The sequence below is a fragment of the Oreochromis aureus genome, linkage group 17, assembly GCF_013358895.1.
Source record: "Oreochromis aureus strain Israel breed Guangdong linkage group 17, ZZ_aureus, whole genome shotgun sequence".
Lineage (NCBI taxonomy): Eukaryota > Metazoa > Chordata > Actinopteri > Cichliformes > Cichlidae > Oreochromis > Oreochromis aureus.
The window spans coordinates 7,861,530-8,005,708 of NC_052958.1; the positions used below are offsets into that span (position 1 = coordinate 7,861,530).

At 41.7% G+C, this 144,179-nt stretch overlaps 3 protein-coding genes across 12 annotated transcripts in view; 2 read left to right on the forward strand and 1 right to left on the reverse strand.

Moving 5' to 3' along the window:
• Positions 1–3,839: 3,839 nt before the first annotated feature.
• ppp1r3aa (protein phosphatase 1, regulatory subunit 3Aa) lies at positions 3,840–15,789 on the reverse strand. Of its 2 annotated transcripts, none has more exons than XM_039601072.1 (4): positions 15,679–15,789; positions 9,212–9,270; positions 9,020–9,117; positions 3,840–8,351 (listed from the first exon to the last, which is right to left on the reverse strand). In XM_039601072.1, exons 1-4 carry the CDS (start codon positions 15,687–15,689, stop codon positions 5,205–5,207), a joined length of 3,315 nt encoding a protein of 1,104 aa, XP_039457006.1. In that variant the 5' UTR covers positions 15,690–15,789; the 3' UTR covers positions 3,840–5,204. The 2 variants fall into 2 exon arrangements, with proteins under 2 accessions (XP_039457006.1, XP_031606486.1); XM_031750626.2 differs by lacking the exon at positions 15,679–15,789 and adding an exon at positions 10,018–10,892.
• Positions 14,384–116,934, forward strand: foxp2 (forkhead box P2). 9 transcript variants are annotated; one of them, XM_039601073.1, is made up of 21 exons: positions 14,384–14,768; positions 15,929–16,064; positions 18,016–18,158; positions 24,175–24,241; positions 25,251–25,317; positions 56,727–56,913; positions 75,204–75,293; positions 84,184–84,321; positions 85,607–85,696; positions 87,642–87,822; positions 89,156–89,441; positions 91,148–91,252; positions 97,139–97,226; positions 98,815–98,898; positions 103,095–103,305; positions 104,171–104,274; positions 104,431–104,532; positions 106,930–107,051; positions 107,213–107,282; positions 108,127–108,434; positions 113,116–113,260. In XM_039601073.1, exons 6-21 carry the CDS (start codon positions 56,737–56,739, stop codon positions 113,258–113,260), a joined length of 2,301 nt encoding a protein of 766 aa, XP_039457007.1. In that variant the 5' UTR covers positions 14,384–14,768; positions 15,929–16,064; positions 18,016–18,158; positions 24,175–24,241; positions 25,251–25,317; positions 56,727–56,736. The 9 variants fall into 9 exon arrangements, with proteins under 9 accessions (XP_039457007.1, XP_039457010.1, XP_039457013.1 ...); XM_039601076.1 differs by lacking the exon at positions 15,929–16,064 and having other exon boundaries at positions 113,116–116,934; XM_039601079.1 differs by lacking the exon at positions 15,929–16,064 and having other exon boundaries at positions 104,198–104,274; positions 113,116–116,934.
• A 26,028-nt stretch (positions 116,935–142,962) lies between these two features.
• The window catches only part of mdfic (MyoD family inhibitor domain containing), a 29,906-nt gene continuing 28,689 nt past the window's right edge, over positions 142,963–144,179 (forward strand). The window contains exon 1 of the mRNA XM_039601330.1: positions 142,963–142,978. Coding sequence (XP_039457264.1) covers positions 142,963–142,978 — 16 coding nt within the window. The remainder of the gene's footprint in view (positions 142,979–144,179) is intronic.

The window sequence follows — 144,179 nt, forward strand, 5'->3', positions numbered from 1 at the left end:
AGCCAGTGGACATCTGGGAATGTCAAGTCACTAAGCATGGCGGAGGAGGCATGGCTAGATGCAGGGGGGGGTGAGAAAGAGAAAGAGCTGAGACGGAGTTGGTTGGTGTAGGGTCGCGGACCCATGATGCTGGTTGAGGGAGCAAAGCCCAGGGTGCCAACTGGGAGGCTGCAGAGGAAGGCGGAGCAGAGAGGGATGAATAGAAAGCTGTTCCATGACTGGGGAGAGTGTGGACGATGCAGTCTGTCAGGTCTCCAATCTGTCAGCAGAGTGCCTCTGGTCCCCTTAGGCCGCGCAACACAGCCCTGCCGCGTTTTGCGCTCTCTTCCACTCACATATCCTGTCCTCATGCACCCTCTTGTCCCAGCCAGTGCACTTCACTGTGCACTGATTTTTTTGCCACAGGACTGTTGCATTTGTCACTGAATCGACCGTCTCTATTCATCGTGCTCAGTTGAAGATTTTTATAGATTTTGTCACACATTTCAATTAAAGTGACTGCACAAATCTAAAATATATATGCGTGTGTGTGTGTGTGTGTGTGTGTGTGTGTGTGTGTGTGTGTGTGTGTGTGTGTGTGTGTGTGTTTGTGTACTACTAAAACCTTTAACCATAATTTTGGTTTCCAATCCTCAACAGCTATTGGATTCTTTAAAAAATGGAGCCACACTTACATCTGCTGGAAGAAATGTGTCACTGCACGACATTTTTTCTTGCATAAATTTGCATTTATTTATTTTTTTATTGAAAGCTGCTGGTGGACATTTATGTGTAAGACTATACGAGATGAACTGATTAATCAGCCTTAGAAGAAGTACTGACATCCTGTACAACAAAACAGGACACTGACACATTTTAAAGGCTTATATACCCTTTCCTTCATCAGTTTCTCTTTGTCAATACACAGACAACATGGTCTCACTAAGGTAACACAATTCAACAGTACAAGTAAACAGTCAATGCCTTTTTTAAATACTTGGTGGCTTATATAGGATAGAGGGTATCTCTCACATGATAGCCACCATATCCCCATATAACCACATACCCATAGTTACAAATGCTAACGCACAATCCACACTGCAATGTGAGAGGAGGAGTGACGAGAGCATTAACATCTGATGACAGGCTCTCATTTTAGTCTTGTATCACAAGGTGCTGGGTGTGTTCCAGAGAGTCAGTTATCAGTGCTACATCTATGACACCCAGCAGCCTGATGTGAACCTAGTTCAAATCATTCAAAGTTCTTTTTAAACATTCCTTCATTTCAAACAAGAAAAAGAAATATGTTTAATGTATGTGGTGTGAGAAGGTTAAGCTATCTCAATGCTAAAAGTGCCATAAGTGCTAAAACTCTGTTGTCATTTATTGCAGATTTTTGTGTAAATCTTGAAGGGGAGGGGGCTGAAAAGGAAATACAATTTGTTGTGGTTTCTAACAGCTTCTGCACCTCTCACTGCTATCTAGATCTGTAAATGTGCAGCCTTATCCCTCTGCCTGGTGCAGCACTGATTAATTTATAATCCTTACACGTTGGCATGCGAGCTAGTCAGGAAAATAACAAGCAGCCTTACACCTCTGGGTAACCCCAGATAATCAAGATTCTGTCCTTGTTTCTCAGATTCTTCCCGTCACTGCTACTTTTTGTCAGTGCACGCCACAGTCTTTGTGCCAAATTTGCACTGCGTCTCATCAGTACAGGGCCTTACAGAAAAAGTAGACCTCTGCTGTGCCAACACTGGCTTTTGGCCAGTTTTCTAAAGGTGCCAGCATAGGATTGGAGCCAGCTTACAAAAGGTCAGCATACCCCAGACAGGATCAAGTGACTTCTATCGCAGTGCACTGTCACTCAAGCTGCCACTTTATTGCACACATTGTCACACAGTGAGAAACTCTCTGCTTGTGGTACACTAACAAATAATATATTGAGTCACACAAGAGCCTTACAGGCACCCAAGCACCATAGTCAATATGGTGCCAAAATAAATGTTAGCTAGGAAATAGAATGTGTTGCAAGATACATGCCTGGGTAATTGAAATATGCATGAATTAATTTGTCTCTGGGATCATGTAATCATCAAAACAATCTTCCTAACCCTTCTGTAGGGTTGGAACATGTATGCAGGGATATTTCTTTTGTCCTCAGCACAAGTCATAGACACAAATGGAATATGGGATTACAGGTGTGCAGAGACATTACTAATATATATATATATACACACACATGTGTATATGTATATATAGATATATATATATATCTATATATACATATATATATAAGGACATATGCACGCATAGAGTTGTTTCCTTTTGCTCTCCTTCTTCTCTTCCCTTCCCCGTCTTTCCGAAGTAATTTTTTTCTGGTTTCTTCCTGTTAAAACTGAGTTTTTTCTTCCTGCTGTTGCCTAGTACTTGGTGATAGTGGATCATCTGATTGTTAGGCTTTTCACTCTATTGCTGCCTCACCATAGACTGTATATAAAAGATGGAGGAGGCCATAATGAAATCAAATATTGGACTTAACTGTAGCGTTTTGGCTGCCACCATATTGGTTATTTGGAGCCAGAAGTGAACAAGAAAAGTGACAAGAAATGTTAAAGAGAAGATGTTTTTTATATGCCATAGTTTGATAAATGTTATATTTTTCTTAGGTAAGATTATTTTATTTTCACTGAAATACTTTTATTCGAAAAGTGGTAACTGACTGACCCATAATCAAGACTCATTTATTTTTATATGTAGTCTCAAGTAAATAATAATGCACTTCGTTCATGAAGTGGATTCTTCACATTTATAACCCTTGCCCATTATACCCACATCTGCAAAGGTCCTGGATTTCTTGCGCATTTGCTTCTCGTCTCTGTTTTCGTGTGTGTCTTGTTTTAATTTTACTTCCTTTTGTTGTTTGCCTCCCGTGCTTCCTTCCTACGTGTGCTGATTCACCAATCAGCCATGTTTGTAGATATAGTCATCTTTATACTCTTTGTGTTCCAGTGTTTCTTATTCCTTCTTGGTTCACTTTTGGGCTTTGTGTTGTGTTTGTATCAGCCAATGAAGGCTCTTTTTATTCCTTCATTCAGTCTGCCTCCATTTCCTGCCTTTGGGTCCTCTCTCCATCACCACCTACCTTGACAGTCTGTTCATTTGTGTATTAGCAGATGGAGTTATTGTATTCATTGCATTTTGTCCAAACAGCATAATTAAAAAATCCATGTCAGCATGTACAAAGGTTTAGAGTGAACTAATCTGATCATTAAAATGTGATTCTTCTGAAGAAACAAAGGTATAAAACAACAGGACTTATTTGAATGTTAGATATTTAATATCTTTAATGACTTTCAGATACTGTCATTATTCCAAATGAATATCTTTAAACCTACAATCTCTAAAAGACGCAGTAATCTTTATAGCAACCTGTAAATCAAATAACAAAAAAACTGCTAACTTTAGAGTACTTTAGGTTATAAAAACAAACGTTTCTTTGCACTTAGCTTTTGCATGTTGGTTATACTGTCCAGTATCTGTGTAGCCTGCTGTCAGTTCACCTCTGACTATATCATTGTTACTGTGTTTTATAGTAAATTAATGACAGGATCATCTCTTCCACAACATTACCAGCAACAAGCTTGTGAATTCTCCTCTAGGTAACAGCTTAGCTAAAAGCTAGTTTCTGTGGAGCTAGCTTTTACGTCAACTAAGGTTGACAGCTAAGGTTTGCTTAGCTACTTGCTACTTTAAAATATGGAGCTGAGCTCATTAGCTTCTTTCCTCAATTACCTTAAGATGGACACTGACACAAGCAAGACAGAAACACTGCAGATGCTTCAGATATTTTCCTTTTTTCATCTTGTGTCACAACCAATGCAAATGAAAAATGTGCTCATATTTTAAAAATAACAGACTGCTTAGGCATCAGTCTCACAGGCCTAGAGGCAGGTCAGAAACCCCCTGGGAACATGTGGTTACTAGGAAAAAAAATATATTCCCCAGTTGGTTGGAAAGATGATCGTGGAAGTTGATCACTGTTGCTAAGTTAAATAAGGGAAACAAAAACCTCTTTGTCCATAGCAGTAACTTTTTTAAAAACTGATTTCACCTGACCACAGCAACCAACTTCCAGCACCCACTTGCCCATCTTTCACAGAGTACACACGTTTCCATAGTGACCGGAGTTTTCCAGAGGGTCACTGACTGGTCCCTAGGGCTGTGCAACTAACAAATTACTTGAATTGCAAAACATAGTACAATAAAAATGTAATCTGAGTCCTCTCAAGACTTACTTTAGTTCATTCTGTCAGTGAATAATTACAGTAAGTATAATGACCTTGTACAATCAAAGTCTAGGATATACTGAACAAACCACAAAGCTGTAGTGTCATAAAACATGCATCATGCAAAGTTCATCAATTGTGAAATATGAAAATGTCCAGGGCAAAATAAATCTTGCTGTGTCAATGTAAAAAACAATGGGGGTTTCTTTGTTGTATTTTTTTTTAGTCACATGAATTTCTTTTATTGAAGAAAATCAAGGAAATTTGTTCCATTTGTTACATAATAAAGTGGTATTGGGCCCATAAAACACAGCAAACATACACACGTCATACACGTAAACATTTCTGTGGACTAAAACATTCAACAAAAGGTGAAAATTCATATGATTTTAAAAATGTTCAGTTCAGTTTGAGGTTTATTGTAAATTTTATTGATGAGTGAACCAAAACACCCACCGATTCCTTTATTCTGTCTTTTTCACCCACAGAATGACGGCCTAATGGGAACTCAAATTAGATCGACTGCTTGGAGTTGCAGACAGATTTATAGGGTTACAAAACATGCAACAACAAAAACATATTTCTGCGCCAAATTCTGTTTGTTTAGTGAGTCTTATTGTAACTTCATCCATATTTTTTACCACTAGACTGTATTTAAATTAACCAAAAAAAATGCAGGCAAGTCCAAAAACAGGTACGTAGTAGATTTTGTTCAGTTTTAATGGTTCGTCAACCCCAAAAAGTTTGGGAATCGGTCTATTAAGTAACTTAAGAGATGGGAAAATCAGCCAAATGTACAAACACGCACACACACTCACACACACTCTAACAGCACTGTGCATGGTAGTGAACGTTACAGTTTACAGTAGTGTGCTGATGTTTAAAAATGCCACAGGTAGCACTCTTCACCATACTTGCTTTTTCTTAAATCTTAGGCTATTCCACCATCTCCTTGTCTGTCATCACGTGCTGTCTCCTCCACTTATAAAACCACCATGACAATGAAAATATGTAGAGAGCAAAGACCGCTGGGAAATCATAGAGGAAAACAATGACAAAGAATCCACTAATTAAGAGGGCATAGATTAGAAGTCTAGTGACGTGACTGAGGATATATAATATACTGCACCATACAAGACCATCGGTCTCTTTTAATTTCTCTGAGGAAGAAGATGGATGTTTGTGAAATGGGTGGGCTGATTTATTAAAAATCTCTCCGTGGGCAACTACACAGCCTTCTATTTGTCTGCCTGTCTCACAATGAGCAGCCGATCTTTCTTTTATGTGAGTGTGGCTTTTCTGATCCATCGGAGCTTCTCCCAGAGCTGGAGTTGTTTCAGGCAATGATTGCCGACTACGCGCATCTAAGGTGGTGGTGAGATTGTGACTGAGATTAGAACTCAAAATCAAATCTGTATGTGATTCAGAGACAAAGTGAGTTTGTTCTGCTGTGTCAAGTAACTTACTTCCTTCTAGCACAGAGCGTTCATGGCCTTTAGTGGGTACGGCTTGCTCTAGGCCTTGACAGAAACTTGAGTTTGGATCTGTTGGTAATTCCGTCAAGGAAAATACACCTGAATCAAAAGTGTCATTGAAGTCTTTTTCAAAAAGAAGATGGCAGCCTTGTGTAGTATCTCTCAGCATGCACCCCATTCCATCAACAATATCAGTGTGTCTATTTGATGTCTGCACTTCTCTCCCATAGACCTCTTCCCAAATCCCCCTGACCAAATCTTCTACAAATCTTTCTATGAAGATCTCCTCCAATCCCACCTCTATCACCTCAAGTGATGCAGTATTTTCTCCCATAATAGGTTCTTTTGTTCCATCTGACAGCTTTTTATATTCAACACGCAGAGAGCTCTCAACTTCTGCTGACAACTCTTCTTCTTCTTTCAATTCTGCCGGTGCATTCTTCCTCTCCCCCTGAGGGCCCTCCACATTACCCATCAACTCCCTCCCTGCTTCCATTTTCAGCTCCCGAATACTCATCATCTCATCTCTGTCTTCCTGAGTCGTATCTCCTTCTAGTCTTTGTAACGTCTCAGATTGGTGTTCCGCTGAAGTGTCTTTCTTCGCAGCATTCTCCTTTACTTCGATTTCCTCTTGGCTCGTTTCGCCACATATGTTCTCATTTTGACCCTCCGTGTCTTCCTGTGAGTCAGTCGATCCCACTTCAACCACTTCCAGTCCCTTTGGGTTGCATTTATTTGCTGGAGGTCTGAATGTATTGCGGCCACTTTGGAAAGCCTGGTTGACATCATTTGATTTCTCAGTAGGTCTCGTCTTTTCTGATTGATTTTCTATTATTCCGTTGCAACTAAAGCTTTTTCCCACCTCTGTCTTGTTGAAGTTTAATCCGTGCTCACCTTCTTTCAATTTCAGTCCGTTTTGTTCCATTTGTGATTCCTGCTTCATCTCGACTTTTGGCTCCTTGCCTCTTTGGACTGACTGTGACTGTTTGTCGTACACATCCAAAATTATTGATGCACTCACATCTAAAGCTGTATCATTATGTTGCCATGCTTGATCATCTAACGCCTGGAACCTTTCCTCTGCTGTACTTATTAGTCCCTTTGTTTCATTACCTGTTGTTGAAAAGGACGTTTCCTGCTCTGTCTTTTCGAGTGCTGTCACGCCTTTGGTGTTCAATGGAACGCCTTCATTCAATTCGGCTGCCACGATTTTGTTTTCCTGCTTTGAATCAAATCTACCAGCGTGTAAATGTTGAGGTCCTGTTTCACTCTCCTGCTGATTTCCGCCATTTCTGTTTGGCCCAAATTGCTCACACTGCATTTCATCTGCATACCTTGGGGAGGTTTCACTCTCTTCTGTTCTGTGTGGCCTAAATATCTCCTCCTCTGTAGATGCTTTATTTTCCGTATAGTTCATCATGATGTCTTCCTCCTCCACTCCTTTTCTGGATGTGGAAGAAACATACCTCGCCCCATCCTTTGTCCCTTGTCTGATTGTCTCCCTAAATGCCAGTGTGTCATCTACGGCATTGTGTGCAGTACCTGTAACCTCTCCTTCCCCGGTGGAAGAAAGACCCTCATCCAGCCTTGCTTCCTGTGAGATACTATCAACAGCACTGGCATTCTGAAACCCTGGCATTGCTGTCATGTCTGTTGTCTGCGACTCCCCTGAGCTTGTTATTAAGTCAGCCATGTGTGATGTGATGGGCTCCTCTTCTACTTCTTTCGCTCCTCCTATTATTCCTTCCCTTTCTCGCTCCCGGACCACATGCTTGTGACACTCGGTTGAACTGTCAATAGAGTCCTCGGACCGCGGTGCCCCCTCGAGGCAAAATTTCTGTGGAGTGTCTGTTACAGAGCTTGTCTCTGACCTTTGGGATGCGTCTTGTGTTGCTGCGTTGTCATCTCTTGGGCTGGTGACACATGCCTCTGCTGGCTGGTGGTCTTCGGTGTTCAAGGCAACATTAGCCAACAGTTCTCCCCATGTGTCTGACAGAGGCTGACGTGCATCTAAGCAGTGTGCCTGTGCGGCGGCAGGAATACCTGCACCCAGTTGAAATTCTCGAAATGCTGAATATTGGGGTTGGGGCCCTTTGTCGTTTGAAGGAGACACTGATGCTGCTGTCTGCAGCCATTCTGACTCTGGAACGTTGGAATGGTCGGGCCCATTAAGAAAGGCCTGCCATGCATCGCACACAGAGGCTTTTTTATTGTCGGTATCATCTGTACCGGGAAGAAAGGTCTCCCACATGTCATCAGCAGAAGGTGCGTTTTCTTCTTTTGACAAGATCGTTTTAGCTTTTCCGCTCCAGATGTCATCCGCGTCAGCCGTCTCCCACTGCTGGGGTTTGTCATTGCTCCAGTCCAGTGTAAGGAGAGGAATCTGATGGTAGGTGAGGACTTGTGGGCACTCGTTCGGTTGCGCCTTTTGGTATTTATAGAGCAAGCTGGCAGAGTCACCCCAGGGAGCCGGCATAGACTGAGAGTCTTTCTGGCCACTGGCTGAGTCACATGCAAGATCCTTGGATTCTTGATGCGTTCTTTGGGAGAGGTAGTCCTGCACACGTACCAAACGTGCTGCTTTGCGTCTGCTTTTTACGCTCTCCACCTGTCAAAAAAGGCCAAAAGTCAAAGCAGTTAGTTTTGTTAAGTCACCGTGCTGGCGAAACCCTGATATTTGCTTGGTGATTAAAAACGTGCCTTTCCTTTGAGTATTTTTTTATATAGCCAACATGCAATGCATTTCAATAATCTAGCAACTTCAGACCTATTCTTGTTTGACTCATTAATTTTCCCACATGTTTACAAGCATGCTCCATGTATTATTAATGGACTGCATGTGAAGGATTTCAGATGTGTTCCCAAGTATCAGGTTAGCTAACTTCATGTACCCTTCTGGGACTCACTGTGCAGTATAACATGCACCGCTTCCTCAGCTATCATTTGTACCTTGGAGACAAACAAGAACTGCGTTTTTATGATGACCCAACATACATTTTATGGCTGGGGGAGTTTACTTTTTGGTGATGCTGGTGTTTTATAATTTCCTAAAACACTGAAGACACGCCAAACATTACCCCTTCCGGCTGTATCTCTGTAAATCCCTATGACCCACACTCCCACTCCTTTTTCTTTGTTTTTCATCCTCTCTTAAAAGCATAGTGGGAACTGCTGAACCTCAAACTGCAGCCTCTGGCCTAGCGCATTACTTCATTATCAATAAATGTTTTTCATTATCATTTGGGGTTGGGTAAAATAATATAAAAAGAGCCTCACCAAAGTTCTGTGCTCATCACTGTGAAGTAATAACTGGACATCTTTGCTGTCCAGTGTCTGCCTGTGGGCCTTTTCTGCTCTCTGTGTTGCTTCTAGTTCTGCAGAAGACCAAAAAAGGCAAGGGTGAAAGTTTTGTTGCACATTAAAACATATATGCACACATGTATGCATATATAAACACTAAGTACACACCTGTAGCCACTGTTGCTGCGTTAGCATTATCCCGGGTCTTCTCCACTGTGCTTCCATTCCTGTTGTTCAAAATAAGATATGGCTAGCGTGACATAAGATGTTTTCCAGACAGCACCAGATAATTAATTTAACAATCCAGTATGTATAGTATTCATCAGATCTTTTTATAGTAAAAGGGGTATTGTTCCTCTTTATCCTCCAGATGTTGTGTTTCATAATTTCGCGAAGCTTAAAGTCCCCATAAACACCTCGAGCACTGGGGTTCAAGTCAAATGGTATAATAGAAAACAGGTTTCAATCTTTTATTAAAGACACGCCTTAAACAACAACTGGCCGTGTTGTATAATTATGATACACAGTATACATAATACCTATTATGCACGTCCAGACAGTGTGTATCTGCGCCAGAGGCCTTTGAAATATGTTTGTCTGCTGCGTTATCTGGCCCTTGTGCTGCAGCAGCTCAAAGCCAGAGCATGCACATAAAGGGGAGCTATAATTCTTGAGGCATAAAAAAAGAATTTTGCAGATGGGGTCAAAGAGGATAAAATGAGCATATCTTGCTACAGTGGAGACGTCATGGAAACCGGCGCATACATCTGGCCATAAATGGGCAATGTGTGTTCTACAGGCCGCTGGATGGTTACATAACACCTCACTGTAAACACACAATGGCCCAGTTAGTGGAGCATATTGGTTTCAATGACTTCTCTTAATGAGAAGAGCAGCACAGTGTAAGTGCACTGTGCCAACTTTCAAACTTCCTTGTTTAAAAAAATGTTTAAAAAAACTCCCGACTTTCACACCTGTTAGCTTTGAGACAGCTCCTCTTGCTCTTGTAGCTCTCCTCTTGCATTTGAGGCCCATGCTCCTTTATCTGTCCCTTTTGGTGGCAAAACATCACGTAATTAAGTCCTTTGTTGTTAGCCCAGAATGTGCCCGCTGATGATTCATAACAGAGACAGAACTCCAATCTAGTCCCTTCTCTCTCTAACGGAGGCACCAAAGTATACTTGAAGGCAAACCTGTCTGTTTTTCTATCACTGGACCCGGGCACGTACTCTGCCGGGAGGTCAAAGCAGCTGTTCCAGCGGTCGAGAGTGATCCGGGCAAAAACAGACTTACTGTAGCAGAGGTTGACCACCCTGACGATGCCTCGAAGGGTGGTGGTCCCCGGGAGGAGTTCAATGCTTTCCAGTTCGACCATCTGTGCCTGCAGCCTCTGTTCCAGCTCCTCCGGGGATGACGGGACTGTAAACAGACAGCACATATAGAGCTCCTCTAATGAATGAAGTGCCTCCTGCTCAGCAGCCCGACTGACTTCTAGTTCTGCCGCTTCAGCACTGTCAAACTCCTTGACAGAGACCAGGTTGAGGCCAAATGCATCTGCGAAAGACACCTTCCTGCGAATAACTGGTGGGGGTTCTGGTTCCGAGTCGTCATCTGTCTCCTCATCTGTGGTGGAGCCCGTGGGAGAAGAGGCCTTCATTCCCCCCTCATTCTGTTTTCCACTTTTCCCTTGTTCCTCCTCCATCATCAGCCCGTCCTGTTGCGAGGGTTGAACGCACAGAGTCTCCATAATATGCGATGGTCTTGAGCTGTCTGCCTGTCCTGCCGTCTGTCCGCTAGGAGGGTGGCACAGAGCAGAGTGACCCTCGCCCGGCTACAGTGATAGTGTAGAGGGGAGAGCAGGGAGAGGACGTGACTTGACAGATGGAGTTCGGTTACAGCGAAGCTCGTGAGCCTGAGCCAGGCCTATTAATAGGACACATATAACTAGACCAAGGCTGGCTTGTTATCCTCGCAGTTACGCTCTCATAATATGTTTGTTAGTAACATCATAACTACATGAAAGCAAAGCATTTACAGAGCTCTACAATGGAAAACTAGTGCAAAAAAAGGACATACTTGAAGCTACTTTGAAGTTTTTTATTTTATTTTACATTTACTTGCTTTGCAGCAACAAAGTCTTAAAAGTTTCACATAGCAAAATTTCTACCTGCTTATCAACAATCCACACCTGATACAGTATCTCTGCATTCTTGGCTACACTGTAAAAGCAGTTGTCTAGTTTTACTTAATGGTGATCAGTTCTCTGGGTATAAATCTAAAGCTCAACAGACTCAAGTTTGATGAAAAGTCATCCTTTGAAACAGCACAAATGGAGAGTGATCGATCAACCTAAGGACTGATGGTTAGCATAAGGCGCACATATGAGAACAGCTCTGAGATGCTTTAGTTTTTGTTTAGGAACCTCACCAGTGTTAAAAGCCATAAAATGTAAAATGCATTTTCCAGACTAGTGCTGCTGCTTCAAAGTATTTACTGACACTGATCAACTGAAGTACCATAGGATGCTACAGTAAGTTGTCTGAAACTGAAATTGAATTGCCACACCTAAATTCCTTGTGTTACCAAGTGTGTCCCCTGCTGAAGTGTCCCCTAGAAAGAAAAGTATCATCCTACCCACTGCGGGGGAGCTGCTGCTGACTACTCACCTCCACGTGGACAAGGAAATGAAAGCATGTCCACACTGTCATCAATAATGTATCAAATTAGTATTAGTTCTGTTGCTGTTCTTGGAAGGCCAGGGACCTTCTTGTATCATCGACATTAAAGGCAGACTTCATTTTCTAGGTTCACAGCATTTTGGACAACAAAACAGAACATTATTATGAGATTGGACTCTTTCTTTAGCTTTGTGACTGCGCGTACTGGCATGATTTTGCACAAAGTGATCTCAGATATGAAGTTTAATTCAACTAATCCTTGATATGCTGGATAAGTATACCCCAAAATATAAAAGTGTGTGAGTGGGGGGGGGGTTTCCCCCAAAGGACCCTTTGTTCTTCATACTGAAGCCAAAAATACTCTCCTTGAACTTTTCAACTGCAGTTTTAGTAATTAAGTTGCATCATTTGCAGCGTATAAAAAGGCAGACGCGTGAAAAAGTGTCAATTTGCCTCAGCTAAGTGCAATCATATAAAATACATAACAATAAATGCATACAGTCAGTAGCAGCAATGTTAAAAAATGTCTAAATGCAAGACGAATTGTGTGACTAAGTTTTATCAGTAGATGGCACTATGTGATCATAGAAAAATTCATGTCAGCACAAGTTAAAATTCATTTGCATTTCCACTTTAGTCTCCCTTAGTGTGATAATGAGTTCCAGGCGTACAGTTAGCCTTGTCCACAAACAAGATCATTACAGAAGGAAAAGGTAATATTAATATTTCTTCTGTGTACCTAAGACTTCCTGTGCCAGTTACCTTGATCAGAAAGTTGTTTTCTGTTTTAAAGAATGACCAGTAGGTGGCAGCATACCACCGTCACAATTCCATGAGGCTGCTTTTCCCTTCATGTCCTCATCATTTTCCAGATGCTGCTTCCTCTAATTCACATTTGACGGAATATTTAGTTGCAATAAAGATTTTTAACACAAACAAAATCACAAAACGGTAGAAAAGACTGTGTGCGTATACCACACAATTACAGGAACAATTCCAGTTTATATTACATCAGACAGATAAGTGTCTAATATTGTATTTTTTTCAGGAGATTTCAGAATATAATAGGGGTATTCCGTGCATACACGCCAATAGGAAACAGCTTTCTGGATGATGCTGATAACAATAATAATAACTAAAAGATAATGTATTTTTTTTAAAATATTTACGTATTTAGTCAGCAATAACAATAATAATGGTAATAACAATACATCTTTTTTTGTATTTTGAATTCACATGGCCACACTACACAGCAGCTTGTACACATCCATGTATACAACCGTGTTTTTCTCAATTATTTGTAACATAAATAACACCAGATATATAATCTTTAAATGCACTCATCGCCCTTCTTACGCAAAACACTTAGCTCCTACTCCTTTTCCTTTCCCACTTGATATTATTCTGAATATTCATTTCTTAGCTATGAACATCGTAGCGTTTGAAGAAAAAAAGGGGGGAGGGGGGGATAGAAAGAAAGAAAGAAAGAAAGAAAGGAGAGGAAAGACGAGATAGAAGAAAGCAAATCATTTTAACTACTGCTCAGCGTTGTGCTCACTGTTTGACTGGCTTCGGATCTACTATTAGATGAATAAACACACTAAATTATGTTGTAAAGGTATGACAGAATAAGTAATAAAAAAAATCCTCCAGTCAAGAATCTGTACATGTTGTCATATCTTTTTCTTTTTTTTGTAATAAAGTATTTATTCAACAGTGGTTTTCTTTATACAGAGTTTAACCTTAAACGTGTTTACACTAAAGCACAATTTTAATAACACTGATAATGATGATGATGATGATGATGATGATGGCGTTTAGGATATTATGTTTTTCACGCACTGGTTTCCAATCATCCTCTCAGTGTAAACACTTGTAGACGACCGCGAATATTTCTGTCTGCAAACCTACAATTTAATGACGTGCACGTAAAAACGCTAGCTTTAAAAATGCCACTGCTGACGAGAGAGGTGCAGTTTAAACTCTGGCTCGAAAGCTGCTGAAGATTTTAAGGTATATTTGTTTCCATCGATGCTTTCTTTGCATTATTATTTGTTAAAAAAAAAAATTCGTGTCATGCAGGTTTATGAAAGTCGGTTAATTACGCAAAATTTGAGAGGAGAAAACACACAAAATGACCATTTCCTTAAAAAGATTCAAAAGGGAAACAGTCACGTTTGATGTATGCCGGAGGAAGCTGCTACATAAAAGCAGATGCTCTTGATGAAATATTGCAGGAACATTAAAGGCATATATTGATTCTTTTCTTCATTTTAATAGCGGTTGGTTTCGCACTACTTCTTTGCCAGTTTTAGCATATAAAGTCAAGTTTATCAAAAACAAGAAATGTTGCTTTTTGGTTGGCGGGATCGTCCCATTAGTGGAAGGTTACCGGTTCAATCCCCAACAATAATGTCTAACTATGGTGAACGCTTCCTCACACGGGCAGCAGCTCTCCCCGCTAAAATACTTAATAGTTAAACGTTAGCGAAGAGTGAAAAAAGGGGGGGAGCAAACTTTTAAAAATACTTTTTTTGTTTACAGAGCAGGTGGCCCTGACGTCACACGGGGTCGCAGTACGCCCAAAAATAACAAACACACCTCCGCGAACAAGCAAGTGCCTCCCCTGGGGGGGTTCTAGTCCCAAATATACTACTTGCTTGCCGGGTTGCTGCCTGATGTGTGTTTGAATCGTAACGAAAGAAAGAAAGAAAGAAAAAAACAAGCCGCTTCTTCTTCCTCGCATTGCGCGTCATTCAAACAGGACTCAGTATATTGCTTTTCTCTCTGTTGCATTAGTAATAACAGCGGCGTTGACGGGAGACCGCAGGAGAGAGTGTGTGTGTGTGTGCGTCTCCGACAGCGGTGCCCAGCGGAGGAATATTTGAGCTTTTTTTTATTTACTCTGCAGCTTGTTGTTCATTTTCTCTGCGTTATGGTGAACTTGGACAGTCACGTGCGAAGACGGCTGCAAGTGTAGAGGACGACGGCTTCTCACCTGGCGTGTCCCCTTTGACTTTAGGGAAATATACCTGCCGTTTCTCGTGGTAAGTTTTCCTGCGCAGGAGCGTATTAGTCTCCGAAAACCTTTGACTATTTTTTCTAAACCTCTCTGTCCACTCCATTTGAATTAGGAAGTGAACCGCTGGTTGTCAAGTTTTTGCTTTTTGTTGGGTTATTATTTACACGTTGCGCTCGGAGTTAGCGAGCTGCTTTGACAGATTTCCCCAAGCTCGGTATTCGCTTTAAAAAAACTGTTAGGACCTTTTGAGAGCACTGTCCAGTCTGTGCCTGCTCTGAAAGCTGAACGCTGAATTTTTTTAAAAAAAAGTGCGAGGATATAAAACAAGTTGTTAATTTTCTAACACATTTATTACACGTCTAACAGAATTAGGCTATTTAAAGATTTTTATTCACCGTTATGTGATAAATTAAATATTTGAAAATTAATTTAAAAAGTTTGCTCCGAAACCAGCTCAATTCTTTTTTCTTTTTTTCTTTTTTTTTATATATACAGTCTTCACTAGAAAAAAAAACATAACAAAACACAAAAATACATAAAGACAAGTATCTACATGAATGTAATTGGAAGCTATTTTACTCTCCAGCTGATTTTATTTTTATGCAACTGCCTACTACGTTGTAGTAATTAGTAAAAAAAACAAAAAAAACAAAGAAGGAAACGGTGATTTGATTTGCATCTTGTTACAGCTTCTGTGTGTAAGATATGAAGTCAGTTTAATTCTTTTTCAGTGCAATCCTTTAGTGTTCTAGCCATATAATGTTATCACATATGACTGGTAGTTTTAAAACCATGTTCCACTAGTGCTCAGATATATTTTTCCTTAAATACCACTGTCACAGCTTCTTAAGCTCAAAAAGTGCATTTAGACTTAATGATCCTTTACCTGCATGACTGCTGCCTGCGTTATCAATATCTACGATTAATCAGCTTACCGTAGTTGCATGCTCCATTTTTATATCCCATCTTTTTTCGTTGTCCAGAAACAGACAGGGGTGTTGGTAGTATATTGCTTTTCATCATGATAAACCTCCAATTCAGACTAATTTCTCTAAACATTACAAGCTCCTAAAAAAATCTTCTGCTGGCCTCCTCTATTTCACACTCCCTGTCCCTTCTGTCTTGCAATCAAGTGTGGCCCAAAAATCAATAGATGTAACTTTTTTTCCCTCTCTTTTGGTAAAGAAAGGCTAACAAGGCACTGGGAGCTGCAGAACTCTTCAGGCCTGTCCTCTGATCAGCTTTCACCCCTGGATTAGCTGGATCGACCTTGCTTGTTCAAGCCGCAGGGTGCACAGGTGTTCCCTCCTCAGTTATGCAGGTGTGGGCCAGTTCCCCCCCTCACTCAGCAGCTCTCACTCTTCAAAGGCCAGGCGGCAATAAATGCCCCTTGTGAAATATGTCAGCGACAGCGCACAATCAGCCCCTTTGTTGAAATGCCCCTGTAATCATTTCTCAAAGTGTGTTTAAAATAGACTCTTGTTTACTTGTTGTTTAGGTGTACTTGCATTTGATAAGTGAGGCCACTGGATTTTGTAAAACAGGATGCATTCTTCTCCCTCCCTTACCCACTTAAGGCAGTGGGAGAGATGCAGAGAGACCTGCCATTAGTCTCCCTTCAAGACTGACCGTTGTTGGGAGCAGCGCACTTATTACCCCGGCTCTCCCCACTCTGTGTCCATTTTTTGATTGCGGCATTCATCATTGGGTGGTCGTGCTCTACATTATGGTAATAGGAAAATGAATGTCCTCCACAGGATTAATGTGTATACCCTGTCATATGTTTCAATCATTTATCAAAATTAAGATTCGGCTTTCAGCTCAATGAACGCTGGTTGATGCATGATTTTGTCTCAGATATGAGAATTGTTGCTTCTAGCTGAACTCAAGTAGAAAAAGCCTTTGTGTTTATTATTTTTTTTATTCTAATACTGTGGAAACTTTGCACTGTGCAAAATAAAAAAAAGGGGATGGGGGGTTTGATTAGAAGAAAGTGGCTTTTATACACAGATCGCATCAGTGTTGTTTTTGGCTCTTTAGATAATGAAACACTCATTTTTGGATTAGTGTTTGAATCGCACCATCACCCATCCCCCAGTACCACTGTAATGAAGCAGACTGTTCCCTCAACCCTTGAGGTGTTGGTGCTTTTCTTTTCTTTTTTCTTTTTTTTTCGGGGGGGCATGCATGGTTAAGAAATTTGAGGGAGTGGCGCACCAGCAGCATCACTTCTCTAACCTCGTCAGTGAGCCCATCCAGTGTGTTTTCACTGAGCCCCTGTTACTTAAACTTAAAGGTAATTAAATGGCATGTGTTCAGGTTATATCCCTTCATAGAAATGTTTCTATGACAACCTCCGTACCTCCGTGCAAGTTAAAGCAACCAGAAGTGATCACGTCCGTCCCCCCCTCCCCGCTGCACTTTGGTTCCCTCCCCCTCCAAGTTAAGAATGGAATTTGTGTTGACAGTTTTGGCCTTTAATGGCACTTTTGTGCCGCGCAAAAGTATTTGTTTACCAGGATCATATGCTGCAAGCTGTCAGCTTTGGAGAGATTGACTTCTTAAGATAAAAGAGTGCATTACATGCTTAGGAGGCCACTCTTTTGCACTGTAATTATCCACATCTCAGTAATGATGTTTTGTGTGTCCCAGTTACTAAGAGTCTTGAGACAGCTTAGACTTTTTTAGTTACGCTCTGGGTCACTTCTTAAGCCCAGCTAGACACTGTTGTCGACAAGGAACGCTGTGACTCTTTGGCTGGAGAAAGCTGTGTAGGGTGGGGTCAGGGGATGTGGATTATAAAGAGATTGCAGGCTCCTCACATAATGGTGAGTTAATAGGGAAAAGTTGGTAACATACTTACTGACCATTTGATTTTTATGCCTGCTTTCCCAAGTTAAAAAGACTATGTGGCTATGCTGTAAATTGACTTTAATCAAAACAGTCACGTATCAAAATGTCCTGTAAAGATTGTTTTTGCAAATATTACTACATCTTACGTCATCATGTATCCCTCCAAGGGTTGTAAAACTTACAAACAGATGACCACACTCCACAAGCTGAGATGTGTAGTTTTTTGCTGGCGTGTATCACAGTGTGTCTGACTCTAAATGCAAAGGAGCATTCATGCAAAGTTATAAAACATTAGCTTTGTGTACACAATCTTTCTTACAGTTATGAAAAATAAGTCATGCTTTTCATAAAGTTTAAATTTCTCCTCTTGGCTGTTCTACTCTTGACCGTGACCTCATATATTGTAGTCTTCCTTTCAGCTGACACCAAGCAGCAACCTTCAGGGGTGAAAGATGGAAGCCAGCACGGATTGCCAGAAACTGCAGTTCCTGTAATAGCCACTTGAGGCTGTCTCCAAAATCTCCACAGACTCCAGCATTAAATCGCTGAACTCTACAGCCTGGTACAAAAGCATTTTATTCATTCTCTTTAGCTCATTTCCAGCTTTTTGGGAAGATTAGGGTTTTTTTTAGAATTTATCCATTTAAATGTTATTTAATCTGCTTTGAGCGACAGGTAATTGGAACGGTATTTCACTTTTCTTGTCCTACCACTCAAAGTTGGGTGCTGACACAGGTGGATAAATGCTAGCTGTTTGCTGATTCAAGTCACTAACAGTACCTTCCAACCATGCAGCCTTTTGGAGCCTTTTTAATGCAGTTAGCTGACAAATGATATGGATTGCGGTGCTGTTAATTGTACTTTCAGACTTTCCAGGAAGTCTCTTATAAGTTTGCTGTGTGATCTTCTAACGTTTTATTTGTATATTGTTTTTCCACTAAATAGTAGACATCTGTGTCTGTATGATGCATCCACGCAGTCTATGGATGCACCTTAACAACCAAGCTTCCACCCACTCATCCAGATGTGTTCACTTCTGGTTCTAAAAAAAGATGGAAATGCAGGATTCAAAATGTGGAGCCCACAATGGGCGATGTTGGTTGTGGCCACATACAACCATGGGTCCATTTGATAGCAGCCGCAGACCTTACATGTTTTTATATCCTCAGTTTTTCTTTCTTTCTTTTTGAGTTAGCAGTTGCATGTTTACTGTGTGGCCAGTGTGGTGTGAGGGCATGACAGCTTTTATTCAAGTCACGGTCAGATGGACGATGTCCTCATGTGAAAAAAAAAAGTGTTGGTTTTGGGGGTCTTGCCCTGAATTAAAGACAGAAGGTCACTCATGGTAAAAGGCAAGGTCACCGTTACTCAGACTGCATTCAGCCATCAGCTTGTCACTTGTAAACAGTGAGGACTGAGGCTAACAGTGGACGCTAACTCAACCATTATTTTAGAAGGTTTTTATATATGATATGTTAATAGAATAATGATTATTTTGATTAATTTGACAATAGAAATGTAAGAAAAAAGAAAAAGAGGTTAGATTTCATAATGCCTAAGTTGGTTTTTACCTTAAATAAATAAATATAGTATTTTTATTTAATGAGTGTACAGTTGTAAAGACTGGGCTTTATAGAATGGTTTGTATTGATGAGTTTTTTCCTGTTTAGAAACAAAAACACACCGTGCCTCACAGAGGAAGGACCTTTCCTCTTTACCCTAAGAGACACAGAGAAAAAGGGAAAAAATGTTTATTTCAAACATGTTGTGTGTGTAGGGGGGAAAAACATGAAAGAGAGGGGGGGTCATGACAGTAACAATTTTTGACAGGCACATTAGGCTGGAGAAAGAGCATCCAGCTTGGGGCTGAGGGCATATGGTGCTGCCTTCTGCTGGCATAGCTCTAGAACAAGTTACAGCACTCGTGCAGGGTCACGACTGTCTCAGGTTTGTTCCTTCTGTCTCACCCGTCTAAATAAAAACAGGGGGGGGGGAATGGTAGTGGGGGGTTGGGTTGCAGTGGTGTTGAGCATGCTGCGCATAGCTTTGGTGTTGTACACTAGCCGTGTCTTTCAGCAAAAGGACAAAGAGAATGTTCCCAGTCAGGCCCCTTTGAGTCAGGACATAATTTGGTCAAAACGTGGAAGGGAGACGTTTGACATTTCCAGAAATGCATCGCTTTAACTTTGGATTGTTTCGCCACCGTGCACTCTCCACCACAGTTTTTATTTCTGGCAATGCAAATGTAAATGTGCATAAAACATAATAGCAGTTATCAAGTTCAGAGCAAGTACAGCGTAGTGATTTTCTCTTCTTTAACCATCTGAACACCCGGCTCGTGCTCCTGGATGGCAATCCCTAATCCTACTCTAAACAATGGCCGTGTTTTCACCACACGGGCTCTTCTAGGTTTTCTCCTCTGTAATGTGGAGAGGATGGACTTGGATATTGTGGAGGATGACGCAGGGCTTTGGTTTGAAGGCAACAGATCGGTGGGAGGGTAATTACAGGCTACTGTGTGGCTCTTTGGATTTTCCCTGGATCACAGCTATAGGCCATGAAGCTCAGCCTCAAATGCAACTCTCTGAGAATGAAGTAAAATAGCCACAACATATGGACCCAACAAAACAATGGTTTATTTTTACGATTTTTGATGAGTGGTTTTTAATTTAGATTGTCACTCCTGGCAAGGAGCAGGGCAGATGGTGCAGACTTGAGTGCCCATCAGAGCCTAAATACCTCCAGGCAGCTGTTGGCCATAAACTTTTTTTCTCTAGCATTTTCTCTCTTTAACACGGCTCGGGTCAAGAGGAGTCAAACCTGTTACAACACCTGTTTCTGCATATGCAAATCTGTTGTTTTGTCATTTCATTAGGCACGGCGAAAAGACGGGGGTCCCTTGTGGTTGCAAATGCGACTGGCACTGGGCCCAGTTGGCACGCTGCACTGTAGAAAGACGCTTGAGGCAGGGTGAGGGGAGGGTAGACGAGTTTGGTTTCTGTAGCACAAGCGACTCAACCATTGGGTTCCTTTACATCACAGCTCAATTTAGGGGTGGGCTCCTAAAATTTGGGGACAAAGTTGGACAGGATGTAAGGAGGGGGGAAAGTCCCACTCTCTATTTGATATGTATGTCTTCTCTGTAAAGAGGATCTGTGAGTGAATGATGAAGGAAGGCAAAAATTGGCACACGTGTGGCTGGCACGCGCCACTCGCCTCCTTCACCCGGGATGGGGTGGGGGTACACCCTCCCCCCCTCAATATCCTCTCCTCTACTCCCCCTTCCCAACCTCATCCCTTCATCATCTGGCGCTCTCCCGCAGAGCTCGTCTCTTAACCACATGTGCCAGTGCAGGGCCTGCTCTTGCTCCGGGGCTAATTGTTCACTGGTAAAACTGCATGCTTGTTGGTGGGGGTCTCCCCTTCAACCAGACATAGGGATACAAAGCAGGGTGGCGGTGTGTTTGGGAGGGTGGGGTGGGGTGGGGTGGGGGGGCTCAAGATCATGATCTCTTCATGCAGTTTATTTTTCCCGTATAAGTCTGAAGATTGTCAGTTGTAATCCTGCCTGTGTGCTGAATGCAACAAATACACCATGAAATTAAAGGTTATTGCAGGAGCGTAATGCAAAAGCTCTGTTCGAGATTACTAAAGCTGTTTGCAGACTTGCGGAGGATGAGAAGGGGGAAAAACACAGTATGTTTTCCTTTCCTGTGTTTGACAGTTTATATCTTCCTTTGATCACTGGATTGATGGGTCATTTTAAACAGATGCTTAGCATATTCAGACTTCCTTTCATTACAGTTGTTTAAAAAGCCTTTAAGGCATTACATTTACACTCACACTGAATGTATCTATCAACATTTGAGATTCCAGATTATTTTAAAATACATATTTGTATTTTAAGTAGTTAACCTTGGTGTGTTGTCGCTGAATTCAGTGTAGCCTGCTCTCTTGAACTTTTTCACAAGTGCCTTCATCAGCGTACACTTAAGAGTTAGATGGATGGAAAGACCCAGGACTAGTGCTTTTGCTGAGTTAATCTCATCTGATAACTGCTGTCTTCCTCTTCCTTCTTCTCCTTTCTTTTCTCCCACTCTCTGTCCTCCTCCTTTCTCTGCCATGGCTTGGTGGGTCTGATTTGTAGTTCTGCTCCTCTCTCACAGAAGGCATTAAAGCCAGGCCCCACAAGCCCCCTCTGATATGGGAGAGTTCATTAGAGATGTGCCTTTGATGGGCAGCCTTTTCATGTGACTACCGGTTTTTCAAATACCTTGATGTAGAAGCTTAAGAAGCCATTGTGCAGTAAGCCCTCCTTTTGATGCGACTTATTTAGATCTGCATAGTAAATCAGGGGGGAGTAAATAACCAGCCAGCAGATGGAAGCAAGGAGATAAGGCAGCAGCGAACAATCGCATTTGTATTTTGTTATGATGTTGACAGCAGCTAAAATTCACTAATCTAGAGCCACTGATCTGCATTTCAAAGAAATCTCATTTAGCAGCGGGGAGGATAAAGTTCCTCTCATTGTGTCTATTTTATTGCATTCTTCGCTAATTTATCTGCCCACAGATTTAACGTGCAGGGCTTGGTGGTAGGAGCCGGCGTCCGTGCGTTGCATAGGGGGTCTTAAATATTGTGAAAGCGGTTACGTCTAGACTGTGAGCTGAGGGTAATTACACGTCTGACCATGAATAGAATGAGTTTGAAGACTCATCTTTCTTCAGGCAGGCCTGAATTGCTCGACTAACACTGATAAGGAGCATTTGGTCCCCACAGAAATATTGCCAGTGACTTTCCATAACGCCCCCCCTCTCTTTCCAACACCATGGATGGTATTTACTTTTAAGATAAAGTTATTGTGTACAGTAATCTGACTTGTTAGCATAATGTCCTCTTTCATCGCAGGACCCTCCTTTTTCTGCTGTGTGGAGGTATTTGTGGTCCAGGTCTTAAATAGTTTATCTTGACTTAGCGCACAAGCACTTTATGTAAATATCAGCCTATAGCATTATTAGACCTTCATGAATAGTTGAATGCTTTTGCCATATTTATAAGTTGATAGAATTTACCAGTGGTTTTATACTTGGCATAAAGACATGTGTGTTATTTGTAAATCCCCACGAATTGGAGGTCATGCAGACTAATAGCATTCCAAATGCTTTTCCACTGAATAAAATATAACATCTGCATGGCCACAGGGTGCTGTGATGTTGGAAGTCTACCCTGGAGCAAATAATTTAAGAGAAGTGGGGGGCATTATCTAAAAATTATATTTTATATCTATATTATATCTAAAGTGGCTCCTTAGTGTAGTGGTTTACACATTCGCCTAACAGGGAACGAATCCTCGGTTTGATCCCAGGAGCCGCAAGTCCCTTCGGGGTTGTGAAAGGAAGGGCATCAGGTTTAAAAAATCTGCCAAATCAAACATGTGGAGATACCTGCTGTGGCAACCCTTTATGAATAAGGAAGCAGCTGAAAGTAGCTTATCTATATTATATCTAAAATTTGCTTTTTCAGATGTAGTAATCCCATCCATGTAGAAGTTTCACTCTACTTAAATACACATTAAAACAATCGTTAGTAATGGGATTCTGAAACTTTTCATGTCGGTTTTCCCAATATCCAGTCCACTGGTTGGTGCTCACCCCCAGCCTTAAACCTTCTTACCCCATTCTTTGTAAATATTGCGCAGCAATATGTGCAGCGTTTTTCCACAAACTCAAAACAGTGAGAAATTATAGCAGTTGGCATGTTTTTGTTTTCAGCTGTGCTCTTTGAGCTCCGGGCTTTTTGCACAGTTCAGAGAGCACATTCCTTAGGATTCAGCAGTCGCTGGTTGCCTGTAGGGGTCATTGGAATTCTGGGAGAATAAAAGGGAGAGGAATAAAAAAACATCCCAGAGAGGAACATCCAGGCCATTTTGTGCCCTTCATGCCCCCAGCAGCAGAAAGTGGCCTCCCTGATGCTCCTGGGGACTTGTTGTCAGCCCCTAGTTCTCTAAATGTAATGCATGTGCAATAAAAGTGTCCAGATCGATCAGTAGCTGCAGATGTGGCGTTGTATTCTTCTCTAAATGTACTTGTGTGATTAACACAAAAATCATCAATGCTAATGGCCTCTAAATTATATGGATACCATAGCACGTGTACTTAGATTCAGACAGCTGAATGGAAGTATATGAGAAATCAATCGTGTCAGGTTAACGGTGTGATTTACTTGGCGTTGAGAGCTAGAGCCTTCCAGGCACTGCGCCTTTTAACTTTACAGAGATTGAGCAGTTTGGGGGCAGGGGAGTGTACTGTACCGTACATTGCCTGTTGGTGCATGCATTTACACACAGATATATACCCACACACATATGCTCTCAGGCTTCACAGCAAAAATCCAGGTGCACTTTGTTGTCACAAAGTTTACTGCCTTCACCTACAAACCTTACAGAAAATAGTTATGCAATAAGCCATCTAGCCCACACTTGTTAGTTCCAGCAATGAATGTTCCTAGGGGGGAAAAAAATCAGTGTGTCATAAAGTAGTTTTGGACTAACAGTGTGCTTTTGTTTTCTCTTATCTCAGAGAGCTGACATTGCTGGACTGCTACCCCACCTGTGACGGACAACAACAGCAAGTTCTCTCCCTGAGGGTAAGTATTTGAACATAGTCCCTTCATGTCCATCGGTCAAAGCATCCTGGACCTTGGGAGGGATTTAGACCAGCATGTATTTTCAAAGCTCTGTGTTAAAATTAAAAGTACACAGTGCATTCCTAAGGCCAATTAATCTTTCAGAGTAAAACTCTTTTGTAAAACAGTTGTGTGTTTGCATGCAATGACTGTGTCTTTGTTTTTAGTCTGTGCTTGATAGTGTTACGGTATTGTTAGCCTGCCCGTGTTAGGGTGATTGTAGTGGCTGGAAGAGGTCAGTGGGGCCCCATTCCTCCTCAAATGTAACAAATCTTCATCTTGTCTACCTTGATAGAATTCCCCCTCCACTGGGCAACCTTTCAGTTGTGCCTGTTTGGTTTTCACACCCCAAGGATTTTCAATCTACTCTTACTTAGAAGTTATGATATGCACTATGGCTGACAAATGTGAGCAAGCTTGGATTTCTTTTTTCTTTTTCTTTTTCTTTTTTTAACTTTTTCTTTTTCTTTTTTTATGCAATTGATGTCTTGATTGAGATTTGTAGCAGAACTAAAATGGAAAAATTGAAGAGGGGTTACATTGATCCTAAATTCGGTGTATTCCACATGTATCTCTCTATATTGGTGAACACAGCAGGTGGCAAAAGTGGGACTCCACCAGTCAGACTTTTTTCATACAAATAATTATGAAATTCAATTTTGTGAATTGGAATGAAGAGTAACAAGCAAGGAACAAAAATATATGACTATTAAAAAGCCCCAAAACATTTATTTATGATGTAAATCTAGTTTATTTGCATGTTTTATTCCAGCCTAGTGCGTGTCTTTACTGCATTTTAGCCCACAGATCAACCCGCAGCCTCAGATTCCAAATCCAGCTATTTCTAGCTATTTGAGTCAGTTACAAAGTATCTGCTCAATGCATGTCTAGACAAATGCACTTTTTTGTTGTTTTTTTCAGTGTGCTTCTCATATTTATGGTCCGACATGTTTCTTATTTTTCTTTTTAGGGATGAAATATGTATACAGTGCACCCGTAGAAAAAAGCAGACGACAAACACTGTAAAGTGCAAAGTGGTAAGTGAAAGCAGTTTTCATTGTCCTTGCATGCCTGGTGTTGTGTTTTCTTTCAGATTAATGTGTCCACTGTAATGAGGCACATCAGTCACGACTGCTGATGGGGTTTGGCTTTAGAGAAACAGTCCTGGGTGCTGAAATGACAAATCAGCAGAGCGGGGTATGAGAAAAGTGCACGTATCAGTGTATCATTTTCTTATGGATATTGGTCATATGGTCTGGAGGGTATTATTGTGACCTTATTAAAAAGAAAAAGCACAAGTGTTGTATAAAGGTTGCACATGATAATCTGCCATTTTACATAATGCAATAGCCATTTATTTATTGCAGTTAATTAAATGCCACAATTATTCTGTCAAGGCCAAAGATGGAGGAATGTTTGTCTGTTTTTGCAAGACAATGCATAAACTTGTCGAGGTGGAGCTATTACATTTTGGTGCCAATCTGGTTCATTTCCAAAAGAAGTAAAACAACTTTTTCCTGTGGTTGATTTATTGTTTGAAGCTAGAAGTTTGTGTCTGTTTGCTTTGAATCAATTTTTCAAATCTATTCAATCCATAAACTAACAGGAAAAAAATCAGTTTTTCTTAAAACACCATCTTAAAGTACAGTCTTTGAGTTTAAAATATGATTAAAGTGTGTGCACATAAGCAAAGACACTCAGCATCTTGGGTGCAAGACCACTTCCACCTTCCCACTGCTTTCATTCCTTAGTGAAACAGAGTCAAGATTTCTTTTTCCACCTAAAAGAGATTTAAACATTACTTCTTAATTTGTCCGGTATTCAGTTAAATCTTCAAAGATGAACTCTTACTGCATATCTGCTAGCCTAAAAATGTCCCTCTAATCATTGCAAAAATGTGTAATTGCCCCAACACTGCAAGCTGCACTTCCACCGTAGACACATATAAAAAATCTACAGCAATTAAGCATATCTTTGGCTACTTTAAAGAAGCTACAGCTCAGTCTGAACAGCTCTCTGCGCACATTTCCAGTTTGAAATTGATTTCTTGTCATAGATCAGAGACCTCTTGTCATACCATTTTCAATCCTCAGATGGTTTCTCTGAGCCCGCTAACTGTCGTCCCTGTGAGTGGGCAAACAGGGGAACCTCCACGGGTCTTTACCCTGGGCACTCAGAACAGTCGAGGGGGTAGAGGCAGAAATCAAAAGGACTTGGATCATTCCCCATTGGCAGCCTCCATTGTCTAGCTGATTTGGGATTGGTGGAGAAGGTGAAAACTGCAGGGTCGGTGTGTGGGGGTGGATGGAGATCAGGCAAAGCAACCCTTCTTTTTTTTCTAATCTTTATCCACCATTAACCCCAGTGCCCCTGTGTGTGGCTGAGATCAGGGCCATTGGTCAATCCCCCATTCACTGCCACCCAGAATATTTTAAAGTTAAGCTCCATCGCTTAACAAAAAAAGTCTTACTCATCAAAGGTTTACTTTCCCTTCTTTCCCCCTTTTCCTCACTTTTGCACTCACTCCCAAGGATCTGCTGCCGTTCTTCATGCGCCCTTCTCTCTATGGTCCACTGTTTTGTCTTCACACTTAGGAAAGAGGGAGGGGGAGAAGCTGAAAGTTTTCTGGAAGTTCCCCAGTTTCCATTTTTCGATTTAATGAAGTTTGGTTTAGGGTCTGATTGTGTCATACTGTGAGCAAATTGGAAGAAAAGCCAGTGACATCTTGCCCTTTGCTGAGCTCTCTGATTAGGAGATGTCCTGTTCTTACATTACTTCCATGAAGGAATTATTTTTGCATACCTAACATTTATATTTCCAGCAATTTTTTTTCTCTTCTTTTTAACTGGTGTGAATGCTCCATATAAAACCTAGTTTAAGAAGAAGATGGAATTCCGTCCAGGTCCCCTTCTCAGTATAAACACTTTAGATTAATCTCTTTTTCCACACTATATTTTTTTCCTAGCAACTATCGGGTATTTATCTCACTCACATCTATCTAAAAAAGAAATAACTGAGGGTCAGAGTAAAAAAGCAAGAGAGGATGTGGAGATGGAGGATGTCGGGTGATGAGTAAAGAAAAGAAATTGCACGGCGAATGTTTGTCCTGAGTGCGCAGTTGCTATGAGAATGAAGTTTGCAAGGAGGCTCAGAATGAGTATTGCCATCATTACCTCAGAAGAAGATGGCTCTATTGATCCTCTGCGGTATTTCCCTCTTTTTCTTTCGTGCTATCTGTTATCCAGTTGATTATAAATTGCCAAATCTTCATTCGAATATGAACGGATGCATTTGAATCTAGAATATGTAATTTAAGAAATTTTAATGCAGGAAAATAAAGTTAATTTCCCTCAGCAAAGGTGGCCTGCCTCCGCATACTTTGAGGCCCTTCCAATAGTTCTGTATATGTGTGTGCGTCATATTAGACATTACTCGTTGGAAATACCGCATGCAATAGCTTAATTTCTGAAGAAAAGGGAGCAAAGATCTACTGTTTCAAGTGTTATTCTTTCCTTGCAATTTAATTCAAGAAAATCTTGGGGCGTGGAAGCAGGGCCTGATGGCATCTCTCCAAGCGCCTGAGATTATTGTGAAACCCAACCTGAGGCAGGCATGACATCAGAGAGGCCTGACTTTAGTTTGAACTCCTTATTTCAGGTGGGACGAATTATGAGTGGGCTTCGCTCGCAGGTGATCGTGTCCAGTGAGTCGGTCGCACACAGTCGCGCATTCTTCTCCCAAGGTCTGAATGCTGATTGTCTTGACAGATTGAACTTGTGTGTTATCACCAAGCTGTCACGCAGCCTCATTTTTCAGCCTGCACAAATAGTCTAAAGTTTATGTTAGCCCTTCCCAGCGCAGTGTTTTATAGGGATATCGCCATCGTGACATAAACTAAATCCTACAGTGTTTTAACCTGCTGATGAGTTCTGTTTATGTAAGGGTCTGCATGCTAAGGTGCAGTACATGGAAATAACTGAGTTGCCAAGAAGTTGTTCCTGAATTCTTGGGAGACACTAAAAATCAAACATTATTTTAAATGTGATTACAATTAACTTTTTGCACGTTTGTTTTGTTAACTTAAGTCTTTCATAACTACATTTAGGGTTTTTTTTATTTGAGTGACTCGGTTTTGTTGTTTTTAATTAATGTTAGGATTCCTCTCTATGATAAGACTTTCTTCTTCTTCTTTTCTCCCCCCCTCACTTTCTCTCAAAGTAAAAGTTTCAAATCAAACCACACGGTCACAGCCACTGAAAAAGCTTTTACTCCAGAGGCAACAAGCCAAGTCCTTTGTTCGTAATGATCATTTGATCGCAGCTTGAAAAGGGATACAGGCGGCAGCGAAATCCTACAAGAGCTTGGAATCTGACTTCCTCACCACAAACCACAAGCCTAGACAGTGCAACCGCTACTACCTGGTTGGAGGCGAAATGGGCAAAAAGTATTCATGTGTGTGGAAAAACACACTCACACAGCATGCTCGATTTGGGTCATGGAGCTGACAGACAGTGGAATGTGAATGTGTGTATGTTGACAAACTCCACTGCACTCTGAATGGGGTTTGTGATTACACCTCATCATGCGTGTTGCATCGGTCCTGTCTCCGGCCCCCGATCCTTCTCCCTCCCTCCATCTCTCTCCCTCTCTCTCTCTGCTTTCCTCTTGCCTTCCACTCCCCCCCCCCCATTTCTCCCCCTCTCACCGCAGTGCCTCTTGGGCAATCATGTGGTCACACTACCTGACTCCTTGCTGCTCAAGAGTGCAGTTGACAAAAACAGCCCGAGGCCCGTCATGTGGAAAAGATTCAGTCGGCACACAGCATACATCCTACCCCCCACCCTACGACTTCTCACTTTCTCCCGCTAAGTAACTGGAGCACCGGGGTGTTTCCTTCTTCTGCTCACCTGTGAAGGAAAATGGCAGGGCTTTCCTCCTGTCTGGCCATATGAGAGAGTGGGTATTTTTGTGTTTGCAACTTTGCAGCCACGGTACGTGGATGCCGCTTTAAACAGCCGTGCAAAGGCGCATGTGGGTGTACGTGTGTGCTTTCCACCCTCTCCCTACCGCACTCTGAGAGGTGCAGGCAGTTTCTCTTTGTCTGATGAGTTGCACTCCTCGTGTCATGTAACATAAAGCTGGCGGTCAGTGAGAGCTCTCAGCTGTCAGTCAGCTTGGTGGTCCTGGCCTGTCGAGCTGCTCACCTGTGTTTATTGGACAAGACCCCCTCCACATTACCCAGGGAGAACATCTTGTCTCCCCTCCTTTTCTTTTTCTCTTCCTCTCTCCCATGCCTTCTCTCTTATTTTGTCTCTTTTTATCATTCCCTTTGTCTGTCCTTCTTCCTCTTCCCGTTTCTCAACATAGTATCATTTTTGTTTAACTTCTCTCTCAGTCATTTTTTAAAATCCACCCCTACCTCCCTTCCCTAACTCTTCTCCCCACTGTCCTGTACAGTTTATTTTTCTGGCTTTCTTCCCTGTTTTTGCTTTTCTACTATTCTTTTGTTTCCCTCTCTCTCCTTTCCCGCTGTCCATTTTGATTTTGAATTATTTTGGGACCTCTTTTGTCAGTCCTTTGAGTTTAAAGCCAAAGAGGCGGTGGTGTTCATCTTTTCTCTGCACCTGGATGAACACACGCACGAGCTTGCTTGCACCGCCGCTGGATGACTGATTGAAACTTGTGTCTCAAAGTTGCTAATGTTCACTGAAGCATTATATTGTAGATAAAGTAAATAAACTGGGGTACCATGGGAGAAATCTCTGGAATAGACTGCTGAGATCTCGCAGATGACACACACACATTCACATGCATGTAGACTGGCAGAGGCTTTCTCTCTTTCACTTACACAAAGACGCACACACTCACACATCAAGCGAATGGCTGAAGAGATGTCAGCGAGGCTGAGGTGTGAGCAGAGCTAGGGCGCGGAGATATTTTCTATGGCTCAGGAATTTCACAAGTTTAATGTTTTTTGAGAAGCTCTCTACAAAAATAACAGTTGGACTCAAGGATCTGCAGTCAAGTGGTCGATTATATAGCAAGCACAGAGTCTATTGTTAGTATCTATTTTAAGATCTAATGAAAAGACATTTTATCCTTTACTTACTGAATTTCCTAGCAGGTAAGTAAGTCATGCTTAACCAGGTAGTTTTCACATATTTCACAGTGTACCCATAGCCAGAAACCTTGGACTGTATATAAAGGATGGCTGTAACCACCATTATGTCATCCAGTGAGTTTGTAAAGTGCAGTTATGAAGCTTTGATTTTAGTTTTTTACCAGTGCCAGATTATTTTTGGAGGATAGAAGACATCATATTACACAAGAACATTTAAGGTTAGCTTGGCAGCTAATGTTAGTAAGTTTGGTTAAAACGATGAAGGCCATACATAGATACAGATGTTGTTATTTAATGCACAGCAAAATAAAAAAATACAACAATTACAACTACTGTAGCACAGATTTGTTGTATGGGTGGTACCACAAAGCAACACGTATTATTTGTCAGTTAATTGCATTAAAGTGCTCCAAAAGGCCTCACACTGCAAACATGATCAAGTGAGTCAAACTAATAAAGGTTTTGCTAAGAGACAGTTACCAGCTGCAGCTGCCTTTGTCAAAAATCATAGATAGCATATTCCAGTGAAAGCAGCCAAAACATTTAAAATGCATAACTTTAAACCATTAAAGTGGGAGATTTTCATGTGGCAGTGAGTATTCAATCCTCCACCTTTGGAGCCAGCCTCAAATGGCTTTTTGAGGAACTGAAGGTTTTGGCTTTCTTCTTTAGGCCTGGAGGTTGCTGCTTGGCTAAGAGCTTTTCATCTTCATTTATTAGCACTCTCTTTAGTCTGAACTTTGTAATTATACTTTTCTTTCCAGAAGTTTTTTTTTTCTTCACCCTTTTGAAAGACCCTCTGACTTCAGTCAGTCCAATTCGAATTATTTTTGTTGGACAGACTTAATAGCTAGGCTAGTTAGCATATTGGTTAAATGTGAGGGCTGACTCTTTGTGGCTGCAGGGTTTTAAACCAATGTCCACTGAATGATCCCTCAGTTTAGAATACTTGTGAGGTATTAAAGCCACACATCAATAGAGCCCTCCATTCATATTTTCACCTGGTATTATTTAAAACTCTCCTGTATTCAGTATAGTTCCATTCTGTGCTGTAAAGTGGTATTGGTGACATGGTAATACATTTGCATTGTGCCCAATGATAAATACTCTACCAGGTTTTACTCACTCCGCTGCTTCCGAATGTGTCCGGACAGCGCCTATATTGTCAAAGGCACGGGGGTCATTCAAAACTCGGTCTCCCTCCCTTCTGCCTTTTGTCAAATATTGCTGTGCAGGTGATAGTTTTCTCATTTATTTAGTGAATAGTTGGCGGGTGAAAAAGAAAGAATTTTACATTATGGAAATGATGGAATGGGTTATAATCTCCCACATATTCATCACAGCAGACATTGGACCCTTGTGATACCGTCCTCCATTTGGCTATTGTTCCCTTTCTCTTTTCGCATACTGTTCCCCTCAATGGGCAAAGCAGGCTTTAATCCTGTCTCTCTTTGGAATGACAATGTTTACTAGCTATCATTCAATAAGGAGCCAGGAGCACGAGACACATCCCTCTATCACTAAATGCTGTGTGAATGTGCTTGAGCCAGCTACAGAAACACGCTGTGAGCCCACTGAGGATAAAGGAGAGGCTGGCTCTACAAAGTGATTAGACTTTTTTTTGTGTGTGTGCATGTGCAGGTTTTGCAACCTTTAAAATCATTTGAGAACTTTTCTTTTACTTGACCCTCTTGTCATTCTTGTACTAAGTGTATACAGTATATTTGAAAAAATAAGCTTAGTACAGGCTTGACAACACACTGATATAGCACCGTTGGGTAATTATTGCCTGTAAGTAGGGATTAGGGTTGTGGATGTTGACAGTAAATTGGCTCAGAGCATGTGTTAAACACGCCTTTATGTACAGACACCTTCTATTTTCTTGCAAAAATGGAAGGTGACTATTCATAAAGGGACTTTTTTTTCTTTTTTACATCACCCTTATTTAAGGATTGGCAGTACATTTGGTAAATATCTCTTTTGTTGTGTAAAAAAACAAGCGCGGTAATGAGATTTCTAAATATAAAACTTCAAAGAATGAAAAGCCAAACCTTTTTATTGTTTTTATTTTCCTCGTTTCCTTTGCCCTGCCGTACTATTTGCCTTTCAGAGTCTTGACAGCTTTAGAGATTAGTGCCATAGCTGCTAACAATCATTAGTGTGTTTTCACCATTGTGTCATGCACTGTTTTCTACCACCACCAACCCCCAGCTCTGCCTCCTGCGTGTCTCCTGCTTTCGTGCCGAGCAAGAAATGAAAAACAATCGTTATGACCTCCAGCGACCCCTGCAGACGCACAGTCAGTTAAATGGTTTGTAAGACGTTTAATTACCAAATGGTATAATCGTTATTCATCTCATCATTAGATGTATGATATTAAGTGAATTGCCTCCCCTGAGTCCCCGTGTTTCACAGATCAATAGATTTAGATGGAGTTTGAAGGGAGTAGGGGGCTGATTGGGAAGTTAAAACACTTCTGAGGCCCCTGATATGAACACAAGCATTGTTCCTGTGATGCACAGTGGTGACATTGACTCATTTATTTGTGCAATTAGCTTTTATATAGGTTTAATTATGCTAATTTCAATGTCGGCAGACAGGAATGGTATGTCACTTTTTTTAAATGGATTTACAGCTCCTGGGTTTATTTGGTGGTGAAAGGACAAGAAACAATGAATAAGGTTATGGCACCGCAGACTTCCCATCAGCAGAGTGCTTGCGTTTGCACTTTGGGACACTTTGTTGGTATCGTGCTTTGTTTGAAGGCATTGTGGAGATTGCTAATGCAGCGTGTACACCTCTGAGGCCCAGTAGCCTGCAGCTTGATATTGCCTGTATTCCCAGTGTGAATATGGCTGAGTGGTGATCGGGGACTTGCTGCACCAGAAGCTACTATTCACTGCAGCAAGCACTACTAGCCTGAGTTAATTGTCCATTATCTGCTATTATCTAAGCTCTCCCTCTCCCTTTCTCTTTTATTTTCTCTCACTCATGATTCTAGCCATCACCACCAGTTTCACTCACTCAGTATGCTGTATCCACTGCTTCTTTTTTCCTCCCTACTCTAGCAACCTTATACCAATGGTGTAGTCAAGTCCTGGCAACTGAGTTCAAATAGTAATAATGATTCCCTTTGTTCCTGACGTACCTCAAACAGGATTCTGAACATGAAGTCAGCAAAGCACCATGTTTAATCCTTGTCTTATCGTCTCACTAGTTGAGTGGGAGGTGCTGAACATTCTCATTCAGAGTACACATTTGTGGATTATTTATTCTTAAAAGCATGCAGAGGAACCAAATACATTTGAATTATACTTTTTTTTAAAGTATAAAGTTAAAACGTGTTCAATATGATTAACAGTGACAAGGTATCATTTTGACAGGAGAAGCAATCTCTTATTCTGGATAAATAAATCAGTTTAATTAAAGTTTATCAAAGGACATCAGCTTCTTCTTCTGGTTTCTCTTTGATGACATGGTAGATCTGTCTGCAAAGGTGTTTGAGGAATCCTCAAATATTTCACTTGATGGCACTGTTTTCCTTTTTGCTCCAGCTGAAGCAACAGGGCATGTTTTATGTATGCTGGGCACAATGTGAAAAGTCTGGCTATGCCACAGATACGTGTCTTCCTCTTTCCTTCTGTCCCTGGGCACAGAGAAACTGGCAGAACACTGGCAATAAAAAAAATAAAATAAAATGTGCACTATATTATTTAAAAAGAAAAATATCCCATAGATAAAATGGTTTGAATGTAAGTACGCATTGATCCACATACTAAAATAGTTTATTAAACTACTCCTTGTTGTTTTTCTGGATGCTTCTTTAAAAAAAATACAGTAGATGGTAGAGATTCTGTGATTGCTTCACTGTTTAAATGAATCCGCATGCACTACACTTGTGTTGCTATAAATTCTTCTACTCATTCGAAGCGAGATGATGCACACTATAAGACATTCCTCAAGTTAATTTCTTTCCTTGATATAGTTTTGTCCTTGTACTCAATTAATCACCACATACTGCTAGACTGCATATTAGACCTCACCATTTACTAATAGAGACACTTTTTTAAGGCTTTCATTTACTGTATGAAATTGCTGATTAGAAAAATGTGGGAATCTTGTATGGTAATGTACAGTTCTTCTTGCACAATTTATTACTGTAAATGCCAAGACCTTTGAGGGGCAAAACATATTATTAGAAAGCTGTACTTGCAGTTATGCAGTGCTTTTCTGGTCTTACTGACCACTCAAAGTGTTTTGAAAAGTGGTTTTTTTTTTCAGTGAGTCAGACTTTGGTGTCAGTACACTCAGTGCAAAATCATGTTGTGTCAAATTCTGTCATGTCATTTGTCAAACCCTTGGAAAAGAAATTAGCTAATAAGTTTTAAATATTCCCAGGAGATGGTTCACCTGTCGGAATGTAAATATTTAAGTCAACACAATAATTAACTAGTGTTTTTCGTTTTGTTTTTTGTTTTTTTAGACTTAGTGTTGCTAATATTTTGGATGAAACTCCTAGAATTGTATTGTGTAATACATTTCTTCTCATTGTTCAAGAGTAATAAGACACTGAATGTAGGGTTCATGAATAAGGTCAAGCAAACTGAAGATTTTTAGGGTTATGAATGATGTGTTTATTACAACATTTAAATCATTTTACAATAATATATAAAGAATATTATATTGCATTTATAATTATCTGTCAGTACTAGATTGTAAATTTGATATTTGTTGTTATAAATTGTGGTATTACACTGTCAAAAGTAGTTGCTAGTTCTTACTGTTATTTAACAGGGATATTTCTTACTTTGTAGTTATGAGTTGAAAGAAATAGAAAGTATTCAAGCCTAAAACTGTAGTTAAGAGTCCTCCACTCTGGCCACCATTTGTCCATTAGTTTTCCTGTTCTCTCACAGAGAGTGAGACTTAAGCTGAGTTTAAATAGGAGTTGGATGGATGGATTAGAGGTGTGTGGGGCGCTGGGGGATCAAGATCATATTAAGTGCTCACAAAGCAAATTGCTCAACATTAAGAAGTCTTGATCTGGTGGTCCTGCTTCACGAGCAGCCTGTAAAGAAGCAATATATCACAGTAAAAAATAACTACAGCTTATATTTCAGCATCGTGCGCATCATAAATAAAGGTGTGCCACGTATAATTGAGGCTCGTGCATGGGGAACTCGGCTGGAGATGAGAAATGGAAATCTGTGTACTGGTAAATAGATAATCACACAAAAGTAATTGAGGTTTTCAAACCCCAATCTAGTCTGCCAGCATGAGCTCGTTTGCATGTTAATCACGTCAGTGATTTCCCTTCATCACAGGGAAGTCCGTGCACACTTCCATAACCAGCTTTTAATTGCATTTAAAATGTCACAGAGGTGGAACACATGTAATTTAGCCAGAACTGTGTCCAAATTAATGGGTACTACTGAGACGCTCCATTGGACAGGGTTGGAAATGAGAGAGGCTGTCCATTGTTTGGGTCTTTATTAGAGATGCCTCAGTCTTTCCGTCTCTCCACGATAACATCTTTACAGCACCTTTTGAAGTTTCTATCAAGACTTCAAAATGAAATCTGACAAGCATTTTGTGAACGACTTAACTCTACAATAGATGCCAACTTCTTGCAAAAAAAAAGCCAAATGGATGGACATTAAAAAGATGGAAAAAGGAAACATCAAAGGAAGAGAACGCAAAGTCAAAGTGTTAGGTTTTAAATGGAGAAAGAAAGGGAGGAATAGTTTATTTTCTTTCATCACCAGGTGTTCTTTGGCGTATAAATTACCAAGATGATGTTTCCATAACACAGCTTAGGGCACTCTAGAGAGGGGAAACCTGCAAAACAGACCTATTTAATTTTTCATAGAGGTGGACCATCAGGAGCAATAAGCCAATATTCCTCTTCACCTTTTCCAGATGCCTTCTACACCACTATATCTTACCAAAAACCCAAGGCCCTCTTACTTTTGGATTTCTTTTTTTTTTTTTAAGAAAAAGTTCTGCCGAGACCTACATGAAAGGAAGGAACTGTTGAAATGTTAATTTTACCATCTGCTGTTGAGGTCTGCTACCTTTGTGTGTGTGTGTGTGTGTTTTCTTTTTTCCTGCCTTCTTTAATTCCCAGTAGTTCTGTTCTGTTTCATGAATGTGCTGCTATTTTGGCTGTTTGAAGTCATGGGGTTTCTGTGAGCGTGGCTACGACTGGCTGGAAAATACAATGCCACATGGCGGATGGTGGAGACTGTCCCATTAGTTTCCTGTTTAGAGCCCTGTCCCTCCTGGTAACACTGCTTCTTATACCAGTCCCAAGGATCCAGTTACGCTCCTATGCATGCCCAACTCCAGCACACAGTCTGTCCGTCCCTCTTGCTGACTCGGGCTTGCCCTCGCTCCCTCTCCTTCCTGAGTCTGCACATCTTTGGGGACCTATTTAGTCTGTTTATCTTAATGCTGAGGATTTTAATCACTCGTTAACAAGACCCCTAGCACCTTTGTCCAATAAAAGGTTTTTCTCAGCACACGTTATTGGTAGTTTTCCTGTAAGCTCTACAAACCCCCGTCAAATCCAAGATGGAAATGAAATTCTTGACAGCAGTATTTCCCCATCTTTATGTGTCCAGCCTTTTCATCAAAAAAGTTGACACTTTTAAAAGCAAAGACATATTGCCAAGTTTGCTGTAAAGATTTTGCCAAATGGATAGATTCCATTGTGAGATTTGATAGTTGGCAATTAGGGTGAGACATCCTGTGTGCAGAGTTGCTTAGCATTTTCCTTGGCCGGGACCAGATTGTTTAGTCTGCTCTCATTGTGAGCTGTTTCTGAGCTGCAGTTGACGGTTGTTTGCAGAGCGCTGGGGGAAAATGTGAGAGGGGCCAGTGCCTTTCTCTATTTATTTATTTTCCCCGTCCTTGGAGCTGGAATCTGATTTGTGTTCATGTTTCTCTATTCTCTCTGAGCGGTTTTTAAGTGTGGCTGCTGAAATCTAGACTCTGTATGACCTCACTGCGCGGCCTGTGTTTCATTAATGACCAGCCCTGTGGTTTGGGGAGAGGAATATTTTTCATATGACACCGCCTTGCATTAGCGCGAAGCGGCAGCTGCACAACCACAAAACCATCCAATTTTGTGGCTTTGAAAGGTGTGAAAAGTTCAGCTCCCTATAGCAAGCCTTGCATTTATAATTATGCTCAGTGTATGCATGTATATGTGTCAAGAAGCGGAACTACTGAAGACTTGTAAAAGAAACCCAAAGGAAAAAAAAAGTCACCTGCTAATGAAACATTTGTCTTTCATTCTCCTTGGCAACTTGTAAAGTAAATAGTGGCGATATATTTCAGAGTAAGATGTTTACACACTTAAAGCTCTGACATGCTATGCCTTCGTGAAGCCACCTAAAATAACAAGCAGAAATTCAAAGTGGAATAGGTAGCACTTTGACAGCTCGATTCATCTGTAACAAATATTTGATTTCAACATGATTTTATACTGTTTGGAATCCTTTGTGGGTCCAAGTCTTTTTAAGTCTTATTTTTTCCAAGTGCCACATCTGGCATATGGAGTATTTCTTTGCAGATTGATTGATTTCCCAGGCTTTGTTGGAAGCCACACGGCGTTTTACTAAGAAGCATGCAACAATTCACAGACACACGTAGCAAGCCTCTATACCCCCTCCCTTCCCAAAAAAGAAAAAAAAAGAAAAGCTCAGACACTAGACTACTGTAACTGTTTGGTACCTTGCAGGATATTGAAAATCCAAGAGGAAACCTCAGATTTGTCCTCTCCTAAAACAAAGAGCCCTTGTGCTCCGGCCATCCTCTTCTCTTCCCCCCTCGCACTTTAAAACCATACCATCATCATCATAACGATAAATAAAATGTCTTTGAAAACACAAGATAATTTCAAGTCATTCGCTGCGGTGCACTCCTCTAGTTCTGTCAGCTTGAAGGCAGGAGTTGGAAGAGGGAGAGATTGAGGTAAGTCACCAAGTCTCAGGGAGAGTGAACAAAGAAGAGAAGATTACCTAATAGTTCTGCTATGTATTTGAAGTGGAGCCTGCTGTTTGTTTGGGGAGGTTCAGGAGATGGATGTGCAGGGAGATGTCTAAAGGGCAGCTGATGGGTACTTTTAAGCTGTCAGAAACATCCCATTTGCCATTTGTCTTCTTGAATAGATGGCAACAGGCTTCGACAGGGGCAAATGACAATAAAGAGAGAAAGTTATTGTCTCCCAGGTTTGCACGGTGTTGAGAATGTTGCCTCCAAGTGTAATTGGGCACCTTTGTGTAAATTAAGAGTCATCCACGATGATAGCTTGACAAGGCTTATAAGCCACTCATGCATGCATTCACCATTTTTGGGGCCTGGTGTCATGAGATCTCTAATCAGTCTGCAGTCTACTTGTATATGTTTGTAACCAAAGAAGTAGTTAACTTAATTAATGCCAAACTGATGCTTAACTTTCTTGAATTAATGTCATTAGAAGTCCACATTATATATGTTGCTAGAAAGATGCAGAAATTTTTAGATGAAACGTTTTCACGCCTCTTGTGAACGCCTCACAAAACGTGAAAAACATTTTGTGAACAATACACTTCTTATTGACACTTATTCTTTTTTTTTCAGTCTCATTTTTTTCAGCTGGCATAACCCATGCCACTCTATTGATAACTTCTAAAAATGGTTTTCTGAATTTCTTTTTTCTAATTCCATAAATTGCAGTCTTCCTTTCTCTTGTGATTTTTGAACAAACAGTTACAACCTTTTGATTCTTTGAAATCCCTGCCATCCGTTTCTGTTTTGATAAATTGTACATCTCGTCCTATTTTCAAAGTCATCAGCGATTGCGTTTTTGCCACTCAGAGCACTGAACATGGACAGCTTTTAAAGGTAGTGAGTAGGTCTGATAAGTGGCTCAATCCTTGTACTAAAGCATTTTTACTGAAGGTTTAATAGCTACTGTATAATGAATTATAATGTATTCTCTCCGATTGCAAATTTCCTCTAATACAGCCCTTCTGCTGTAGTGGAAAAAGTCCATCTGAATATTATTGTGACCAGCTTTTTAATAATACAAATCAATTGCATGATTTTAAGTAGTTAGACTCATACTTTTGTTGTAAATTTTCCCCCCAATGCCAAATGGAGTGGTGCTTGTATAATTGGAATAGCTAACCAATTTCAAAGCAGAGACATTTTTCATCCCAAAAATGATTTGCTGTGTTTGTGGTACATCATGGTCAGCTCTAAGTCAACTGTATGTGTTAGTATAAAATACAGTCGAACATTTCAGCCTAGTTTGAACACATTGAAAAGCAATAGGCTTATGAATCATCTTGCTGTTCCAATTTAATGGAACATACCTTTCAATGACAGCGTGTACCAGCACATCATCAAAGTGAAACTTCCAAAGTTCCGCTTAACTTGTTGCTGAAATAGTTTCTCGTTTTCAAGAAAATTGCAGTGTGCCAAGTCTCCAGAAGTGTATCAGGGAATCTTCCTGAAGGAAAAATTGCCACTTGCATACTTGTCTTTGACCGAAGTGAAGCCCTCACCCACTCCAGGGGGAACATGTGCTGTTTAGGAAGATATAAAGGAGTAATTTTATTACTCGGTACATCTCCCCCTCAGAAGCCATTTCATTTCTCCTTTCAGCCTCCACAGAAGCCTTTATTTGATCTCATATTCCAGAGTATGACTGCCTCAAACCAGTCGGACTCCGTTTATTTTCATTTGGAAAACACATTTAGCGTTGAAGGGATGGCAAAGGATTTAAGTGAAGAGCAGGGGGTTCTGGTGTGGAAGGGACTGAGGCGAGTTTCTCTATCACATGTTAATGTTCTCCTGCAGGCATTGTTGGGAGCCAAACTTTAGATTTTTGTTCCCCGCAGTTTCTAGCGGTGTGACTGCTTTCAGCGTCATCACGAATAATCTTTCAAACATTACCACTTCTAGTCTCCGCACAAATACCTCCCTGCAAATAGCTGCTAAGTTTGCATCCATACAGTGAAATTGATACAGCTGGATACCCTTTACTCAGTGCTTTGAAATTGCAGATCATTGAAAAAGTGTGCCATTTATTAGGCAGCCCACTTAGGCAGCCCAGATGTAGCTGGTCACTTGAGAGGGAGACTTCCTCATAAACTCTGAGATTTTACAGCGGGCACAACACCCAACGGTGGAGTCAAAATTAACCCGCAACCTTCCCTCAACTCCACATACTTGGCTAAATCCTGAGCCAGTGCAGCTGTCTGGAGGAGCCTGCACCTTATACACACAATTCCTAAAAAACTCTCCCCCTCTTCCTCATTTATCAGTGTTTCGGTCTGTCTCTCTGTCTGTGCCTGCAGCACCTATATCCTCTCCAGCCTGTGTCTGGTGACAGCATAATGAAAACATTTTTGTGAGAAGTGTCGTTTCAGTGCTCCGGAAGTCCCACTCACCTAAATAGTTCCTTCTCTATGTCTTGTCTGTCTTTTTTTTTGTATTTTTTTTTGTGCGTGTGGGCGAGTGGGGGGGTATTATAGCCTCCACTGGGCTCAGTTCCACACATTGAATTACCTCCAGATGTAATTCCTACTCCCCCAACCCCTTCACCCTCAAATTAGTGGCTAGTAAAAATTAGGTTTGAATTAGCCGTGGTGTAGAGAATATGAGAGTTTGAGTTTTCCATATAATGAGTTTATTATTCTTTGCTACAATGCCATTTTCCTGAATTAATTTGATCAAGTCTTTTTTTTTAAAGGTGTAATTGGTATCAAGTTGAATGGTGTTTTAGTCATGAATGGATAGCCACTATGTCAGCAGTGAACCCAGAAGGCTGAGGTAATCGGAGGTCTGTAAAGTCCACTTAAAAGCTCCACGTCACAACAGCTTCTGGGGATTATTCCCAAACTTTCCCTATTATCTAATTCACGGTCAGCATCTAAATTTTCATCCGGCATGAAAGCATTTTTTATTGCTACTTGTGAGTGCATTGATGGGATTCCTTGGATGTTAGATAGCGGGTTGTTGCATAGCATATACAGGTGTTGTGCTCTTTTGACTGCCAGTGAAGCTTGTCTCTTTGCCATTCAACTGTGTAGCCGTGGTTCTGGGAATGATAATCTCTTTGGCAGAGCTGGAGCTGTGGGATCCTCAGACACTACAGATCACTGTCATAAATGGGTTTCAGATTCATCCCCTAACAGGAAATCTGAATGCATGAGACGACTATTGAATCCCCCCCCCCCCCGCCCTTTTTTTCTTTTTGGCCGTTGCTTTAGCTTGATGACATTTCAGTGGCCAAGAAGATAAAAAAACAAAAAACCCACAACAACTCAGTAGCATGTACTTTTCTCCTAGTAGGAATCTAATTAAACCGTAGCTGCCTTTTACTATATGATAATATCTACTGCTGTGAAAAAAGAGAAGTTGTCTTCCATGCGCTATTCTTTCATCTCCTTCCAGTCTGCTGTATAACAGGTAAACTGCTGTGAGCTGCACTTGCTTGTTTAAATTTATCCATCTCAGCTGAGCCTTTGATTTCAGCAACTCATTTAATTCAAATATGTTTTTGAAGAAAAGCTATTTTTCTTTCTTTCTTTTTTTTTAGAATTGGGGGTGGGCATCGGAGGCAGCTGCGGTGGTGGGGGAAAATAAGAGGAGGCACTGGAGGGCCAATTTAACCTGGAGTGTCTGTCGCTAGTCTACCAGCTCCTTCGCTTCAAGAGGCCCAGTTAGCTTGAACTGTCTGACTTCTGTCATTTCGATCTCTTTTTATTTTTCTGCTGTAATGTATACTTTAATTCCCGCCCACCTGCCGTCTGTGTGTAGCTACGGCGTCGGCAGAAGCAGCTGGAGGGGAGGTGCAGGTATCATTAAGCCTTTGAGAGGCACCAGCGGAACAGTGCAGAGTGCTATACGTGGCTCCTTGCAGCGCGTGTTGATATTTTTGGGCCCAGTGAATGCACAGCCTAGTTTATTTTCAATAGAAGCGATGGCTGGGTTTGGCCAGAGTGTCCCCTCCAGCTGCTTACTCGGGCTGTTGATATTGAGTCAAGCAAACACTCTCTCAGGGATGTCCTGTTGGGCACTTGGCCAGAGTTGCAAATGGAAGTCACATGTGGAGAATCCCAGAGGAAGGCGAGGAGGCCTTAATTCACACACATTACCAATAATAATCAACAGTATTGGTCTTACTGGAAGCAAAGCCTTTCATTAATCACTGATTTAAAAATGTTGTATTTCTTACAATGGCAGCAAACAAACAAAAGTCAACATATTTATTATGATTATTACTATGATTGCAACAATCGGGGACCCCTCTACCCCCATTGACTTCTCTTGTGGTTTTTTGTCTTTTTCTTTTTTGGCTGTCAAATACATATGCAAATATATTTGGACACTGTCATTATCATCCACTTAATAGGCATTTCATGAGGGATTTTCTAAATGCACGGTGCAGGGCAAGTTGCCATGGATACCCCGGTGCTTAAGTACAGTATATTAAAATGGTGCTGCCTTCCAACCACTTATATAATCACCGGTCTGTAATGGTCTTTGCTCTGTGGCCATAAGCAACATATCATGTGATCAGCATTGACCAGGACTAGTAAGAGCCCTACCCCCTCATTATGCCTTATTTGGCTTATTCATTTCATTCTTTGTAGGCAGGACTTAGTGGAACAGGAATTGTGCTTGTGGAACATTTATGTGACAACTTATGAAAGGAGTGTGTGTGTGTGTGTGTGTGTGTGTGTCCATGTGTGTGCGTGACATGAATTTATTTCCAAAAATGGGAAAATTAAAAGAGGACATTTTAAACCTTATATTGAAAAGTCAGGATTATTGAGCTCATATTACATGTTTATATAAAAATAACATATACTTTTTTTTTTCAATACAAGTGTAACATATGTATAATATAAGTAGAAACTTGAATTAACCATGAAGTCATAAATGCAATTTAAGGGCTCATCACCATCCCTGCTTAATTTATTTCCTCTGTGACAGTAAAATGTGTTTATAAAAGCCTTTACAGTCTCCTGCAAGTTCAATCTTGGCTGACCACTTTCAGTGTCAAGCTGGAAGAATGTGCTATGAGTAAACCAAACTGGATCACCAGTATTAAGGCAAGCAAATCTTTTTACCTCTCTATTCAAAAAGATTTTCAGAGGACTGACATATGAAAACCTATTTTTATTTAATACAAAGTTTTAGAACTCAAAGTTATTTATTTTTAAGCCAACGGTTCCTGCAGTGGTAAGGCTGCCCTTGCTAGCGTGCTAGGTGATGAATAATGACGGGTGCTCTACCAATTGTTCCAGGTGGGACTAAATTTCTGGGAAGTAAGACAACATAAATAGACTTACTGAAAGGTTTGGGAGAAATATACATATATTACACTTGTAATCTCTGAGAAATCTTTGTGCTTGCCTTTTGTCCTAATTTTTTTTGTTTTATTTAAAAGTTAGTGCATTATTTTGTAAATTCAATACATTTAGGCTAATACCTCTTAATAAAATTATAGCTGAAGATTGGCTCCTAGTAGCTGACCTTACAGCAGTGCATGTGCTTTGACTTTGTCCCCAGTGCCAGTGTAGCTTTAATTGAAATAGTAGTGGTGTGTTTGTGTGCGTATAAACTATGGAAATTCTAGCAGTGCGGGGAGATGGGAAGCATTTATTGCTATCATCAGTGTGGAGTTTGACTGCGTTTCAGATCCACTGCTCCTCCACTGCTGCTGCTTTTGCCGAGGTTGGTAACCAGCTGCTGCCACCATCGCCCCTCCCCACTGTACCCACTACACATGTCTATCTATCCATCTCCCCCATTTTCTCCCTCTTTCCCCTCTCACTGTTCTGCTGCCACCACATCAAGACGCTGGTGGGCCTGTTTGTCTCTGTTGACCTTGGCAGCAGAAAGCACTGGAAGAAGAGACGTGGGGAACAAATACCTGAAGGGAGAAGGCACAGAATTGTCACAGAAGTGTAGAAACAGGCATAGCATTCCCCCTAGTGAGGCAAATGTTTCTAAGGCCAGGGGCCTCGTGTTTGTCTTTTCCAGTGGGGCACGGAGTAGTTTATTAAAGGGGCTGAAGGAGCTTTCTAGCCTGAAGCCCTTAGCGCTGAAAGAGAAATGGGAGAAATTACTGGCATAATGTGGATGCTTAGAGCAATTAACAGCAGTTGTTTAATGTTAGCCCCTTTTGACTCTCTCCGTCGCTGTCTCTCTTTTTTTTTTCTCTCTCTTGCTTGCTTTTCCACTCTTGTCATCTCTCTTTCTCTCGCCTGCTTCAGCTCCCACGGTCTCTTTCAGCCTGTCATGATTGTTTGGTGTTTACCTTTCCTAGCTCAGAGCTCAGACAGTTGACACTAATGAAAATGCTACCTTTTTTTTTTTTTGGTCTGTGTTTGTCTCTTAATAATGATATCATACAGCTAAAATATGCTCCAACAGAGCCGGGGAGATAATGTGCTATTCAGAGGCTGTTAAATTATACCAGTGCGCCGCTCTGAGCTGTGAGTTCAAGTGGTCTTTACCCCGCGTTGGGGGCTACATCTTTGCCTAAATAAATCTGTCATAGTTGCCCCGGGTGCCTCTCTTTAAAACAGAAGATTCTTGCACTCCCTATAACCTCTTGCGGCTGCCTGTATGCTCGCACATGTGTGTGTCCGTTAGTGTGAATTTAATTTTAAAGTTGCATCTCTGCCAGATTTAGATGTGTATTTGTATTTGATTATGTGGCACAAACTTACATAGGCAAAGGAATAAATAAAAGTCCTCTCTTGTATTAAATCTCTCAGGCCCATGTGGCACTGCAAGCTGGTGGCAGATGGACTAGCTTTCGGCATCTGTTGTGTGCAGACTGGGGGCTTTGTACTCCTCTCTCCTGGGGAAGACCGAGCCTTTCTTCTTGCCAGTAGATTCCTGTCTGTTGGAGCGACTAAGAAAAACATCTGTGGCATGCAAGGGAGAGGGAGGGAGAAAAAGGGGAGAGAAAGAGGAGGAAAAAAATTGACAAAAAGATTGGCAAACACCATTAGCCCTAAATGTTCCGTCTCATTGCCCGTTGTGCGTTGTTTACAATGGGGGAAACACGTCAATACATCACATGCAGCACATCTGATCCCAGCCGAGGCTCGTTCAGCTCGTTTCAGCTTTTGTCAGCGTCTTTAGCCGGCGATAGGGATTGGCAGCTTTTGCACTTCTGGTAATAGATACTGACCTAATTCATTAGGCTTCAAATATGTGAATGTAACATTTGTACAAGCACATTTTCCCCTTTTATCAAGTAGTAAACCAAGCCTTTAAACATTCTGGCTGAAGGAGAAAAGCTGTGAAATGTTTGTCAGCTTATGTGTTAATTTTTTTTTTCTTTTTGCTCTCTGTATATCTTTTTATATTTCTTCCTTCCCTTCCCATAACTGTTTTGTTTGGCCAATCATTTACATTTAAAAATACCTTTTGTTAAGGTATTTATAACAGTTTTAATGATCATCTTAGAAAAAAAGTAAGCAAGCATTCGGCATGTGGCGGTCTCGCCAGTTTTCAACCTTTTGTCGTCTCCCTCCCCTCTCAGATTCCTCCAGTACCCCCCCCCATTTCTTTGCCAACTCTCGCCACCCTCCGCCCCCTCCTCTCTGCTCCCCACGACCAGCCCCCCTACCCCGCCGATCAAGCCACTGGTTTTTGTGTACTATTGGTCCTCAGGCGTCAAAACAATCCAGCGGGGCTGCCTGACTTGTTTTAATTAGGCAGCACTGAAACGGCAACTGTCTCGCAGACGTGACCAGGCAGAGGTGCTCTCCCCTCGCACTACTGTAAATACCGCTGTAAATACTTCTCTGGTGATGTCTTTGACAGTAAGCGTCAGCTAGTTACTCTACTTTTTTTTCTTCCTTTTTTGCCTCCACTTTCCTGCCGTCTGTTTTCCGCTACTGGCATTTTCCCCTTCTCTTCATTTTTGATGCACCGTAATGCTCTCAGGTTTCTGAGAATACTTCTTCAAATGCTTCTTACCAGGGAGAGTGGATTTCTCAGTCATTGTTTAAAAGGTAGGTCATTTTATCTGCCTCTTTTGGACTATTTATGACTTAGTTTTGTGTTAACGTAGCAGTGCTTCGTGATGTCGTGTAACTTGGAAATACACGGATGTGATATGGCTTAATTGTTTTTAAGTGCCCCGTGCACGGTATGGAGGCTACCGACTGCCGCTGAGCCCTTCACTAATCCCATTCAGACTCTTTGAATCCACACACACACACTTTGACATGCACACAATCGGAGCTGAAAGGAAAAGCACTAGTATAAAGCCAGACACACATACCTTTGCGGCGAGTGCACCTCTCTCTTCTCGTACTTCTGTCTCCCTCTTGTCTCAGCAATGCCGACTACACAGAGCAAAGGAGAGAGCAGGTCCGGCAGGTTGTGCGCAAGAGCGATAGTGTGTGTGCACTTGCACGAGGGAGAGAGAAAGAGAGAGACAGAGAGCGTGTGCTCAGAGAAGCAGATGTGCGATTAGAGCGAGAGCAGCGCGAGCCTCCCTGGTAAGCATGCAGGCGAGATGCAAGGGGAGAGCCGGCGAACATCCTGTGACGAGTCACAGCAGTCCCCGTGTGAAGATCCCCACACACTCTCACATACACACACTCTCTCAGTCATACACAGGACCCACCCACACGCAGAGTACCTGCACACACACACACACTTAGACATTTGCACACAAATGCATGGATGCACATGCTTTATTGCTACTTTTTAGAAGTAGCTGAGATAAATTAAAAAAACTTATCTCAGATTTATTTTCTAAAAATGCACCAAAAGCAGAGCTTTAACTAGTAATTGCGGTATCGCTCATTTCCACTAAACCTGTGAATCAAATGATTAAGTGGTGTTTTCCTGTAATTGCGAAATTTCATTATCTTCAGACTTAAAAAAATGATGGTCTAATTATATCCAGTGCGGAGAGAGAAAGAAGCCACCGTCTCTCTGTCATAAATTTCCATTTTGTACACTACACCCCCTCACCCACACCCCCACCTCCCTCCTTCCACACACACACACGCGCGCACACACGCATACACACGCCCTCCGCTGTCCCTCTCCCATTCTTTTCCTTCTCTCCCCCAACTCAAGCCTCCTCTTTCGGGCCTGCATGTCCGACCTGCACAAGGGCCCCCCGATCGGTAATTGCCCCGGTGACAACTGGAAATGATAGAATAATTGTCAGGAGAGGCGTCTGGGCTTTCTCTTTTTTTTCCCTTCTTTTTTTCTTTTTTTTTTTAATGGGGCGAGTGTGATTTAAGTATGCATGAATGGTACAGTGGTGGTGAGGTGGCAAGAGAGGGAGAGGAGAGGAAAGGAGAAGAGGGGAACTGGGGCGGGGGCTGTGTGGCGGGTGGCGAGAAGTGTAGGGGGGGTTGGTGGTGGGGGGTGGCTTGTTTATGATGCCATCCCCCATAAACACGGCTAAAGTGATGACACAGATAGTGTTGCCTCTTCACACGGTGACACCAGTCGACTTGGGGCCGTTGTTGCTAGACACCCTCGGCGGTGGCAGAGCCAAGTACTCTGTTCCTCGGTCAAGCTCTCTGGCACTTCTCACCTTCAGGTAAAAAAAAAAGAAAAAAAAAGTCAGGCATACTCTGTCCATCCATCTATCTATCCATCAATCCATCCATCATTCATCCAGCCATCAATCCTCTGTCACCCATAGTCGACTTCAGGCTCTTGGCTGTGTTTAATGGTTGTATTTTATTGCCAGGCTGTGTCTCCTGCCTTCCCCGTTGGTCGTCCCACTGTGCAACCGTTCAGCCTTGGTCTGCGGGCTCTGTTAATCTGCTGCTTAATTAGTGTTGATGAATGGCTCAGTGTGTATGGCTGTGTGTGTGTGTGTGTGTGTCTGTGTGCATGCGTACAAGTGAGCACGTGTGTGCTGGTTTTGGCTTTGTGTGTGTGTGTGTTTGAATGAATTCGTGTGTGTGTGTGCATGAACTTGCTGTGGTATTTTCTGCTCTTGTACTATTTGGATAGTGTGTGTGTGTGTGTGTGTGTGTGTGTGTGTGTGTGTGTGTGTGTGTGTGTGTGTTTCAGATGTTGCTACTCGCTTGCTAAGCTAATCATTGATCATTAAAATCAAGAGGACAGTGATGCACCACTATGATTAAGCCGAATAAAAGGGCACAGCCACTCAATAACCTTTCATAAGCTAATAACAATCAAATATTAATCAGCTGCAGATATGTGTTCTGAGAGGGCAAAGCTGTTACTTGAAGTTTGACTTATTTGTTTTTCTCCCATCTCTTTGCGTGTGGAGGGAAAAAAAAATCCCAAACTCTTTGGAGCAGACGTTTAGTTTGAAGAGGAGAGAGGTCACAAGACTGATAATTGGTGAAGCACTAATTATCTTTATCAAAGGCGAGTGGGATCATTTGTTTACTTAAATATTGATGAGGGTGAGCAAGGCATGGTATTGGGCTATTGTGGGCATATTATTAACATTTTATAGGGCTTTGTGCAGGAATGTGAAAGGGACTCCTCTTCATAATTTAATACCCTAATGCATAATGAGCTATGTGATTAGTTCACATGGAGAATTGGCCAAACTCCATTTTGAAGGCAGATAATTTACATTGTTCTCCAGAGTCTGGCATATAATAGGTTCTTTAGCGCAATAAAATTAAATGCTACACATTTTATATTTCAGCTTACAAATCCCCCTGGCAGTATTCAGTTTTAAGTCTTCTTTTTCTGTTTTCTTCTATTCCTCCCCAAAAAAGAAATAAAAAGCGGAAAAGTGAAATTTAAAATTGTTAGACTAAAACACATGTTTACCTACATGTTTTATTTAGAATGCACACTCGCCAATTAACACTGTTCATTAGCAGAGCTGCGTTATTTGTTTTGAAAGTTTAACCAATCACTTTGTTATGCTAATTGTGATGTAATTTAATTTGAGTTCCCGTAATGATGATGCCGCTATTATCCACATAAATGATGCAGTTAAGCAGCACGGCCTCATTTGCATGTGCTTGAAGGGAGAGAGGCTGAAAGGAGCCGGCTCCCGTATCACTCCGCTTTAATTTTCCACCTCTGTTCACTGCTGCCCTTTGGGTCTTCCTGGCCTGTCACAGGCTATTGATGATCAGCACTTTTATCTGATTATTATTTTTTATTTTATTTTATTTTTTTTATGACAAAGTGGCCTTTTATTTGCCTGCTAACAGATTTCTATAACTACAATCTGGGGAGATTAAGCGATTGAAATATGAGGCGTTTACAAAATGCGGATGAAAATTTCCCTGCTGATTGTATTAAACATTAAGGTAACAGTTGATTTGCGTGCGCACACCTGCATGGATGCCTTACTTTTCATTTTCAGTGTCTCTGTTTTGGCTGTTGGGGGGTGTGTGGGAGGTGTGTGAAGGCGGGGGGGTGCTTCTTGAATTTAACATTTCCACATCAAAGTGGTTCTTTGTTGGTGCTCTGGCTTAATTTTTAATCTGTTGATTCCATCAGGATTTTTTGGATTGGGCATTATTCTGATGTGATTTGGACACTCGGGTATGTTTTTTTTTAAAGCAGAGGTGCAGTCAAGCAGTCAGACTATGCATACACACACTCAGCGGTCTCTGTATATTTATTTTATTTTTTATTTTTTTTAATCATAATAGGACCGGGATCGTTTCTTCTTTTTCTTCCGAGTCCCCAACCTTTCTGTGCAGAAAGTACAACTAAGCCAAAGTTAAGGACTTCTCATTATCTATTTTGTTGTTGGCTAGACTTTAGTAATTTTCCTCAGAAGAGATGATTTTTCCCCCCTCCTTACCAAACCCACCTTTTTATGCTTCTAATTGGTTACATAAATCTTGTCTGGTATGAATGAGGAATGTTGCGGTGTTGTCAACTGCAATCTTCACCCTTATTTACCAATTCATTAAGATCTATCGATGCAGGACTGCTGAGAGGGAATGACAACATAAATCAGAGCTCGAGACATAATGGCCCTAATCAACCAGAAATAACTGGAAACGTCACAATGAGCTATGTCTCTGTAGCTGTGTCAGACGCGGCTGGCTCCCCTGCGCCCGTCCGCTGGATCTGTGGAGAGGAGCGGAGAGTCAGACCCATCCAACTGTCATTAGCTCCTCTGATTTTTCTCAACAAGAACACCAGAGCAACGTGAAGAATTTTGTCCATTTACTTCTTTTTTTTCTTATCCAGTCCTTGCAATGTGTCAAAGCAGCTCAGTTTTGATCACTTACAGTATTTTCTGAGTGAAACACTTCCAGATACGATGTCTATAAATACAGCTAGGTCTGGAGTGCCTTGTATTCGCCGCGCACCTCCTCTCCTCGTGATAAAGATGATTGGACGAGACAATGAGGCCTCCCCTCTTTATAGGTCAATTAGCCCTGATTAGGTGGGCTGAGTTAATTAATGAAATTGGCAAATATGCAAATGAGAGCCGACTGATCGGGCTTTCGTCACTGTCTCGCTCGCCCACAGCGGCAGGGCTGTCTACTGCTTCAGCAGAACGAGGTGCCTGATAGGTAACATGTAAATGATATGGGTCGAGCCTAAATGTAGGAGACTAGTCTCTCTCCTCCTCTTTTTCCATCAGGGGACAAGCCGTGCTGCACTAACATTTCAAAGAAGTGTGCATTTATTACTATACCACATAAATCTATTTATAGTAAAATATTTTGTTTATAATATTTTTTCTTGATTTTTAATGAGATACTAGTGGATTTTATTTTATTAATACCAATGCTTGCCTTTCATATCCATTTATATTAGTAACTGGATAGCTGGTGTACAATGAATATTTTGCTATTATTATATTTCAGAGCTGGTTGCATTCACATAACATTAATTTGTATTAACGCAGTATCAATCCCACAATTCCTGAGTGCCTCTTGCGTTTGAATCTAAAGAGACATTGTGGAGATTGTACAATTGAACATGCACTTTACACTCTTTCCTATGGTTCTCTTTGTCATTTTATTCACCCCCTTTCTTTCTTTCCACTTTCTGTTCTCCACTCTGACACACTCTCACACATCCATTCAGGGACACTTACATACTGTGGCAAATAGTCTGTCTTTTATCTTATTCTTTCTCATCTCTTTATTGTAAATAGAAGAGAATTAAGTTCTGAACATTCTTGACTGAATGTCTCCTATCACAGAACTACAATTTATTGTCAGCTCAAATGAAGAATTGAAATATGACTGAGGTTTTTCTCAGTGTAGGGGCTCATTGGACAGGAGATAACCACATTTGATTCTGTTGCTTTGAATAATGTTAATCCGGAAAAAAGCAAAGTCCATTATTCATATTCATCCCTTTTCATTTGGCCCCACTCCTGATTTTGTAAATATGATTTCTTCAGCTACCACCCCCCCCCCCCCCTTTTTTTTCCAAAGCAATCTTTATTCACCAGTGAAGCACTTTTGAAATTCCTCTATCTGAGAGCAGAAACCATTACCATACACAGGTTTATAAGAAGTAGTCATTAATGCTCTTTTATGGTGGCCTTTTAGTGCCAAAAAGGAAGCTTTTAATTCTAAGGCACGGCAGCCTGGCTCTCCTTACTTAATCCGGAGGACTGGGTTGTGTCGAACGTAGCTTTCCAAGTGGTCGTTTTTCCATCTCAAACTCCAAACTCGCTACAAGAAGCTGTAGGCTGTAATGAATTGCTTGTGATGTCCCCCCTCGTGCTGTGACAGCTCACTGGCAGGGAAAAAAAATTACAATTCACACTGAGGTACAAACAGATATATGATCATAATCAAAGATTTGTTGAAGGCATAAAATTTGTAGATTAAGTTATTAAACTTTTTGCCAGTCATTATTTAAAATTCAGTGATTTTTTAGCATCGTTTTTTTCAGTCAAGCACATATGTGGCATTTTGATTTATTAAGCAATCTGAAGTATTGAATATGTGAGCTCTTGCCCTTGCCTAGTTACTTCTTTATTTTGTATGCATAGTAACTTATGGCAATGATGAATTAATTTCACTCAAGCACAGAATCTGTGATTATTTTAAATGGTAACCATATCTAGACTTGATCAGAGAGCTGTGAGGAGTCAGCAGACTGTGAAATGTAATTTCTATTATTATTAGATATATATATTTTTTTTATTCTGAACTCACAAACCAAAAGAATTCCATCCAACCACCTGAAATGTGAACCGATAATGAACGGACGTCTGGGATCACAGATTTACCGGTCACTTTTTTTTTTCCTCCGCCCTTTCTTTTGTGTCATCCTAATGAAAATATTTTTTGCAACTCATGCATGTAGAATGTGAAAATGGATCTGTGTTTTAGATAGACACAGTGGAGAACATCCTCATACTGAGAATGGATAGCCCAGGGACTCTGAACAAAAATTCCTCAGTGTTCCCCAGACTGTGTTGGAGCATAGGAGACAGCTGTGTATTCCCACTAGATGGATTGCCAGTGTCATAGTGTGTGTTTACTGCACATGATAGAGCGGGAGACAGGCCAGGTAATGAGGCTACATTAAGGGCTTTTAGAGCTCGCAAACAAAGATGGAGGGCTGCTTCTTTCCCCTTTAATGATAGGTGTGTGTTTTGTCGTGTATGTGCAGAACTGGGAGTGTGTGTGTGTGTGTGTGTGTGTGTGTGTGTGTGTGTGCGACTGAGGCAATGAAAGGCTCAATTTTCCTTACACCTTTGTTGTGTCACTTCTCCAAAGAAATCGGTGAATTTCTCCAGATTTCTGGGCCAAACGCCCCGTCGGGACACTTTCTCAGATTCCTGACGATGCAAGATTCAACAGTAAATATTTGGTCTAACTAAAATGGAAGCAAGCAATCGAGTGATTGTAGAGTTGCACACGAAATGAGACAAAAGCTGGAGTTGCTCTGAAGCTTTGCAAAATGAAGTGTCTTTTCTTTCTGTTGAACCTCTATCTTAATAGAAACATTGGTGCCTTCAGTGACAGTAAATTTAGAGAGCTCAAAGCTATCTTCATCTCTTATAACCCAAACGCCGAGTATCACTGTCATCTTCCTTCCCAAAGCTATACGTCTGCAGAATTACCAGCATATTACCAGGTAATAACAGGCTTCCTCTTTGCTTCCGATCATGATAATAAGTGGTCTAGGTTCTCCCTCATTGGAAGATTATGGCTTGAGGAAATGGCATCAAATAGCGGGTGTGTTGAAATGCAGGACACCAATTTATGGATGTCAAACACACGTGCAGGCAAGCCGGCAGCCGGCAAGCCTCACTCATGCAGCATTAAAGCAGCCACATCGGAACAACGGCCTTGGCGGGTATTGTAGCTGGAGGTGGCGTGGTTCCTTCCAACCCAGTTGGTTCAGGACAGGCTGAGCTGGGGTCAGGGCTGATACCCCTCAGGGAGAGGGCACCGTGGTGGGCTCATGCACATATACAGACGCAGTCTTACATGCGTGCTTCATACAGTCACGCCCCCAGGTGCAGAGCATTGTCACTCTCGAGTATTGTGCATGTGTTTGTGCACACACACGCGTGTATGTGTGTGTGTCTATCTGTGACAGTTCCATCACCCCCACAGTCAGATCCACAGCTTGGTTGTCCGCTCGTCATTGCAGCCTGGCTGTGTTTCTAATTGACATTCTAATTGGCAGATTTGAATGCCGCCTTTAGATGGCTAATTAATTTATCTCACTGCTGTCATTAAGGTTAAAGCACCATCTGATCTCTGCGAATATACTTTGCATATATCTGCATTATCATTATGTTGCAGATTTTATTTTGGAGGAGGTGAGAAAGATTATAGCGTTGAGATTAAGCTGGCCATCTTATTATTTATGTATTCAGATTCAGATTTTTCTAACCGTTTTTTTAACCCCTTTTTCTTTATTTGACTTTAACTTTTTATAAATAGTAATCTGATGTGAGCTCCTTTTTTTCTTAAAAAAAGAGAATAAAATCACATTGATTTGTTAATATCAAAGTAGCAATTTTCCTTGGATTTCCACCATAGTTTGCGTTGCATTCAGATGTTATTAAAAATCCTCATTTCCTCGTCTCATATATCTTCAGGTTTTCCGAACATCCGTCGCCGGTCCAAGAAAGAAAGCAGGAAAAAAAAAAGAGAGATCCAAGCTCCATTAGAATGTTCATAAAATCATAGTAAAGGCAATCAGACAGTCTTTCTCTGAATATTTTAAACATTGGGCATGTAAAATTTATGCCTAATTTGAATACTTATTAGCCGGCTGATCTCGGCTGCAGCCTTGAGTTTCTTATGCTGAGATTCATCACCGGATTGGATGTCACATTGTGCCAGTCTCTCTCTCTCTCTCTCTCTCCCAACCTCCCCCTGAAAACATCACCACCTTCCTCCCTCTCTCCATCCCACACCCTCTCTTCCTCTCGCACTCCTTCACTTTCATTCTTCTCCTCTGCCTTTCTTCGTCATCCCCCACCCTTTCTGTCTATCTCTGCCTTCTTTTACTGCGTCTCTCTCCATCAGTAGTGAGCGCTGCGGTGTTAAACAGGGGCCTGTTTGTTCACAAGCACGCCTTGTCCTGGCCTCTTCCCTATTTACTTGTGTCCCGGGCAGCTGTCGCCCTGCTCTGTGTAATAGCTCAGCCCTGTTTGTTCTCCCTGCCTAGATCCTGTTTATCCTGGCTGTGGACATCCTTTAAGGCCTGTCCTGTATCTGCCCCTCGTCAAACACTCACACATGCACACACACACACACACACACAAACACAGTGAAGGGACGTGTACACACTTCTATTAAAATGGTATTTACAGGCCAAAGAATACACACGGTACCCATGTGGGCTGGGCACAAATGCACACAAAAAAAGCGCATTCACACACAATCATTATCATTGTTTGTCCCTCTCTGGTTGCATGTATATGGATTCAGTCGTGGTGGTGGAGGAAAAAAGCTGTAAAAATATTTGTTTTTAAATGTAAAAAATAGTAATAGGACTGGAAATATTGACAGCTTTTTAAAGCAAGGTTCCTCCATAAGAGAGTCACTATATTATTTATTTTTTTAAAAAGGGTATATCTTTAAAAATTAATTGTCTCACATTATTTTTGTCCCCATTTTAATTTTCAGCATTTCAGAATTTCTTTCTCCGGCACACAATTTGTGATTGCGGAGAGCATTTTAAGTTGTCTTTTATTTATTGTGAGAACTGATGTTGGCGCTGCTCCTCTCTGCCCCAGCGAAGGTACAGAGCATTAAATGCAGGGGATAATGATAAAACATTTATTACTGGAAAGAGAGGAGGTAATATGCATAATTTATGCTGTTTTTAGCACAATCATTAGTGATATCCATGATAGAATCCTTTCTTCATCCCTTTTTTCTTCTTCTCAATTTTTACCCAAGTTTTTCCATATCTAATAGATGCTGACAGAATTAATTAAATTTCCTATATTTATTTACACTTTTTAAAATGTGGTTTTGACTTGTAAATCTGCCAGCAGAAACTTTGATTGCATCTCATCCACACCAGAGATATTTATTTTTTTAAATGTGGTAAAATAAATGAATGTATAAGGTTTGATTAAAGAAGAGAGTGGAGAAAAACATGATTCAAGCCAATAAAATGACTTATGAGCGTTCTTTCTCTATGGAAGCCTGCGAGGCAGATTTTCTTTAGCCACAGCAAGGATGACAAACCCATTATGGTGTTCATCACCAGCCCTGCACCATGTGATTTGGTGCCGCCTCCTCCACCTCCTCCTCCTCTTCCCCGCCACCAAATTTTAATTTTGCATGATTAGCCTTGCGTCATTAGGCAACTTCATTCAGATGCGAAACACACGAAAAATCGGACAGCTTCCAGACGGCAAATATTTTAAGAGTGCCCTCGCTTCTGTGTTTTCTGTCCGTGGTGCCTGGCCGTCCTCAAAGTGCAATGGAGATATTAAGAATTAAGCACATGTTATTTAAGAATCCCATATTTTATTTATTTATATATTTTTTTTGCCTTTAATTCCTACCAGTGTATTATGTGTTTTTAATAATGCAAATACTAATAAAGCAATGCAGGTGCTCTGATTTACAGCCAAATTTTAGTGGCTTTAAAACCACATTTAGATATTCTTCCCATTTCAGAAAGCACCAGGACATGCATCTCTTTGTATTGCTTCATTTACACAATGAATGCATAATTGCTCCTCCTGCATCCCCCCTTTCTCCTTTCCCCCCTCCCTCTTCTTTAAATGCTTTAATTTGCAGAGGGGGACTGAGGGCTTGATAATGGAAGCGTAAAAAAAAAAAAATAGGAGGGAAAAAAAGGGGGGAATTGTAACAAGAAGAGCCCTAACCGGTGCCTCTTAATCACTTCTAGGTTTTAAATCATGATGATGCAGGAGTCGGCCACAGAGACAATAAGCAACAGTTCAATGAGTCAAAATGGAATGAGCACCCTAAGCAGCAGCCAATTAGAGGCTGGCAGTAGAGATGGGAGATCAAGCGCTGGTGACACAAGCAGCGAAGTAAGCACAGTCGAGCTGCTGCATCTGCAACAACAGCAGGTAAGTTGTGTTTCTCCCCGTCTCCTCTCTCTCTCTCTCTCTCTCTCTGCCGCTCTCTCTCCCTCACACACTCCGTTTCCCCCTCGCTCTCCCTCTCCGCTCTGCTGTGCTCCTTTCTCAGGCAGCGCTGGGGTGTTCTACATAGGCAGGAGGCACAATGAATTATGTTGTTTTGTGTATGTGTGTGTGTGTGTGTGTGTGTGTGTGGCATTGTTGTTTGTTTAGGCATGTGGAAAACACATTGTTTATATAAGAGGCTGTTTAGGTTGTTGGTAAATGTTCTCGGCAGTTTGTTGTGCTGACGGCGTGCTCTGCTTGAAGCTGCTGCCTCCAGATGATGCTCAGAGTGTTTTGCTGCTACTGTTTTAGTTTAGAAATTCAGCTGTTATTTTTTTTATTTCACGTTTTATTAGTTTTTTTCCACAAGCATTTGAATTTGGGAATATACTGGGGGTTGTTGCAGCCAAGTGAGGCCATGTGAGAAATGCAGTGTGTGTGTGTGAGACAGAGAAAAAGTGCATGACAGAGGGAGAGAGGACAGAGAAAGAGAGAGTGTGTTGGAGCATCAGACGGACCAGTTTGGACAGGAAGAGTGTGTATCTGCGCGCGTATGCATGGGTGTGTATGTCATGGCTGCGCTGTATCCACCAGAGGGCCTCCTAACTCGCCACTAGTTGGAGGCTCTCACACAGATGCAGACACTCTAACCACAGACCCACCAGCAGGAGAGAAACCTTTGACCGGGACGCTTTTGATTTTTAGCTTGCAGTCTCCGATCTTCACTTCCCTTCAACTAGCAAATACTTTAGATATACTTTTTATAGTTTTTCCCCTGTTTAGTTATTTATTGTATTGATTTTATTAAATGGCGCTTCTTAGAGGCACCGCTGATCACGAATATTTGATGCCTGCTTTTTTTTCCTTTTCTCCCCGCCAACACATGTTTCATTGTACCGCTGCTATTCATCTCAGTCACAGCAAGTTGAGGGTGAATTAACTGCAGGGTGCGGGGGGAGGGTGGTGGAGCGGTTGGGGGGCAGGAGTTGTGAAAGTCAGTCGCCAGCAGAGTAAAGGAGTCAAGTGTCTCTCGTGTCTTTTCACGGTGAATGATGGCTTTGACAGTTTGCCAAAAGAGCAGTGGGAGATTAGGTCAGAGGGCTATGCTTTGGGGTAGATGGAGGACAACACCGCGGGTTTTGTAATGATGCGTGCCATCCTTTGGGCTAATGGTGAAATTTTCATGCAAGTGTGTATTTGTGTGAATTTTTCTTTTCTTCTTTTTTTTGGTGGCAGCTGAAGCCCTGTGGTCAATTTGGCGAGGGCAGAACAATACGTGCCGATGAGTTTCTGCGTGTGTGTATACGGGCTATTCAGTGTAGCAAAATAAAGCGTGTCCTGGAGCACCCCCCCCATCACCTCTTCTGTTCCCCATAAACCCCATACCATCCAAACACCCATCTTCCACAACCCTATTCACCCCTGCTGGTGGCTTCAGCTGCATTATAACACTGTGGCCTCATCCTCCCGCTTTATCACCACTCTGCCACTCTTCCTACACACATACGTATGATTGGGGTCAGACCTCTCCTTCTCTCAGGCATCACTCGTGCATTTGAAGATGTTGGGTAGATTTCGGTAATTCTCTTTTTTTTTCCTTTAAAAAAAGGTATTTCAAGATAGGTGACAAATTAATGGAAAAACCAACACAGTGCCCTAGTAAGGTGTTGAGCGCCCATGTGTGACCAGAACACCTCTAAGGCACCTTGACGCAGATTCTTCAAGTTTCTGAAACTCTGCTAGAGTGATGGAACGCCATTCTTTTGAAAAGATATTCCCTTTTCTGTGTTTTGATGACGGTGGTGGAGAGCACTGTCTGACATGTCCATCTCAAATCTCTCAGAGGTGTTTAATCGGGTTGAGATCGAGTGGGTTTGAAGGCCGTAGCTTGTGATTCACATCAGATTCATACTCAAACCATACAGTGAGTCCTGGTGTCCTTTGAAACAGAGCACTGTCATTATGGAAGAGACCATTCCCATCAGGAGAGAAATCCTAAGATAAAGGTGATCCCTGAGAAAACTTTGAATTGCTTTACATTTCATGTTATATGTTTTATTTTATTAAGATTGCAATCTGAGCAGTAGATTTAGAGATATTAGACTGTGTACTCAAAATGTAATTGAAAAGAATGGATAAAAGTGTGTCTGTCAGTGAAAATGAAAAAAAGTGCTGTTAAAAATTTTAAAAAGGCCACAGCACTGAGAGGTGGAAAAAAAGCAGTGTAAGCATAAGGTGTCTAGTTAAGTCTGTGAGATGGACATACGGCTGAGAGCTGTGATGGTGTGCGGTTGGGGTTGGGGGGGTGTATGACAGTATGCGCCTCGTAAAGAGGCCAGCCCAAGCTTTCTCCCAACCCAGAGAGAGACACATTGAAATGAGCAGTCCGGCTAACAGGTCTCTGGAGGCTTTTTAAAACAGGGGCCCTGTGCTGTTAACTTCACACACTTCCTGTGGTGTGCTCACACTGCAAGCACAGTTCAACAAAAGGATGAGGTTAGATTTTTTTAAAAATTGTTTTATATATATATATATACATCTGTTTGCACTGTGCACTGCTGCTTTTGTGTGTCTGAAGGATGTGGTATTGACAGGTGTATATGCAGCATGGGGACTCTGTGTGGCCATATATACATGCATCCATATATGCTTGCACTTTTTTACACTTCAATGCAGCTTAAAAAAAATTCTATCCACGTTTGCTCTGAGTCCATTTCGAAGGAATGCAGTTGAATGTAATTTTCCACCCACATTTGGAATGACATTGAGTGGTCCAGTGGGTATAGAAGCTGCAGCCTCTCATCACGCTGCTGGGGGGATGATTAATAATAAGCACTGATGAATTCTCCACTGTCCCTATGGGTTCTGCCATTACCTAGCAGCTCCAAAATACCACCTGCAGCTATAATTAGAAAAGCAGCATCTTCAGGTCTCGACACCTTAGATTCGGCCAAAGTCTGTAAGATCAAGATGAAGTAACACACACAGTTTTTCCACATCCAGATTTCAAAAGTTGAGATTTTCCTTTAATAATAATGCACTATTACTTCATTTTAGATAAAGTGAATATCTTTTACAAATTTGAATGTCTTTCGTTTTTATGCAGGTCATTGTGTTCAGTGTAAAAGCCACACATTTCGTTATCCAGCTATCTGAATAATAACCATTGTCACAATTAAATTTCCAGTCCCTAATTTCTGTCAGGGTTTCATCACCCCGTTCCCAAGGTTGTCTAAATAGACCTAATTTGATTTGAGATCACAGATTAGATACCCACTGTATCTGATTGCAATTTGCCAGCTGCAGATATGTATCAGAGCAAATGATGAATGTTACACAGCTCTAATTGCTATGCAAAATGATCACTATAAAAGCTCTCTTGTAGAGCAAAAAAAAAAAAATGTGCTGAGCTCATAGTAGCAATCTATTTGTCATTGACCGGAGTTAGCTTTATGTTTTAATAGTATATGCTGCCAAGTATGTACATGGAAGCTATGCATCGATCTTTGGGTCTGTAACATAATGCCCTATAATGAGCCTGTTAGTTGATTACAGTGGTCTGTAGACTTAATCCTGCCAGGGTTATCAGTGGGATTGATGAGCCAATACTCAGAACTGCTGCCCTCCTTTAAATGGGCTCAGTTCCTACAGTAGGAAATATATTGATATTCAGAGCAAGATGGAGGCATGGAAGGCTAATGTATTATGGTTGGGTCAGCCACTGTAACCAAAGACAGCTGTATGAACAACCACTACAATCTGCTACTAGTCTAAAGACTTCACTCATTAAAATCTTGTATAATTAGAAAATGCTGGCTTCATATTTCTGTATTTTCATAAACCTGCTCCTGTGATTTTTTAAAATTAATTATATTTTCTTTTTTGCATGCAATGTGCTTTCTGCTTGCTTGCTGGCCAAATATTTATTTTGTGCAAAAATTGCCACTTATGGCTGACAGAGGCAGAGTTCTACATGTTGGTAAACTGGTTAGGTATGCGTTTTACCGTTTTCCTGAGGCACATGATGCAGCAAAATGCAAACTATCCAACCCCATTTAAATGAGTGCAGCATTTTGACATAAATTACAATAAGTGCGCCAAGGTGCCATCTTACTTCTAGGCTACCCCTGTCGCTACACAAGAGCTAGGCAGTGGTCCAACTTGAGAGTGACAGCAATTAACCTGCCTTCCTAGCTGTTTAGCTGGAGGAAATGGAAGGGATGAGAAATCTGACAGCAAGTGATGGGTAGTATTTAGGGTTTAGGGGCAAATTAAATTCTCCCCAAAATGAAAGTCATTAGGGAGAAAGTTACCCCACAGACAAAGGACAAAATGACAATGTGTGTGTGTGAGTGTGTGTGTAGGTGTGTGTGCGCTCGCTCTTATTTGACAGACATATGAGCTCATCTTCCTCTTATAACAACTCAAGTTTGTTGTTTAGTATAAACTGGGTACTGACACACAGTCTTCCCTTACCATCCCTTCCCATAAACAAGCCTCGAGCATCTTTCTCTCTATGCCCTTCACCTGCCTCTCTGTCTGTCTCCTTGTACTGTATTTGAGAAGCAAGAGAGACACACACACACACACAGACAAACACGCACATACCTAAGATGCAAATCTGGGCTTTGCCCTTGAGCATAATTTAAAGGCCTAATCACCCAGACTGTCCCTTTGGATGGAATAGGGAAGGAGGGAGGGGAGGATGGTGTCTCTCATTTGCACCCTTACACAAAGAAGCTCATTAGGTTTATCTTTCAGGCCTGAGATTGCCCCACTCAACTGTGTAAATAAGACACTGGCCCTGGCCTGATGCATCAATCACCTCTCAGGACAGGAGAAAGACCTCCACTGAAATATGAACGATTTCATAAAGGAGCCTTTTGTTAACCATCATCGTCTGTGTGAAGATAAGGTTTTTCTGTAAAGGCAGGAGACGCATTAGGAAAGCAGCGTGTACTATATGTCTTTGTAAAATTATTTCCCCTTTCAGCGAAAAGGCAGTTCTTCTCTGGCAATCCTTGTGTCTGACTTATTTACAATGAAAGTCATCCTTCTTTTTATTTCAAGCCTGGCTATCAGCAGACAGTCCCCACAGAATAGTACATACAGGCCTGTGACATATAGGCCTGTAGTTTCCCCCTTTGCGATGACACTAAAGATATAGGATGTGAATGACAGCATAGCTGCTGTTTGCTCACGCTTCCCCAGACAAAACACAGTATTATTCTATTATCTATCTAGACACCACCTCTTCCTCCAACTCTCCCTCTGTCTCCCGTTCTCTGGCTTTTCCCCCCCTCCTTCTTATTCTTCAGCTCCTAGAAACCTGGCCTGTCCATCTATGTTTAAGACACATTACATGTGGCCTTCTGGAATTTACAGTGGCACTCTCCCAGTAACTCCATTTCGTGCGGGTGTCCCTTGAGAGCATGGCGAAATGTCAAGCTGCAAAGCTTGAAAGAGAGACGAGGAGAAAGGGACAGTAAGAGAGCGGGGAAAGCAAGCGATGGAGGAATTGAGAAGAGAGGATGAAGAGAGATAGTGGAAATCTGCTGGAAATAAACACTTACGGGCATCTTATCCTCAAGCAGTTGCGGTAAGGTCAGATGAGTATACGGGTTAAAGGTGGCACAAGAAGAAGAAAACAGATCCTGCTCTGTGTGTGCACATGCAGGTTTGCGTTTATATGGTTCACCGCTAAAAGTTGACTTTAGTGTAACTGTTTATTTTCTGCAAAAAAAAAAAGAATCAAGAAAAGAGTTAGTTCGAGCTCTGCAGCATTCATGTCAGATCAACTGATTTCAGTGCTGGCTCAAATCAAATGATGGCTCAGATGATAGCTTTCAAGTCATCCAACTGACAGATCCCACAATTTAGTTAAGTTGATGCAAGCCACTTTACAACCCACTTTCACCATAATTCCTTCTTCCATGCTGCCTTCTGTGCACTTTATGGTTTTCATGTATGCAGATTGCCCTGAACAAACCCAGTTCTCTTAATCCAAATTACTACAGTTGTAAATAATGATATTCTTTTGACTAACTGAAATATAAAAAGAAAGAAAAGACATTACCATGCAATTATATAGGAATACATTAAATGGAATCTAGTTCATTCAGCTTAGATTAGGCCTTATGCTTGACCTGACACACTTTTTTCTCTTTTCTTTTTTTCTTATATAGTGCAGTTGCTCAGTGATAAATGACTAAGCCAGCGTTAACCTCCTCCGTGTAAATAAGAGGCAGTCATTCAGCAGCACACACTGTGGCCAATAGTCCTCCAGTCTCTAGCTAACCTCGTGTAGGCCAGGATCAATGGCCACTTCACAACTCATTTCCTTTTACGCCTCCCTAACTGCCCTGGTCCAACTCAGGGAAATAAATGGCACTGGATCTATAAGTCCACTCACACAGACACAAACACATAAACAGCCACGCGTATACACACACACACACACACACACACACTTTGGCATACTCTGAGGGGACTGAGCAATTCTTTCAGCTCAATACCCTTCACAATAATTTATTTGCAAACTGGCTCGGTGTTGAATAGTGTATCATCTTTCGCGGCCTCACAATCGAAAACGAGCATTCTGTCATTGTTTATTGCCACTCCCCCGTCGTCGGCTTAAACTGCGTACCAGTCATTAATATGGTGGGGTGGAGTGTTAGTGTCACACACAGCCTGAATACATACATTTAAATGCCTCTGTTTTCTTCTAATGTGGAGTTAAGAGGAGGATGAAGAAAACACGTGCATGTGTGTGTGTGTGCATGTGTGTCGGGGGGGTGCTTTCCGATGCATACGACGTATCGCATTGCTGACTGCATTTTCTGGAAATGCCCCCCCACCAAAAAAAAGGCAAGTGGCTTATAGTCATTTGATAGGCCACGACACCGCTATCCATTTAACAGAGCTTAAAAATCCTACATATGCATATGCCGGGGTGTCTTAAGCTGACAACCAAAAGACAGGATTTGCTAGAAGGCAGCTTTGGAGTGTTGTGAATTTAACAAGCATGTCTAGTATTACAGTTCCTCTCTGCTTTAGTCATGAATAGTAACAAATCAGACTCTGAAACGCATGCCCGATGGTTTGTTGTGTATCACCCCCTCCCTTCCTCTAACTAATATTAAAATGACTTCAAATCTGGTTAAGAAGATGACTAGTAAGAAGAAGCAGTATCTTTAATGTCACCGGTGCTCTCGTTCTTTAAAGCGCCCCAATCTGTGCAGATTCCAGGTATCATCAGTTTTTTCTCTCTTTTTTTTTTGTTGTTGCACTTGTTAACACTCCCTGCTGCTCCGATTACCTCCATCCCTGACCCATTTTTGAATATATAAATGGCTCTATCCTTCTCCCAAGTTGTTTGTAGTTGTAACACTACGCTCTACAAGGGGAGGGGGAGATGGTCTTTACACATTGCCTCCAAACACTGTATACATATGTAAGAGAGCCAGCCGGGCTCTCAGCCCTCTCCTCTTCACAGCTTTTCATACAAATGCAGTAAATAAGCTCAGGCCGTGGGGAATTTGAAAGCTCCAAACAGACAAACTGACATGTCACTTAGCGCTGGCTTTGGCTCTCTTCACTGCAGGCTTTAGAGCTGAAGCTGGTGGGTTTTAAAAGTGTATCAGCCAAGGTCAGGTCCTTACTTTTGCAGTCAAGGTGGAGTGCTATCTGTATCATTTACAACATAATAATAATAATGCCAGGCTTGCTGTATTTTTACATTAAGATAATTAGTGTAACAATTATAAATTCAGTCAGAAGAGGCTACTTAAAATGTATCATTGGGGGGGAAATACAGGGAATAAGATGTACAGAGGTTAATAATAGAAGTCACGCTGGGAATCCATTTCAGTAGAGATAGACAGGCCCACCTTTCTCCAGCCCATGTTCATGCTCAGACAGCCTGCCATTCCTCATCAAGAACTAACCACTGCTTATTTACCCACACTGGGGACTTAACTCACACGAATTGATCAGTGATAGCAGTGGAAAGCTGCTTGTTCCACCCTAATAAAAATGACGCCCATGAGCATATGCAGAACATGCTTTGTGGGCTAGGCGCAGCACTTCAAGCTTGAGTAGACACTAAGCTGATATTGGTTTCACGCTTGAGTCTGTAGTGCGAAATCTTCCAATGGAATGCCAGAGATTTGATTGTTTCTGCATATGCATTTATCAGAAGTTTACATGATAAATATACATTAGCCTGGTGGCTTGGCCATGCGTGGTATTGTTTCTGCGATACTATTCTTCGTGCATTCCTTTTCACCTGTTTGGACTTCATCATCCAATTCAGCGTGAACCCGATAATCCTAATTTGCACAAAAACTTCAAATGGATTTGTAGGAGTTTTTCTTGCATCGTTAGTCCTCGCCAGAATTTCTGTCACAGCAAGGAAATACTTCTTTGTTGGCACAGGTTTTAAGTGTGTGAGGAGAAAATTCCTCAGAAAATAACTGGAACTTTCTTTTTTCTTTTTTTTTTTTTCACAGAGTATCGCATAATTTAGACTCAGAAGTTGAGGTCTCTACCATTTGTATAAAACAACCCCCATTCGCCCATTGGCTTAGCCCTTACTTAATTTTGTAACGTTTTTATCAAAGTCTTAAATTATGTCATTTATCTTTCATACAAATTTCAGCCATAGGTTTTATTTATTTAATACCCACTGTAATTGTTCTGTCCTTGTATGGAGTGCTATGAAGGGAATGATCATGCTTTTGGCACATTTATCAAAGCCCAGAGAGGGGAAAAAAAAAAAAGCAAAACGGAGGCCCTGTTCTCACATAGTCACCAGACTAAGAGTGCGACAGAGTGATAAATTTTCTTGTTAGGAGAAATTACATCCACTAACTTGAGCTACTTCAGCATGAAATTGAAAAAGAAGCATTTCTTGTGAATTTCCATTCTTGATTCAATGAAAGATGTAGATTAGCCTTTTGGAAAAAGGGTGGGCACAAGAATGAAACTAAAGAAGTATGATTCTGCTCACGCTTGCTTGTTCTTAGAAGCGTGATATAGGATGCTGGAAAAGTCTTTGTTTATGGAAGTAAAGCCCAGTCAGGCTGTTGGCAGATTAAAGAAAAAAAGTGTTTAACATCTCTTTCTTTCTTTCTTGTGTGAGTCTGTTTGTGTGGTATACATTTATGTACTCAAGCACAAACCTTATGCATTTTTTTACATTTTTTTTTATCAGTAAAGCTTTCCAAGCCTCTTTGTCTACCTCACCCCTGTCACAGTTTGTGCCCATGATAGCTCCCTCTCTCCATCTCTTTCTCAGTTTTCACACACACACACACACATACACTTTTCTCCAGACCCAGCTGAGTCTAGTAGCCTGTTCTAGTGAGGGTGGTGGGGGCTGGAGGGTGGATTACTGATTGATAGACGCTGGGTGTCTGAGTGGAAGGCAGATAACTATATCTTCTGCTGCTCACTTAAAGGTCAAACACACATTGCTGTAATTGGAATATTCACAAGGCAACCGCCGAGGTACAATGCAGATCGGAGGAAAGAAAGAGAGGGGAGAAGGAGCGCAGGACAAGATAGGTGTTACATAAGAAAAGAGATTGAGAGAAAGAACAGGGGGAGTGAAGGTGATCCATTGCCCTTCCACAGGCAGATGCAGTGGCTATTTATTGAGCTGATCTTTCGGGGAAGTGAGGCATTCACTGAAAGATACATTGCCCTCAATGGAGAGCAAGCCCGGATGAGGAGACGGGGCTAATGGCAAGACCAAGTAGTCACATAAACGTGTACAAATGGCTATTAAAAGTCTGTGCTCCTTTGCTTTAGTGGAAGGAAAATTGGATTGAATTCGGTTGGGCAAAAAAGAACACGTAAAAATCATTGCAACGGATTATCTAAGGCCACACACGCATAGTAATTTATATGCTGTTTTGTGATTGCTATCTATACGCAGAATAATTGCTTGAATTGCCTGGAAAATTTGCCGTATGTGTGGGTGAGGTGAGTTCATTTACTAAGGTCAGGGTGCTCTCTTTCGACGACGCCAGGAGAGAGCAACACTTAGACTCCACACTTAACCTGAGCTCTGCAGGATGAGACAGACAGACACTTATACTATTGACCTGCAACAGCAGAGCCCCCAAGACGGGGGTCTTATACAGATGCACTTAAGGCTTGACTTGCTTATGCACACTCACAAACAAATACTGAGGATTCTAAATGATATCACCCCAATTTAAATGAGTTTTCCTAGGCATGAAGGGTGTAGGGCACTGCTACTCAGTAGCTTTCCTGTTTTCCCTAATGATTGTTTTGTGTGAGCTTTGACTTGGTATTTTTATCAGTGGTATAATGGGAGAGGAATGCACTTAAATGCAGTTTACCTACCAGGGATGCTCCAGCTGAGATGTGCTGGGGTTTACCTAACCTTTTATTTACTCTTATGCTCCTGGACTTTGTTTGTGCACACGCATCTTATGTACAGTGCACAGACTCACACATTTGTGTCAACATGCTGATCCTTTCTGGTGTCTGCATTTTGCAGGGTGCTGATTATTTACTAATCACCTCTGGTTGTTTATTTATTTATATAAAAGAATGTGCTTTTGCTTCCTTAATAGCTAGAGTAAGCAAAAGGCAAATACTTCTATTTTTAATATAATGTATATACAACATGTTCTGGATAATCAGCATACTACTTTTAAGAAACTGGGTCTAAGCAGTTGGGGTCTTTTTCCCATAGTTCCAGTTTTTTCACCCAGCTCAGCACCTTTTCCAAATGAACTATGGCTGGCCTGAATGCCACATTACATATCAGTTATTCATCCAGCTGCGTGAACTCTACTTGCCGGGAACTGTGAACAGTAGACGAGCCATAATCACCTGAGAATGAAATCAGGCGCAAAAAGAGCTATTCCATGTAGAGACGGGTGACAAATTAAAGGAAAAAGCATCTTAAAGCCAGAACAGCTTCAAAGCAACTTGGCATAGATTCACCAAGCCTCTGGAACTCCATTCTTCCAAATGATATTCACCTCATTTGATGTTTTTGATGATGTTGGTGCTGAGATGTAATGAGCACAACGCCAATAGCATATGATTCATATTATTTTCATTCTTCTCAAACCTCTAAGTGATCCCTTGTATAGAGACATCGCCATCCTGGAAGAGACCAATTGAAATGTTTCTTCCCAAGATAAAAAAGGTCATTCAGAACAACTTTTTATTGATTTGCTGTGACCTCTAATTTGTTCCTGACCTTTATATGACAGTATATGAACATGGTGTTTTGCAATGTTAATGTGGTGGGAGAAACAGTGAATAAAAGCTATAGCTAATTCCAGGTTTGCTTTTGCAAAGAGAAGATTTGACCTCACACAAATTGTGTCATTCTCAAACACACACACACACACACACACACCTCTGTCTTGCTCAACTCACACAAATACGTTCCCAGTTTCTCCTTTCTGTGTCTGTCTCTATTTTTCTTGCTCTTTGTGATAGTGTATTGTGGAGGTTTGCTGTTGTCAGGCTCTAAAGGACTTCCCGTGGAACAGCAGTAGATAAAGACCTTTGCTGAATGGTCCTGCTGTCATCTTATCTAAATGGAGTGGTACAGCACAGGTCACACTAAAGACAAGCCACTGGCTGAGAAACAGCACAAGGAAAGCAGGTACATTGTGCGGGTAAATTGTGTTTCGATGGTGATGAAGCATGGAAGAGGTGCGCTGAGACAATGGATAGAAGCAGTTATTATCTCTATATGATTTGGCGAAAGTAAGAAATTATAATGTTGAGGAGCAGCTATGCTTATTGTGAGGACTTTTATGGTTCAAGTAAAAAAATAGAAGATCTATAGCCTGAAAGTAGAAAAGCTACTGCCGTCCCTTGCTAGAACAGATACACCATTGTATTTGCACAGAATATCTACAGTGACACCAGCAGGAGGTAGGATGTTAGCGACTGTTAGTGGTTGCAGTGAGCGACAGCAGGCTGTGCTCTCTTGTTATTGCTGGCACGGGCCTCAGAGTGTCTCAGCAGACACATCGGTGCATATGCACTCTTCAACTTTCAGACATAAACACGCACACTTTATCTGTGATGGGCAAAACAGACCCGCGTTTTGTCTTTGTTAGTGGAAAAATAAGCGTGAGGTTACACAATGGAGCTTTAGACACCCCCGCGCCCCTCCTACCGCTCGCGCTCGTCGCTCCAGTGCGAGCCTTCTTCCTGGGGTAGGAGCGAGCAAATTCATCTCGTCAATCCTCCCGGGACGGTGTAGCTATGCAGCTCTGTTTACTGTGGTAGAAAGTTAATATAAATTTTCATCAGTGGGAGAAGTTTACACATACGATTCTATTTGTCCTTCATTATTAGCACCTGAGTCTGGGGCTGGGTAGGCATAATTGTCTACAGACACAGGCCAAATAGATGCAAGGGAAAGGCAAATAAGCACACCCAAAAATAATTTGATGCTTGTGTGTTACAATCCTCTATCCTAAGAATTCTTAATCTAGAGAATCAATAAACAAGAGGTGAGAGAGGGTGAAGAAAGAAAAGATGAGAAGAAGAAATGAACAATGTGATATGAGCGGGCGGAGGGAGGCGAGAGAGAAAGGAGTTTGACTTGAATTCAAAGTGCAGCAAATAGGTGATAAGGAAATGAACAGTACAAGCAGTCAATAAAAGTTTTAGACATAAGTAACACAACAAACCGATCTCATTTCTATTTTCGGCTAAATACCGCTGTATGTAGACAGAGGAAGCTGAAGTCGCTGAAAATATTGAGATAGAGGTAGCAGAGTGGGACACAGAAGCCCATTGTTCTGCTGGATAGCTTTACCTCTGTCCTGAGGCCCAAGCAGATTCTCCATGGACCTCTCCCTCCCTTTCTCTCTCCCGGTCCCTTTTTCACTTCAGACTGTTGATTTATTGGCTCATACATTAAAATGCTCATTACTCCTACATACTTTCCAAATTCTTACTTTCTCCATTCTTCCCCTTTTCTCTACTCTTTCTTTCTAAGATTTCACCCATAGGTTTGTATAACTTTTTAAAAATGCAGCTTGCAGATGCAAACACCTGCATTAACTCTGCATGCTGCTATCTGCAGTCAAAAGAAGTCATCATTTTTTAGTTTCTACCCAAGCACTCGACCAGGCAGAGTTGACTAAAACCAGCTGTGTGTTTTGCTCTGTTTGGGCTTTTTGTGGAGGTGATAAGAGAACAGGCTCTGGAGCTATTGTTGACGCACCGAGGCACTGTCATCAATTCTGACCTTTTATGAAGAGAGTATTTCAACTCCTGTGACTGAGTTACTTAAGGCGAGTGGTATCAGCAGCATCTGTGTACTGTGATCTTACGCACACCAGGCTTAAAATTGATAGCAAATGCATTAATGTGGTAGAGAAAGTTTCACAGTGTTCTCAGGCTTGCTTGTGGAATTATTTTTGCCTTGTTGCCTTTGCTTTGATTTATCGGCCATAGCTTCTGTGGTCAAAAGAACCTCTTTGTGTCTGTTCTGGACCCTCGTTGCCACTAAATGAACATGCAAGAAAAGACAGGTGGTGAGTAGCAGAGCAGAGCTGGCATCAGTGACAACGGACATGCTGAAATGAAAGGGAAGTGGATTGCAAAGCGGCTTGCAGATGTGGAACAACTGTATGCTGGAAACAGTATCAGCTGATCCATCAATTGATGTGGGGATAGCACTTGAATCAGCTGATGAGATCTTCAGCAGTCCCTGCATTACGATGAGCTTCCAGGACTGCAGCTGAGCTTGATTTTGTGGCCTGCCTGAATAAACTCACGCTCAGTTTAATTCAGCTTCAACTTCAAAAGGGTTTCTGTAATCTCAAAGCCATGTCTGTTCTTGCATGGAAACCCTGTGCTGTTCTCTGGTCGCACTTTGCTTGTTTTCACAAACTCCGGGCCCCACTTTTGCATTCAAACATTGTAAGGGACATCTTATCCTGTTTCCCTTCTCCTCTCATTTGTCTATCCTCTCCAGCCAGCCCCTCCAAATCCATATCCATCCATCCATCTGCCCTGAATACACTTATATAAGGAGATAGGGTGTAAATATTTTGGTATGGAGTGTCAGCGCATATCTTCCCCGCCAGCGGGCCAGCAGCCTCAGTCCAATCAGCCATGTTTGTTTGTTCAGCTTAAACTGTTTGTGCCTTGTTTTCCATGGCATGTGACTCCCTCTAGCTTGATAAAGAGACATACTTTTTCTTTTTCTGCACACACACCCCCTCCCCTCCCCACACCCACCCCCACCCCCACCTCGCTCTTGTGTATGTGTTCCCTGAAAGCAGATAGATAAGCCTGCTGGTGCAGTACTGTGTGTGCGTATGCATCAAGAGTGTATGTGTGAGAGTTGTCAAAGCTGTCAGCGTGACTGGAGTTGTTCTGGCCGACAGTCGAGTGTTGAACAGCAGCCCTTTTACTCCCTACAACACACACACACATACACACACATGCATACGAACATAACATCTGTTCCGCACACCACAGAAAGGCTGTGTTATTATGATGCAATCCTGTTTCTTACTGATCAACAACTATTTACAGCTACTGTCTGGAACATGCAAACATCCTGTCAAGGCCTGGGCGCTGTAAATAAGTACCTGTTGAGGCTAGCTTATTTCATCCCTGTGTCATCATTCCAATATTGGCTATATCCCCCTAATAACAACAACTCCCTATGTGACTGGAGCCAGGAAGCGATCTACACTGTCCAAACACAATGTCACAGCCCTTCAAATATATCCAATTCCAATGTCATGGCTGCGTATCGTGCAGTCTCCAGGTGGATTTGAAAAAGTGGCATTCTTAGTGGATGCCTTTTTTTTTTTGTTCCCACTCCCCACCCTTCTCCCACCATCACATGCAATAAGCAATCTGGAGATTCGTAATGGTTTGGCCCAGTATTACAAGGCCTCCTAATGTATTTCATGCTTGTTTAAGATCTTTGCATGCTCCTTACAAAGGTGTGCTATGATGGCTGTAGCTTATTACCCAGTTCTGTATAGAACTGTAGTTCTGTATAGAGCTTGGAGACTGGGGGCGGGGGGGTAGTTGTAGGTGAGGGGTGAATGGATGGGGTTTTTTATTTTCAGTTTTCTCTCTCTCGCCTTCCTTCTGTCAGCCCCTTCTCACTCTCTCCTTTTCTTCCTCGCCGGTGATCTCTGCATGCCTATTAATGTAGAAGAGGAATGCCTGTGTAAACATTCTTGTTTCTCTGTTCATTTCGCATAATAGTTGCCTGTATCGCCTTTCTCCTGACCTCACTATCTGAAACCAATTACAGCAGATCCATTTGGGCTGAATCTTATTTTCATAAGGATCCCCGTGTCGCGGTCTCGGTTGCTCTGTGTTATTTTCCCTCCTCCTTATTTTTTTTCCAACCTCAGTGATGGATATCAACATCAAATATGCCTCTGAGTGCCTTGTTATTTATATAGCAGGCCCTGGCTCTCTCTCTCCCTCTCTCTCTCTCTGTCTGGCTAGCGCTCTCATTCTGAAGAATGTGTCACATTGTGCTGTTTATACAATGTGTGCATTAATAGACTGGGGATGTCATTTTTTTGTGCATAGCAACCCAGGTTAAATAGACGGTGCGTCTGTACTCGTCTGTGTTTTTGTCCGCTCCAGCAGCTCTTCAGCAAACTTTTGATGACTTTCCTTGGCATTTGGTGCTTTTTTGTGCTTTGAGATGGGCTTCAGCTTTACCATCTCTGTGGAGTGGGAAGTGGGTGGCACAAATTGGTGCTTTTTACTGTAATGGCAGAATACTCAGAGCCAGCGAAAGTGAGGGGACGGGACTTTTATTCCTCCCTTGCCTTCCACACCATCACAGGCTCTCTGAAAAATAGCTAACGCCACTTCCACGGAAGAGGTGACAGACAGTTTGAGACATGACAAACCACTCTGGAAAAGTTTGGCCGGTGTTGATAAGGTCTGTGTTATGTTTGGAGAGGGACTCTTTATGCAGTCTGAGCAGACTTCTTTTCTAATAAGCCTGGTGTAGTTGATCTCTCCGCTTCACCCCCATGCGTCACCTCTCACGCCTGCACCTCCCTCGGTATTTACTCGGCGTGGATATTGGAAGCGCAGTTAAAAACATCTCTTTCTTTGTACTCGTGACCGTGTGAAATATATTGAGTGGCTCTCTTGACTTTGGGTATAACACAGCGAGTCATTATTGATTCGCACACGGATAAACATTTCCCCCTGACAGATACCTTGAGCTGCACTCATCAAGCAGCCTTCCCTCTAACTACTGTGTGCAGGACTCAATAAGCCTGATAATTACTTTGATTCACCAATCATGGCGAGATTAATTAGGCCCTGTGTTTTTAATTAGCAATGTGATTGGCTGCATTCAGAGAATTTGTGTTGTCTTTCAGGAAAAAGAGAGTCAAGCAGTGTTTGATTTCCCATCCAGTTTGTCAACAAAACTTTACGTGGCTGTCTGTGCCTGCTTGCTGCAGGTGTTATTGTGTATTTTAGTGTTTGTTCCTAAGAAAGGCCAAGGCTCAGTTTACAGATGTCACATGCACACATGCACACACACACACACATGCACACACACAAAGCAATGGCAACTAGGCTCATCTTACCAAGGAGACAGATCAATGCAGTTAGGACCCAGTGCCAGTGTAATGTGTTTGTTTACTTCAGTCCAGAAAGCCTGGCTCCTCCTGAGCAGCCAGACAGAACCCCCACACCACCACCAGCACCACCTCCACCTTTACAATCACCCCCCCTTCCTCCGGTTCTGTCTTTTCATAATTGATCGAGGGGGTTGTCTGCATTCCCAAAGGGGTTAAGATGGGGCAACTTTTTTTTTTCCTCTCTCTCTCCTGCCTTCTCCTCCTGTTTGCTCAGGATCTCAATGTACTAGTTCAAACATTGTTCCCACCAGCTGGCAGAGCTGCGCCATATGCACGCCCTGTCAAGGCAGCTGTTGTCATGGATACTGGCAAGCGCTGGAAAATAAAATGAGCATCCCTGATTCCTGAGGAAGTGTCACTCCCCATCTGAGTTTTACCCCCCCCCACCCCCCCATTTCTTGCTTCTCCTCCTCCTCGTCCCCTTCTTTTTTCATCAAAAAAGCCAAACACCTGTGAAGTTGTTGTGTTGTGTGCATGTGCATGTGCGCCCCCCCCCCCGTTCCCCTCTCCACTCCCACTTGATGCTCATGGGCCTGAACAATACAAGGTACACGCTTGTATGCTGCTGCAGTAGTAGCAGCAGCTGTGCACAATGTTCTTTTCTGCCAGGCTCTTTCATCCATCTGCTCTTGAAGAATTTGAGTGAAGCTGCTAGCCCAGCTGCCGCCGTTACCTGTGAAGCTGGTGCTTGCTCGTCGCACGCATTCAGCGCACACAAGCAGGGGGGCGGGTGAGAGGGGGTGTCTGTAATCCCATCAAACCCTAGAGAAATAAATTACGCCATATCCCAGCAGCTTCTCTGATTCTATCATATCGATGTGTGGCAAACACATCAAAGGGTGTTGATGACAAATTTCGCAATTTACAAATAGGATTTTTCTAATTTTTCATGTCATGTGTAAACAGCTGCAAACTAATTTCATCAGGCAGGGAAAGGCCTCTCGTCCTCTACCGATCTATTCATCTTTCTATCTATCACCCATCCGCTGCGCATAAGCACCCTTAATGCATAGTGTAAAACCTGGGCTGCTAGTTAATTCACTCTAAATGTAATCTGATGTTGATTTTGTCAACTTTAATTACAGCTCCCAGGGACACTTCACATGGTGCTGCCTCTACTTCAAATTGATATTATGAATATGCAAATGTGGCAGTAATTTGCAGAGAGAAGTGGGTATTTCAGTTGAGCACACACTAGACAGGTCAATTCTACTCTGCCTTTTTTTTTTCTCCTGCCCACCACCTCACCCTCTTCCCCACCCTCTTCTTCAGGGGTGCTTTGGACAAACTGTATTTATCCTTGCTCACAGCTCTGTGAATTGTTACTAAAACATATCATAGTGTTAACCACGTCACAATGAAAGAGGTGATATTTGACAGGCCTTTCGCTCAGAGATGACTGTTTTCATCCGCGAAAATTTGAATTATCTCTGCTGTCAGCTTTAGGAAATCTAATAGTTTATTTTCCTCTGTACCTTTCTTTCTCTCCCCCTCTCTCTCTCTCTCTCTCTCTATTTCTTTTTCTTTTTTAACACCGTCTTTTGTCTTGTGTTTTTTTCTTCCCAGGCTCTACAAGCAGCGAGGCAATTACTCTTGCAGCAGCCAGGCAGTGGCCTGAAATCTCCAAAGAGTCAGGACAAGCAGCGTCCACTGCAGGTAAAGCAGCTCCCTGTCTAATCTCTTAAGTCCATCCATAATACATGCTCCCCCGAAAAGAAGATTTCCTCTGTTGCACAAAGTGTGTTTGATTTGCCAACGCAATCCTTGGGCCTGTCATTGGAATCTTAAAGTCTGGACAAGCCGGTCCCCGGGAAGCTGAAGCGTCACATAGACGCGAGAGAAACACAACAGAGGCGGATCTCAAGGAGCATTGTTTCTTCTGTAGGCCATTTGCCTGTTTTCGAGTATGTGATGCATGAAACTGTACAAATACACCACAAGTATATCCCAAGGTTATATGGTACAATGACAAATTGGCTTTTCTACACTGGATCCATAACGCTGTTGACACAAGAAAATTCAGAGGCTAGTTATTATTTGAAAGCCACGTCAGCCTGGATAGTGGGTTACACAGACAGCTAATTTTAACTTCCTCTCATTTCCACTTTTCAACGCTAATTTACCTTATTGATTTGTAGAGCTGTCTATATCTGTTGTCAGTGATTTTGATAAAGGTCACTCTTGTACACAGATGCGCACACACACAAACACACACACGCAGTTTCACGCTGACGCCACACTCACACATGTATACATTAACAGTCCCTTCAGTCCTCCGTCTTCCTACTGTTAACACTTTTCTCGCACCAGCAACTTGTTTCATTCAGTCAACTAGACAGTTCCTGCTTGAAATTATGTAAGGCCCCTTGACATCTGCTCTGTGTTTTTATTAGAGGATTTTTTTTTTTAAAATTTAATTTATTTTTAGCCGTTTGAAATTGAAGTGTGGGAGTTTATGCCCTCCACTCGGCTAATAAGTACTATCAAGGAGCAATGGTTTACCTCATTAGGAGCTCTGTGCATTTCATTAATAACAGGGAAATTGGCGTTAACCTCACCCGTTGATATTTTCAGAGTCTAACAATGGCGACACCTTCAATTGGAGTCACACCCCTGTGTGCCTAATTACATACTGGCTGAGAGATAAGGTTGGCAAGGACTAAGTCTTCCCTTCCTTGAAATAATTTGACTGGGGCTCATCAAGAGCATTAATATTATCAGTATATTCTCTTGCAGTGGCATGTTTATTTATTCTACTGTATATTTCTATATTTAGCTGTGGCAAAGGGGGTTCATCAAGAATAAGCTTATTGTTGGATTTCTCTGTTTGAGTAACTGTATGCCAAACTGAGTAGATTGAAACAAATGGGAATCTGATCTACAAATGCCTGCACAGTCACCAAGTACAGTACATGGCATGAAGAACAATATTGAACGAGAGCTGTGTGGGTGCATCGTAACCGTCAGCCCACGTCCAAGCCCCTGCCTCTAATAACACCAGCAGATGGTAAATATTGAATATTTACATTTGCTTACTCCATTCTTGACTCGTCGACGATATGAATCAATATGAATCAGAGGGCCCTGCCGATCGGCCTGTCCTCGGCTCCCAGCTAATCCATTTGTTGATCCAGCTTTTATTAACATCCTCACCTCTTTGTTCCAAAAAGTTTCCATTCAGCAGACTGTCACAGGAGAGGCGCTGCTGCCAGCTCACCCAGCGATGCACAAACAGGGCTCAGTGCATTCTGGCCCCAGATTGTTTTCTCTTTTTTTTCTTTTTTCCAGCGGTGGATGTGCTTTTGCTTGAATCCACTCATTTCAAATGACATTTTAACTGTATTACTCCTTTGTGCAAATATCAGTATAAAGCGGTAGAAACTCTTACTTGATTAAAATGCTTTTTTTTTTTTGTTTTGCTTTTTTTATTGTCTCTCGTCTCATGCCACATTTTTTTGTGTTCTTGTCTTGAGGGAGTTTACTCAATAAAGCTGCATTATTTACCTGGATTATGAGGCCGCAATGGGTGCTGCAGCGCAATATTTTATTAGCTTCACTGCTAGATAAGAGTCGCTGGCAATCAAGCTACATGTTTTCCACTAGAGGAATCACGCGGATTGATCCCCTTGTATGATTAGCGCAGCAGAAAGTGGGAAAAGGATTAATATTACCATGACATCCTGCTTATGGCAGAGATACTGATAAATCCTCTGCTTCTTGTTCTCCATCTTTGGTATTTAAGAGCGAGAAATGATCCATAGATCACGGCATGTAAATTATTTAGTACACAAGCATCTAAGTGCCTCGGCTTGCAGTTTTAATTACTCGTATTAGCGGCTAAAGGCTCTCGCCTGACTAATTCTATCCGCTTGCTTGTCGCTGCTTCTCAGAAGTTGATGATGCGGAGGCAAGCAGCTCTAGCGTTCACATGCACACAAATTCACATGTACGGATGAAAAAATAAATAATAATAATAATAATAATAAAACAGCCCCAAAAACACACACACACAAAAACACACTCACACAAGCTGCTTTTCCACATTTGCGTAATGTGACAGGTCTATTATTACACAGTAAGCCCACGGGAGCACTCAATAAACACCTATTTCTTCCTGTAAATCCCCCTGCCTCTGCTTACACGGCTCTCCTAAGGCACACAACACCCTCTCGTCTCTGCTCCTGTCTCCCCTCGCTCTCCTCTTCTCTATGCCAATACCAGCCCCCCCTCTCTGAAAGGCATTTATACACTGACATTTGGAATACAAATAAAGAAACGCGGACAAGGAGAGGCGGAGAGGATTACAGAGGCCTATGAATCTGACAGTTGTTTCACTCGCACCATGCATCTACACACAGCCTGCACAAACACAAGCACAGCGACAGTTGCTTAAAGTTTTACATTGCCCGAAGTGACTTAGTTCAGAACGTGTTTGTTAGCGGCCCTATTGATCGTTATCGATAAGAAACAGAGCAGAGCTCTGTTAGTGTAACACCTGCTGGGTGCAGGTTTTGGCTCACCATCCACGAGACATCTCAAATAAACTACCTACTTGTCACTCCTATCATGATTGCTTCAGGAGCCACATGTAAAATAGCCGGAATGACCCAAAACCCTAGCACTGTGACTGTGTTGGATGGTATCCACCCACCCCGACCCCACCTCCTGCTACTTAACGTCCAGTTCTAAATCATGCAAAATCTGAGAGTTCGCCCTGAGCAAGTGTTGCAACTGCTGCTGTGTCACCTTTCATGCCATTGAGCTGTGAATACTTTTTTCTACAAGACTAATAACCTCAGCTCCGTCTGTGCAAAGCTCAGCTCCAGCTATGAATGAAAATATTTAAGGTTTTATGGTTGGTTTATGGATCGGCAGAGATGTTGGTTTAGCCGTGTTTTCTGTAAATTTGCAGCTTCCTGCCCAGGCCAGTCACACCGGCTGCGGGCACTGGGCCATCCTAGGAAGTGTCACACTTTTTAAAGGTCAGGTCCACACATTTCACCACTGAACCAATATCATCTCAATAGCAGCACTCATCTGCTTATTGGCTTTCATCCGGAACACACGCACACACACACAGATGCAGGGAAAAGGGCTGTGACGCCAGGCTTAAGCATAAGTTAGCCAACTCCAGTCTGCGTGGCTAAAGGATGCTAGTTCACATTTACATTTATGAATATATCTTTCCTCTGCATCCCCTCTGGTTGGATCTGAAAATAGAGAAAAATTATCACAGAGAAGAAGGGAAAAAAGAGTGTTGGGAGGGTGGGGGGATTATGTTATTCATGAGAAAAACTTCTGTTGACTCTGAGAGAGAAAGAGGGGGAAAAAAACGTCAGCACATTTTTAGTCAAACACCCTTGGTTACTGCTTTTGTAACCAGAAAACAAGATTCCCCCCCCACCCTCATCTCCCTCCTTCCCTACTTCTTTTTTTTCCTCCCCCTGCATTTACAACACCTACAGGACAAGATTGCTAAATTGCGAGGACAGAGCAGGTTCATCATTGTGATGCAAAAGAAGTTGAAATGCTACCCCAAGGCGAGGTAGCTGAGTTTGGGGGATCAAGAGAAAGTGAGAGGGAGGGATAAAAAAAAAAAAAGTAGCTCAGACCTTTGATGTAGCAGCAACAAATTTACCTTGTGACAGAAGATACATGGGTGCAATAAACGAGTTATACCAGCCCTTACACATGCAATCAGATGATTCTGGCCAGGGTGTTAATTGGATCCTAACCGGCAGATCTGATACGCCCGGGCCTTGGTGGTGAGGGGGAAAGCCTTTCCAAGTGATGAACTATAATTCACTGAGCTGCTTGAAGCACTTGTAATTTACTGTGTGTCACTGATGAAGAGGCTGATCCAGTGGAGGCCATATTACCTGCAACATCAGAGGAAAGTAACCCCCCACCCCCGACACACACACACACACACACACACGCACCCCACATCCACCTGCTCTCACTTGTGCTCTCTCACTTTCTTTCTATTTCAGTTCTCTCCTCTCTCTGCACTTTCTTTTATAATTCCCTCCCGCTCGCTCTTTCTGTTGCTCCCATTTACTCTTGAACTGTGTGCACCTGCAGGGAGGCATCAGTCGGGAGTGAATTGTGCCAGTTTAATGATAAAGGTGTGACAATTTGTACTGATAGTGACACAAACAATGTGCACAATGTCGCACAGCTACACTACATTCAAGACGCTTAATCAGTGACTTTCTTTCGTGTAGAGATAAATCAATATGGAAATTGTGCTAAGCCCGTTCCAATCTCCTTGGGCTTTTTTATTAGAGGCTTTTACATGATGGGTCTTTATGTTATGATAAATTGCACTTCCCATGCACTGCTGCCAAACTGCTATGGAAATTGATTTAGGAAAACATTCTGTAATCTACTTAGCTTCAGTCCTGACAATCTACAGTATTGATCTCTCTAAGCTGAACACACGTCATGCATTTGAGCGTAATCACTCTTATGTATGCGTGTGTTATTTTGCATAGGAAACACAATCAGGCCTCTTGCAAACTTCTCAGTCAGGTGCAAGCCACACCAGCTCGCCCTGTCGCCTTGGTGGTCCTCTGGTGGAGAGTCCTAGCTATCAATAATCACCCAGCCACATTTGGCAGTAATTGGCTAGTAAATGAACAGTGTCAACTGAAATGGAGTTGAGAGGTCAGAAGTCCACAAACTACGGTGGAGGTCTGCTCGGCGTTTTGGCCCGTGCCCCCCTGGGATGCTTAGGAGATTGAGATGAAATAAGGAAATGTAGGGAGGCTACATGTAGAGAGGTTTGTCTCTTTTCTCTCTAGATTTCTTAATCTTTTTTTTTTTCTTTTTCATGTGTAAAATGAATCTTGTGGCTTAATTAGCAGTGACTCTCCTGCCAAGGATCCACAATAATTACCGACTAGGACCCTTCCATTTCTCATTGCCTTTATCTCAGCCATGTCTGAAGCTCCACACAGTTCCCCGTTCAGTACTACAGCAACTTATGTCGTTGATAACAGCCACATGTTCCAACCCCCTCAGTGTTTCTGACTGCCATTTATTCACTGCCCCCCACCTCCAACCCCCCTGCTTGCTTATTAGTGCTAAGTATGATGGAATAAAATCAAATAATAGGAATTCCCCTCTGCTAGACTAATTGTTCGAGCTAGAACTCTGATACATTTTATCTCCGCTTTAGCTCATTTGAGTTCGTTCGTAAAAAACGTATCTCACGGATAAAGTGCCGCACAGTGGGTGTAATGTCTGGAATTGTCCGTTGGTCAGGATAGACAACTGTGCGAGCCATCTCAGGAAGAGATACCTGAGCTCTCTGTGGATGAGCTTGACCTTTCACAGAGTGTTGGAGAGGCTGGATATAGGGTGCAGGTGTGACAAGTGTGGTGTAATGATCTGCTTGTTCTGGTGAGGGCCCCAGCAACGTTTTCTCATCATCAGCCAATTTAAATGGCTTTTGTTTTGCTCTCTACCCTCTCCACCTTCATGTCAGTGTAGCTCCACATGCTTATTAAAACGAGGGGTGGAAATAAATAGCAGCTCAAATGTTTCAAAATATGCAGTTTTTAACTGCTTTTTTTTTTTTTTTTTTTTTACAAACGTCTATAAAGCTGGTGTTACATTCAAATGCCATTTTTAAAACTCATTAGCTTGCTGCTCTCCATCCAAATTTGCACTATTAAAACCAGGAGGCTAACCTTTTCTGTTTTTAAGGTCCCCAGTGGCGACATCAGCTGCAGCTAATTTCAGACAATTTAATAAATACCATTAATAATTTTTCTCTTTTCCTTTTTTTTTTTTGGTGCTGCAGTACTGGAAATGTATCCTTTTGGATTACAGAGAAACAGAGGCACAGACCAATTGGATATCACGGCTCCGCTTCTACGAAAGAGAGTCTATTCACGGTGCACGGATGTTTACGCCACTGCCAGCGTCTTCTAAATGCTCATTAATTTTATCCCTTCGTGGCAAAATCATTTCAAGGAGAGGCAATTCAGCCTCCTGTTCCTTTCAATTCACCGCTCATGTCAATCAAGCCCTCCTGCAGTATCCTGCAGAATGGAGGTGTTATATTCCTGCAATTATCATGTCATATACTCGAAAATGTAAATGAACGTGTGTGTAAAATTAAATTTATGGGTTGTCAGTGAAGAATAAGAACCAGGAGAGCAATTACTTATCTGCTTTCATCTTGGAGCCTCTGATACGTCAAGCAGAAAAGCATGCAGTTAAATGCTGGAATTAGCATTGTGCCGCACTTCACAATAGACGTGGGCCAGTGCCTTTTCTCCCCTTTCTTTCTTCCTTCTGCCTTTTCTCTCTTTTTGGTTCCCCTTCCTTTATTTTATTTTATTTTTTTTGTTTGAAGCAGTGAAATGAAGATGATTATCACCCATTATGTCTCTAAAAAGTTAATGAAAGTGCAAAGAGAGCTTCCTCATCTCATAACTTGGTTGCTTTCTGTTTTTATTGATTTTTTTCTGTTTTGTTTAGTTGTATTCATTGCTGCTAAAATCCCTGACTCTGAATGGTTATATTTTATCAGTTCTAAGCCAAAAAACTGTTAGAAATAACATGCAGAAAATATATGCATCTGCATACATTGTGCTAAAAGATGCAATCCTGCGCCTCCATCTTTTATTTCCCCCCTTTTTTTGTGAACTTAAACATCTCTGAGCCAGCACCCAATTAATAGTCTTAATGAGTGCATCTCTCGTGTTGTTTCTCAGCTGCACGCATCCCATTGTCATGGCATCTAACACTAAAACAGGAGTGACTGCGGGGGTAATTACTTACCTTGCAAATGTACCTTTAAGGGTTAATAACATTGAAGGTGTAAGCACAGCATTTGCATAATTACACGTGGACTGTTTAATTTGCAACTTTTTGACGGCTTTTGTTCCGCACCTCATGCATTGTGAGTGCAATTTCTCTTGTACTCTTGCATCGAGGAGTCCAGAGAAGAAAAGAGATGTACCACAACAACATCCTCCTCCTCCTCCTCCTCCTTCTCCATCTCTTCCACCTTAGATGGAGTCCCTTCTCTCTAAGACCCTAATGAACAATGGAGGCAGGATTTGTTTGAATATGAATATGAATGTGCAGCGGGGCCGGCTGGAAGTTGACCTTCAGCTGTGATTTTCAGTTCATCAGGATTAGTCAAGGCGGGCGATCAGGAGCCACTAATGCATAATGACTTCTAAAATGAAAAATGTGTAGTGACCATGCAAATGTCTCGGCTAATCAAAGAGGGGGGAAAACCTGGGGTGGGGGATAGGCGTTGAGGAGAGGAGAGCTAAACAAGGACGTGTCAAGGCCTGACAGAGAGAGAACGGGAGAGAGAGGAAGAGGGAGGGAGGAGAGACGCACATGGAAAGTAATCAAGCCAGCTTGATTAGCTGGCGATGAGGACAGGGACGTCTTATTGGCCCCTTGACACTCCATATAGGCTAGCTACTGTCATGGCACCTCTATGCTAAGCAGTGTCGCAGTTCAGTAAAAGTGTTACTACATGTTGATATTTTAATTATGTTAAGGTCTAGAATGCCTGCCTGTTTACCATTCAGCTCCAGGATGCTACAATTCTTGTTCAAGAAACAACAAACTAATTTGTATCGGCAAATGTTGGAAATGTGCCACTTTAGTCTTCTTATTCAGGAAAAAAGCATTGAGCTGTTGTGTTACTGAACCGAACTGAACACTAAATCATTCACTCATGTTGGCTTCTTTTTTCCATAACTGAGGAGTAAACAAACACACACACACACACACAAAATCCCCACAAAAGTCATTCAATATTTAAGCAGCTACAAGGAGCAGAAATTCCACAATATCACTGCAAGCCTACTCTCCCCTGTTAGAACGTGTGCACGCAATCAAAGCCTGAAGAGAAACGTATCATCGTTCTACTGATCTGCTGCCTCAGAAGTGGCTCGCACTGTCTCCTCAGAAGAATGTGGCATAAGCAGCGTACGCATCTTGGTTTAGTTTTGGAGATGTTCTTCTACTGCAGCGAGTATTACCTAAAAAGGGCATGCATTTTTCAAAATTACATAGCCTACTACTCCGGCAGCCTTCATGAGAAGTTGCTTTCACACCGTTCCAACATATTAAAAAAGAGTACTTCAGGTACAACCCAAACTCCCATGACATCATGCTGATTGTTCCTGCCATGCGTCCACTTCATCAGCGTAGTTTCAATCAACTTTAGAGTTGTGCATTTTTTCACACTGTTTCATAATAGCGGTGCTGATAAAGTGGGGGAGTTCAAGGGTCCTGCTAATTAAGGTCTATGTCTATTTAAATCCTTTACTTTTCCCAGCGGGGTAAAAGAAGGAAAATAAGATGAGCAACACAAAGGCACGGCACCCATCTGTCCTTCAGCATCTCCTCTAGGCTGCAAAGCGTCACGGCCATGAGAGGCCTGCTCTCCCTACCTCTCCAACCACCAATTACCACACTTCCAGCAGATCCATGCCACTATGCCTGAAAACCTATTCAGCTCTTCGTTTCTTTGTTTTTCCCCACCATCATCATCCATGTATAGGTTCCAGTGTCAGTGGCCATGATGAGTCCCCAGGTGATGACGCCGCAGCAGATGCAGCAGATCCTCCAGCAGCAAGTGCTTTCCCCCCAGCAGCTCCAGGCCCTGCTCCAGCAGCAGCAGGCTGTAATGCTGCAGCAGGTACACACACTCCCACCTTCATGCACCGTATGAACATTGTGACACTCGTGCTGTGACATACCCCATCATCACCTAGGCTGGTTTGCCGTTTACCGCCACATCCATACGGTTACACATTTAAATCCACATAAAAATGTATCCTAATCTTTGCTTATCTTCATTTTAGTCTGGTGTTTCTACAGGCATACACAAAAATGCACACACAACCCCTCCACATAAGTGTGCCCAGCCACCAGTTACTCACGCCAACTCACCACAGCCCCGTGTCCTTGACACGCTTACCAAGGGGAATCGGAAATTGACGTACTCCTGCATGTCACCTCTAATTAACCGTCTCTAGTGTGTCGCTGGTTCAATTCCCTGACAAGCATCCATCAGGGACTGTGAGAGTAGGGCATAGTTGGGCTGTGCAGCAGAAGCTGAACGATAAGTGATGGATGATGTAATATTTGGAATCAACTTGAGAAAGCGCACTCGGCAGAGTTGAAATGCATTTCTCATTCATAGATTTGATTAAGGAAAAGACAATAGTTTAATTAAAAATGTCAGTCATTCTGAGTCTTCTTCTTCATTAAGAGCGCCTCAGCTCGATGTGGTCACATGCTTTCACGCTCTACTGTGCAAGTACAGGGATTTGTCTTAAAATGTGACTCAACATTTTTAGTTTCACATAAGATTTGAAAGAAAGCTTGATCATCTGCCATACACATCTGTCACAAAATCAACATCTGCTACCTTCTGTTGTTGATTTACGTATTTAAAAATATTTCTCAATTGATTCTTGCATATAGTCTGTTAAATCTTGTATATTTCAGTGGCAGTTTGCATAGAACTGGATCATGCATTGCAGTGGCCTGGCCTGCTTTGGCTTCTCTTTTTAGGCCAAACAGCCACATGGAAAAAAAAATGATATGAAAGTTTAAATAGCGGTCTGACTATGTGTGTTAATAGAATCAGTTTAAAGTACAGAGCTTGATCCTAAGAGAGTTTATTTTGTTTATTTCAACCACTCCAAAGGAAGCCAGTACCTTCTGGCAGCTAAATACATAGTTAATATGATGGATTGTTATCCCTGCAGCACTGTGGGACTATTAACATTCCATAGGAAATAAATTGTGAAAGACTGCAAAGATCTGAGTCTGACACTGAAAAGATATCATAGATCAGCCTCACCAAGTTTGTGTAACAGAAAATTTCAGGGTTTTTTTTAACTTTGCTTTGACAAATATATAAACTCATTTTGAACTTCTGCTTTTCTTGTATTTGCTTGTGTGTTTATGTACAGCAACACCTGCAGGAGTTTTATAAGAAACAACAGGAACAGCTTCATCTGCAGCTTCTGCAGCAGCAACACCCTGGCAAGCAGGCTAAAGAGGTAGGTGCACACCCGGGGACATAACATAGTAATGTGGCCTCATGGGGAAATGATGGTGAATGTGTGCATGTAGATTCTCTATAGATAGTAATAAGCAACATTAAAAATAGACAGATTTGTTGTTCTAGAAAGAAAGTAATTAAACGGGCTAACCTGGAGGTATAATACTATAAAAACCCCACAGCATACACATGCAGTGCTGGCTGATTCCTGCTAGCATTATACAGTATGGAGATCCAGTTAAAGACAGTTCCATGTCTTCTCTGTATGCACACATGCTCACACAAGTCAAAGGGTGCTGCAGCCACCTCGTTAATGAAGTGTTTCTGTGGGCACACAAACACATGCAGCACCTCTGAAGTTGCGATGTGCATCGCTCATAAATCACAATGACAGGCAGCCGGTCGACAGACATGCCTCTGTCTTGTTCTCTTTGGATATCATGGAGCAGTAGACGAGCATGACAGACTCAGCCGCATTTGCGTAACAGCGTCGGTCCAGGTCTAGAGCCACGGCCAGGCAATTCTGTGGGAGCGGCTAAATTGATTCAAAAATGGGTATCACATAAACATACACGTTCTGTCTTTCTTTTTCATCTCCCTCTCTCTCTCCTCAAGCAGCCCATTATGCTGCCCTTACAGGAAGTCACAACTGACCTCCCGGCGGCTTTGTTTCTGTTTGGATTTGTGAATAGAGTTTTTCAGGAGGCTCGCCATCAAATATGGAATAGAAATTGCTCCCTTATTTCTCTTGAGGCAGAGGAGAGGTTTGTGGGGGGGGCAAACCACCTCCCTCCACCACTCCATTATGCAGCCTGTTTTCCAGTGAGCGCATCACAGGTTTTACCCCCCAAACCCACCCAACCCCTCTCCCTTTCTCAGTCCCTCAGTCTCCATACTTTTCTAGGTACACCATCACTAGCATACAGAAACGTGACAACAAAAACTGGCCTCTGTGGTTAAAACATTACATATGCACAGCTAACTGGAAATACAGAAAAGTATACCCCATTAAGCCTCAGTGAATGTGCACTTGCAGCCAATCATTACCTGAGATTTTTGCTTCCTAATAGGTGTTTGCAGTATGGCTGTGTTTCAGAACTCAGAGCCAACTGCTTTTGTCTCTCTCTAAAATCACTCCCTTTCTCAGCTGTTTTGCAGCAGTGGCTGAGTTTGATGTTTTTCATTTTGTTGTTGTTTTTGTTGTTTTTGTCTTTGTTTTTTTCTTCTTTTTTTGCACAAAGCTTACGCAATTGCCTGTCTGGCCCAGCGATAAACAACTCTGTAAGCCAACAAGGAGGGCTGAGAGGGAGTGGAAGGGGGGGTGTAGTGCAGTGGATGTGTGTGGATGTGTGTGGATGTGTGTGTGTTTGTGTTTGTGCGTGTTTGTGTCTATGCATTCACATGCAGCTTTAAATCTCTCTCTGCTAGTTCCCTCTGGTCACATAAGCTGTAACAGACCATCAGTGAAGGCGAGACAATTAACTATCAGGGGTGGTGGTGGGGGGGATTATACCAGAGGCTTAGTATCATACACAATCACAAGCCACATACACTGACAGGCTTGAGAGCTGGTATATCAGCATAGCTTTGTTTGTGTGTGTGTGTGTTTGTGTGTGTGCTCAAAGACCTGAACATACACAAAGACAGGAGAAGAAGGTGGTACAGCCCAAAAAAACCAGGAGGAAAGACTAGGTGAGCACAGACAGAGAGGGAGAGAGCGTGTAGAGAGGCAGAAGAAGAAGCAGAGAGGTGTAGCTAAGGTCACAGCAGAGGCGACTGAGTGCACACTCTTCACGCACAAACAGCGCTCCGTCTCCTCTGTCCTCTCCCGCTCACTCAGTTGTTAATTCGTCTGTAATTTTCCCTCCTCTCCTCTCCTCTTCGCTCCTCTCTTGCTCCTCTCCTCTTCCTCCTCCTCTCCCTCTCTCTCTCTCTCTCTATAGCAACAGCAGCAGCAGCAGCAGCTGGCCGCCCAGCAGCTCGTCTTCCAGCAGCAGCTCCTGCAGATGCAGCAGCTCCAACAGCAGCAGCACCTGCTCAACATGCAGCGGCAGGGCCTGCTCACGCTGCCTGGTCCCGCTCCAGGCCAAGCCGCCCTGCCCGGACAGACCCTACCCCCACCAGGTAAGAGGAGTAGCAGGGGAACAGAGGAGGAGTGGTGGGAAGCAGAGGGAGCAGGGAGGTAGTTGCGTTGATATTAAGCACGTGACTCGCAGCAGTAGTCACATACTTCCTGTATTTTTGTCTACTGGTGCTTTTCACAGTCTGGCTCTGTTTTATTGTTCCTTCCGGCTGTCTAGTGTCTCCAAGCCCATCTGTCCTACTACTCATCTGTCTTTCTGTCCTGTCTGTCTTTTTCTAATTGGTATGCCGCTGTGTCTCTCATACGTTATCTTTAAGTATGTCTGTCTGTCTGCCTTCCCTTCATTGGTATGCTCTTCTACCGTTCACTTTGTCCTTAACTCTCCTCATGATTGTTTTTAGTCTTCCCCTCTTCCTTTCTCTTCCACTCTTTTCTCATCTGATTATGGCTTTCTCTGTCTTCCTCTGTTCCTCTCTCAGCTGTGCTCTGCCTCTGTTTGTTGTTTTTCCATCTCTGTTTCTATTCCCTCACTCCCCAACTCCCCCTCCTTCTTTCAGAGGTTGTTGTTGTTGTTTTTGTTTACTGCCTTTACTGAGAACCAAGGAGAGGCAAAAGAGAAGAATAAAAAGACAAGTGAGAGAGAGGAGAAGAGAGCAGGCTCCATTTTTGTTTTTTCCCCTACGAGCCAAGTAAACACCTATGTTTGTTGTTTACCACCAAAATGGCGCAGACGAAGACAACAGGCAGGAAGATGTTAGGAGGAAATAAAAGGAAACTGCTTAATTCTGTGCCAAGCTGAAAAGAAGCAGTTGACAAAGCTTGTTGTTTTTAGGTGGAACGTGGTCATATTCAGTATAATCAGTCTTTTTTTTTATGTAGTTTTACTCATTGAAAGCACACGAGTCGTTGTGCGTCAGAGCTCTTAACTCATTCTGTGAAGCACTTTGGCATGCCTGTGGTTTTTAAATGTGCTATATAAATAAAATTGTATTGTATTGTATTGTACACAAGTGATTCATCACCAGCTTAAAACCGGTATTTGACTGTGCAGAGAAGACTGCACGTGGCTTCAATAAACAGGAAACTGTGATTTCATATTCGAGTTTGCCCTTGCTGAGAGCAGGGCCTTCAGTCATGCAGCTGTATGGAATTTCTCTGGCTGTTGAATAATCCATACAGAGCTAAGCTTTTGTCCTGTAAACACAGAGTGCAATGCATCATAAACTGAAAACCACAATGTGCAAGTGAGAGCTAATAAAACAGCTTGGATTCTTTTTTTGTATTAAGTATTGAGTTGAGCAACTTTATTAATTCAATATACTTTCTCTGTTCCCCTATCTGTTTCTCTCTCTATCTTCTTCTTGATGTCTCTAGCTGGATTGAGTCCCGCAGAGCTCCAGCAGTTGTGGAAGGACGTTACCGGAGGCGGCGGTCACGGAATGGAGGACAACGGCATCAAACACAGCAGCGGCACTGGCGCCGGCGTGGGTGGCGGCGGCGGTTTAGACCTCTCCACTAACAACTCTTCTTCAACTACCTCCTCCTCCAATCCCGCCAAAGCATCGCCGCCCATCTCTCACCATTCCATCGCCAACGGACAGTCTCCCGCCCTCAACCACAGGAGAGAGAGGGAAAGGGAAAGAGAACGGGAGCGAGAGAGGTAAACCAACTAAAATGCCATCCGCCACCTTTTTGATGCATCACAGAGGAAGAAGCAAGGGAAGATGAAAAGTTTACAGCACCCGTACTCTTCACACGAGCTTGTTTGTTGCCGTGCCACGATTGAACACATCAAAACAAGGCACTCAACAACAAGCCATCGTTACTTCAGGGAAAGCTGGGCGTTTTGTTTATTTATTCAAAAGTTTATTAGTGTCTTAAGGAAAAAAAATAAGAGCCTTGTTCTCCCGGGGGACCATGCGTTCAATTGAACACACTTAGCTTGCACACACATATCAAAAGCGGGGAGACGATGCCATGCAGCCAGGCGCACTTACAACAAGCGTCTCTGGCAGAGAAGACAAGGTAACCCCCTTGTACATTAAGTATTTAGTGCTTTCTTTCTTTTTTCTCTTTTGAAAATTACCTTCCATGCTTGCTTGTCATGTAAACAGAATACGTGATGCCTTGAGTGGCGTTTCCAGGATGTTTATCCTTGTGATGGCGTCTTTTATAAATGCACCCAGCACCGAAACACTGACTGTTCACATATCTGCCTATCTGGCCCATGCATTATTCAAAGGCTTTTCTTGGGCGATATTATAATAAGGACTTAGGTTGTAGCGGTGTGTGTGTGTGTGTGTGTGTGTCTGTGTAGATGCTTGGTACAGACTCACACTGGAGGTGGAAGTGCTGTGTAATTGGTTTAAAGTAGATGCTATCTCTCCAGTACCACTAAAAGGAGGCTTGAAAAAGATATCTTTAGAAGGAAGACAGAGGGAAAGAGAGAGGAAGGGAATGGATGAGAAGAGAAGGAAGAAAGGAAGGAAAAAGACTTTATCTGCTTGTGTCCCGAGGGGTGTGTGGTGTCTCATAATGATCGAACAAGGAGTATTGTCAGGAGCACTGCTTACTAACATGCCATGGATCGATGAGGGGAAAGCCCCTCTGTAAAACGCAGCGTGAGCTCTGCCTGCACTAAGACACACAGGCATGAATGCATGTAGCCATCGACCACACACATGCATGCACATGTGTAACCTATATGCAGACAAACACACGCTGAGACACAGACTGTACACAACACGCTCTCATTCACATTTTCACACACAGACAGACACACACACACACAGACACACTAGCGCCTGGCCTAAAAGGTTAAACTGTCATCTTTAATAGGATGTGCTGTCTAGGAAGGGTCGTAACTTATTTGGGTGCCATTTGAAAAACGCCAGAACACCCCTGCTCCCCTTGTCCTCAAAGAACATAAGTTACACAGAGTATTAATCTCCTGATGAAAATTATATGGCTGTCTGGATTTTTAATGTTTACTTGAAAGCCTCCACCCCTCCTCCCCATAATGGCTTTACAAGATGGGATGGTGACTACGGTGGAGACAAAACTAGATTTCCATTGGGGATGGTAGTTCAGCCTATTTCTCACACATTAGTCTTTGCCATCTTAATATAGTTATCCTGTAGTGATTATTTAAACTGATGGCTGTTAGCCATCAACATCCCAGTTTTCCCAAATTTCCTTTTTATAAAGTTGCTGTTATTGCATTTATCCCTTGCTTTCTCTCTGTCTGATTTAGCCCTGGTTATTCATCACATGAATTGCTGAATTAGTGCTCTGACCTCTTTCAGCGTGTCTTTAATCTGCTATTTCCCGTTTCTTGTTTGCTCATTTTTTGGGGCCCGCCTCTAGTTCACTACACGAAGAAAGTGGAGGGACTCACCCCCTGTATGGTCACGGTGTGTGCAAGTGGCCCGGCTGTGAGAACATCTGTGAAGACTTTGGACAGTTTTTGAAGTAAGGACATGCTCTAATACAAACACGTAATAATGGAAATAACATATATCATATATATACTAATATACTGAGTGTAGCAGTAGTTCAGGCAAGCTGAAAAGTCAGTTTTCGCTGCCATCCTCCCTGATCAGTTGATCCTAGTGCCAGCCCAAATCATCTGATTCCACACATCTCAAATAGGGTGTGCTGTTTAAGCATTTTTAGCCTGTATACAGTTGCTGTCCCTCTGCAAGTTGCTTTGCAACCCACTTTCGTCCCTCGAGGTAGGGCTGTTTCTTGTTCCTGCCTCCTGCTTTCCATGTGTGTGTGAGGAAGGGTGGGGAGCTCCCAGAACAGAGCCATAATGACACATAAAAATGACTGAAGATGGAAATAACAATCTCTGAAAGCGATCCCCTTCAGTACAGTGCTTGGTCTTTCTGTGGGGGCCTAACAAAGAAAACATCACTGCTTTTCACAGAGCCCATTTTGACCTTATAGACAGCTAGTTGACAGGGTTTTGCTCTAGCAGTGCAGGATTCAAACCAACTCTGGTCCATAACAAATTTTCCTTCCTGGCGTGGAGGGGCCTGATAGGTTTGTGAAAAAGCGTCAAAAGCTAATGGCAACTCGCACGGCCGCACACTTACCTCCACAACAAAGGCCCCCATTCACTGTTGTCATGGTGCAGGCGCCAGAGCGAATGGACTCTTCATGCTCCATCAACAATTTAGTTAATTAGCTCATTTGTAATTGGCCGGCTTTGTTGCCAGGATGTTAGTGGGGGGACATCAAAGGAAGAAGGTGTTTGCAGCACTACCGATTACAGGTTATCACATTGCCACTCACTGAGAGTCTCCCTCTGCCTCTCTCTCACTCACTCTTTCCCCGGCTCCCTGCTCTCACACAGAGAAGAAAAGAAAGGGGAAAGCTTTAATTTGAATATTCTAATTAGATTTGTAATTAACTGTGAAATAACGATCTGGTGAGTGTTTTTCATGGGCTGTAAATGTCCATGTGAATTCGCACAAACTCTTGAAATCAGGACATTGTTCTGGCTTATTTTCCAAATTATGCATTTTTCTACTGTAGTGGCTGTAAAGTTGCAAAAGCCTTTATAAAACGGTCATATTTAGGTCAGGCTTTGCTAATTCAATGCCGGCTTGTGAATTAAAGCTAAAAGGTGTATCTGTAAAATGAAATGACACTAATAAACATGGTGTTTACCTGTCTTTCAAAGACAGAGGCAGGCAGTACATTAGGCTCCATTTTCACACACTGCCAAGGCATAAAATCACTTAAAGGCCCTATTATTGACGGCAGTGGAGTTAAATGAATCATAGTCTGACAAGTGTGTTTGCTAATCCCCTGTGGAAAATGTGCCGCATACATGTCAATGCCAATACCAGTGCTCTAGAGTGAGCATGGCATAGATATAAGCATCATCCAGTCATGCTTATGAAAAGCCAGTTGCATGTGTACAATCCATTGTCCAGCCTGGAATATATGTACTGCAGTCCAGGTAGAACAGTTTGCCTTGCAGCTTGAGAACAGATGTGTGCGTGATGAGGCAAGTCTCTATCAGATTAGCAGGTTTTCTGATATCTTGTCCTATCACCTTAGTACACTTACTTAAAGAAGACATCAGTCTATTTCTTGGCACTGTATGCTCCTTTCACGCTCAAACACACGTAAGTCTGTGTGCTGTAAGGATACTGTGTCTAGGTGGCTTAGCTGGTTATTTAGGTGAGGGGCATAGATGCAGTGTGTGTAAAGCCATGTGCCTGCGAATAAGCTGGTAAGTCAATGCAAAAGGATGCATGGCTGTAAAGACAAACTGAGAGAGCTCGACAGACAGACAGAGGGAAAATGGGTAGATTTCATACTTGAAAGCGGGTGCACAGGTTGGCAGACGGTTTTGTAAGAACACTTGCCAGAACATTGGCTGCTACAAAACAGAAAACACACACACACACACACACACCACTGCAAGTCAGAGGCTGGCTCTATACTGTAACCCAGCCAGAACATGAAAACAGACACCAACAAAGAAGGCAGACTCGTCATCAGAACAAAGATGGCTGCTTGGTGGCGTGCCTCGGAGCAGTGATTGTAGGTGTCAGAGGGAGTCCTTTCATGTTTCCGGAGATGCCAGTCGACGACACACACACTGACGCACAGATGCACTCACACACAAGTGCAGTTTAAACGGGGTTACATAAAGTGGGTGTCAGATTTAGATGACAGTTTAGATGTTGGTACTTGGGTGTGGGTTATGTATGCAGGGAGGTGGGGTGGAGGGGGGAGAGGGGACCCGAGTCAAGCTGCCGTCTCGTAGCTCGCTGTAGGAGCTCGGCTCAGCGGCGGTGACACGTTTAGTCATCTATTGTTTTGTTCCATGAAGAAACTTGTCAAGATCAGCATTTAATAGCTCTTCAGTGCGCTTTTAAGTGTTCTCACCTGGAAAAGGTAGCCGCGAGGTGGCTGGCACCCTGAATTAGCTCTGTGAAGTTCAAAATGAAATAATATTGCTGGGAATGTTTTTCCGAGTGGTGGGTGTTGCTGCTTTGTGGGTGTGTTTGTGTTAGTTACATGAGAAAGACAGAGAAAGAAACATTCATGCTTTTAGGTTGCGTGCCAGAGCTATTTTGGTGGGAGCCTTTTTGGTAAACAGAAGAGACAGAAAATGCAATTAATACCTGTAAATGTGGATGTTTTATTTGTATAATTTGTCAGTACAATAAATGCCTCCAGCTTACTGCAGATTTTTATAGCGCTTTAAAAAAACAAAGCTTGAACACTTCAAATGTGTTCTTCTCCTGTACATGCACGTCTTGTCCCGCCTACTTTGGCTTTTTTCCCCCTCAGTAATGTACCTGCAAATGGATACTTGTTCTCACTCACACACAGTTAACTGTTACACTCTCCGTCACCATTCTGCTCTCCCTATTACTGGCAGGAAGGCAGGCTCCATGTTAAAATGGTGAGCTCAGCCGCTAACCTAGTGTCTGTAACCCGCTACTAATTAAACCCACAAGGCATCAGGCAAGTGTCTTTGTCTCTATATAATGTGCACATACACACACTGTAGAGGCAGACACCTCAGTCAGGCAGGCCCCCCGGCCCCTTTAGATAGGTAAGCTTGCTTTTACCACTCCACATGTCTGCTGCACCGTGACAAGACCTTTAAAAGGGAGGCACCGACACCAAGGTGACAGTGTGAGAGAGTGTGTGTGTAAATATGCATGCTGTGGATATCAGGTTTTCTCAATTTGTGTACAGTTATGGAAGCCAACTTTCTGTGCTGAGCCCCTGATAATACACACAGTCAATTAGCAAAAGTGTATCATCCATATATTCTGGACTTGAGCAGATTTATTATCAGGCCCTTAGTGGACACTGATGGCTTATACATATTCATGTACCCAGCTACTGGGAAAAACCTTTGAGATGTTTTGTTCCCCTCTCTTTTAGAGAAAAGAGAAACTGCAGACTCCAATAAAAATGAGTCTTTATGTGAGAGTTAAAAACAGCTGTGCATCACTCCTCCCACAGTCTGTGTTTATCAGTCCCTTTATCTCTTTATTTGCTTTGATTTCGCTACCTTGGCTACATATTTCACTCTGCAACACTGTTCTCTACACTGCTCTTACATTCCTTTCATCACACGGGTAATCCTCAGAAATCGGTGTTTCTCTAGAATGGCTCATGGACAGTAAGGCTCGTATTCTTTATCTCAAAGTGTGAGTAGTTTCATCTGAATGCTACATTTTAGATCAATTCTCTTATTTCCCCTCAAAATTTACAATTCCATGAAAATGCTTCAATTTGGTTACAAGTGAGGCAGCCAAAGTCAGTTAACAACTCAGGAATAATGAAATAAAATGAGACATAAGATTAATAAAGAGATTTCTGTTTAATCAAAGAAGACAAGACAAGTTCATAGTTCAGAAACACAGTCATCTATTTTTCCACATTTCAGTAAATACAGCGTTCTTTCATTAATTCTTCCTGTCTGCCCCCGCCCTTCCTTTCTGTCTTTGTGTGGCATTATTAATGCACAGTAGGACATACAGCCATTTGAATATTTCATAAATGCATGTAGTAATCTTCCTGTAATTGTCTTGCTAACTGGCCAGCAGTAGGATGAGCATATGCAGCAAGCTGCAACTGTCTGGAGGACTTTCACAAGGCCACCAAACACAAACACGTGCAAAATATTAGATAAACAAGCTTCTTGTTGATGAGAGGCAAGCTTAATAAAGATTTCCCCCTTTCGCTTTCTCTCTGTCTTTTTTTTTTTTTTTTTTGTAAAGCGGTATCTTCAGGGACAGCGAGCAGCCTGCTCTGTGCTTTTGAAGCAGCTGTAATTCATGACACACGCCATACATCAAGTGCATAAGATAGCATTATGGGCAGTGAAATGAAAAGGGTATTTGCAACATTAGTTCCCTCATCCTGCGAGGGACGTGATTAAATGATTAATGAAATGCCCCCTTTTTGCATGCGCATTCTGAAACAGCAATTAGGCACAGGGCTGAGGAAATCCACCAGTTCGTCCCTTCCCTTTCTGCTGCTATCCCTCATCCATCCCTCCCCGCGCCCCCACTTTTTTTTTTAATGTTACCTCATTTTTGATTTATAATGAAAAATTTCTGAGCATTAGACCTGAAATGGTTATAAAAGTATAAGCAGGGACAGGATGGAATGGTTTTAAATGTGCGCAGGCTAATTGAAAGGTACAGAGCTATTGTGATTACAAATGTTCTATTCAGGTTTTGATTGGCAGGTCGGGAGGAACCAGCTCAGTGAGTTGGCTTGTTTTGCACGTTGCAGATAAACAAGAAGTGAGGCTTTTGGAAGAAAATAAAGGAATACGGGGTTTGTGGGGGGAGAGGGTTTATTTCTGTGTATTTGTGTATCTTTTTTTTTTTATATATGTGCCAATCAGTGTTTGTGCAAGCTCATGATAATGTAAGCAAGCGTGTGTGTTCTTAGATAAAGTGAAAGCCAGCGAGAGAGATTTTGTACTCCCTCTAATGCACTGGAGGCAGAGCTGTAAATGATCATTGAAGGGTCTGCAAGCTAACCTATAATTACTGGAGATAAAGTGGCAGCTCTGGCATTTCATAAGCATGTCTCCTCAAAGCTTGCTTTGTGAGTTTGTCACCAATGATCATTTAGATAGAGGCTCATTACCCAGCATCACAACACTTTAGAAACCCCCGTTTTGCCCCATATTGGTGTTTCTCTGAGTGTGTGTGCGTGTGTGTCTGCATATGTGCGCTTTACCAAGAATAAAGGTCTATCCTAATGGTGGAGCTTTTGTGTCCTACAGACGAAATCCAATCAAGACAAAAACCCTCATTGACTGTTATGGCTGTCTGGCTGCCTTTTTTTCTTTTAATGAGGCGAACACACCAGATACATTTAATATGTCTGCTGCTGGATAATGCACCTTCAAGCAAAGAGCCGCTTTTGTGTGTCAAATGTTGCTGGTGTTAAATCGTGAGTATTGTTTTCGGTAAACGAAGGAGACAAAGCTATTCTGCTGGCCCAGCATCTTTTATTCTCTGTAGAAAGCGGCGCTCGGGGTGGCACTGAAGTTAGCCATCTAAACTGGCGCAGGCCTATTGTCATGTTAAACATGGCACCACACACCGTCATGTTACTTCTAATTACCTAATTTCAGAGTGGAACAATGGGCCTGTACGGGATCCTATAGATAATTATCCCAGTATAGAAATATTATCATCTAAATAAAACAGTGCTGAAGTTGATACTGTAATTATCATCCTCTGAAATTTTGATCATGGTGAAAATGAATTTTATTTGCTGCCTTCTACCGGCTTGAAATATTGTATGGATTTTAAAGTTGGCTTGTCATCTCTTCTCTTCCACCGCCAGGCACCTAAACAGCGAGCACGCCCTCGACGATCGGAGCACGGCTCAGTGTAGAGTCCAGATGCAGGTCGTACAGCAGCTCGAAATACAGGTATGTTTTCTTTCTGATAATAAAGGATAAAAAACGGGGGGAAGAAGTCTCACATATTGTTATATTTTACAATACTGAACTTAACTCGTGAATCAGCCATTCAAAACTTTATGTTCTGAAAGTTGCGTGTGCGGGAGGAAGGCCATATTGTGGTCTGCTTAATACTTCCAGACAAGCAGGACCTGCTGAATTCAACAAAGCCACTAAACAAAGGAATCCTCGGGCCTTACAGCCAAAGTCATTATGACTGTTTTAATTGAATTAAGCGTATGCTTTATTTTCTCTTCCTTTCTTTTTTTTCCTCCTCTTTTTCTTTCCAATTTATAGCAAACGCATCTCTCCTAGTCTGCTGTGTTAATTAACTGCACTTTGCACCTGAAGAAAGCTCAAAAGGAGGGAACTATTTTCAGTAGGTGGAGCGTGACCTTATTAAGAAGTCATGCTGGCTAGATAATGAGAGCGCTGATTGAGCGACATTATTACTCAGCACTGCCAACAAGCGCTGCTTTTCCTTTAGAAACAAATATTTCAAACTGGGTACAAACTCAGTGCCAGCTGAAACAGTCTGCTAGGTACAACCAGTCCTTATGGTGGTTCGTTAAGACTTGAGCAGTTCTCCCCAGCGAATGAAGTTAGCTTTATTAATCAGCTCCTTTGTGCTAAAAAAAAAAACAATTGAGGGTATACAGTGTAAATTCTAACCCCCTCACCCAGTCTGGGCCTGCTTAAACACAAGCATCTCCCCATCCTTTCTGGTTTGATAAATTGTTTTTTTTAAGTAAATAAATTGTGCAAAATAGAAAAAAAAAGATCTAAGCTGTTTATCAAATATGTATTCATTTTCTGTCCAAGCTACTGAAGCTTGCTCTTTACAGTGTGACCAATTACAGTGATACACTTGTGTTGCCTGTCCTGTCTCTTGTCTTCTTTGTCTTCTCTTTCATTCCTGACTCCCACCATCACTCCTTCTCTTTTTTTTTTCCTTGAGAGCCGTCACTAGTAATGAGGCCCAGCGTCTGTGTATGCGTGCACACCTACTTGCTTGTCTGTTTCTCTCCGTGTTTGATCCGTGTGTGTATGTATTAAGGGCGTGAGAGGGTTCAGGCTTTCACATGGTCCAGTCCCTGTCACTCCTTGTGAATTAGATTGATGATAGGCAATGGCTGGAGCAACTAACTGGACCGGGGAGGCGGGGCCGCCTGGCACCCTGTTTGGAAGACCTCTTCACCTCTCAGCAGCTGCTGGCTGCGCTCCATCCCCCTAACAGTGTCCACAGGACTTTGAGCAGACACTCAGGACCACCTAATTTATGGCCTCACCAGCTTGTTACTGTCAGAGCCTCTCTGACCTAAATTCTGCTATTGACAAAAAGATGAAATGCTATTTGTTTTGCCTGACCTGTCTGCACCTTCTCCCCCAGCCCCTCGTTTTCTACTTCTTTTACCTTTCGTGCTTTCTTTTTATTCATCTCCTCTTTTTCTTTTCTGTTCTTTTTCTCTCTACCAGACAAGTCTCGTGTCTCACCTTTGTTTATTTTCATTCTTCTGTGTATTCCCTCCTCTAATGTACTCTCTTCTTCTCTTAACAGCTTTCTAAAGAACGTGAGCGTCTTCAGGCGATGATGACCCACTTGCACATGCGGCCCTCAGAACCCAAGTCATCTCCCAAACCAGTGAGTGCATATTGCTCTGGATACTGTAAACAGGCTCGGCCATGAACGCAGAAAATGAACAGTTTAACCGTGCAGCAGTTGTGCGAGTGAGTGACAGAAGATGAAAGGAGGGGAGGGGGAGGAATGGGATTTGTAATACAGAGTTACATCTGCTTCTTATCGGTTATTGTGCACCGCGAGAGGACAATGGAGTTTGGAAGTGTATTAGATGGCGGAGCGGTGGAGTCCTTGGCTAAAACGCAGGGTCATTTCTTTGTGATAGATATAATAGCCAAAACAACCTGTTGGCTGCTGATGACTGTTTGGCTCAGTGGCTTGCGGCGGCACTCAAAAGTGAAATGGGAGAGGAGAAGACGTGTCATTTTAACAACAAACACCTGAAAATTACAGTTGAGTGCTGAAGATGATGTGGTGTTGACATAAATACCCACAGCGAAGCTGAAATTGGTTACAAAAAAAAGAAAATCCCAAATTGTAAACGGGGTCACCGAAGGAGGCAAATGATGCCATTCTGGATTTACTTTCTCCCGCCTTTTACTTTTAGATTGAATGATAATAAATGCATCTCTCCTAACCAGTGTTTGAATTTGATATTAAGATGATACATTTTTGCAAACATTATTTCCTTCCGATTTCAGGCGTTTTGAAATATTTGAGAGCAAAACATTGTTAGCGTGTTTCTGCTGCTTAGTAAGTGCCTATTTTCAATAGAATAATTTTCCTCATCACCTCTCATCATAGAATGTAGATAATCACAAGATAGCATAATTATCCCATAATTCCATCAGGAATCAAACTCCCTTTTTATTATTCAATCTCTCTCTGTCTCTCTTCCTCTCCCTCTCTGTAGTTTTTTTTTTAATCTTCAAAACTCCAGCAGCTTGGTTCCATCTCGTCCAATAAAGAATTTGCAGCCTATAATCCATGCCTGAATATGAATGAATGATGCTAATGAAGTATTGCATTACATAAAGCACACATGAAAGAGCAGCTAATTGCATTTGATGGTGGGGGCAATTCAGACACAATTCCTAAACGAACAGTTAAGTTCTCAGTTTTGAGGATTCCCCGGGTTTTTTAAGGGGAGGTAATATGGAGATTTGTTGCAGGGAATAACATGCACAGGCGTGTTTCTGTTGCAAAAGCTAGTAGATGGGACAAAAGAGAGAGTGACTGGCCGGTTTGCAATGGCACCTCGAGTTTGCACCCAGTAGAACTGCAGATGCAAGACAGAAAATCGACCCCACAGTTTGATAAAAATGAGCAGTCCACGGTGGCCTATCAGGGCTGAGAGTGAGTCCTATTTTTTCATTAGTGAAGCCCGTGGCTAACTAATGCCAGATGAATACAAGACACTGATTCACTGTCTCCAATATGACCCTATTCTACTTCATTAAATGCTACCTTTTGGCCATGCCGTAGATGGATGCGAGTCAAAGTTAGCATTTCTCTTTCTCCCAACCTTGTGTATTCAAATGAGCGAGAGGTAACAAAGTGCTCACTTCTTCTGTTTCGCTGTAATCACTTCCACTTTGTAAAAATGGAACTCTACGCCACTAAGGCTCGAAGGCAAGGAGTTTGCAATGTTTATGTTTTAACATTATAAATATACAATACATCCCAATATTCATATACAAGGGCATTTATTTAGAATCTAGTTTGCATGTCTAGTGCTCTTTTTCTGCCATACAGAACGTGAGTGTTTGTCAGATACCCTGTTTAAAAAAAAATACATCAAGTTTTTCACAATTCAGGGTCTAGTTAGCATGTATGTAACAGGATGCACGGAGTAAACAACATGAAACATTTTAAATCACACACAAATTTGCACATTGCATACTTTGATGACGGCATAGCTGGCAAGGAAATGAATTGCTATTTTTATTGAAGGCGTCAGTTGTGTGTTTGTGCAGTGTGAGTCTGTCAAAAAAATAGTAAAACAGTGCTTAACAGTGAAAGACACAACAGGGAGCACTTGGAGTGTAATTAATGGTTTGTGTTCAGATAAAGTGATATTTAAAACATTACCAGGTACACGCTTTAAAAAAAAAAAAAAGTAGATAATATTAGTAGTAGCTGTACACACTTAATCCGATCTATTAAAACAGGTAATATGTACATTATTTCCATAACCTCTAAAGTTTCTTTCTCATTCCCCGTACTCATCCCTTGTCCCAGCCCATCACTACAGCAGCTCATTAAGTGGGCATATAATTATCATGTGAAAACCACTACATCCACCGGAGTGTCTCAAACTTGACATTTTATCGTATTTATCAACACATGCCACAAATGACCGCCGGTACCTTCTCCTCAGCCTTGCTCCTCCATCTCTCAGTGCCTTCGGCGCCCTCATTCCCTTCCATCTTTCAAGTCACTTTTAATTCAAACTCTCGCAATGGATGCATTCCACTTGTAGACTCACAATTAAGGCAATTTGGTTTGAATATGTAACGATGTCATTACCATTCCGACTAAATTAGAGCAGAGACTAAAAGGTCAGTTAGGAATTTTCCAGTCGGTTAGAGCCTCTCACATGAGATTTGGGAAGGAAATGCAAAAGTGGTGGAAAAGCTGGACGATTAGCGAGCAGAGCTGGCAGCAGAGCCAGAGGTAAGCAGCGCTCTCCTCGCCTCTAATGTCAAAGGAGGGAAGGAGAGAAAGTCGCCAAGTGCACATGTGTCTGGAGTGGCCGTCACTGTCCGTGTAAATTCATTTAAGTGTCTTTTGTATGCTCACGCAAAGAAAGAACTCAAAGTCCCACTTCCTATACTTCCTCATGTACTGAAAGTCACACTGAATTAGGGACAAAGAATCTATTACATTTGTAATCTTTCCTGGAGGAATACTTGCTTTCAGTTGTGTTGTTGGGTTGAATTTCTGTGATTGACTGTCCACCCACAGAGCAATTTAGATTAGACTGAAACTCGGACTATCAGGCTAGGCTTTTTTGTAGGGGGGAAAAAGATACTTGCTTTATGATTCTTCATTAGGAATCTACACTGGCACTGAGTCATATACCTCTCTCACACTCAAGGCGCACTGATAGTGTGTCAAGCCTGGCCATGAAGATAGTTTTATAGTCTAGCGACTACTTTGTTACAGTACTGTTACTGTTTTTGTTTCAGACTTTGAGCACGCCCGTCCTGAATTCTTCTCACTAACAAATTGCAGACCAGTTCAAACTAAACATAATGTAATGAGTTACTGTAGCAGTTGTTTAATGACATATGCACCACCCAGTGTTGAGATGTACAAATGCAGACAGTTTTAGTTAAAAGCAACATAATTAGTTGCAGTTTGACCCTGTGCATAGCATACTTTGTCCACGGAGTTGCTTTGATTTGCTCATAGTGTCTTCATTTAAATATATAGAATCTAAAAGTGACAGGAGAGATTTTTTACACTCGAACCTTTTTGGTTACATTATTTTGGTCAGTCTAGTATTGACAAATCAGAGTTGAGTATGAAACAGTCCCATTAAACACAAAAAGTGAGAAGTAGTTGGTAGAATACAATTACAAAATCACTGGATACAGTTTGACTGTATCCAGTGGGCCTGTTGATCAGATAGTAGAGTTTGCAACCTGTTCACAAAGGCTGAGAACGTGAACCCATCTTCTCCCTGCTTTCCAATCACCCCGTCAACTAAAACTATCCAGGAAAGCCTTCCCCTTTTGTGACATAGCTCAAATCTGTTGTAAGAAAAGTTGTGGTTAGAGACTAGGGTCAGACAGCCCATGTTGGCACAAGCACTCCAACAGTGTAGAAAAAGAGTTTTGATATGCTCATTTCCTCAGTGCATAAGAATTATGGGTGGCTGCAGTGGGGTAGATGGAAAGGGAGGGAGGAAATGAGAGAGGGAGGGTGTGATAAATAGAGAGATAAAGAGAGATGGGGCCAGGATAACACGGAGGCTGATCGTTGGATAATCTTGAACAGCGTGCTCTAATTAGAATTCTTATGATACAATTTGGTGGTTGTAATTAGTGGAGATGGGCTGGCTCCTCTCCACGAGCCTTGTTAGTGGAAACACAGCTGTGTTAGAGAGGAGGAGAGCAGACACTCTGCTCTGTCAGAGAAACCACAAAATAATGCCTTCCTCCTCCTACTTCCCCCTCTTACCCCCCTCCCCCAAGTTGTTTCTGTCTCTTTCACGCTCTCCACCAATCGCATTCTGTCTTCCTCCATCGCAGCTCAACTTGGTGTCCAGCGTCACCATGTCCAAGAACCTGCCCTCAGCGTCACCCCCCAACTTACCTCAGACACCGACCACGCCCACAGCACCTATCACACCCATGGCTGCAATGCCCCACGTGCCATCGGTGCTGGGAGGAGCAAACGTCCCCAGCATGGGAGCCATGCGCAGACGCCACTCGGACAAATATTCCATGCCTTTGTCGTCAGGTAGGACCAACTACTCAGCGCAGCACCTAACACAGATATCAGAATACTTTCAGTTACTGGAAAATTCACTTCCTGATTGAATTTAACATGAAGTGGCTTATTCTCATTCATATATATATTTATATATTAGTTATTTGACATAAACTAGAATGCCACTCTTCTAGTTTAGGGTACGTTTCTGTTTCTTTATCTAATGAAAAAATTATGTTCAGTACCCGGAGCCCTGGACTATTAATAGTAATTTTAACTAATCATATTCTAGCAGTTTAGCACACACACAGACATGAAAGTGAACACACACACACACACACACAACTGACATAAACGCATAACCACAAACCGCAGAGGCTTGTTGGTCTTACCAGTGTGAGCTGTCTGGTGGTGGGTTTATAAAAGCAAGCGTGTGTTTAATCACTCTATATGTAAATAGACAAGAACTTCCTCTGTGCATAAATATTACATGAATGTTAATTAAGTTCAAATAATGGTGGGAAAAAAAATACAATATTTATTACATTAAGACATTGAATGTGTTAAGCTTTGCATTTTAAACGGGACATCTTTTGATGTTTATATTTACTCTCTGTGTTTAGTATGGAGCAACATAAATTATTCAACTTGAGCCTAACTAACTACACGGATCTCATTTTATGGGATGTATTAGTGTTTAAGATCTCTCATGAGAGAGATTAATTAAAAATGCATTTTGTTAGACATGGAAAATGTTGATTTGATGTGCCCCCTTTCTCTGTCAACCCCCCTCCATCCCCATCTCCCCCCCAATCCTTACCCCACCCCATTTTAATTTGATGTAACCTTGAGTAAATTCAATACCTAAAGGAATAAAATGTACCAATTATTTCAGGTGGTGACACAGTATTTATTTTTCCAGAGATTGCCCCAAACTACGAGTTTTATAAGAACGCAGATGTCAGACCGCCATTTACTTATGCAACCCTCATAAGACAGGTGAGTGGGAAATAAATTAACTTTGCCTGATTAGATTAAAATTAATTGCTGCATGAATCGTGGCAGCTCTCCTTCTCTCCTCTCTGTCTGTTGTTGTATGCGTGTCAGTTACCTGGTCTCGTTAGTCAACCGTTATTTGATGTCATCTCATTTCAGGCTATCATGGACTCTGCTGACATGCAGTTAACACTTAATGAAATCTACAGCTGGTTCACGCGCACGTTCGCTTACTTCAGACGCAACGCTGCAACTTGGAAGGTAACCTTCATGAACCCCCCCCCCCTCAAGCAGCCCTCTTCACCCTCCCGTGCACTTTCACTCCCCTCATAGCAAAGCCTGCTCCTTCCACCCGCTCAAGTCAAACACAAAACCTTAAGAAAGCATATATTTACTCAGCACAGAGCGATTAGCACTCCTCTCCCCTTTCCTTCCAACCTCTCTCTTGAATGGAGCCCTTTTCTTCCTCTTATTTATTTTTCCACCGTTCTGCCTTTTCTGTTTAGAAATGACAGGCGAAAGAATTATTCTCCCCTCAGATATCGTTTTCTAATTCGGTGCAATTAATAGCGGAGGCTTGGCGTGGAGAGGAGAGGGCTCTGACGCACTAATTATACAGCAGCCACTCCATCATCAGCACCTTTTGTTAAGAGATACACCCCTCCTCCTAGTCCCGAAAACCACCTTCTCTTGCATATCATTGGTTAATTAGGAAGAAAGATGGCTGTTTGCCTGTTAACCAGTTCTCCACTGTGCGGAGGCCAGAGATGCATGCACACAGGAACTCAATGTACACGTGAGCACATACATTGTGCCTGTGAGAGGGGTTAAGAGTGTGGAACTAAAGCAAGGGGGGCAAAGTGAGAACTGGCCTGTCATGGAGGGAGCACTCTTTATTTACCCACACAAAAGGGCCCATTTGTATATCTGTCCCTACAACTTTATTGTCCTGTCTCCCCAACACAAAGATGGTGAAAAATATTTTTCCTGCAGCACATGTTTTAAGCAGAAGTGTGCCTGTCTGCTGATAAAGAAAGCCCCATTTAAGCACCACTGTCTTCATTGCTTTCTTTTTTTTTGTTATTTATCCTTGGCCCCTGTATGTCATTTGTTAGCTCCCTTTAGCCTTTGTGGCTGCACAGAGGACTGGAGGGAAAACTCAACCAGCCGCTCATCAGCATGCGAGGCGCGTCGCAGCACTAGATTTAGCAAAGTGAATTAATTTGGATTTGGGATGCAAATGAGCACATGGGTGTGTGATCACCAATACAAGAGGACACGTAGTAAGATGGGTGCCCTTTTCCAGTTTGTACAGCGCGCTCCGTGTTTTGCTGCGTACTGATGTTACGATATGTTCTCACTGGCACCAAACAACACCGCTGCCACCAACATCACCATCACCACCAGCATCTGAACAGTTTCAAATCTTTCCTGCTCCTTTTTTAGTAAAATATCCTAATCTGCCCCACCCTGCACAAAAGCCAATGCAATCTATTTACATCTACAGCAGTGCGTTTCCCTTTGTAAGCATTAGGGGGATGATCAGCGATGGGCCTGTCATTTGATTAATGAAGAGAATTTGTTTTAAAAAAGAGGAGGAGAAGAAAGGAGAGAAATGAAAGGTAGTTTAATATCTCAGCTTGGTCTCATAAGCTCAAAAGAGGGATCTGCACCCCACACCCCACTTTTCCTTTCTCTCTCTTTTCTCTCACCCAGAAGCTTATTAGTTCTAACTATATAGCATGCATAATAAAACTGCTCATTTGCTCATTAATATTAAAATTATCATATTCAGAGCCATGGGCATTAAGATCAATCAAATCCTGGGATTTTCAGGTCAGATGCGAGATCTGCTTATGAGGTTTTTTTCTCTTTTTTTTTCTGAATCCCTTTTTCTTGAGCAGTACACACCAAGCTAAGGGAGATGATAAATATGAGAGGCAGGGATATTAAAGCCAAGGTTATTATTTGTAGAGTCTGATGCATGTTTTAATTATGGACGTATTGTCATATTAATAGAAGAGTGCTTCTTTCTCTAGCAATTTCTTATTTAGTAATTAATGAAAACGCCTTATTGTTTTCTTTTTAATTCAACAGCAGCTTTGATAATAATATTGAGAGATGATTGTGTCATTTTACCAGAGTATTTAGACATATAGATGTCAGATACAGTTCAGCTTAATGCCCTGACTTCTGCAGGAACACACTGTCTCTAACACACAGACACAGGGGCCTCCTGACGACTGACTTTTTTTTTCTTCCCCTTCCAATACTGTCATCTTTTAAGCGATGTGTCCATTAAGAGCAATGCTTTTCTGGAGCAGGAAGGGTTACTGACATCACATTATCAAGGCCGGCATTACCACTTCTGTCACCACCATAAGCCATTCGCTATGCTGATTACCTCCTTTTAGCCTACTTACTCTGATTGATATGTACTGTGTGCAGGACTTGTAAGAGCATTCGCTCTCACTCAATTTTTTACTAATTAAATCAATGGTGCGTGAATGTTAAGAATTTCTTCAAAATGCAGGAAAAAAAATCAATTTTGAAGCCTTCCTCGTCTTCATTTTTTTTCTTGATGGATAATGAGTGAACATGACTCGTTTTTTTTTACCTCATCCCTCTGACCTGTGCGTCATTTCTCTCTGCCTCCAGAATGCTGTCCGCCACAACCTCAGTCTGCACAAGTGCTTTGTGCGCGTGGAGAATGTGAAGGGGGCAGTGTGGACAGTAGATGAGGTGGAGTACCAGAAACGCAGGTCGCAGAAGATCACGGGGTAGGTGCTCTGCCGACTCATAGATCCAGATCGGTAAAAGGATCAGTGGAAACGCTGTTAAATACACTCTGCACTCTCTTATTAGCATCACATTACACATTATGTTATGAACTGATTGACTCATTTGTTGTTGTTTGTTTTGCTTACTTTTTTGTATGCAGAAGCCCATCACTTGTCAAGAATCTGCCCTCCAGTCTTGGCTATGGAACTGCACTAAATGCCAGCTTACAGGTATGGACCAAAACCTTGAGCTGGCTGCGGGTGTTACGTGATTGACAGACAGGACCACTGCCTGAGTGACTGAATGATTGCAGTTAATGTGCACAATAGAACTCCATATTCATACTTCCACTTTGCATAAGAGGGAGCAAGTTTTTTTCTTTTTCTAACTTGAATTACCACCTTGTTTCTTGCTTGTGAATTTCTGCACCTCTCCACTCACTCTTCTCTCTTCCGGTCTGCCATCAGACAGAGAAGGCCACCCTGTGGTTGAATCAAGGAGCAACTCTCGCTCCTTGATTCCCTTCTTTTTCCCTTCTTTCAGCAGTGGCAGCCACCCTAGATTGATAGCGGCATGTGCAAATGCAAGGGCATGTGCATTAATATTTATCTAAGCTGTCATAAATGATTTGCCTTCATAGTGTACGCTGGCGAGGTGCTCATGGCAAAAACTTTAAAAATTTAATCACCGTATATAACTTTAATGCTCAGCAGGCAAAAGTGTCAAGAGTTTTTATTATTTGGAGGTAAAGTTTTGGGGGGACTTTTTTTTTAATAGCCACACCACACAAGGGCACAGGAATGGCAGGTGAGGGGAAGTAGTTGTCAGGAAAGTGTCACATGGGGAAAAATAGTTTCCAGCTGAACAACACTGAGCCACGGTCTTTAAATAATTACTGTGTTAAATCATAATATTCACTCTTCTTACTGCTTCTAAACCACCAAAACAACTGTGTGACAGTAAATGATTACTCCCTCTTATGCACCCAGTTATTCAGTGTTCCTGGACCTGTCTCTCACTGTTCTATTCAAGTTCTAATTCCTAATATTCCTTCCTTGTCTCTTCCTCCCACAGGCTGCCCTAGCAGAGACCTCCTTGCCTTTGCTGGGAACCCCGGGGCTCATGGGCAGTGGTGCCACAGGCCCAATGGGAGGCACCTGCCACGGCCTCCTCGGCGGAGACCCGTCCGGACTGACCGCAGGAAGTCCGCCTGGTCAGTTGGGAGGGAGCCCACCGGGGTTGCTGGGTGTTAGTCCCCCAGTTACGCTGAGCGGCAGCCCCCCCACGCTGCTGCAGTCAGCCCACGAGGACCTCAACGGTTCAGTCGACCACCTGGACACCAACGGACACAGCAGCCCCAGATACTCCCCTCCAGTACACATGTAAGCTTCTGAACATAGAAGAAAATATACCTGCAAGTAATTTAACTCTTGGGGCTACTTAGACCTCTAAGGACTCAAATTTGTGCACATCATCTGCACTTTTCTCAGATTAAACACTGATCTTAAGACATTGTCAAAGATTCTTTTTAGAAAACCTAAAAGCTTTTTAAAACACAAACTACAATTCACCCCCAGTCGATCTCATTAAAAGCTGCCGGTGCTTATACTGCCCTTTACTCAGCCCATAACAGCTGCTGTGTGGATTTAAATGACAACCATTACAGCATACCTATGATGTTGCAGCATGCACACGATGGATCAGAGTTCCTATTTCATGCTTCATAATGTTAAATGCGGTGGGTATGCACTAATTTACACCTCACACATTTTTAAGAGTGCTTATCTAAGTATGCAAGCACACATTGACCCCTCCCCTTTGTACGCCTACGTTGAATTCCTTTGTTAGTTTAATTGCCTGACATTTAACCCTCTGTATCAGTATTTATTTCAGTTTTCTCTGACCCAAGGGCAGGGTTCAATTTCCAGCACGTACGATATCATAAGCAGACTTTTTCTCATCCTTTATCTTCTGCTGTAATTTGATTGTCTTTGTGCTTATACCTGAGGTGAAGCGGACGCTTGGCCAACAGTTAGTCTATAAATAGGCTCTATTACACATTTGTCTTTAATTACACCACCGTCTGCATTATAGGGGTTTAGCTGCTGTATTTTATGCAAGACTGTGCCTATTAATATTTAGCAAGTGTAGCATTAATTACTTTAAAAATCTCTCCCTTCCTCATCCCTCATTTAACGTGGCTAAGAGAAAGCGAGTGTGAGAGAGAGTGAGAGTGATTTTAAAAATTGATTTCATGTGACTTTTAGGAATGTCTGGGCTGCTGATGTCACAAAGAACTATCTGCGTAAGCACTCGCTGTGGAAAAATGAAGCACACACGGAAACAAACACAAAGAAATGATTCTTATATGATTCTCGTCCACTCTCCATCAAAGGCCATGTTGGAAACCTATCAGCTTAGTCACTTCTTTAATGGATAAAAGATGCACTTCTGCTTCATGTGACTAAGTGTATCAGAGAGAACAGAGGAGTGTTTGGTTAGTCCTTAGTACCAGACGTCTATACATTAATCTGTTTGGACATGTTTACCCCTCTTTGAAAGGGGGTAATAAGTGGAGCAAATCTGCCCAGCTCCAGACAGAATCCAGTGTTACCACTCCCTCAGCTCATTTAATTTTTAGTAAAAGGACAGCACTTCCTTTTTCTTGCATTCTCTTTTCTCTGGCCGCACTAGCCTTGACACTTGCAAGGGTAGCAAGATTAGAAGATTAGACGCATCCATCCATCCTTCTCTTCCTCCCTCCGTCTATCCCTCCCTCGGTCCCTGCCCGCCTTTACAAAGCCACAACAACCTCAAAATGGAAGAAATGTGTTTTTCATGAATGGCTTTTCCAAGATGTGTTTAAATAATAGAGTGGCTTGTAGCACTAAACTAAATAGTACATCACCTTGAAGGCCTTTCTCTGGAGAGGAGTCCTCAGCACAAGCAAGTCCATTCAAACCTCTTCTTCTCCTAAATGTCTGAAGGTTAATGATATCTACTTAACCGCAAAGCAGGCTGCCCCGGGCCATCCTGGGTTTGTGTGCATACTGGTGTGAGCGTGTGCACATCATGTAGTTTTGGCTCTGAATACTTATGCAGAAGTGCCACGCTGTCTAAAAACTTTATTGTATTGATCATTTCATTTCGTAAAACATGTTTTAGGTTGGAGCCAGGTAATCCCTGTACACGTTGAGTGAGTTAGATATTTAATTGCACCAATCTTGATAACAGGATTAAAGACTGTAAACACATCTTTTTTCAATTTAAATGTCTAAATGAATGACTGGTAACGTTTTAGGTGAAACCAAGTCTGTTGTTTATATTTCCACTGAAACCTTTGGCTTTGTTCAGTGTAGCCACAGGCTAAAAAGTAGTAGTGTCCTTAACACCAGTCCAAACATCTGCAAACCTCCTCGCAAAAGATCAACAAGCCCTGAGTGATGTAGTTATTGTTCACTCAACTGATTCTGAGATGAGAGCCAATAAACGTGTCATCACACTGAGGCCCAACTCTCTTTGGTGTCTGAAATTTTGCAAACTTTTATTGCCCCCTCCTTCACTACCAACCCTCCCTCCCTTCCCCAGGCTGCCTGCACTCCTCTCATACTCTATCTTCCTCACCACACTACTTCTCCTGCCCCCCCAGCCTACCATTAGATCCATGCACTAATGATCGCATTTGTCCCGACATACCTCTGCATGATTGCAGGTGCTAATCTCCAATTGATGTGAGAGCCAGGCATCTCTAGAACCCACACACACATACACACACTCGGAGCACTGCGTATTTATTACATCGCAAAAGTCCTGCTGAGTGACTCAATAATGGCAGCTAGCTATTAAGCACTAAATGGCTCATCCACATATTTTAATAAAGTGTCACAAAGCCTGTGAATGTTATCGTCGGAGCCACACAAACATCTAATGAGGTGCATGAGAACACATTCCAGTCTGCCAGGTGATCCACATGATGCATTCAAGTACAGACTCATTGTCATTTTCGGGAAATGGTGTTTAAAAGATGATGAAAATCTTTATGAAACACTTTTTATTGTGCTCGACAAAACTAGGGATGCATTGCTTCACTCGCTGTGGGCACCAGCTGAACCATGGTTTGTATCTGGTGCTAGTATACAAATATAAAGTACTGATCAGCAGCAGTGGACATATTAAATTTTTACAGCATGGTGTTTATGAACAGCTTTAACTAATGAGTGAAAGGCGGGGTACAGCCTCACATAGTGACATAAACATCCCTTTATACAGCCACATTTTAGTGTCTCAGAAAGCAGGAAGTGTTTTTGTCCAAGCACTCATATAAAACATAAAATATTTCAGCAACAAATTTGTAACTTTCTGGCAATCAGCCCATCATTTTATCACCTTTCAACACCAGTTTTACTCTCCATCAGCAACATAAATAAATATCTTGATTTTTAAAAAAATCTGTCTTTCCATGCTGTTAGCTGTTACATCAGCAGGTAAGAGGACGTGGAGTTGTTGTTGTCTAATCTCCCACCTTCTGTAAACCTGAGGCACAGAAACAGAAATGTTCATGCGCTCCCGTTCGCATCCTGTTAAGATCAGCCTCCCTTTCTCATCCCACCACATCAGAATATTAATTTACAGTATTTGGCTCTGAATATTAAAGTCATCTGTACCTTTTAAAATTCTTTTCAAATTCAAAGTCCCCCCTGCCCTCCCCGCTTCCACTGATGAAGGCAACCCAGGAGAGAGGTTTCCTAACATACTACCACTTGATAAGTCTCCCTCTCTCTCTCCCCGCTCTCCTCTTTCAAAGTCTAGGGGGATTTTCTGATGCATCCGATGTGTCAAAAATAATTAGCTTTTGTCAGATTTATCATCATGGCACAAACCCTTCTCCCTGACTAGAGCCCCAGATCGTGTTATGCCTTGTTTGTGTGTGACAGCATTATTATTCTTGTTAGTGGCCCGACACTTCTTTTTTTTCCCCGCCCACTCCTCTGTTGTTCTGAAGCATAAGGCGTCCTGTGAGCAGCGCCATTGCTGCTTCCTGCCCAGTGCTTATTGACACTGGCTAAAGATATTCATCCATTTAGAGTTAAAAACATGTATCATGGTGTCCGAGCGAACTGCCGGGGCTGAAGTTGATTAATGGCAGAACCTAGCTGCCGGTTTTTCCTCTTGAGGAGCGACACGCACAGCCCCTGCATATTAACGAGTGGCTGCGCTTTCTATTAACTAGATAAAAAAGCCTCTCCTCTGCCTTTGCTCCAGGGGGCTCAGGGATGAGAAATTCTCCATTATTTATTATGTGGCCTGTTTTTTTCCCCCCCTTTTTTTCCTTTTTCATGTATTTCAACCTGGTGTCATCAGTAAACTTTTAAATGCCAAACATGTCTGGAACATCACAGCTTATCGGCCTTACAGAGGCCATGTTTTTCATGCAATTTTCATGCGCTTACATACAGTAGACGTGAGGCATCATGTCGAATTAGTGTCTCACAAACAACATGTTACTTTCTAGATAATGCATGTAACGCCCGTTTTTTTGATACCACTGAATATTTGTCTGTTAGCTGAACACAGTCTATGCAGTAACGGGAATTACTCCTCCACACCTCTTTTGCAAATTGCTTTATGGTGGTAATAAGTCACCTGACTATGTTCCCTTCAGAATTTACTTGTAAATGAGGTTTCCCTTACTTTAAATGTTATACTTTACAGTTTACCATAAAATCATGTGTCCTCTGGCCTGTATTGCTATTTATCCATTGTTTTGGTATCAGTTGGCCAGTTGTGGAGATTCTGATGCAGAGGTGTCTGCCTTCGTTGAAAAGTAGAGAAACTAAATGGCCCACAAGCCTCTGCCTGCTTTTTACCTGCAACATGTGATTTCGTTTCATTACATTCAACAGATGCAAACACAACCATCCTGATGGATAAATAGCACTGCACGCTTGAGAAAACTTGTCATTTACTGATGAACTGTACCTTTAAATGTGATCGTGCTGCAAGGATTTGTCATTGAATCAAAGAATAAATCTAACATTTATCGCCTATGTGTTTGTGTCATAGGCCACCCATTCACATAAAGGAGGAGCCACTTAATATGGACGACGACGACTGTCCGATGTCGCTTGTGACGACAGCCAATCACAGTCCAGAGCTGGAGGAGGACCGGGAGCTGGAGGAAGGGAACTTATCAGAAGACCTGGAGTGACTAGGATACAGTTTTTGGTCAACATATCCTTTCACCGAACCGCACTGTTTCTCTCACACAGACCTCCCGCAAGACTAGAAACCACTCCACAGTCCAAGCAACCACAGCTGACTCTCTTTGTCTCTCTCACCACTGGGACTATTTATTGAGCATGTATCCGGATAGAGACTGGGCCAAAGGAACTCTTTGTTGCAGCCCTTTGGGATCCCCCAAACACACAACAGGCATGAGATGTCTGATTGGGAAAAAAATTGAACTCTTTGAGATCTGTTTCATTAGGGATGGCGTGGCCACATACCGTGTAAGGATGATAGACTCATGGATGGGGAAAACCATGTTCCGTTGAAAGTTAGCGGCCTCATATACTGCCAAAAAGGAAGACATTTTATGTTTGTGAATAATCCAACCCACAGTAGTTGTTAATGTCTAGAGACAATTGCTGGTTCAATTCAAGTTGTTGCTCTGTTATCATTTGCACAGGAGTAGTCTCAGAAATTTGTGTCACTGCCTGTATGTTGCTACTATTATGAAACCCAGTATATTATTTTCAGCTTTCTTTTAAAACCATTGTTAATTTCCCAAATATGATTTCTTTTTAGACACCACCAACTGTAAATGCCATTCCCCAAATCACACCAGTAACAGAACTGCGGTACCAAGACTGTTGTTGCAGCTGTCCATAAAAAAAACACAAAAAACACAAAAAAAAAACAAAGGAGAAAAAAAAATAAGAAAAAAGTTGGCTTCCAGTCTGTTATCTGTTTGTGAATAAACATTAAAAAAAATAGAAATTAAGTTGGGGAAGAAATAAGTTTGTTAAAAAGCGCCATTTCCAAAACAAATGCATTTCTGCATAATTTTCTTCTCGCTGTTCTCCTTTTACCTCCTCGTTCGAAAGCTTTGTCTACCTTCAAACAGTCACAGGCAACAGCTAGAAACCAAAGCCAACACTAGCAATGGCCAATAGCTTATAGACAGAAGCCACCAAACTCCTCTTGGTCCGCCTTCTGCCACTTTAAACTAGTACAAAGAGAAGCTTTTGTTCCGCAAACTACCTTGGAATAACCTCTGGGATTGTTTCATTTAGCCCTATACAAAGATGATCATGAGGAAGATGGAGGGAAAATAAAGGCTGGTTTTGATGTGAAATTTGCTAACTCATACAAAAAAAAGACAAAACAAACAAAAAAAAGTCCACTTTGGAGATTTTCTGCCAGACATACCATAGGTAGGAGGTGATGTGATGTTTGAACTGCAGGCATTTTGTGCTGTAACTGGTAGAGAGCAGCTAACTGTAAAAGTGGATCATGACCAAAACATTTGTGTATTCAATGGAAGTGCAGAAACATTGTGTTGTTGTGAATTTTTATTTTATTCTATTTTTTTTTACTTTTCTTATGCATTACACATAGTTGTTTTTTCTTTATTTATTTTTATTTTTTCTAACCTGGTGAATATGTATTGTTCTAAGTGGGACTGTCAAAATAATGTCTTTATTCCGTGGCTTTTTTTTTTTCTTCCGAGCCGCGTCAAAACCGAAACTGAAAACATCGCTAACCAAACATGAAGAATATCTAGTGAAGCCAAATAAGTCACATTTTCAAGTGAATATGAAATGATGTGGCTTGGTTACCATGGAAAAGCAAATAGTAATAGCCATTGCGGAAGAGGATCATCTACCTTTTTCTAGGTGAGATTCGCTTTAACTTCATCAAATCCTCGTCGCGTGGGTCTGTGCAGCTTCCAAACGCGTACAAAAGGCATCGCCACCGATGGCGCTCTGGGTAGGCAGCCAGCTTTTTATATCATGCTTTAGGGTGACTTAAAGAGAGGTAGTTACTGTGGAAACTACGTCCCATCATTTCACAGCCAGTGTCATCTAGAAAAGCGTTGTTGCTTTAATGGTCATTTATGTTTTCAGTAAACCAAAGTTACACAAAATTCTGCCTCCTCTTGTATGGGATAAAGAAAACCTGAAACTACACACAGTATAACTACACAAACACACACACATGTGTCAGAGACTAGCATACACAGACCTTAGGCTTGTGGTCTGCCAGCTTTCTTGTTTTGGTTAAATCTCCAGCTGCTGAAAACGTATGCTGTCAAAGACCTGACGTGGCTTTGTGTCGTGCTGCAGCAGCGAGCAACGTGTCTGCTCTGTTTAGACCAAAATGGAAACACACTGTGCATATGTATGTTTTCAAGTGTTGTGCCAAGCCAAAGAACAGGGCTTGTAAGAGCTTAACACACAAGACACGTGCGGTACTGTACAAACGCTCAGCTTGTAAAGTACACACACATACACGCGCGTACCAGTTCCACGTCAAGAGGGTACTGGGCCCTGGAACAAAGCTTATCCCTTCAATACTTAGCTGGAGTCAGCAAAACGACTTGAAGACGACGTTCTTAATAATCTTATCACACCAAATAAAAAGGATGCTGCGTCTTTCCAAAAAAAAAAAGAAAAAAAAGGGTTCTCCCACTTACCCAAAAAGGCTTTCTAAAAGCTCCTACCTCTGCACAACAACCAATTCAGAACAATTACGACGGATTGCACGAGTTACGAGAATGCCACAAGAGCCGTTACACTTTACTGCGCTTGTCTCATAGGACGTGGCTCAAGCCCAACGTTTACATTCCCTGCGTCAAGATATGGAAGATTTGCATTGTAATAGGTTGTCCTCAAAACATTTGTAGAATGATAATGTATAGATTATCTGTAAGGGAATATTGTGTTTTTTTTTAAAAATGCATGTCTAAAAAAATCATTTGGTGGACTGGAAACGAGAACTAATAAAAAGAATATAATAAAAACCATGGGGATGATGGCCTAACTGTACGTACAATGCATAAGAGTGCGTTACCTCAGATATACTGTTTTGGGAGGGATAAAAACCTGTCAGCCACAGAATGCATATTACCTGTAGATTTGCATGGGTTTTGTATAAATTAAGTAAAAAAAAATGTCTAAAATAGTTGCTTGCACATAATACCAGAAAGACCTCCAGAACTGCGATCTGCTCCTCCACTAGATTTTAGGATTGTCTGGATTTTCTGGGTTGATTTTTGTCTGTATTTTGATAACTGTGCATACTTATGTAAAAAAAAAAATGTTGGTGGACCCATAAATTTACCAGACTTTTTTCTAAGAGGAAAAAAAAAATCTCAGTGTTTCTTTTCTGACTTACCTGAATTTTTACTGTTTCTCTCTCATTGCTCGCTAAGAATAGCAAACTTGCTTTTTCTGCATCTGCTTTGCGTAGCTGTAAGGCTTAACCTAATGTGTGTATTTATTGCTTGTACCTCTGTGCATACTTTATGAAGCATTATGTCTGGCAGTTGAGTCATGTATCCTTTCTACTGCTATCCTTCTCTAATAATTGAGAATATGATCCCCCTATGTATACAGTAAATTGGGACTGTAGCAAACATATGTTTATGTAATTGGTGAGAACTTTTTTTGGTTTGTTTTTGTTTTCATTTCCTTTTTGATCGATCGATCCAGCGACTTTTTTTGATACTTTTCATTAATGTGTACTGTGTCCATACGTTAAAAGTTCTCTGACATTAGAAGGTCATGGTTGAGAATTGTAACAGACATTATTTTCTGTATTCATGGCATTTCACTGCTGAATAAAATAAAGGACCAAAACTTGGAATTTGAAAAGCAACTGTCTACCTCCAGCATCAGAGAGTAAATTATTTTCCCTCCACTGTTGTATCTTTTATTCTACAAAGGCACAGCCATGAAAATCTAGCTGGCATTACACTTTTAAGGTTTCAGGAGCTGCTACTTCAGAGATGTGAAGGAAGGGGGTGGAAAAACAATTAAAATTTAATGTATGTGTTACAAGCCTTTTTTCCAGCCTCCAGTACCCAGAGTCTTGTTTAGAGGAGCGGGACAAGGCACTGTATTGCCCACCCCTCTGGACCTGTAATGGGTTTAGCCTTTGTATGATTCAAGCCCACTGCTTTCATGTACCGTACGCGTGTCCCAGTCTACACCCAAGCACTGCTGTGTACCTTTGAAAAGCTTCTGTAAGAAGTAATTCACCCAACTAGACTTCATTTCTGGGCTACATACTGCAAAAGTGGTTTTGGCACAAACCGCATTATTAAGTCTGTTGCCATGTAAAAAATATCTGCCTTATTACCATCACGGCTCTGTGTCATGTACAGAAAACAAAGATGTGAAATTTCACCAGACATCTTCCATCTTCCATAATCTCAAAGACAGCAGCTTCCTCTTGACACTTGAAAAGACAAAAAAAAGCTTTTTACGCTCTCGACTGATGGATGTTGACTGGCCTAACGCAATGACAGGCAATGTGGCTAAATCAACTCCAGCAGGCCTACCACACCTTGTCGGTCATGGAGCAGCCACACACTGACACCCTCATTGAGATTCAAACTGAATCTACCATGACCAATAGGTTGCCCATTAGCTCGTCTGTATGCCGAGAGCCTTCTACATGTTCCAAAGGGTGCTCAGGGACATCGTGGGACTCTTTGAATCATATCCGCTGGTCATTTAATCGTAACGCTGATGCGTGTTCTTTTTCCTTACCACATGATGTCCCATGAGAGGTCAGAAAACAACAGCATTTTTCATAAAAAGGCACACAGACGCACTTGTCTTTCTTCGCCCCCCTCCCCCCCCATGACAGTCCCAGACATCAGCCTTGGCAGGCTCCTGTTATCTCCTCAGCAATGGCGTTCCAGAGCATTAGCTAGCTCGCAAGGCACTTGTCTTCCATGCTGTTTATGCACTTGGAAGTGTTTGTGAATTCAAGTGAGGGATTGCATACGGAGTGCAACAAGGGCCGCTGTGTACTACACAACATCAGAGGGAGCTCCGACATTAAAGTGTGAGAGCGCCTGCTATAGACCCTTCTTTCAAAGGCCATGAAATAATAATGGCTTGTGGTTAGAGAGGTATCCGTGAGTCACAGTGGCTGCTTTTCATAAAGTGGAGTTATTTACAGAGCGATGAATAAAAGAAAGGGTAGCTGGTGGTGCAAGCTTTTTCCACATGAATGGTGGTGGTGGTGGGAGGGGAGTTCCTCCTTATTCAGTAAGCTGCAAGTATACTGCATGGTGTGATGGGAGTGAGGAAGGCTCTGAAAATAGCAGCTAATTTCTAAAGAAAGATCTACAAAATACAAAATAATGTTTGGAAGCTTTAAGACATTTAGAGACATGTGCTTCTTTACTTTTGTGTTGACAACTGGAAAAGTTCATAAAATTTCTGTACAGTAAATATAGATCTACAGCAAGAAGGCTTAGCTAAGCTTAGCTTAGCATTAGGACTAAAGGTGGGAAAACAGCTAGGTTCCCAAAGCAGCAAATTATCTCAAACTAATTGGTCCAAAAACCAAATCGGTGCAGTTGTGCACAAGCTGGGGTTTTATTGGGCTGCATTACTCTGTAACTGTTAATGTAATATTATTTACACCAACAACCAGAGATGGGCAGTAATGCTACTGCATTACTAAAACCGTGATTTTTTGCGAGAATGTCTCATGACAGTGACGTAAGCGAGTGCGACGTTCGTGACAACAGCTGTCTGCAGATCAACAATGGATAATATATCGAGTGCGGGAGAGAGTATGAGCGTGCAGCGTTTAAAGCGTGGAAGTACTGACCTTACTTTGAGTTTGATTCCATAAAAACTGACAAAAACATTAGTGTCCACTGTTCACTGCGTGGGAAGAAAACTTCTTTTTAAACCCCTAAACTTCCAAGCATACACCGAGTGCGCTATGACGTAATGTGAAATTCACAGAGAAACTCGCGGATTCTTCCACTGACCGCTGCGGCACACCTGCACCAGGGTAAACCTCCGCCTAACCCACTCCTGCTTTACAGGTGAAAATAGAGCAACAGGACCGCTAGTCTTTGATTTTATTTATTTTCTGCTGTGTTTTACTTGCATCTATTTGAAAGAGTGAGTGTAAACACAAAAAAAATATTTTATTTTATGTGCTGGAATGTGCAGAAAATACGTTTAAATGTTAAACAAATTTCTTCCAGTCAGAGAATGTTGCATATAATTTAATTTTTGCTTGATGCATAAAGTTAAAAGATTAAAACTAATAAAACAAGTTTTAAAAAGAGACTTTTCCATTTGATTACATTTTGTATGATGAATTATGCAGAAAAAGTAGAATTGGGCTGAAAGATCTAGCGCTTTATTACCTATTCAGGTTGTAAATCGTGTTTTTAAAAAGTAACTAAGTAACTAAGTAATTAATTACTTTTGAAAATAAGTAATCAGTAAAGTAATGGGATTACTTTTGGGGGGAAGTAATCAGTAATTAGTTACTGATTACTTTTTTCAAGTAACTTGACCAACACTGCCAACAACAAACACTTTGTTGACCATTTTCAAGCAAATTAAGTATTATAGTTATTAATCCAGCTCACTATACCTGATTGTGTCTTCATGTTCCCCTAGGTAGGCTATGTTTTGATGTGTATGCAAATGTGCGCCAGGTCACAAAGGTGAATGGAGAATGACGGATAGGAGAAGAAGTATACTTTCAACAGCTAAGAATAGTTTTTATTTTTAGTTTGCCTCCTTCAAAAGTGAGAAAGATCACCATTCAACTTTGTGCCAACAAATACACATTTAAGGTATTAAAGTGTGTGATACAGCCATTGATAATTAATAAATAATTGTTACTGTCCTCTTCTGCCAGTGATGCAACAGGTCAGGCTAAAGAAGCTTGATTTGGTCGAGTCAAGATTCTCTGAGGAATTGGCTAATCAGATTGCATATCCCTTATTCAAAAGGGAGAATTGGAAAATGTATATAAATAGAATTAGTCATTTTTGATATCAGGTAATATATAAAGGAAGTAATACATTTAATATGTAGCAATAAATACTGCCTCCCATAGTGATTTGATGGTCGAACACATTACTTATTCTATATTTATTGTACTTAATGTATTTGTTGGACCTCTCAGTCAGAATTCATTACCCTATGAGCATATGTCAGATGATCCTCACTTCTGAAACGCGTAGTATAAACAAGTATGATCCAAACAAAAGAAACTTTTTAATTAAATATGACTTGAAATGAGCGACTGACCCCATAAACTCCACATGACAGTGTTAACAGAGGTAAAGTCGATAAGACTGGAAGTCAAGTGTGTGACACTTTGGTTTGGTTGCTAGCATACTGCTGTGGTCGTAGGTTAACTAGAACGTACAGCCTTGCCTACAAACACTGCCACTCTGCTGCTGCTGCTACTACCTGAGCTTTAGTGAAACTTTGAAAACTGTGACACAAACTAGAAAAGGAGAAGGTTAAGCTTCAGAGCAAAAGTTGTGCCCTTTGAAACACATTGGCTGCAGCGATGAGAGAAATTTTTACTCTGCAGTTGAATTTTCTCCAGTTCTTGTTTGCGTCTGGCTAAAGTTATACTTTATGAAGTAGTAGTTTGTGAGTATTTACAGACAAACCTGAGGAACTACAGGCAAGTGTTGCTAGCAACCAAAGTAATCATCAGGAGTTTTTTGGCGCAGCACCTTCGTTTGCTAGAAACCACCAGGAACCTCAGGGAATACATGCCTCCCTGATGTGGTTTATTCTGGTTGGCAGTGGCTGTATCATCTCCAATATGGTAGACAACTCTTAAGGAATGTGCCCATGACGTCATGTGAGAAACCACAGGTAAGCTGTTTAGCAATTCTTATATTTTGCTTGTTTTATGTTATTGTATTTTTGCACACCTCTGTTGCTTGTGAAGCTCGCACACAAGAATTTCACTCGCATGTACTGTACCAGTCTACCTGCACATGTGATGTGACAATAAAAAGTGATTTGATTTGAGATTTGAGATGTTAGCTTCTGATGGTTGTTTTAGCTGCATATTTCCATAACAGAGGCTAAATATATGCATAGAGCTACAGCCAGAAGACTTAGCAAAAAGACTAAGTGGGAAAGCAGCTAACTTCAAAAGTAATTTATGAGCACTTTTATGAGTTGTTACTACATTATATCTTGTTTTTGTAAACTAAAGAACCAGACTAGCTGTTTCCATCTGTTTCCCATCATTACACTAGGCCAAACTAGCTACTTCTGCCTGTACTTGCCCCAATGAGAGAGTGCTATATGAGATTTCTATCAGTGTCCATGTCTAACTTTCAGGAGTTCAGTACAATAGCTAGTAAGTTCGCTTGTATCTTGGCCTTTTAAATCAGACAGTGCATCCTGGCATCATTCATTTCTCTAACAACGACCAATTAGGTCAATTTATGAACCGTGCACTTGTGGGATTGGGTGGTAAATATCTCTAGTCTCAGTTTATTGATTAAGAGTGCAGTCTCCGTCTCGGTCTTTCTCTCTCCACCCCTTCTGACCTGACGATGCGTGTCGGCTCCCTAGAAGACCCTTACCCCGAGGCTGCAAAATTGCCTGCTAAATAGTCCGAGGCAATGGCAACGCTAATTGAGATCATCATTATTATAATTGCGAGCCCTGAAAAGCGCGTCTTAAATAATTTGCATTGCTCTCAAGTTGATATTGGATGCAGTGCAAAAATAATTGCATGGCTTGGAGGCATGACGCTCGGTTCGGTGGTGGGCGAGGGGACACTTCCCCACCCCGCCCAGCTCTAGTAGCCACCCAGCCGGTGCTGAATCGGATGCCATCACATATCTGTGTCACGAGCAGTAGGTTGGGGGAGGCAGATTTTGTAATGTTTTTGTCCACTTTTATATAAGCTTCTCTTAAGGCTTCACAGTCAGCGATTTTTCTGTCAAATCAGAAAAAAATAGGATAAAACAACATTCCCATGAGATGAGAATCCTTCAATGCGTAGTCCACTAAGTGTTTTCCACCAGTCACTACCTTTTAAAGTGAACCTGACTCCAAGCTCACCTGCTCCTTTTACCACATCTGACTTTCCACTCTGTGGACGGAGCTGCTGAGATAGGCAAAAAAAACCCTAAAAAACTATGACCTCGATACATAAAACTTCACTCATCGCTTCATCAGAGGAACCTGACGTAAACGCACTTTTTCGCTTTGTGTGAATGTGATGTGCAGGCACCGGTGTAATGTATGCAAGAGAAATGCCTATTTCTCCAACTGAAACAAGGGATTAACCCAACAAAATGGTGAGAAACTGCTGATATTCATGAATTCTTGCCTTTGGCATTATCTGCCACATACACACACACACACACACGTATCCTATCAGGTCTTTCTCCCCCTTGTCTCTCAAACACACACACTCACACACACAAAGAGACTTCTCGATAGTCCGTCCTAATGAATAAGATATGATGACATGATATAGCTCATTATTTGTTTGCTTTATGCTTTAACAAACAACAAACACAACCCTTCGAGGCTGCTGGCAAATCTTTTTTCTTTTTTGCCTGTGAAAATGAGCACATCAAAGAACGAATGAGAGGGTAGAATCAGATTATCTAAATCCTCTTAGAAAGAAACACACCCCTCAAACACACTCTTTGCCTTCATCATCAACCCCCCCTCATCTTTTAGCTCTCTCTAGTATTATTCATCTGTTTATTTTTGAGGGGACGGTGGAAAATTTAAAAAGAAATTGAACCGGACTTACCCCAGCAGCTGTTTTGCATCTCTCGTCTCTTGGCAGGTAGACAAAAAAACAACGCTACATACTCCATGTTGTGTTTTCACCTTTACATGTTTATCCGTGATAAATAAAGCACTTACATTTAGCTGGTAAGGTTATGTTGGGGGGAAAAAATCACAACTATCATCCTTTTAATCCATGGTAATCACATCTGGCTTTAATCACCAATTCATAATGGAATCTGTAATGGAATGATTTCAATTATCTACCACCACTGGCACCGCAGAGTTGTGGAATTAAATTAGGACAATGCTTCTGTATGTCTTCGTCTCAAATCTCAATATGTTTGTGTTTAAGAGGTCTTGAGGCCTTCTTTTATTGTTGTTCTTGTTTGTGGAACTTATGAGGCAGAAGTTTGGGTCTCGTGGAGAAAAAAAAAGATTGCTTAAAAAAAAAAGGGAAGGACCTAGGGAGTTGATCATGTGGGGGTTGGATGGTGGTAAAGAAAAAAGAAATATCTTGCATTAGTGAGGAGTGGTGGGTTAAATCACTTACTGAAGATTTTTAATGACATTTCAGTGTTCCTCGTATAATTACTCTTCATCTGAGATGGGCCGTAATGCTGTTGGACAGTCGTGGTTCAGGCTCGCTAGCTCGCTTCATTAGCGTGTCATTCCTATTTCACATCAGAGGCTTTAATTGTAATGCTGAATATGCACAGCTCTCCACAGAAGCCTAATCAAAGTGGATCCACTTGTATTATTAATATCAGAAATCAGCCCGCTTGCTATTTTTTTATAAATAAAAGAATACAGACGCATAAATCAGCTGTCATTTATTAGCATGGCCCTGGCATATCCGCCAGACATGCAAGTAGAGCAACCCCACCCCATCTCCGTTCCTCCGCGCATCACTCATCAAGATTTAAAAAGAATAAAAGACGGAGAGGAGAAAAGGAGAAAAAAAATTGCATTAAATATACATACTAATTCCGCTGTGAAGTAATCAGATTACAAAGCAGGTGACACCGGGCGCAGGAAGGAAGAAAAAAATATCATCGGACAGCAATGCAATATAGAGATGATGGAGAGGTTAACAGGGATAAAAGACGGAAGAATGGGTGGACGTGGAGCGAAGGGAAAGGCAGCAGTGAGAAAAGAAAAAGATGGGAGGATTAAGGATTTACATTCTTAAAGCAAATACCCTGAAAGAAAGCAACTACAGCAGAGAGGAAACGGTGTATTTGAGGAGGGCTCGGTGAACACTGGGAGCAGGGTGACCCTCCACAGGTTGTGCTGACCAACCATAAAAAACCAGCTGTGTTTTGAATCCTGCGGCGGTCGGAGTCAAAGTGCCGTGAACCGCTAATCCACGTCAGTGAAAGGCTTCGGTGCTGATGCAGATGGCACCCAGGGAACCGCAACCGAATACCTGCCCTGTGTCTGAAAACAGACGCTGAGGCTCTGGAAAATAAGACTGCGCTTTACGGCATTTCTTCACATTTATTTGCTTATGTTCAAAGATATCGGAAGTTAATGAAATGACTGAGTTTGCCGCGACCTTCACGTGGGGTTTACCAGTGCTAACGTGCTAATGGAATTATGCCACGTCATCAACAAGTGGATGAGGCTGTGATTTTTTAATTTTTTGGTATATTTTTACTCAGATGTGTTCAAAATAAAAACTGAATGCTTTCTTTTGCCTGCCGGAGTCAGAAGTCGAAAACAAATGTAACACTGTCACATTTAATTTCTGGATACAAGAAAAGTTATGACAGCTTCAGGTGGATGAGACAGATGTAAATTATTAATTAGACATTAATGGGTAGACAGACATTAATTAGGCATTAATGTGGAGACTCCTTGTACAGACTTCCCTCACCTTCTCCCAGTCACATCCTTCCCCTGAGTTTCTATCTATAGCACGCCCCCCTCTACCTCCATCACCCTCTCTCTCAGTCTCTCTGCCCACACCCGTCTACCCTACCGTATGTTCTCTCACATCAGTGTGTATAGAGGCAGATGAATGCTGCACTATTATTTCCACTGTAGGTTTAGAGTGAACATTTTTCAGCAAGATGCATTTTGGGATGATTCCATTTAGCTTCCCGTGTCTGTTAAAAAAAACAAAAAACAAATCAAACACCACTGAAGTAGCTGGAGCACTTAGAGCGCCGCGTTCGCTAGGTACACATTCCGACGGCGGTTGTTGTTGTTGCCGTTCCCTGACTGCCTTTTGACATTCCTTTCCTTAGAAAGGAGAAGCTGTTCACTCAGCGGTGGGAAAAGTATCTTGATGTACAAGGCAACACGCAAACAACCATTTGCGGTTGCCAAACCTCAACATTTATGAAGGTCTGTGTAAACTAGACAGTTACTGGCTCGAGAAAAAGGCTTTCTAAACATGGATTGAAGGAGACAGAGGGGGGGGGGGGAAAGGGTAGTGCAAGGGGAAACTGAATTACTTTCCACTGTACTGTACATGCTACAACCTTGGGAAAAGGCAAGCAGGAAAATGATAGTGGCAGTGGGGGGCAGTGTTCAAGTACAGGTCAGCTCCATTACCTGAGTCCAACATGTCTCTCTCACAACCTGAACATACATATATAACCCCGGCTTGATGATATTCCTTCCCAATCTCGCCAGTTTCCATTCCAAACGTCTTTGATCTGTGATTTGCATTTTAGCGCCCACAGGGTGAAAATTATTTGGATGAGATTTTTTTTTCCTTTCTCCCTCATTGCCTTCTCTTCTGCATCTTCTCACTCACCCACTCACCGTACCTGGGGCTTGTAAACTCATCCCTCCCTCCCTGACTCCCGTTTTCCCTAGCTCCCTGCATCCCTCTTTCCCAGCTGCTCAGGATCTCCTTTTAATATCAGCTATGCCCCCGAACGAAGCAAACAAATTAGCTGACGGGAGGAGTCTTGGCGTCTCACCTGGATGCGAGGTTAGCAGCCCTTGAGGTTAGCAGCTTCTCCTGAACAAGGCTTGCAAACACGGGTACCTTAAACACACCCACTGAAATACTGTAACAAAACTTTTTCATTTTTATTTTATGGTATTTCATATTTAATTTTACTGCATTTAAGCAAGAAACACCTTACTTTTTACCCCTCTGCTTGAATTTAGCCACCATCAGCGAATTAGCTAAGCTCAGTGGAAATATGCTATACTCTATTGCTTTTGCACAATGACTGGAGAAAGAGCAAATGAGCTATATGCTAATAAGTAATAAAGTTGCTGATAGTGGTGGTTGTTTACTGTGCTTTGGTAACTAATGGGCATATGATACTTTACCAAACTGAGTATATATTCTTTAACACTTGAATAAAAGGTGGAATAAAAAGGTTAATGTAGTCAGCTACTTGTAGATTGGGGGTTTACAACAAGACTTTCATCAAAGTTATTGGGCTACAGTCAAGTGAGGGATATGTTTTTAAAGACCTCAGGCTTGCTTAAGAGTTTTCTGTTTAACCTACATAGATCCTACAACGTAGCCCACACAAGTGCCTGATGCTGTTGTCAGTCTTTACACCTGCGAGCAGTGTGCCTATGTTACTCTGCAATATCACTGCTGAAACGCTAGCTGGTGGAATCTAAGTTTTCCTCTTTGATTTTTTTTCCATTCTCTTTCATTCTACTTCATGTGATGAAATCCACTTTTAAATCTTCAACAGTGTTTTCACCTTCCCCATCTTGGTGATGGGATGGATGAGTCTGACTGTGAAGCCGCTTGTTTATTGACTAAGGACTTATTAGTCATATGACATGTAATCCTTCTTTTTGAAACACAGTATGACCAAGATTTACAAAATAGAGTTAATTTTTTATTCAGTGTGACCCAAAATAAGTGACTGAGGCCCTAAAATTACTAAGAACATGTGTAGATGTTTTTCATGTGATGTCACGCATATATTGCTTGAGAGTTGTCTCTCATTTTGGATACAACCACAGATCACGGGGGAAAAATGTGTGTTCCACAAATGGCTGCTTGCTTTAACTAAGTGAAACAAAGAGGCTGCAGAACCATTGCTTTGGTTGCTGGCAGATGTATGGTTCTGCAGCCAGCTTGTCTGGCAGAGATCATCAGGTGACCCGGAGTCCTCCCTTGGTTACACTGCAATAGGCTCAGGCTGCTAGGCCCTTCCCTTGATTCACTGAGTGTTTCTTCTTCATGACGTTTTTTTTCATTCACTATTTCTTTATGCATTGTTTATGCATCTCTTGGTCTCTTCCACAGTTTCTTTGTCCTGTCTTCGTCCAATCACACCCAACTGGTCATGGCAGATGGCCGCCCCCTCCTGAGAGGTTCTGGTGGAGGTTTCTTCCTGTTAAAAAGGGTGTTTTTCCTTCCCACTGTCACCAAGTGCTTGCTCATAGGGGTGAGCTGATAGTTGGAGTTTTCTTGCCAAGTTGCCAAGGAATTATTGTCTCTAAGCCTGCATAAGGGGAGCTTTAAGTGGAAGTAGAGCTTTAGCAATTGATTTCAGAACATCTACCATCAACCCCAGCCTCCTGTCAATACTTACCAAGTGGTTGGGTAGTACACATTTATCTCTTGTAAGCAGTGGTTGCTGGATGGTTGCAAACCACTCGGAGCCTTTTTCATTTGACTCTATATTGTCAAGATGACTTTCATATATCAAAAATCACGTGTCTGCAAAATCAGTGGTCAAGGCAGAAAGCCGTTTCCCCCCCCCTAGCCTTCTATAGAGTCAGAAGTCGTTTTGCAACATAAGTTATCGCCATCTGGTGACCTTCAGGTAGATGCAGGTTTGATGTATTTCTGCAGTGGCTTCAATTTCCTTTGTCAATCTTGTTCATTAGCAAAAGGTAGATGGAAGTGCATAGGAGGAAACAGTGGTATTGAACAGGCCAATCATTGTCGTTGAAGACAATCATTAGTTTATGGTGTAGGTTATGTCTTAGGGTTTCTGAAGGGTTTGTTGTTATAATGTACCCAGAGCATAGCTTTAATACAGAAACAGAAATCAACTTTTAGCATAAAAAAGTATGTTAATAAGATTTTTCATTTTAATTGAATCTTTACCTGAAGTTAAACAAACACAATTATGGACATGGCAGTTTAGAACATTTGCTGGAAGTACCTTTATGTCAGTGGGATTGTGAATGCAGAATACACATTTACGTGTGGATCATGGACTGTTTCATTTGTACTTATGCTAACAGTTAGGATGTGACTACTTTACCACAGGAACACAGAAGACAACGCAGTGAAAAGGAAAAAAAAAACAGTGATATTAGACATGCAGAAAAACTGAAATATCCCATTAATACATCCTGTGGCTCAAACAAAAAGCCTGCAGCAGAATACTCTCAACCTCGTGGACAAGCAACATTATCGCCCCCTAGACATCCGTGACAGCGAGACTGCTTCCCGCTCGCTACCTATTTGATGTTTTTAAACAATTTATATTTGTTATCATATCAAAGAGGAGGCGTGTGGCTATCAAACACAGGAGGTGCACACTCTCAGCCGAGGGGCCCTCTCAGCCAGCCACGCTGCATTCCTTATTCTATTTTATCTCTCTTGGTTTTTGACTAATGTCAGTAACAGCTACCGGTAATAAAATGCTTGTTAGAGTTTGTGCCGTTGCCTCGGAGCGTCGGCTTTGATACATTGTCAGGCCATTTGCCAGTGTTTCCTGATTACCTCTCCACCGACTGCATGTTTATTGATTGGGAGTTAATAAAGCGAGAGCCTACGCTTATTTCGTCTTCGCCTTCTTTGCAAAAGGTGAGGCTTCCTTTGATGTTGATGCCGTACATTTTGAGGCAACATAAACGCTCGTGTGTTGTAATGTCAGCTTTGCTCCTAGCCCCCCCCCCACCTCCGCCGCCACTTCTTTTTTTCTTTTTTCGCATCTTACGTGCAGTAATGTGGGGAAGCTCGTGTTGTGGCGATTCTTTTTGTCGTTGTTGGGAATAAATTGAAGGTGTGAGGGAAAGAAAAAAAACAAATGGTGCCAATTACTTACATTACCTGCAGGCTGTCTAGGTGACTTCATCTTGCTGTCTGTAATGCTGACATCTAATTCTACAGTCTATCTCTGCATCTGGCTGTCTTCGCGTGTTAGTACCTTCAGATCTTTACGTGTAGGATTGTCACCGTGAGCCTGTCATCTCCAGATCTGTTTATCTGCTAGCTTCTATCTTTGTCTCCTTCCCGTCAGTCTTTCCGCACTGTCCGTCCCCATGACAGTCGATATGATGATTCCATCCCTCACCAGCTGATTGTCTTTTGTCTCTGTCCTCTGGAGCTTCTCCCAGTGCTGTTTATCCTGCACCCTTCCCCAGACACAGACTGCCTTGGATGATTTTCTGTCTCTTCCTCTGGCTGTCTTATATATCCACCATCCACCACCGCCCCCCTCCGAACTCCACCGAGCCAAGCAGTCGTGTCAAATCAAAATAACATCTTTAAAAATTCAGTCAACATCACCCCTACAAACAGCGAGGGCCTCCTTGTTGGCTATTCATGTATTCAGGTGTACACTGTATCATGGTGGAGATGCATTCTGAGCGCGCAGGGAGCCTTACATGGTGCTTCCATCAAAATTTGATGTATTCATTCATAGTCACAGGTAAACTCTGTTTGTTTGCAGATAACCGGGATGTTTACCAGAAGCCGGGGTGGACAGGAAAGCAGGCCGGCACATGCAGATCGGTTTCTTATCGGACAAGTGCTGGCCTTGCACCTGCTGGCCGTGTAACCCCTGCTAGGTCCCCAGTGGAACATGACACGGTCCCCCCACTTTTTATTTTTTTTCTGTCATCTTTGTGACGCTTACTTACAATTCCAGTCGCTTTCTCCCTATCTTGATGTGTGCTTGTATTTATGTGTGCCGTATTGTGACAAACACCATATGTGCTCTGACTAAGAACCCCCCCCGCCTCCATCTCTTCCTCTTCTCTCACTCGATTCTCGCTGTATTTACATCCTTGTTTAGTGTCACATTCTTGGGGTCAAACCAAAGCGCTGTAGCCTCAGGCAGCCTCCGAGGCTTGTGTATCATTGGGCTTGCTGATCATTTCCACTGCCTATCATAGCCCACCACTTTCCCAGACTTTTTTTTTTCATTCGTTATGATAAAAATTTCCAAAGTGCTTGTAGAGGCAGCTTGATCTGTAATAATATGTAAATGGTGAGTTCTGAGAGCTGATTTCCGTCTTCCTCAGCCTCTGTCACTTCCTGGAGTTTCTTTCCCCTTCTGAATCTGTCGCCGCTCTCTCAAATTCCGGCGTCTTCTTCCTTGGATCTCTCCCAAAACCTCATCGTGTCAAAATGCATTACAAACATCAAAATATTTCTGTTTACAACATCGCAGTCGTGTCAATTAAATCTGATAAATTATTCAAACATTTATCTTCCCCCACTATGCCCGGGGAATTTTTAATCAAGCTTCCTATTTGCTTTAAATTAGCACTGTCAAGTGTGTATTTGTGTAAAATCCCTGGTATCATTAAAGATTTATCAATTGAAAATCTGTTTGGGCTGATTTTACTGGTAATTGGCTAGAAGGCGTGCTCTGGGTTTATACTCGTCTGCAACAAGTGCTTCTGTGTTGGCTGCAAGTACAAAGATCTACATCCTCTGAGTTTAATTAACCAACAATTTTTTTGTGGTTACACAGTGCTTTTAAATGCATGACAGTTTTGATTTATTGTTCCTAGTTCAGCCAATAATTCCCTTTTACATCGACATTACTTTGAAATTCACTGAGGTTATTGTTGTATTTACTACTCACTATTTGTGCTCTCTTAGAATAACACGTTAACACGCAAAGAAATTCAATTTCCGGGAATTGCATCACCCTTTTAAACGTATAAATGGTTTGCAACTTTTGTAGACACGTCAACATCTTCCGTTCAAATTGTTGTGGCAATCTGCTTGTGACCCAAGGAGGGTTTTGGAGCAGGGCCCCCTTCTGAACCAATTTCTCCCAGGGAGAGCGTTTTTTCAGAATGCTAAAAAAGGTACATTCCCAGAGTTTTAGACAAATGGTCCTCTTTGGAAGAGTAACAAAGACCTTATAAGTAGGCAGAAGGGGGTTACGTATGGTGGCCCTGAGAGGCCAAACGGACTGCAACTTAAGAAAACACCAGCAATAAGAAAAATACTGCAAAAGCACACAAAACACAACGCAAATAGGAAAAAACAGATTTCCAAAAGCACAAGGGAAGTATTTCTGGGGAGACAATAACCCGACGCACCAGTTGCAGGAACCAAAAGATGCTAAGAATTGCGCTGGGAGACGCTTAAAAGAAGTGGAGAATCTATCAGTTTTGTGAGGAAAGAAAAGATGACAGGTAAGTGTGTTAAGATAAGATATGAACTTTATTTATCCCGAGGGAAATTCTTTTGTCATGAGCATCCTCACAGCGGCAAGATGAAAAGAAGAAAAAAAGAGTACACAAGAATAGAATAAAATAATAGAATACAGTACAATAAAATAAAAATATAATACAATAAATAAAATAATAACATACCTATCAGTAAAGTGGCATACTTGTGCAAAATGAATACAAAAAAAGAATTAAAAAAAAAAGTAGTGTAGCAGCATATACTGGGAGAAATGAGACAAACATACAATCAATAACTAACAGATGACTAATAATATTGCACAAAGAGTATAAAACAAAGTTACATTAATATTAATCCTAAAGGTAATCTACAGAGTGAGGAGGAGTTGTACAGTCTTATTGCCACAGGTAGAAAGGATTTCCTGTGGCGGGCAGTTCTGCATTTTGGGGCGATGAGTCTTTTGCTGCGTGTGCTCTGATGACGCATTATGGAGGCGTGCATGGGGTAAGAAGAGTTGTTCATGATACTGAGAAGCTTTTTTAGCATTCTCCTCTCAGACAACTCCACCAGGTTCTCCAGTCTGACACCCAGGACAGAACCAGCCTTTTTAACCAGCTCGTTCACCCTGTTGGCATCAGCTGTCTTCAGCTTTAGCCTAACTATTTGGCTTAAAATCTGCCATCAGTATTATATGAATCATGATAAAACACACTTACCTAGCATGTTTTGGTTTCCGTTTCTGTTTTTCCTATTTCCGTTGTGTTTTGTGTGCTTTTGCAGCTTATTGCTGGTGTTTTCTTAAGCTGCAGTCCATTTGGCCTCTCAGGGCCACCATAGTTATGTGATGTAAATTACAGCACTGTTGACAAGAGAACTCTGGTTTGTATCCTGTTTACTTTCTGTTTCTGTTTTCTTTAAGTTTCTGTTTTCTTTCTGTTTCTGTCTACTCTCACTTTTACTCTTTTCATATTTAGCTGCCAGACCCACTTGTTTAGAATTAGGGAAAGGTTGTGGTGTGGGTTAAAATTCAGCCCTTCACAACATTTATCCTGTGCTTCAAAATGATGCCTAAGGATAGCCAGTGCATCTCATCAATATAAGATAAGTTGGGAGTAAGAACATGCTCCGCTGTGAGGCTTTTTTTCTTTTCATTTTACAATCCGTGCCTTCCCTTCTTTTGAAAATTAAATATAATTTTGGAGTTACAGAGCCTATAAATGGAGTCGTGGAATGAATAAGTAAGCCAGCATAAAAGTAGGTAGGTATATTACACCTTCAGTATTACTTAAAATTTGTGAATCTCCATCTTGAGCTTCACTGAGGGGAGAACAATAACAAATTCTTTGCAATTTATCTGTGAGTCTATCTTTGAAGAAAGTTTTCCCATCACTCCCCATGGTGAAGCTCACAGTAAAGTGGCTTGGCTACAAATTGGATTTTGAAATACTAAGATAACAATCTTGTCTACGTGATATCAACATGACAGTACTTTTTGTACCTCTTAACAGAGCTGTGGACCTGCAGCTCCATCTATTTCATCCTTGCCTCTTTCCAGTCAAAGCAGCCTGTGCATCTGCTTTGCTTTGTTGTATTGCTGACAGAGTCCCTAATACCCTTTAACAACAGGCTATAAACATACAATTGTGGTATTTTCATAGCCCCCCAAAAGCCAAATGGAAGTCTGAAGGTGATTGCTTTCATTGTTCTCTTTTTTGGTGCTATCGAAGACTCTAAGAAAAGAAAGACTAACTTACTCAATTTAAATATATTTATAAGCAAGCTCTAAACTGGACAATATGCTCCTCTAACTCCTGCTTCCAACTGCTATTTTTTGTTGTGCGTCATGTTTACTCAGTGTCCTTTGTTCATGCATATGTATCTTTACACAGACTGTATGTAAAAGATGGGCATACCCAGAGGGTCGTCGCCTGTTGGATTGTGAAATTTCATTTTGAAGCCTTCATCGGAGCATTTTAACCATGTTTATCTTGGCATTTTGAAACCAGATTTGATGAAAGAGAGGTCCATCTCACTAAGAAATGGAGTAACACTTCTCTCCTTTTTTAAATGTAATCTTCATCTTTCAGCTGACCCCTCTAGGGGCCCAAAATATCCGCTATCCCTCCTCTGCACATGTCCTGGTCATCACAGCCTTAGCTCTCTTCAACTCCAAACCACTCAATCTGAGCTGTTCCTCGGATTTGCTCACTTCTAATCTAATCATTCAGTTCTTCTTCTTGTTAACCATCCTTTTCGGCCTCTCTCCTTCTGTCACAAATCACCCCTGACAGTCATCTCCACCCACTGCACTCACTTCTTCATCTCTTGAGCATTATCCGTTTCTTTGAAAGGGTGACCAAAGGTATTTAAACTCTTCTTCGTCTAATCCTATGAGGACCATTATTTATAAAATTAATATTAGAGTCTATAAACTCATTGGTAGTGTTTAAATAGGCCGTGGATAACAGGAGCTGAAAGCTTGTTTTCCCGTATACCAAGTGCATTATTTTTGCAACTAAAACAATCGCTCTCTGCTGTCTGTTAGAAAGAACAGCCCGTTCTCACTCCCGAGGCGTAGTATAGTGACGATTTGTCAAGTCCCGAGGTGTTCCTGAGGAACGCCAAAGGTGACCTTCCGCGTTCGCTACGCACCAGGTTATGGATGAAATCCAGTAGAATGACACCCCAGCGGTAATACACGTTCCAGCCACGTATTCTAGCCCTACCCCTATCATTATCCCTAACCCTAACCTTAATGACGTTAGATAGTGTTTTCCAAAGCGATTTAAGTAAAACAAACGTACATGCGTAGATTCATTCCAAACACTTCTTATGTTTCCTAATAATTTTTCCGATCTCGTTATATAGGGACTTGTTGGGTGCCCGGAAGTGTGAAATGTTATGCTTTGGGAGTGAGAACGTGTTGAAAAGGAGCTATGGAAGTTTGCTGTTTAACAACAACGTGGTTATCCAACATTTTTTAGCAAAATGCTAAATGATCTGATTCTTTAGTTATGTGGTTCACACTAGAACTTGAGCATTTTGGAAGTAAAATGTTGTATTGCACTAACTACAGTCTTGATTTAAGCATCCATTTAAGAATAGAGGTTGTCAAGCATCAGCACCTCTCAGCTATACTTGATTTTTTTTTAAATGCACTTAATCCAAGATGGAAGACTTTTGTGCCACTCATTCTGACATCCATTGCAGATAACACATCCTCTATGTAGCAACCACAGTTTAACTTGAGCACAGTTGCTTTGATTGAAATAACCACGTGTGTATAAAAATCAAAATGCCCATTTATGTATGACTCACTGTCACTGGAAGTGAGAGTTTAACGAACTTGAGCCGTAAGCAAAACTAAAGCTAAATCAGCCATAGCAGCATAATTCAAGTAACACTTAAGTATAAATCACCAGATATAATAGCATGGTTAGCCAAGCCAGATGGCTACCACATGTCTGTCTGAGGACTCTTTGAGGTTAGTCTGAGGTCAAAGAGCAGACCTGTGATCCTCACGCAACTTCACTAACTCACTCTTTCCCCTCCTTTATTGTTCAGTTTCTTTCAATCCCGCCACTTTCTTTCACACACTTTTCCTCTCTTTCTTTCCTTCTGTCTCCACATTAAAGTTAAATATCCCTCAGCAACAGATTGGAGGAAATGGAGGCACAGCAAGTGTTTTACATTCTATTGCCTGCTTTACTGTTGTATTTCAGTGTGTTTTTTTCTTTCTCCCAATGATTTTGGGCATGTTTGAAGCATTTTGAAGCCATATCACAGATGACATGTTTTGTGAATATTTTCATACAGTTTCCTTTTGTAATGCAAATGGCCGTGACTCTGTCAATAAGTGAAAAGGCAGACGCATGCTGAATGGATAGCCTGAAACTTTGGTGGTGCGGAGTTTTGACTGCTGTGAGCGATTGTAATGTTAACTGCTTGTGATGGGGGGGTTGTTTAACGGCTTCACTGACTCGACTCAACCACACTCACACGATTTACAAACAGACACACACGCACACACATCTTGTGGGTTCTCACGCTTGTGCTTCAGTGCTTCCCATCACAATTCAACCCCTAACATGCACACACACACACAAAACTCAGTGTGCTTCTAGGCCTCCCCATAGCCCAAAGAACCTGCAGCACATCTGTCTACACTGCATCTCCTCCTCCTCCTCTTTCTACTTCTGGTCCTGCTCCGCTCCTCTAACCATGGCCAGGTGTTTGCCCATAACCACACAGCTCTTCATCTCCAGGCCGTCAGACCGACGCTGATGTAATTGCTCTCTCCGCTGATCCATGAAAACAGAGAGAAAAGGCGAGGGAGAAAAGGGGAAAAGAAGAGAAAGACAGAAAGAGGGCTAGGTTTATGTGACATGCAGGGAGGTGTGGGTGGCGAGGAAGAATGTGTGACTATTTTATAGAGGGTGGAGTGTGGATCTCTCTGCGTGTGTTTATGAGAAGGTCAGGGATAAGTTGGCTGAAATGTGTGCAGAGGCAGTAATGATTTTTGTTTGCGTGCGTGTGTGTGTGCGCACTGGAACGTGTTTCCAGGTGTGTTCAGATCCGTCTGCACGCATGTCTCGCCCAAAAACGACTCCACTGTCTCCACATGTGCGTGTGTGTGTTTTTAGTGATTATGTTGTGATGTCCGTGTCAATTAATGTATTCATGATATTTATATATTTAAATATATTTATAAGAGGTTAAATCTACAAGGGGAGGTGGCTTCTATTTTCCTAATGACATGCAAATGAGGTATAATTTTGCGTCGAGCTCAAGCCCATTCCACTGAGGTCTGTGGTGTTATGGGAATTATCAGTCTCTATAAGTGTCTAAAAAAAGGCTGCCATGTTGGTGGCAGTCAGGACTTGGAGTTGGTCCTCTTCAAAAGAAGAAAAACAGAGGATAAATTCCTGTTTAGGCACTCTTGTGTCATTAGATTTAAAATGAATGTAACAGGAGTTTTAATAGTCTGGATTTAATGCAGTCAGTAATCAAGAACTACAAGGGTGCCAGGCAATATATCTAACAAATTATTCATGTGTATTTGGACTGATTGTATATCATAGAAAAGCTCCAGGGCTCAAAGTGATTCACTCCAACAAAATGATATAAAGACTAAAATAAAGTGATGAGATTGGATTTAAATTTCAATCTGCTACTTATCTAATATTATACATATACAGCCACTACTGCGTCTCATTGACGCTGTCTTCGGCAAACTAACTAATTCATCATGCATATCCTATTTATTCCATCATGAAACAAACAACAGCATTAATTTAATAGCCAAAGATTGCAACACTTAGCGGAGATCCCCTGGAGTTTTGAATGAATTCTTGTATTAGATTAATGTTTCCTCCCCATGTGGCTAACCTGTGGCACACGCTACTGTATCAAATTAGAGAATCAGAGGGGAGAAAGCCTCCCGCTGATAAAGATCTAATTATAGCAAACACAATAAACAGCATGATTGTTTTTAATGCGTGCTACACAGATCGTGGAGCTTTATAGAGTGTGAAAGCACGTTTCAGTGTGCACCGTAATATTTTATTTTGCGGATGATTAAATTACGACTTCCTTTGTGTTGTCATTTTTCTCACTTTTTTTCAATTGTCGTCTTATAAATCACTGGACATGTGAGCATATTTAAAGCTAAAATATCCAGGCTTATAGATATTTTGAGAACAACGCAGTATAGTAGATCCTGATAATATTGAATAATTTTACCTATTGGCTTTCTTGATAAACATAAGTTAAAATATATTCCCAAGCTTTTACCCAAAATATGCTAAACACTGTAATTAATGAGCATTGAGTAGCTAAGCTAGCATTAACACAGGGGAATGAGTGATTCTTCCCAAAGATAATAACTAGCATAAAACTAGTTTCAGAACAGTGTAATAGAGTAGACACTGGTGATACTGAATATATGCTCATTTGTTTTATTGCTAAGAGTTAAACCAAAATATTTTCCTCAGGTTTTTACCTAAAATATGCTAGAAGTGACAATAAATGGGCAATGAGCAGCTAAGGCTAGCTAGCACTGAGAAAGGGGGAAATGAAGTTATTCTTCCCAAAGCTAACAAAAGCAAAAAATAACAAACTACCAAGTTAGCAATAAAAATGAGCAAATATGAGTGCTAGTGTCTGTATGTTAATTATGATGTTTAAACCGTGCAATATTTAGCTTTGCTCGAAGAATAAAAAAAGAACCAACAGCTAGCTTTTTTCAACTTAAGATTACAAGCTGGCTCCTGAAGTTCCGCTTTGACATCTCGAGTTCAGCGTTCGATCTTTACGATCTCGGTTGTAACTACCTGCCAATGAGCATGTAGTTTCACACAATAGATTATCATCTATTTTAAAATCTGGTATGACCAAGATTTATAAAACAAACTTCATTTACAAAAAAGAAACAAAAAATTAATTCCAAATGGTACTCAAGGTCAAGGGCTCTTGTGTAATTTTAGGGAAAATAACCTGAGATTCATAATATAATATTATATTAACATAATATTAACATAATATTTGAAAAGTTTAAATGGTGACAAGAAAAGAAACAATTTTTATTTCTCACATGGTTCAATTATTTTCTTCTATCAGGGACTTGGATGTCATTTGTTAAACTGTTGGCAGATTCCTCAGCTCTTTATTCCCATAAACACGGAACAAAACCGATGCCAATTCAGCGTAAGAAAATATTTATCTTGCAATAAATTGATTCTTCACGTTAATTCACGTGTTCACTGTTGAAGTGCGCCTATTATTTAAGGCCGACTCTTTTTGTATGTCTAACTTTAACTGTCATTACTATCATTGCGGTCTGGCTGATTGGTTGATTCATCATTTACAGTGTATGCTCTCTCCAAATCTCTTCCTCTCCAGCGATGCTGACATTTGGAGAATTCTTGATTAACATAATTAGACAACTTTGATGGGAGATTTGCAAAATCCCCCCTTTTCTCCCATCCTGACTTGTTTCCATGCAAGCTGTGCAATCTTCACATTAATGCTGGGAGTCCATGGATTAGTTGTGACATTTATAAGGGCATATTTAACCGCGAGATATAGGCTACAGAAAAATATCCTCCCCGTGGAAAGACTAAATATGTCAGTGTTTACTGTATGGACTCCACTTTTTCTGCTTCTCCTCCCCCCTGTAACCGTGTCTATATAAAGCAGAAGCTGAAGAAAGAGAGTATTAAAAGAGCCAGACAGAAAAATAAAGAGACACAGATAGACTCTAGCATCCTGTTATTTCTCTACGAAGGAGACCAAGGAGAGCTCAAGCAGTTTATTGATTTCCAGAACTGCTCTGCTCTCATTGTTATCCCATGGTGCTGAGCACTGTTCATTGGACACACGCAGCACCTCAGGCTGTGATCCCTGTCTAAGAAACCCCAGATCTCACAACAGGCCCTTCCCACAGCACACAACCCAACATCCCATTCATACCCATTCATGTATACATCTCAATAGCTTCCACTGGGGGAGTAGCAGGCAACCATATGGGGAATCAGGGCATAGAGGCACAATCTCACATTTTTTGAAGTCTATTGTGTATGTGCAGTAGAAGATGGGGAATATACTCCTTTTTTCCAGATGAGAGAATTAAGACAAGGATTCCACTGTGTCATGTCGAGCAGGGTTTGTTGTGGCTTGGTGGGAGACGACAGTTCGGATCAACAAGGCAAGCTCATTTATTTCAGTTTTCTAGAGTGACAGTGCTTATTCTCGGCACAGCTGTTGCACAGGTTAGTTTATATAAGCAGTCACTCTACAATTTTGGATGTTTATCCATCATGCATCAGCTCATGCAAACAGGATCAAACAACCAAAGCTGTCTCACACATCCCTATCCCATCCTGCTTAACATGCATTCATCAGGACAAGGAAGAATCTGTGCTTTTATACTGTCCACTACCCTCTCATTCAGACTGGGTCGTTGTGAAATTATGTCATGGCTGCTGCTCACCTTTAGCTTTGGTTTGTCTTTAATTATTGTCAGGGAGGAACACACAGCCCAGCTCATCAACTGGATAAATATTTGACCGCTATTCCATAAATTGGCATAGGGGGTTTTGTTTTAACGACGCATTCTGTCCGAGCCAGACATCATGCACCGAGCGATGCACAGTGAATTGGCTCTCTGCAGGTGACCGCAGCTTTTCTCGGCATGAGGTAAATTAAAACTCACATTTCTGTTCAGAAAATGAGAGATTTCATACACTTCCCGAATTTGTCTTATTTAATTATAACCTATGTCAAAGCATAATTTAGGAAGCTTAGGCATGGCATCGAATTAATCAAGAAATAGGTATGTTTGTGGACTGTGAAGGAGGGTTCAGGGGAGTGTCTGTGTGTGTGTGTGTCTGTGTGTGTGACAGCCAGTGAGTTCTGAATGTTGGAGAATATTTGTGCTTTGTTTGTGTATTCTTTTGAATGCGTGTGTTTGCGGGCGGCTGCGCGTGCCTCTGGGTAAAATCTGATCTGCTTCAACCCAGGGGGGTTTTACTAACAGGACTCAGGGGCATGTGCTGGCATCATGTTGGAAACCTCAAAGCAGGACACACAGGCTATGAGGCGTCACGCCTTTACAAATAAGGATCCCACTGTGATTTTAGCCAGTGTCGCTTTAGCTTGGCTTATGGTTTATGCTAATAGCTTCTGTAAAGGATCATAGAAATCCAAACAGTCTGACATTTTTTTGATTATCATTCCACATTGGGCAACAAAGGCAGCAAAGGACAAAGAAGACACAAAACTTTCAGGAGTAGAAATCTAACATTTGTGGGTAATTGATTCATTCATTTAAGTAAATTTGGGTGAGAACTACAAAAAACAAATAAGTATGAAACATAATGAGTTTCGTTAATGCTGCAGTCACATAGAAAACAGTGGATGGAAACCACAACATGACAGAAGGACTCTGGCCAAAATAACATCTCTGACGGACAGAGTCTCCCACCCCATGCATGTAAATGTTGCTGAACTGCAGAGCTCCTTCAGTGACAGACTGCTGCATCCTAGATGCATGAAGGAGCGTTTCCGCAGGTCCTTCCTCCCTGCAGCTGTCAGACTGTACAATCAGAACTGCTCCCAACAATCATAGATGTTTACATCTGCGCTGTAACTGCAATAAGTTAATCAACCGATTCGCACTACAACCTGGTTTGCCTCTTATCTGTAGTTATTTGTATTTAATTTAATAACTGTACAGTACTCTGTTTATAGTAACCATTGTCCTTAATGTAAATATGTAAGAAAAATCGTGTATGTGTCTGTTCTGTGTACTGTTTGTTTGTATATGTGTCTTTCTGGCTGCTGTTACAACCAAATTTCCCCTTGTGGGACAATTAAAGGATTATTCTATTCTATTCTATTCTAAGTTGTTTGTGTTAATATGGTGTGATGATATGGTGATAATAGAGTTAGCTCTGATAAAACAGCACAAATATCACATATTGTTGCAAAAAAATTCACATTAACTACTTACATTCAAAGTCCAGCCAGAATCTTATAGATCTCAAAATAAAATTCCATCACAAATAGTTGCATAGTTGCTTCAGGACAGCATTTTAACTGCAAATTGACACAGGTGCTCAGCAACCTTACTTTTTATATAGGAATGTATACAGAATACAACCAGTTGGCAAACAGCTAAGTTCAGTTCCCCATTGCATTCATCGGTACTGACTGAATCCATATGATTGAAACATGTTGGCAGTTTCTAAGCATTTATAAATTAAATCGCAGTTATTTGAAAAAGAGAAAACGTCAGACCGCCAGTGTCTGGGTAGAGATCGTCTCCCACAAGGCAAACTCTGTAACTGCCTTGCCACTGAAAGTGGTTACCCGGAAATTGAGGGTGTTGTACACTCAACCTCTGGGGAACCAGTTGGACACCAGAACCACTTGTAATCAGTCTCCAACAGCAAATGCTATGCAATCCCTGGAACACGACCCATTTTTCCTGCTTGCACTGTCCCACTGTCACTCTCATGTGACTGAGCTATAAAGCTTTGAGCTGCACTTTCTCATTGAGTTGAAATATTGTGTGCACTTTTTGCAAAATCTGAGTGATCTCTGGTCATATAAGTAACCATCTCTGTGAAGCTCAGTGGCATATACATAATGTAAAGTAGATGTTAGAACTGTCAGTGTAAAAGTATTAAAATGAAAATGTGACTAACAAGATGGGCTTATTGTGCTGGAAAACATGGGAGGGTAGAGTGTGTGAGTTTATGTTCCTCATATCAAGTGGTCTGCATTAAAACCTAAATAATAAACCAGTTTCCACCTTTCTCCAGTTTCCACATATCATAAAAATATCAGCATGTGACAAGGCAATGAGCCTGAATGATGGGTCAAACACAGCTGCTGTCTCAGTGACTTTGGATGATTGTCAATAAATTTCAATTAATTACAGATGGGCGTCAGCTTTGATCTCATATTCTTCAACAGGCAAAGGCATTTTGAATCCTCTCGAAAGCTGCAATGCAGGCACATGTGGATTCTGCATTGCCTGGCCCAAGCCATTGTGATAACCCGCCGAGTGGGCTCCTTGGTTCTTAATGTCAATTTTAATCGTCAATCACCTGTTATTCTCTGCCTTTATCCAAGCATTACATATTTATGAACTCTGGTCCTTTTGTGTGAACATTTGCAACTGATTATATGCGGTTTCACACTCCAAACTTGGATTCCAGATGTGCATCTATATAAGCAGAAAGCCAGTCTCTATTCCACTCCTAGAGTTTTAAGTAATTTAAAAAAATAGGTAGTTTATTAGCATCAAAACCCTAATCAGTTGCTGCAACAGGGTTCATTCTAATCATGAAGAAAAGTTTCTTTAATGAGTCCATCAATTTATGTCCATTCGTGTTCATTTCCCATCCAGACAGATTAATTCAGTGCCAAATACAAAGTCTTTCTTTTTTGACAGTTGGACCAATAAAAGGTTGAATGTTTTGATCAGACAGCCTCAAACAATCTTTTGCTTGGAGAAAAAAAAAAGAAAAAAAGGACTTACCATAACACTATTAATCATGTGAGGGCGTCAAGGTTCAGCTGGTGTCACGGTCAGCTTCAAAAAGCTTTCCTTATTAAGTTCTACTCATTCTGCATGGACTTCTGTGTAAAATCTTTGAAGATTTGTTCAGGTACAGGTGCCTGTTCTTGCTGTTCAAAGTGACAGCTCAACTCTTTCGCCTGGCCATTAAAGTCAATGCAGAGAGCAATGTGGGCCAATTTTTGCATTTCTATTACAACTGCAGGGTGCTAAGAAATAAGCTCATTAGGGCTAATTACAGATATTCTGTCCTAAAGCTATCTCTCATTGTCAGCTCAGTTTCTGAAAGAGTTGTACAAAAGTTTCCTCGAAAAACAAATGAGATTAGCAAGCTCATGATAAGAGTGGAGACTTACAGTTAATATTACAGATCACCTAACTATATACTTGGAATGCTAAAGCTTTGCAGTCCCATTATGAATATTTTTAAAGCTGCATTTAGGATTCAGGGAAAAGGAAATCCTTTACATATATTAAAGTTTAAACCAAACAATCACAACAAAAAGGTTGTTTATTAGTGATATATATGGATATATATATGGAGGAAGGTGCTAGTTAGCTTAGAAACCTCTAGGATTTAATTAAGTTTAGGGAGAGGTTCCAGAAATCTGCGGAGCCTTTTTATTTTTTTCTTATGTTAAAACACCTTACTACTAATAACATGCCTACTGTACTGGGGTGATCTTTTTTATTACTTACTGTGTATTGGGCTCATGGGAGAATTCACAGGTAAGGATAATCCAGTTTATTATAGGACTGTTTTTTGCTAGCCAAAATTAGCACATCGTGGTGAATTTTGGATATGGCTAGCTAACCAAGCTAGCTAGCATGATGATTGGTCAACTTTTTTACGATGGGCGGCAAATGACATCTGTCGAAATACCAAACTCTAATTCGCCAGTCAGCTGTTGCAAGCATGACATTAACTATGGCCATTTTTCTTTCATACAGAGCTAGCCAGACTCTGTTTGTACATGTCAGAATTCTTGGAAATCAGATCAATGCTCAGCAAATATTTGTGCTGAAGTCAAAGGGTCTAAAATAAATATCAATGTTTATGAAACCAAAAATATAAAATAATTTTAAAAAAACTATACACACCATCACATAACAGTGTATTAAAGAGTTCCATCCATTTTCCTCCACTTAATCCAGGTTTGTGAGGACAAGGAGTACATCCTGAACAGATCACCAGTCTGTCTCAGAGCTAACACACAACTATTCACACCTATGGCCATTTTATGATCACCAATTATTGGTGGATTTGAACCAGGACCCTCCAGCTGTAAAGTAATAATGCTGACCATTGTACCACCATGCTAACTTGAAGGTTTTTAATCGCTGGTTTTTGTACAGATTACAGAAATGAGATACAACAACATGTCAGATATGCGTTTAAAATGCTGACGAATGTATTTTATTACCCTTTGCACATAATTAAGCTCACTATTTGATCTTTGTTTTTTATTTTACGCTAACTGGTAGATGACTCCCAACTAAAACACACCGAATGTGTATTTCTTTTTCCTTTTTTTAAGAAAATTTATTTATTATAAATAAATTATATATGTAATTATATTAAAGACACATAGAGGGTGTGCAGTGTGGAAAAAATACATGGTAGCCTGGAGTTGCAGTATTTGTTTGGGGCTGGGCTCCTTCCTTACCCGGCAAAGGAGGATTAGACTTGTCGGCAGCGTGTGCACCGACTGAGCCGGCGCTTCTCTTCGCCACTACACACTCTAGCAATCAGGCAAGCTGCCAAACAAACAGATGAAGTCAACAGAGAGATGCTTCCTTGTGTCTTCTGAGATGTGACTGCAACAGATGCAATGCTGACACCAGCGCTTGACACACTGTGACAACCCACTGTGTCTACACAGCCAGCTCCACTTTGACTTATTTTGAAAAAAAAAAAAAAGGAGGCAGG

Bases quoted from the DNA above. Each gene is read 5' to 3' on its own strand.
- ppp1r3aa (XM_031750626.2), bottom strand. From the start codon at position 10,790: ATGGAGACTCTGTGCGTTCAACCCTCGCAACAGGACGGGCTGATGATG. The intron at 9,271-10,017 runs GTGTGAAAGTCG...TTTGAACAACAG, and splicing joins AGCTGTCTCAAAGCTAACAG to GAATGGAAGCACAGTGGAGA. The intron at 8,352-9,019 runs GTGAGGCTCTTT...CTTTTTTGACAG, and splicing joins GTGATGAGCACAGAACTTTG to GTGGAGAGCGTAAAAAGCAG.
- foxp2 (XM_039601076.1), top strand. From the start codon at position 56,737: ATGATGATGCAGGAGTCGGCCACAGAGACAATAAGCAACAGTTCAATG. The intron at 103,306-104,170 runs GTAGGACCAACT...CAATTATTTCAG, and splicing joins TTCCATGCCTTTGTCGTCAG to GTGGTGACACAGTATTTATT. The intron at 107,283-108,126 runs GTATGGACCAAA...TTCCTCCCACAG, and splicing joins CACTAAATGCCAGCTTACAG to GCTGCCCTAGCAGAGACCTC.